The sequence below is a fragment of the Sciurus carolinensis genome, chromosome 1 (genome assembly GCF_902686445.1).
Source record: "Sciurus carolinensis chromosome 1, mSciCar1.2, whole genome shotgun sequence".
NCBI classification, from domain to species: domain Eukaryota; kingdom Metazoa; phylum Chordata; class Mammalia; order Rodentia; family Sciuridae; genus Sciurus; species Sciurus carolinensis.
Window position 1 is genome coordinate 107,449,657 of NC_062213.1, and position 144,179 is coordinate 107,593,835.

Sequence of the window (144,179 nt, forward strand, 5' to 3'; positions counted from 1 at the left end):
AACAAGTCAGGGAATGGGACCCTGGGACTTGAGCAACCAAGAGACCTGTGAAGTTGGAGAGAGTAGATTCTGGGGAGTCAAGTGAAGAAACTTCCAAGAAGCATCAATTATGTCTGTTGCATCCAAGGCTGGCGAGAAGCTGAGCAAAGTGAGGACTGAGGATTGATCGTCGGACTTAGTGCCATGGAAGTCAGTGGTGTGTTCAAGAAGAATAACTTCAACAGGCTGAGGTAGGGTGACAGTGGGACTACTGAGGTTTAGGAGAAATAGATGAAAGGTAATCAGTAAATAGAGATAACTCTTGAGTTTTGGGGCTAAAAGCAGGTGTAGAAAGAAGAAAGTGTAGCTGCAGGGGGCTGTCAGTCAATGGAGGGCTTGGCTTCTGAAGTGTGGCCAATATTACAGCACATTTATGTAAACACTAGTCAGTGCCAAGAAAGCTTGTTGTTCAGGGCAGGAAGAGAACAAGGACTTTAAAGAATATGATAATGTTAGGATCAGACTTCCTTAACAAGACTCCCAAAGCACAAGAAATCAAAGCAAGAATCAATAAATGGGATGGACTCAAACTAAAAAGCTTTTTCTCAGCAAAGGATACAATCAATAATGTGAAAAGAGAGCCTACAGAGTGGGAGAAAATCTTTTCCACATGCACTTCAGATACAGCACTAATCTCCAAAATTTATATAGAACTTACAAAGCTTTACACCAAAAATACAAAGAACCCAATCAATAAATGGGCCAAGGAACTGGACAGACAGTTTACAGAAGAAGATATACAGGTGATTAATAAATAAATGAAAAAGTGTTCAACATCTCTACTAATTAGAGAAATGCAAATTAAAACAACTCTAAGATTTCATCTTACTCCAATTAGAATGGCTATTATCAACTAGATATTGGTGTGGATGTGGGGAAAAAGGCACACTTTTACATTGCTGGTGGGGTTGCAAATTGGTGCTGCCACTCTGGAAAGCAGTGTGGAATGGACCCACCTTTTGATCCAGTCATCCTACTCCTCGGTTTATACCCAAAGGACTTAAAATCAGCAAACTACAGTAATACAGCCACATCAATGTTTATAGCAGCTCAATTCACAATAGTCAGATAGTGGAACCAACCTACACACCCTTCAACAGATGAATGGATAAAGAAACTGTGGTACATATACACAATGGAATATTATTCAGCCATAAAGAAGAATAATATTATTGAATTTGCAGATAAATTGATGGAATTGGAGAATATCATGCTAAGTGAAATAAGCCAATCCCAAAAAACCAAAGGTTGAAAGTTTTCCCTGATAAGTGGACGATGATATATAATGGGGGTTGGGGAGTGGGTGTGAGAGAAAAATGGAGGAATTTTATATTACATAGAGAGAAATGAGAGGGGGGAAGGGGCAGTGGTATGAAAAATGGTGGAATGAGACAGACATCCTTACCCTATGTACATAATTACATGAATGGTATGAGTCTACATTGTGCACTACCATAGAAATGAAAAGTTGTACCCCATTTGTGTACAATGAATCACAATGCAGTCTGTAAAAATAATTTTAAAAGAATGTGATAATGAAGGAAATGGGGAGGGAAAACTGGCCACTTTGCTTGTCTCAAATCTTTAGGTGAAGATCGAAGTAGAATGACCTCAGTTATAAAGTACAAGAATGTATCCACAAAATACCCGAAGAAATCTGCATGCGCAGTGGACATGTAACCTCTCCGTTATCTTCTCCCTGCTTGTAGGTGGGATGTGGCCCTTCTTTATATTCCAACCTGCCCTGCTGGGGCCTGTGTAGCCCTGGGATGAAACACATGCTGATGGGATGATCCAACAGAAAGGGAAAACTGCTGATGCAAGACAGGAAAGGATTCTGGAGAAATGTCACCGAGTTGGCAAAGGATATTGGAACCAGAGTACAAGCGTAGAGGCTGGCCTCAGGCGCACAGGGGAGTCGCCGTGACGAGAGGAGGGAAGATGAATGTTTGGGCACAGACACAGGGAGGTAGGAGGTAGTTGAAATGATGGGATGCTGCCAATGTCTTCTTATTGCTTCCATTTTCTCAGTGAAACAGGAAGCAAGACTAGGGGCTGAAAGTGAGGGGGAGGGGAGAAATGTAAGAGGCATGAGAAGAGACACCCCCGGTGTAAGGGTTAAATAAGGTGACACAGCACGGCCTGGCACGTAGGAGGAGACCCTTAGAAATGTTCATGCCTCCCCCGCTCATTGCAGGGAAATTCTCTACCACCTCTGTGACCATTGCCCATAACACTTTTTTTTTAATACTGGGGAATGAATGAACCAGGGACACTTGCTTTACCCCCTAAGCTATATCTGCAGTTCATTCGTTTTTACTTTTTAATTTGAGACAGGATCTCACTAAGCTGCTGAAGCCTCATTAAGTTGCTGAGGCTGGCCTCCAACTTGTGATCCTTCCCAGCCTCCTGAATCACTGGGATTACAGGCATGCACTGCCATTCCTGGCTCCATAATTAAATTATACACATTGTTACATTTATTATAATATTTCATGCTCATTATAGAAAATGATGGAAAATACGGAAAAGTATAAGGGAAAAATTCTCTCAGGATATTTCTCTAATGAAAACAGCTCTTAGCAGTTTGATATATAACCTTCCAACACACTTTCCTATAAATACATTATATATATTTATCTTTACACATTGTTTTTTCACTTCACATTGTATTTGACTATTTTCCCATGTCACTAGGTAGTGTCCCAAAATATGACTTAATGTCAACACAGCAGCCTATCATGTGACAGGCATACCATTTATTTCAAAACTTCCCCATTTTTAATATTAAGGTTCATGCCAACTTTTCACATTTATAACTAACACTGCAAGAAACACTCTTACAGAGAAATCTTTACACTCTGATGAGTTCTTTAGAGTAACATTTAGGAGTGGAATTATTAGATCAAAGGGCAGGGCCTTTTAATAAAGGCTTTTCTTAGGTACTGCCAAACTGCCTTCCTGAAAAGTCATGCTGATTTACACTCTTCTAGCAGTGTATGATAGTGTATGACATTCTTAGAATCTTTCTAAGGCAGTATTTTTTTTTTTTTTTTTTTTTTTTTTTGCGGTGCTGGGGATCCAACCCAGGGCCTTGTGCTTGCAAGGCAAGCACTCTACCGACTGAGCTATCTCCCCAGCCCTCTAAGGCAGTATTAAATCACTGTTTTAGATTCTTTTCTTAAGGACTTGCGGATGTCAACTTCTTTTAAGTGTACTCTGTGTTTTTAGGGACTGCCTCTGTGTTTGGGATTAGAAAAAACCAAAAACACTCCTCCTCTCCACAGAAACGTGTTGAAGCAGCTGGCGTTGTCTGGTTTGATCCCACTCTAGGACACTTCCCTGCATGAGGACCCCCAGCTCCCGAGAAGCTCTGTGAAAGACTGGCAAAATCCTGCAGCTGATTCCTCACTGCCAAGTTCTCCAGGAGGCTCCTCCAGTCCCTTCCTGCCCCTAGATGGCACCTCCATATCAGGGTGACTTTGCTTCTGCAGGATTCCTTCCAAATCCCGCTAGACAAAAAGTCCTTTTTAATATTCCACGAAGAAGAAAAAAAAATATTCTACAAAGAGAGATTTCATCATATCCTGGAACTGGCAAACAGGGGCCACCAGAGCAGAGACGCAGCTGGGAAGAGGGCGGCCAGCGTGCGGGTTCCATGCTCTGTCGCTGAGCCAGGAGGCTCTTCTTCACATTAAGTACTCCTGCCCACCAGCCCAAGGAAACTGAAGCCACTACACTATTACCACTATTTTTTTTAAATGCTTACTTCTCAAATATCCTTAACACTCCTTTTATTCGAGACCCAGCTTGTCCATTTTTATCCACAGACCCTCTGAATAGAAGCTTTAGCCAGAAAGGAAGATATTCTGGCAAATTTCTAGGAAGTAGAAAAACTTCCTTTTCAAACTGATTATTTTGTTAGAGATGTCTTTATTCTCACTCTGCATCATTACACACACACACACACACACACCTACCACCCATCCATCCCCCCATTCTTACCATATCACACACATACACACTACCCCCAGACACACGTTCGTACTGCCCATCAGACCCCGCTGCACACACACACACACCTCACACCCAAACACCCATCTGCATAATTTATATGCACGTTTACCCCACACCACATACACCCACCACACATCCACACATGTTCCCGCCATATCCATCCCCACATTCATACCATACAATGCCCATCACACTGCACACACACAATGCCATGCACACTCACACACAAGGCAAAATGACCTATGTGGCTTAATCACACTTTTTTTTTTGTATGGCAACACACGCGTGCATATCCCAACATCACCCCCATGACCACCTCCACATCCAAGGCCCGCATACACACGCCTCTGCCCCCTCCTCCCCTCCTCCCTCCCCTCCTCCATTCTTTACAAACATGTGGTTCTGTGACTTATATCAGGACGACAGGCATGTGTGCTGTCCTGGCTACACTTCCTGCCCCAACAGACACCTAAGTGCCTCAGGCATCTTGATTCCCGCTCCTGAGGAGGGAGGGAAAGGAGCTCTGGGATGGATCAGAGGATTAATTAGAAATTAGCGAGGCAGTAGCTTAGTCCAGAGCAAGTCTCGGTCCGAGACCTTCTCCCAGCTTGCTCATTAACATGGCTCATGGAATTCACAATCTGGACTAAATTAAGTCTAGGCCAGATGGTCAGGGGTAGACAATAAGAACCTCGAAGTGCCCACCCTTCTAATTTTCTTCCGTGTTCTTCATTTAAAGATAAAGAGATTTTAAAAATAAATCTCAGAGGTATGAAGGAGCCACAACCACACAGCTCTGCTAATTAGAAAGAGCAGATCTAATCAATGCCTACCGTCAGCCCTACAGATTATCCGTGGTAACATTTTCATGCTGCAGTGGTTCCTGGTTCCAGCCCCTCCTTCAGAGTCACTCCCTTTCCCCCCTTAGCTAAAGTACTCTCAGAGACCATGAGCTTTGTTTTTTGGTCCCGGGGATTGAATTCAGGACCACTCAACCACTCAACCACTCAACCACATCCCCAGCCCTTTTTTGTATTTTATTTAGAGACAGTCTCACTGAGTTGTTTAGCACCTCACTAAGTTGCTGAGGCTGACTTCGAACTCATAATCCTCCTGTCTCAGCCTCCCGAGCTGCTGGGATTACAGGTGTGTGCCGCAGCCCATCTCCATGAGCTATTTTTAATACCTACCTTGGAAAAACATCTTCAACAAGTAAATCTACTGCAAACTACCCCAGCCAGGCACACCAGAGCCAAGGCTAAACGAAGACCCCAGTACTCCTGTGTTGTTATCACCCATGCTGTTTTGGCCTTTCCTTTAGTTTAGATGATTAAAAAGCATCCCCTGTTGAATAGAGGTGTCAACTGTGAGTCACTCGTGCTGAGTAAATTGTTTCAACCATTGGAACATTTCCAAATGCCAGTACAGGTGGTAGATGGCAGTGGTTAAGATCTTGGTCCTGGAATCAAAGAGTCTTATGTTTGGATCTTGGCTGCACCCCTGAGCCACAGAGCCTGAGTCAAGGTCTCTGTAAAATGAATAACAGGAATCACTTCTAAGAGTAGGTAGAAAGGATTGAATAAGATGGTGCACTGTGCCTGGTGAAGCTGCAATAAATGGTAGCTGTTACTATTGTGAGTGTGTTCTAAGTGTCTGGCCCTGAAATATCTGATGGGTGGGCTCATCATTGTAGAACTTTCTTTGCCCTGATAGTACTTTGCAAGAGGAAATAAGGAAGGGAGACTTTAGCAGCATATTTTCAAAAACATGAACTGTTGCCTGTTAGTTGTGGTGAGAGATCAGCAGGTTGTCCCAGTGCTTCAATCAACCTGTCCTCAGCATCAGGGGCACTGGTCACCAGAACGGTGTCCTTTCCTTTCCCCTAGCTCCCCTAAGGAAACCACCTTTGTCTGTTTTAATTTATTCACCCATTTGGAAAGAGGTCTCCCTTCTCTGTTATGCTAAATTGGCAAGTCATTATTATAGTTAAGAATACTTGTTATTACCAGTCGATCTCTCTTTCAATAGTAAATTATTATTATGTACTTGGCTAAAAAGGCCTGTGCTGTTTTAATGTGTAAAGGCCAATTAAGCAGAACAACAAAATTTGAAGTAATAATGATGACATCTTGCCTTTCCATGGTGCATTTATTTTGCACGTCCGTAGTACGTCAGCAGGCTGCTCTCTGACCTCCCTTGGCCAAGAAATCCTGGCATCATGCCTTTATTCTGTTTGGAACCCAAAGTTTTTTAGGTCACATGTCCCTTTGGAAATCTCTGTGCAGTGCATCCTCAGGCTCTTTACGACAGCTGTGCCAGGCTGAGCCAACCCTGGTTGTGGTGAGATGAGACTGTTTTTCTACAAACATGTACCTCTGACCCCAAAGAGGCAGTTTCTTTATTATGGCCATTTATTATTTACAAAGCACTGCAGGTGTACACGGTATTTTATGAGTCACAAAGACAAGGTCCCTGCCCTGTGGACTGAGAGGTTTTATCCAGCATTTCATCTATCTGAGCCAAGCTGTGGGGATGCAAGGCAAGCAGGGCTGATGACCCAAGAGTGGCATCTGGGGTGTCAGAGTAGAAGGAAGGATTTCGGATGAGGAATTTAAATGGGGGAAATCTAAGCAGGTGCATGCAACTTGAGGTATCACTCAGGATCTAGCAAAGTTGACTGCTGCTCTGTGATCCAGCCTAGGGAAGACACATTCTGCCCATGTGCCTTGGAACAGGTGAGGAGGGAAAAGTTCAAAGAGTGGGAAGAGACAGCAAAGACTCTGTCAGACCCAAGAGCCTTTTATACCAGTGTGTACCTCTTCTCCCTGATGTTCGCCTGTCGTTTTGGTTTGGGGAGTGATGGAGACAAGAAGGAGCATTAGTTCTCTCTTTTTTAGTGTATTATTATTAGTTACTGTGTAGCTTTAAGCAGATTCATTTTCCTCCTCAAGAAGAGCAAATTTCATGTTGCTTGGACTTGAGTCTTCAGCCACTCCCTACTGCTGGGCAATTACTCTTCTGTCTTGGCCAGGCCAGCCTAATGGTATCTCCCAGGCATTGAAGGTTGCCACTACCTCCCTGCACTCTCCATCCATGAGCCTCACAAACTCTCATGGAGTAGCTCCAAGGGCACAGGCCCCGGCCTACAAAGATGAACGAGACCCCATTCTTGCCCCCAGGAAGCAATAGACAAATGAGATGTGAAAAGGCAGTGACGTTGGTACCAAAGCTGCCCTCTCCTGCAGGAGGAGACAGAGGATTTGGCAATGTGTGCACACATTCCTTTGAGGCTTCCAATCATTCATTTGGCACATTCCTGGGTTCCCACCCTCTGGAACAAGAGCTCCCACCCTTGGAAGGCTCAGAAACCCAGCCTTGCCCTGGGCTCAGGAAAATCTGATCATGTCTCTGGCATGGGATTCTTTCTGCTCAGAGCTCAGGGCTTAGTCCAATACCAGGCAGGTTTTGCAGTCAGCCAGAAACAGATATAAATTTAGCTGAGCAGCACTAGTGAAAGTAAAATAGATTCTGTGTACCAAATATGCACCAGATGATTCTGCTTCCTACCAGTCCTATAAAGCTGGTTAACAAGCCTACTGCCCTTCATCTCCATCACCACCACCACCACCATCACAATCACCATCACCACCAATACCACCACCATCACCATAATCACTACCACCAACAGAAATACCACCACCACCATCATCACCACCACCACCATCATCACCACCACCACCATCACCACCACCATTGCCATCATCACCATCACCACCACCACCACCACCACTATCACCTTCATCACTACCACCACCAGAAACACCACCACCACCACCACCACCACCATCACCATCATCACTACCACCACCAGAAACACCACCACCACCACCATCACCATCATCACTACCACCACCAGAAATACCACTACCACCACCACCACCACCATCATCACCACCAACACCACCACCATCACCACCACCACCACCACCACCATCATCACTACCACCATCACCACCACCACCACCATCACCACCACCAACAACACCACCACCACCACCATCATCACCACCAACACCACCACCATCACCACCACCACCACCACCACCATCATCACTACCACCATCACCACCACCACCACCATCACCACCAACAACAACACCACCACCACCACCATCATCACCACCAACACCACCACCATCACCACCACCACCACCACCACCATCATTACCACCACCACCACCACCATTACCACCACCACCACCACCATCACCACCATCATCACCACCAACAACAACACGACCATCACCATCAATACCATCACCATCACCACCACCACTACCATCACCACCACCACCACCATCACCATCACCAATACCACCACCATCACCATCATCACTACCACCACCAGATACACCACCACCACCATCACCATCATCACTACCACCACCAGAAACACCACCACCATCATCATCACCACCATCACCACCAACACCAACACCAACACCATCACCACCACCATCATCACCATCACCACCACCACCACCGCCATCACCATCATCACCATCACCACCATCACCACCATCACTATCACCACCAGACACACCACCACCACCATCACCACCACTACCACCACCACCAACAACAACAACACGACCATCACCATCAATACCATCACCGCCACCACCACCACTACCATCACCACCACCACCACCATCACCGCCACCAATACCACCACCATCACCATCATCTCTACCACCATCAGAAATACCACCACCATCATCACCACCACCACCACCGCCATCACCATCATCACCATCACCACCACTACCACCATCACCATCATCACTACCACCACCAGAAACACCACCACCACCATCACCACCACCGACACCAACACCATCACCACCACCACCACTGCCGCCATCGCCATCATCACCATCATCACCATCACCATCATCACTATCGCCACCAGACACACCACCACCACCACCACCATCACCACCACCACCACCACCACCACCATCATCACCACCAACACCACCACCATCACCATCATCACTACCACCACCACCAACACCACCATCACCATTAATACCATCACCACCACCACCACCATCACCACCACCACTACCATCACCATCATCACTACCACCATCACCAACACCACCACCACCACCACCACCACCATCACCATCATCACTACCACCATCACCACCACCACCACCATCATCACCACCACCACCACCATCACCACCACCATCATCACCATCATCACCACCACCATCATCACCACCACTACCACCACCACATCATCATCATCCTCATCTTATTAAAAGCCCTCTGGTACTTGGTGTTTGCAGAATACTCTGATTCTGATGTCTAGCTGAGAATATCTCCTGTTCCCTTCCTCCTCATTTGTCTCTCCCAACCTCTACATCCCAGTCATGTCTGTGCTCTGGGTTATTGCTCCCTCCATAGGAAATCCATGCTTCCTCTCCCCTTGTCTCAGTTCACTTCCCGCTCTGTTCCATCTTTATATTCCCTTTCTCTTTTCAAGCCAGTATCTCTCTCTGTTTGAGAAACAACAAACATTGTCTCTCAAAGTCGGGTCTTCCCTTCTCTTGCATCAGAATTATCTAGGGAATATGTTGATGGTGCATATTTCTGGGAACCTGTATGCCAACCCCCCATGCTAATTCAGGGAACTTAATTGTGGTCTGTGGACATTTGCATTTTAACAAGTTCCCTGCCACAGAGTTTGAGAAATACTGTCCAACACTCTTTTTTTCCAATAAGAGCCAAAGACTCAGCTTTAGTTTTTCAGTTTCCCAGTTTAGAGAGACTCCAACCATAAATGAGTCATAGAAGGGACACCAAGTGACATGTTAGAACTGGCTTGTCACTTGGAAAAGCAAAATCTTTAGGAAATTTTCAAGCTGGTCATTAACCCTTTGATAGTTTGAAAGTCAGCTATGAGAAGAGTATTTACATGACAGGAATCATCAAATACTATAAATCAAGGCTTTAGACAAAGAACTGGTTTAAGCACATCCCTGGACACCAAGTATCATCCAGGTCTGCTCTGCAATAAGCAGATGAGACTAAGAAGGCCCAAGTGCTAAAGGCCTATTCAAGGACTTGCAACAAGTGAGGATGATCCCTGTTCTGGATGCATGAAAGTCTTTTTCCTTCTTCATAAATGCTTTGCACCTGTTGGGAGGCTGGTTTGTAAGGATTTCTCCACAAAGTTTATATGAGTGTCTATCACTCTGTGAGTCTGTTGTGGTTCTTTGATCACAGACACAATTCTGGATCCCTTAAACAGAAAGGAAGCCCAACTGAAGGGTCTCACTGAGTTCACAGATTTGGAAGAAAGTCTGGAATCCAGGCTCAAAGAAGGATTGAGTTAGGGTGCTAATGGAGATGTGGAAGGGCGTAGGCAACCAGGGCAAGATGGAGAGTGAGGAGGTTTGGGGGCAGGGCCAGAAAAAAGGAGCATGGAGGATCTTCTGATGAGGTCAACTTCCTAGTTGATGAATGTGCTCATGGACGAGAGCAGGGGACCCAATCAGACAGACACTTCTGTACTCATGCTCCTAAGTGGGGAATCCAATAGAAAAAGTAAAACAGATGTGAATACAGGAGGCACAGTCAACAACAGTGAGGAGAATGTGAAGAGTGGAGAAGATTAGGAAAGGAAGAAATTCCAGAGACATCAAAAGAACAAGCCCAAACTCCCCCACTGTATTGGGAAGCTCTGGGGCCCCTTCTCTTCAGAGAAGTCTGTCACTGTTGCTTGCAATAAATCAGCTGTTTGCTTGCTATCCCTGTGTCCTATTCTTCAATTCTTTACTGAACAGAGACAATTAACTCAGTACCCCTAGATGGTAACAATGCCTCAGGATTCCACAGAGTAGGAACTACTGGGAGGTCCCTTCAGGAAGATCTTGCTGGATTGAACTAACTCCAAACTCCTCTTTCCAGCCTTGCTTCACTCCTCTCAAAATAACAAGTCCTTGAGGACAGTCTGATTGCCTGGGGCCCTTGCTCCTCTCTCTCTCTCTCTCTCTCTCTCTCTCTCTCTCTCTCTCTCTCTCTCTCTCTTTCTCTCTCTCTCTTTTTTTTTTTTTTTTTTTTTTTTGTAAACAGGGATTGAACCCCAGGGCACTTAACCACTGAGTCACAACTCCAGTCTGTTTTATTTTTTATTTTGAGACAGGGTCTTGCCAAGTTGCTTAGGTCCTCACTAAGTTGCTGAGGCTGGTTTTGAACTTGCATCCTCCAACCTCAGCCTCCAGAGTCACGTGGATTAAAGGCATGCACCACTGTGCCCAGCCTGGCTCATCTCTTAGGTGGGTTCCTTGATTGACCACCCTCAAAACTGCACCAAATGAGTGAAAGGTAGTTCCCCTCAAAGAAATCACTGCCAGATAGACAAAAACCCAATTCAATATGATGACATGTTCCAGGGGGCTTGATTCAGGATCTCCTTCCTCTTCCCACCGATGCCCCACGCAGGTGGTATGCCTTAGGTATGTCCTGCCTTTGACTTGGTGCTGGCATTGGGAAACCTGCACTGAGCTTTCATATGCTTACTCCGAGAGTTCCCAGTCTTCTGTTCAGGTCTGGTACCCTCTCATTGTATTGACTATCATCTAGAAGTTAATAAGCCTCAAGTATGGTTTTGTCCATTGCACCTCTCCACTGTGGAAGCATTTCTCAGATCCAACTCTCCTTTCATTCTTGCTGCCATTGCCTTCATTCAAATTTGTGTCACCTCCTCTCAGTCTTTTGTGCCAGACTCTGGACTCTTCCTCCATCTTCATTTTCTTCTTGCCCAACCCACACTCTGCCTGTACCAACTTACTTCTTAAGAGTGGATAAATCATCGCATTCCCATCCACAAATGGCATCCAATAACTACTTTTCTCCTCTTTTTCTCAAAATGAAATCTATGCCCCCACCTACCACACAAGGTTTCTTGGGAACTGATCTTGACCTGTCCCTTGCTCAACCCATCTGCCCCTTGCTGCAGACCCTGGCCTTTGCTTCTGGACCTCTCAGCAGACATACCAAGCCTTCCTCACTCCTGTCACTTGTCCCATGCTTTTCCTCTGCATGCAGTGTCTCTGTTTAGAATCTTTCCTCAGAAATGTCTTACTCATCTTTTATGACCCAGAGCCCAAGCTAGAAAATGTGGGCTGAATGGCAGTGTGTCAGGTGGATGGGAAAGTGGAGATTGCCTTGGTGAGACTCCACAGATCTGCTCAGCCAGGTTTTATTCTGTCTTCTATGTTCCCATGACTCTGTTCATAAACTACTCTTTCCATTTCTGTGTATGTATTTACATGTACCTTTCAACTTACCATGGGCATTTATCAAGTTTTTGACACCCAGGAATCTTTTCACATCCTTCCTATATTTGTGGAATTCTGTTTTATCAATCCCCACATCCTACCTCTGAGGGCAGGTATGTACTTTCCTGGGTCCCCTTTTGGCTAGGGTGCAGGATGTGTGGGCACCACACATACCTGTGCGGGACCCTGAACCAGAACCTATCATGGAAAGCCACGACGTGTAGGAAGAGCAAAGGCAGCACATATCCACCAGTCTCATCTGATGGGAGCATCCAGGGCCCCACATCGACCAGGTCACCAGTTCAAGTTGCATATTTGTGCTGACAACAGCACCAGGATTGTCTCTTCTCAACTAGTTCTGCAGTTTTAGGGGCATTATTTCTAGATATATAGCTCCCCAGAGATTTTGTGATCTAACTGATTTTATTTAACAAATTCATTTTTCTGCTTAAAGTAGTTAGAGTTGGTTTCTAGTTTTTGCAACCAAGAAACTAAGAACATTTTTAATCTGAAACACTTCCCAGAGCAGAGACCACAGCTGTTTACTTATTTATTCCCTGTACAATGTGCAATACTTAGTTGCTTAGGACAGTTCAAAGAGCCATATTAGTTTAGCAGTATAGCTCAATGGTAGAGCACTTGCCTAGCATGTAGGAGGTACTGGATTTGATCTTCAGCAGCAGAAAAAAAAAAAAAAAAGGAACATAGGAAAAAAATATAAGATTAATTTTTATGTGGAATTCCTTTACTGTTTGACTTTTCCATAAAGCTTGGAATTTCATTTTATGTCATTTTTTAAATGCCATTATGTTCTTTCCTTCTTTTTGTTTCTTCCCCACACAGGTTAATGGAAGGATTAAATGAATTTCACCACGTGAAATGTGAAAGCATTTTTCAGAGGTAGTGACAGCACAGACTGCTTGTGCTCCTTCTCCTTATAAGACCCTGGAAAGATTTCCTTTTGTGAGGGGTCTTGGCAAGCATTAGGGCAGAATTCTGGAGGCCTTTGATTTCATACGGTGTTTGGTGAAGTCTCACCTTATTTTCTCAAGGTCAAGATAGAAAATGTGAGCTGAATGATAAGGCATTAGGTAGATGGGGTAAGTGGAGATTGCTGGCTGCCCGTGAACATTGCATCCGCCCGTCCTCCCTGGAGCCTCCATACAGGCAGCTGCACCTTCGTGTCTAGTTCTCTCCACTGGAATGTGAGCAGCAGTGATGTGTGCCCCCTTGAGACGTGCCCACAAACCTCCCATACTCACTCCTCCATGCTCTTTATCCCCTTTCCTGCTGCTTGGAACGATGACAAACAGAGCAACTTAGGAAGCTACGGACTGAGGACAGGAGAGTTGTTGCTGCCTGGGTCCCTGACTGATGGTGAGAAGATGACATACCAAAGTGGGGATGGCCTAGACTTTAATACAAGAGTGTCAGTCTATTTTTATGTTGCTATAACAAAATATCACAGGCTGGGTAATTTATAATGGACAGAAAAGTGTTTTGGCTTATGGTTCCAAAGACCAGTAAGCATAAGAGCACAGCCCCAGTGTCTGGCAAGGGTATTTGTGCTTCATCATCTCACAGTGATGGAAGAGCAAGAAAGCAAGGGGAAGGAGGGGTGGCAAATTCACTCTTGCGACAATCTACTCTCAAAATAACCAACCCACTCCTGTGATGACGTTCATCCATTCATGAGGGAAGAGACGTAATTTCCTAATTGCCTCTTTTCAGGCCCCACCTCCCAACACCAATGCATTGGTGATTAAGTTTCCAACTCATGAACTTTGAGGGACACATCCAAACCATAGCAAAGGGAAATAAGCTTGTAAGTCTGCTCAGCCTCTGAGTGGTTGAGGGGGTCTCATGACTGAAGTGAAGTTCCTTCAATACCCAGGGTTAGCTGGCTTAAAGCATATCTGAAGAATGGTGACATTATTCGTCATTGACATGGATGGAGAACACCGGTGGCATGCCACTGGGTTCTGTCTTTGACGCCGATGCAGGCTACTTGGAGCAATAATTCACACTAAACTGGGGGAGCTGTTACCAGATTTAAAGATGACATGATGCTGAGAGGAATAGCTGGACAAATTCAAAAAGATCTCGGCAAGATAAAAGTAACAGGTGTTCAAGCACAGGGCCCTGGGTTCGATCCCCAGCACTGCAAAAAAAAAAAAAAAAAAAAAAAAAAAAGTAACAGGTGTTATTTTCTAAGCACTTAATGTGAGCCTGGCTCTGGGTTAAATGCTTTCCATACACGATCTTGTTTAATGCTTATGCTAATCCTATAATGTAAGAATATTGTCTCCCTTTCCAAAATGAGAAAGCAGTACTGTCCAGAAATTAAATAGAGAACTGATAAATGATCTCACTGAGATTGGAACCGGGACTCTATTCCTGACCACTTCACTTGGCATGGCTCTGTATCCAGGTTTGTTGGGACAGTCCTGATTATGCCTGTTGTCTCAATACAGTTATTAATAGCAAAGTGGCTCCCTCTTTCAGTCTTACAACTGTCACAATTTGGGTGACAAATTATACAGTCACCTTAGTGATTCTGCTGGGTCTAAAACTAGCAAGATAAAATTTAATAAGAAGTAATGTAAAGTTCCATACATCAATGCTCAAATATGGAAGATCCAGTGGAACTGTTTTGTTTTTTTCTAAGATTACATTGAGCCAATGGTATGCTGTGGCAAAGGGAATGGAGACTACCACATCATCTAATAGGTGTGGTGCTTCCAGAACAAAGCACAGGGCAGTTCTGTTGTGCTTGGTGCTGGGCAGGTCGTATCAGCACCGTGGAGATCCTTTCAAGGAACCCTGTCTTCAGAGGAGTGGACAACCACCCCCGAAGTATGTTCAGAGGATGATGGGCTAGTGCAATATTGGTAAATTAAGTCACATGAGAACTGGGTGAGGGCACAAGGGATACTTTGCCTGGAGTCAAGCAGACTTTAGGGACATGTGTGCTGTCCTCATATATCCCAAAGGCTGCCATGTGGGGGAGGGATCAGGCTGATGCCAGGGACTCCAGATGGCAGATCCAGGACTAGGTGGAATGACAAGGAAGCAGATTCCAGCTCAATTTCAGGAAGAACTTTCTAACAATCTGAGCTGTCTGACAGTATGCCTGCCTCGCGAAGGATGGAGCAGCCGGTCCCGGGTTGTGTTCAAGCCAAGGCAGGCTAAACCCCAGTCAGAGATGTAGTATTGGTGGCACCTACCCTGGAAGTGGGGTTGAGCTAGCTGACCTCTACAGTTCCTTCTCAAATTCTGTGATTTCAGCAAGAGAGGAACAAATTGCTGACGCAAACGAGAACATGGAATTTATTCAGTGTGTGAATGGAAGAACCCATCACAGCCTAGATTTTATAAAAGGCAAGTAGACCACTAGTGCCCCAGATTTGTTCCATGGGTGCTCCTGTGGTCCATAACCAGCTCTAGGTATCGCAGTCTGCTAAAGCAGGTTGAGGACTTGAATGAAACTAGAAAGGGATGATCTATACATGGAGTCAGGAGATAGGGATTGCGTTTCAGCATCCATTGAGAAGAGCTCCAGGGTCTTCAGCATCCAGGAAAGTGGAGGGAAGAATCTCTGACCAGTCCTTATGTAGGAACAGAGGAGAAAGAAGTAGAACCAGCATTATGGAACCCAATCAGAGATCAGAATGCTGCCTGTGCCTGCCCTGTGCCACCCCTGATGGAGTTGCTAGTCCTCAGACTTCTTATCCAGAGCAAAAAAAAACCTTTTTCATTCACCCACAAGGGCAGGGAGCTAGGCTGATGGCGGAGGACACAGTGATGAATGAAGCAGAATTTTAAGTTAGGACGTGTCTTGATTACAAGTAACAACAGCTAAAAAACCAAAACTTCAAACTTGCTAAAATGTAAAGGGATTCTATTGGTCTGTGTAGCTGACAAGACTAGATGTAGTTCTGTGCTGTGGGTTGAATGTGGTTTGTCCCTTCTAAAAATTAGGTTGAAATTTATTCCCATGGTGAGATATTAAAAGAGTGGAAACTTAATCTGATTATGTCATTTGTTGGGGGATGCTTTGGGAGGTGATTAAGATTAGACAAGGTCATTGGAGTGGAGTCCCCATGATTAAAATGGGTGCATTTATAAGAAGAAGGAGAGCGACCAGAGCACATACATAAACGTCCACTAGCTGTCTTTTGCCATGTGATGCCTGGGCCACCTTGGGACTTTGCCAACAAGAAAGCTAGCACCAGATGTGGTCCCTCAACCTTGGTCCAGAACTGTGAGCCAAAATAAACCTATTTTCTATATAATTTACCCGGTCTTTGTGTTGTGTCATTAGCAACAGAAAACAAACTAAAACACTAATTTCTGGCAATGCTTGAAATTAGTGGCTCCAGAGGCTGAAGTGGAGGGACCAGGACCCTGTTTCTTAGCTCTACTTGGCTCTACTGTTGGCCAGACTCTACCATCACAGCCCTCACCTCCATCATGCTGGGTGGTTTCCAGTAGCCCAGAGGGCTACATGCCCAGCAGGACAGAGAGAGTCCAGGGCTCACCATGTTCAGGCAGAGCCCTGAGGCTTAGTCTGACTGAAGTGGCACCGTCACCTGTCAACCCTGAGCCAATGGCTGCATCAGGGAGAAGAGAGGTGGGGAATGAAGGTTAGTTTAAGCTCCACAGCTAGGTCTGGGTGTTGGTGTCAGTACTACATGAATCACAGCTGAAGTGGGAAGGGAGGAAGGATTCCCAAAGGAAACTGTTTTCCTGTGGAAGGGAAGTAACACTAGGCTTACAAACAGATGCCCAGCAGGCATGGTTCCCGGTCACAGGGAGCCTCTATGGAAGTACTAAATGGTTATGACTCCAAGGTGGTATTGCCATTCCAGAGGAAGTCGAGGTGCCCTCAAAGCAGGGAATTACCTCACCCAGGCAGGGAGTGATATGGTTAGGAAAATATTTCTGCAGGAAGTGACATTTACACTGAGACCTGAGCATGAACAAGATTTAACCAGTTGCTGAGGAAAAGATTGTCCTAGGTAGATGACGGGGCAGGACAAGCTCAGGGGCTGAAAGAAATTCATTGTGGCAGGCGCAAGGAATGCCGGGAGGCAGGAAATGGCATATTCCACTTCCACTGCTCTGGAAGTGGACTGTTACTGCTAAGAGTGGGAGGGTAAGGTGAGGGGGGGGAGGCTCATTTCTTCCTAAGAGTAGCCAGTGGCAGCAGTGGAGGTTGAGAGCTCTTAGATCGGGGCAGTGCTGGCTTATCCTCCCACTGTCCCTTGGGATGACACAAGAACTCTGAGAGAGGAGGACACGGTATGAGCGAGTGTGGATGAGGAGGGCAGAAACCTGGGGCTTCCCATCTCAGTGGGGTCTAGGTAGCCCCAAGCTGCCACAGCTGACTTGAGATGAAAGGCTCTGTTCAATTATAGCCTGAAGTAGGCTCTGCATTAATAGTTTTTGCTATCCCTTAAAGCCTGAGGTATGATTCTTTAGAGAAAAGGTCCTTATCCCAGGCTGCACATCAGGATTTCCTAGAGAGCAGTTTTTGTGGTGACTGTGATTGCATGGTGGTGGCCTAAGCCCTGCGCGAGTTCCTGGACATGCTGGCCATGACAGTCATTGCCTCCCTTGCCGGCCTGCTGGGGAGAACATCATGCAGTAGAGGAGTGTGTGGGCGGGGGAGTCTGACAACCCTGGGTTGAAATCTCAGCTCATCCAGACTGTGTGACCTTGCATAGGCTTCAGGGCCTTCTCATGCCTCGTTTCCCTCCTCTCTAAGACAAGGATAATGATAGTTCCGACCTCCTAAGATCCTTTTTGGTCCTGGGGATTGAACCCAGGCATGCTCAAACACGAGCCACATTCCCAGCCCTTTTTGTTTTTTGAGACAGGGTCCCACTAGGTTGCTCACTAAATTATTGAGGCTGTGATCCTCCTGCCTCAGCCTCCTGAGTCGCTGGGATTGTAGACATGCACCACCTCACCCAGCTCCTGAGATCTTTGTAAAGATGAAATGAAATTATGTTAGTAATTCGCCTAGGATAAACAAACTCGCCAAATGGAAACTATTCTTACTACTGTGTTAGCGATGACTCCATCTTTACATCCGTCCGAATGCCATTCTTTCATTTGCTTATTTCAGCAACATTTCCTGAGACTCTAATCCCAGGTGCTGGGAATACAGCAGTGAACAAGGCATACAAAAGTTCTTGCCCTTACCTTGATCTTACCTTGTATTCAGGGAGACAGACAAAAACAAAAAACAAAAAAAAACAAAAAAACAAAAAAAACCAAATAACTTATATGATGTCAGACAAATGAAAATAAAAATAAATATTAATTTTTAAAAAGTTACATGATATCAGACAGTGATGAGAGACTTGAGGAAAATACAGAAGAATGAGGGGTCAGTAGGGGTGTAGGGGGTGTTTTAGATGCGGGTGCTCATAAAAAGCCACACTGAGAAGGTGACAGAGACCTGAGGGGTGGGAAGGAAGTGGGCACATGGGTGCAAAGAGCAGGGACGGGTTTGACATATTCAAGCAAGAGTAAGAAGACTCCTTGGCCGGAGCAGCATGAGACCAGGGACGCAAGGGAGGCAGAAGCCACTTCACGAATGCAGACCCTACCCTTGGATGATGGCAGGTTTGCAAAGGTAAGGGATATCCTACTCTTTAGGGAGAGGGGACATACTGGACTTGAGCCCAGGGACATTTTATCACTGAGTCTCACCCCAGCTCTTTCTATTTTTTATTTTGAGACAGGGTCTCCCTAAGTTGCTGAGCTGGCCTGGAACTTGTGATTCTCTTGCCTCAGCCTCCCGAGTTGCTGGGATTAAAGGCGCGAGCCACTGCACCTGGCTCACCTACATTCTATAAAGACCACTCTGGCTGCCGTAGGGAAAACTGACTGGGAAGTGTGATTCAGGCATCTATTAAAGGATCACATGCCTTTGTCCTACTCTTGGGCAGCCTCCAAGATGGCTCCAATCATCCTCACCTTCTGGTATTCATGCCCATCTGTAATCCCCTCCCTGTGAGTGTGAATTGCACCTAATAAGTTGCTTTCTTTGAATATAATATGGTAAAATAACATTTTTCCCCGATATTAGGTTATAAAAAGTCTATGACTTCTGTCTTGCCCACTCTGGCTAGCTTGCTGTGTCGTGAGCTACTCTATGAAGAGGTGCAGTTGGCAAGGACCTGATTCTCCAGCTAACATCCAGTGCAGACCTGAGGCCTGCTAACGGGCACCTGAGCAACCTTAGAGGTGTATCCTCTTTCAGTTGAGCCTTGGGATGACCACAATCCCAGCAAACACCTTCCTTTCAGGCTTGTGGAAGAGACTCTGGGTCAGAGGAACCCCACTAAGTCACACTTAGACGCTTGACTCAAAACATCTAAGATAATAAAATTTTGTGGCTTCAGGCCACTAAGTTGTGGGGTGATTTATTCTGTGGCAATTGAAAACTCATACACTTGTATGAGTAAAATATGAACCCAGGGCAGCCAATCAGACAGAAGCATGGGAATTACAGCAGGTCAGTGGGAGTTCCTCCCTCGGACATGTCGAGGCTCCTGCACCTCCTTCCTATCTGTAATCAAGTCATCTCAGTGAAGGCTTTCTTGGCCACCCTTTAAAAAAATGACAAGCCACCCCTACTCCGTGCTCTCCTGCTTTATTTTTCTCTTCAACACTTGTCACCGTCTGACATTCTATACATCTTACTCATTTGTTTATTATCTGTCTCTCACTCGTTTCCTCCCTCTAGAAGGCAGGTTCTCTGTGAGCAGAGATTTTTGATGGATCACCACTGTATTCCCAGCATCTAGACTCCTGTATTACGTAGTAGATGCTCAAAGACGTTAGTCCCCACATTTCCTGCTGAGCCTGAACAGGGAAGGTAGGAACAAAGGAGTGAACGAGAGCTGGTTGAAGACTATATTCTCCTTTCGGCAGTACTCCACTTACACAAGGAACAAAGAGCATCAATCAAAGCAAACCACAGTGTCTGGGAGGCAGCGAGAATTTCAGAACGCAGAACTTGAGCAGTGAGAGAAAATGTGCGAAAGATGAGAGAATGAAAGGGAGGCCTGGAGAAGCAGCATTTGGGGGAAGGCATCGCCACAGTCAGCAAAGCTGTCCTCGTGATGCATGTTGGCCTGATGCGATGGCCCCCGGCCACCGTCACTGTGGCTGGCTGCAATCAGTCCTGAGAGTTACCCCACCAGACCAGTGGGGGTGTAGGTGGGGTAATGGCATCTCTGAACTAGCTCCTGGGCTCTGTGGTATTTAGTGCATTATCTAAGCCCTCTCTTTCTCAAATGCTCATAGAAAAATCATCTCTTACATTTCAGAAATGAAGCAGGGAAAGAGGACAAAAGAGACTGGAAAGCAAAGCATATCCCAGTGGGGAGTCAACTAAGCCTCAGAGATTTAGACTCCTATTAATCTTCATTTTATTTTGTTTTATCTTTGTTTGTTTGTGGTACTGGGGACTGAAACCAGGGGCTCTATTCCTGAGTTACATTCTCAGTCTCTTACGTTTTTTTGTTGACAGGGCTTTGCTAAGTTGCTGCTGCTGGCCTAGAACTTGAGATCCTCCTGCCTCAGTCTCCTGAATAACAGGATTACAGGTGTGCACACCTGTGTCTGGCTAGGAGTTGGTTCTTTTTGCCTTGTCATTGTTGGCTTTCACTTTGGGCATGGCCATGCTGATTTCCTCCTCCGTGAACAATCCTGTGAACTTTACTTGAGGCTCTTCAGAAACTCAAGTTCCCCATCCCACAGCATCTGTTTCAGGGAAGGCTGCTGCCAGCCTACAGGATGTGTAAATTGGAAAAGGATACTCCTTCTAGGCGGACACGACTTCACCAGCACATGACTTGGTTGAGGCTGATGTCTGTGCCAAGACAAGGTCCCCCTTCCTGGGGACTGGAGCCCAGCCCTGCTGTCCTCCTTCACTGGGATAAACTCACACCCATACAATGTGGCCCAGCCTCTGAGTTCTTTTCTTGCCCTCATCTAGGAACATGAAATACTTAGAAAAGAGTAAAGTCTCTTGAAACCAGCAGAAGCCAAAGGGGGATGCTGAATGGGGTTGTTCAAACAATATTCTAGAATCTATAGTTCTTTCCAAAGAAGGAAGATCAGATTCAGTCTGGAAGTAATTCTTGCTACTAAAAAGATCCAGTTCCTAACCCAGCCCACAATAGAGGCAACTGAACAGAGGCAAGCAGATGCTGACGATGGAGCAGAAGAGCACATTTCAAGTAGAAAAAGGAGCCATTTTGGGGAGTTAAAAATAACTGGCAGTCGGCATTTTTGCAGAACACATTGGAAGGGGCAGCCTCCCTAGAGAGCAATTCATGTGGCCTTTGTTATTTAAAATCTGAACTTTGAGAAATTACAGATGGAGAGATTGAGAATTCTCTGCAATTAGTAACAAGAGCCTTGATAAAAGAAAATATCTCTCTGAACCCAGGTCAGTATGAGCCAAGAATTAGATGGGATGGAAGAAGCAGATCAGCTAGACTTGGATGACATAAAATCAACAGAATCATCAATTCCTTAGTTTGGAAGGCATAAAAGTCAACAAGAGAACCCAGCTGCAATTTTCCAAGTTACAGCACTATACAATAAATTTTAGGTAGTTCTCATTACATAATGTGATAGTTAGCCATTCTCAATTAACCTTTGCCTTATCTTTATTGAATTCTAAATTAAAGACCACTTCCCAGTACCTTCATAAAAGGAATCTGACTGGGAAAAGAGCTCTGCCTAACTATTGCTGACAGGAACTTGGTGTCCAGAATGGGCAGAGCCAATGACACAGCTTCCCTTAGGGAATGTCACATTAGCCAGCCTCTCCCAACCCAAAAGCCTGCATTAAAGTGACACTATGCATGGCCGCTGGCCAGGGTGGCTTTCTTGTAGCCATCTGTGTAACATTTTGCAACAAGTGGCCTCTGTGTACAGTACCTCATGGCATCATCAATAACACAGCACGTCCCTGTGTGAATCATGCAGCCAGCCTTGGGCTATTCCTAGGAGTCCATCACCACAGCAGGGTTGTCTTTGTCTTGTCGCTACCCTCTAGTACACGTCAGGTGGGAGGAAATCAGGGGCTAATCAAATGTAAGTAAAAACAATTTTGTTTCCCTGGGGTGTGGTGGCGCATGCCTATAATCCCAGTGACTCCAGAGGTTAAAGCAGGAGGATCTCAAGTTCAAGGCCAGCCTCAGTAACTTAGTGAGACCCTGTCTCAAAAGAAAAAAATTATAAGAAGGGATGGGCATGTACTTCAGTGATAGGGTGTTTGCCTACTATGTGCAAGCCACTGGGTTCTATCCCCTGCAGTGGGAAAAATCTGCATACAATATTTGCCATTTTAATCATTTTTAAGTGTGACAGTTTTGTAGCGTCAACTATATTCAAATTGTTGTGCAACAGATCACTTGCAAAACTGAAACTCTACCCTCATGAACAAAACTTCTTCCACTGCCTCTCCATCCATACCCCCTGACGACCACCATTCTACTTTCTGACTGCTTTAGATGCCTCATGTAAGTGGAATCAGACAATGTTTGACTTTTTGTGACTAGGTTAGTTCACTTAGCATAATGGATCCCAGGTTTATCCATGCTGTAGCACATGACAGAATTTTCTTCCTTTTTAAGACTGAATTATATTCCATTGTATAAACAGTATACACCACATCATCTTCCTTCTCTGGCTCATGGACAATTGGGTTGTTTTCGCCTCTTGGTTATTGTGAATAATGCTGCAATTAACATGGGTATGCACTCTGACTCTCTGTCATACTATATTACATTCAAAATATTCAGATGGGCAGGGTGTGGTGGTGCACACCTATAATCCCAGCAGCCCGGGAGGCTAAGGCAGGAGGATCGAGAGTTCAAAACCAGCCTCAGCAACTTAGGGAGGCACTAAGAAACTCAGTGAGACCCTATCTCTAAACAAAACACAGAAAAAGGCTGGGGATGTGACTCAGTGGTTAAGAGCCCCTGAGTTCAATCCCCAGTACCACCATCCCACCCCGCCAAAAAAAAAGAAAAATTCAGATGGCAAAAGGAATTAAGAGAATAAAGCTCCACTTTCCCACAATGGGGAAAAAAAAAAAAAAAAAAACCTGCTGCCTACTTTGTCACTCATTTTGGAAGCTGCTTGCTAGTATGAAAGTTATTTTGCATAAAATTATCTATTAACTCAAAGCTTTCAACTCTATTTAAAGCTTCACTTTAAAGTTTGACTTTTTTTAGTCCTTCAGAAGTTTTTATTATCTGAAAGGATTCAGAAATGTCTCCATTCATCTGAGATCTGTAGAATGCTTTATTCTTGAACAAAGGTATCCTATAATTCACACTAATATGTGAGTGACTGCTGAACATGCTCCCTAACCAGCTTTAGCTTTTAGAACAATATATCTTCACTTGGTGGGGTTGAAAGTAGGTATTTGTGGGCAGAAGCCTTCCCTTAAATCAATAATTCCCAACCCTTCTGGTCTTTTCACAAGCAAGACAAACTCTCCTGGCTATACCCAGGGTAGTGACAAATTAGTGCTTGTTTGCTTTATCTCCACCTCTCTCTTACCCACTCAAAAAGACATAAAAAATACAAGCAAACACAATGGGTGTTGTTATAGGGCTAACCTTGAGTATTCTGTTTTATTTCTTGAAAAAGATAAATCTCTGCAAATTCCCATATTTTAACTATTAATAAATTACTTGCAACAACCTCACAAATGATTCACAATGCAGTATGAGCACATCGTGGTTGATAATGTTTGTCTTAAATGGTGACATTCAGCTTATCTCATACACTGGTGGATATGGACTTGGGAGGGGTAATAAAAGTATGTTTAAGTCTCCCAGTTCCTTCCTTCCATCTGGGGAAAGACAGAGAGAAGGAATAGCGGAGCAGAAAGCTCCTTGAGGGTCCAAAGATCCCAAATATATCGTTAGCCTCCCTGAAGCTTGGGTTATTTTGGAAACACTGAATTACAAGCCCCAAGTATTCAGAGTTGGAATAATGGGGACCCTGGGGACAATGGAATGGTTGAGCTGTAAGAGTGTAGTGGTTAAAATATGACATTAGGGACCTCAGGTTCAAGCTCTATGGTTTCCTACTTTTGTGAATTTTGATGAGTTACTTAACTAAATTGATCCATCCTCCATTTTTTATCTGTAAAAACAGGCTTTAAAACATTGTTTGGGGAAATCTGATGTTTCATCTGTCTAGAAGCCCTCCTCTATCCCCTTCTTTCCTATAGGTACCCCATTCCATGGAATGAGCCCCATCTCATTCTTCCAGTGACCGGGGCAGGTGACCCAGGTGTGTCCAGTCAGAGCACCCTGGCCCCCCTCTTTCCTGTGGGTAACCTGTTTTATGGGATAAGCCCCAGTTCCCATTCTCCCAGTGACAAGGAGACATGTGACCCAGGTGTGGCCACATGTCCATCCTCCCTGACCAGGAAGGACACGTATGGTCCAACTGATCAATCGGATCTTTCTGGTAGGGTTATCGACAAGGGTTCTTTCTTCTGGAACTGCTGAAATGGGGGAATAGGAGAATGGGGACATGGTTAGCCATTTATCATGCTACATGGGAATAAGTTCTACAAAGAATGAAGTCAAGCAGAAGTAACCAGAGGTTTAAAAAAAAGCAAGAGTCCTAATCTTCTGATCTGCTAGTTCCAGCCATGTCTAAAAGCAGAACCAACACTGGATTTCCCTCTTCTGTTGAAATTGACATTCCTCACCTAAATCCTTGACTAGTATTACCTCAAGGGTTTTGTGGGAACAAAGCCTGTAGAGGGATGTAAGGTTGTGTCATTGGGTTGCATCTTTCTCCCCTAAGACAAGCTTGGCATGGGCCAAGCCTCAGGTGCAAGCTGTGAAGTCTATAGAGGCCAAAACTTTTCCCTATGGCAGGGACTTGAGGGGGAGGCTTAGAAGAGAGGTAAATGCAGAACCCACAGACTGCTTCCCCATCTCTCCTGGCTCCATCGCTGTACATGTGACCCTAGAAACACTGGTTCTAGAGGGCAAAGTACCACCAAGTATAGCTAGTCTTTGAATTAAATACTACCACTTATTTATACAGTAACAACTAAGGACAGACCAAATCTGTACTGGGTTAATTTGGTTAAGTTTTACTTGATTTACATTAAACTCCATTTATGGAACTACAGAATATCAGAACTGTAAGGTACCCTACAAGAGGAATTACCTAGGTTGAACCCTCAGTTCTATCTCCTTGTGAACACAAGGAGCATTGAGTCAATGACCAGCTGCAGGTTCCATGGCCAACTGGTTGAGGCAGTTCTCTATCTAATAGTCTCCTGGTTCCCCATTCACTTTGCCTCTGAGCTCGGTGGTCAGAGCTTAGTCAACTGTCTCATCCTAAGAAAAACCAGAAACACTGTGGCCCAAACTCTCAATTCCCTTCCTTCCAAAGTATCTTTCCCATTGTTTAGGCCCTGGATATGAGAACCCCACAATTATAGACCATTTCCTTGTCCCCACTCCTCATCCTTTTGGGAGCACTAACTTAGTAGGAAGGGTTTATTGGACATCTTTGAAAGTGCCTGGAAGGGAGGTAGGAGGAGAGCTTCTAAAGAAGGGCAAGAGAGAGGAATGCACAGAAGGGTTGGAGGATGCCGGGAAGGCAGGTGTTATGGTTTAGATGTGAGGAGTCCCCCAAAAACTCATGTGTGAGACAATTGCAAGAAAACTTAGAGGTGAAATGATTGGGTTATGGGAACCTTGACCCAATCAGTGCATTAATCCCCTGATAGGGATTAACTGGGTGGTAACTATAGGCAGGGAGGGTGCGGCTGGAGGAGGTGGGTCATTGTGTGCATGCTTTCTGACTCTGAAGAGTAGAGCTCACTTTCTCTGCTTCTTGATTATTGTGTTCTGAGCACTTTCCTCCACCACTCTTCTGCCATCATGTTCTGCCTCCCCTTGAGTCCTGACGAATGCAGCTGAGATCTCTGAGACCATGAGCCCCAAATCAACTTTTTCTCCTAAAATTCTTCTTGCCAGGTCTTTTGGTTACAGCAGCAAAAAAGCTGACTAAAACAGCAGGCACCGTCGGCTTTGCCTTTGGACCAACAGGGAGAAAGCAGGCCATGACTGTCTTGCTCTCCAGGATTCCAGCTCAGCTGAGCCTCTAGCTCCAGCTACAACATCTGGAGGAGTTTCCCATTCTGCAGTATAACTCCATTGGCCCCAGGGTACCCCTGAAAGGATTCTGCCCTCAAAATTGAGCTGAATCTCTTCTCAGCCACATGTCCAGCTCTTTCCTCTCACAGAGTCCACTCACTGTTGTAACTCTCTAGGTCTGCCTCACTCACAGGTATGGTGGATGCTGCCCTGATTCTGAGCAGCATGGCCAAGTCCCCATCTGCTCCCACAGTCTTCCCTTTCCTCTTCCCTGCCTCTAGCTCAGTCCTTTCCATCCTTCTTTTCTCCTTTGCTTGCTCTCTCCTTTCTTCCTCTCTCTCCCACTCTCCCATCCTGCTCACTACCCTCTTGTCCTTCCTTCCAGATCTGGATATCCCCACTATTTCTGGGAGGTTAAGTGAGACATGGAAATCAAGGCTTTAAAAGTCAGAATTTCCCAAAATATTATCTAAGACCATCAATTCCGACAGTTGCCAATTTAAGTTTTATGTGTTTAAAAAGATTTCTGTGGACAAAGCACGAGTTATCAAATTCTATGGGTAAGAATTCAAATTCAAACTTGGATGTGCTAAACTGTCATTTTATCTTATTTTGTTAAAGTTCTACTGACTCTGAACCTGAGCCTCCAACCCATTGGGCTAATAGAAGATCCATCCTCAGTCATCACTGAGAGGCCCTCCTGACCCTGCCTTCACCATTCCAGGGATATAACAATGTTCTGAGGTATGACAGACAGCAGGACCCGCAGGGCTCAGGGTAGAGTGACATTCGCAATGGGCTCTTAGCCCAGGCCTGCGTGACCACAGGAAGCAAATGGTTCATCTGAACTTGTCAGATTCTGGCCTGGAGAGTGTGGCTAGGGTCAGAGTCTCAGCACCAGGGGCTCTGCTTCCTCACACACCCTGGCAGCTCCCAAAACTCCTGCCTGATGCTAGTTCTCCTGGAATTCCCCAACCTCTATCCCTTTGCATCCTAGAGAATTTGTAGCTCCTTTCTCTGCTTCTGCCTCCCTATTCCACTCTCTCTACCAGACAATAATAGTAATAATAATAATAATTGTCTTTTTCCTTCCCTTTAGGAAGGATGTAGAATTCGCCCCAAGCAAAGGCAAAGGGTATGCAAAAAAATGGTACTGGGATCCTACAAAATAAATCTCAACTCAGTTAAGAGATCACTAAAGACTAGGTACTTTTTTAGAGAAAAACTGGAGAAGAAAAACTACAGCAAGAACAAAATACAAAATATTACCTCAATAAATTGCCCTATCAGTCAAGGAGAGACTCGCACTCCCCAGAGAGCTTCTTGGAACTGCTGTGCCCTCTAACCTCCACCAGGCAGATACACAATAAAGCCTCTTCTGTATGCATTTGACAGGGACCTTCTTTGCCCAGCATCTCACGATTCATCCTGTGGAACTCACCCTGGGAACTTCTGCATCAGAAGATGACTGTGAACCGTTCCCAACTCTTGCTTTTGCCTCCTGGCATGGACTGGTTTATGACATTATTTAGTAGATGCACAAAAGGACAAAGAGACATTGGAATATAGTGGCAAGGGTATGGGCTAAGGGTTCAAATCCTGCTCTGTCGCTTTTACACTATGATTCAGGCAATCTAGCTTCTTTGAAGCTCAGCTTTCCTATCTGTAAAGTGGCATTAGTAACAATACCTACCCAGTAGAAATGAGTGAAAATTACAGATGCGTCCAAAGCATCCATAGAGCTTCTGAAATGTAGAAGAGTCAATAGTTGTAGCAACAGCTGTCCTTGAAAGCATCGTTATCTGTTAGCCTGAATCTGAGTGTCTGCAGCCAGCAGCGTGACCCATCAAAGTGGGTTTCTGAGATGCTTACCTAACAGGGATGAGGTCCAATGAGGTGCAGAGCCTGGAAGCTTCGAGGAAGAATGAGGGAGCAGAAGCAGAGTCCTTTTTTGGTACAGCTCCTCAATGCGGAGGCTTTTCTACAGTTAAAAGTAGCATTTTACCTAGGTTAATCTTAAGACTATGATTTCTAAAAAAAGAGTCCTTGGAGTGAAAGCAAGATGCAGAGATAGTGAACCACCAACTGAACAGCCCAGGCACAAGCCCGTCTCCTTCACCCTGCAGTCTCACAGCTGCGAGGGGCTGTTGCCACATGGATGAGGGTTTATAAGGCTTTGAGTATTGTAGGTAAAAAGGGGAGAGCAGAGAGAGAGCGCCAGTGTGGTGTGTGGAATGAGCGCTCCAGGTCACTGCGCTGCCTACTGACTCACATTACTCCTCTCCAGTCTATGGGAATTCTGTTGGCCTTGGGCTCCTAGAGTTGGCCTTGCAGGTAGTTCCTGGTGGCAGAAATTGGACTAAGACATGAGTCAAGGCTGGTGATAGTTAGAGGTGGGGATTTTATTTCTTTCTGTGCCACTTGCACTTAGGACTGGCATTTTATCCTCCCTACAAGGACTTTGCCTAAATGGGCCTGCTTCATTGCCTCACTTGCTCCCAGGGGTGCAGGCTGATAGACAGGGATCACACAAGATGTGGACACTAACGCAACACAGCTGCCACCCCCTCCACAGCTGGCTAAAGCCCCTGAGAAGGGGCCAGGACACTGCAAAGAGAAGTGACAGGGCACCTTCCCTTCTCTCCCCACACTGCTCCGTGCCTTTGGTTTCTTTGCAGTTAGGATTCAGGGCAGTGTGAAGAGGATCTGCTTGGAACACAAAGTCATTTTCACAGGCGCAGCTGGTGCTGTGCTCACCCCCTCCTGATGTTGCTTCAGGAGCAAAGTGATTTCGGCTGCGATATTAGAAACAGGCTGTCAAGTAGTAACGGCACATTAATTTGGAGCATGTGCAGAGGTACGAGTGGCAATTCGGAGCAGAGACATTTTGTTTGTATAGAATTGAGGTTTGTGACAGCTTCCTCCCTCCATCCGTCTTCATTCACCTTTGATGCGTGCAGCAATGTGGGGCTTTCTTCAACAGCTTGGTGACGGTGACAGGCTCTATAAAACATGAGGCATTGCAGGGTGGGAATGATGTCTTAGAATCATCAAATCATAAGCCTAGAGGAGCTTCGGCTATGGATCTAATCTCAGAACCTTGTTTATGGCATGGTCCTGAAACCCAAAAGGGAGAGGAACTTGGGACAGGACTCACAGGGTCAGCACCAGAGCAAGGAGCGTCCAGAACTTCTTACTCCCACCTAAGTGTTTTTCTCTGCACTAAAATCCCTTCCTAGCATTTGTTTTGGTCAAGTCTTTTTCTCAGAAATCTGTCTGCAGAAGGGATAGTGCCCGGAGAGTCAGTTCTTCCTGGGGCTGGGCTGAAACAAGTCTCCAGGAATCCTGCTCTGGGAGCTTGCCTCCTCTGAAGATCCTGGGGGCATCCCTATTCACAAGGCCTTGCTTACTGGACAGTAGATCTACAGGTGTCCATTAAGCCTCCTCCCTCCTCACCTGTTCCTCCAGCTCCTTCCCCTTCTCTCTGCCTTTAAGAAAACCTGAAGGTTACTCCCCATGGCCAGGCCTGGGTTTGCCTCTAAAGCATCCACTCTTAGAGCTACACGGACCCCAGAGGTTAACCAGTCCAGTGCCCTGGGGGAAAACTAAGGCCTGGAGGGACTGGTTTAAGGCCATGCAACTGGGGAGTCACTAAGTGAGATTAAAACCTAGGATTCTTGATACCATTCCCACCTTCTTCCCCTGCTACCCCAGGACTTGATGAAGACACAGCATATTCTAGGCAGAGTTCCTCCAAGTGGCAGGAAAGGGGAGCTATGCAACAGGCTTCAGGGCCCCTGGGAAACTGCTGAGAAGTCAGATTTCTGAGGCCCAGACTGGGTGGATCACAATGGGTGGGAAACTGCTTCTGACCATGCCACACCTTTGGTAACCTCTGTGCATGGGTGTGGCAAATAATTTGTTACTAATAATACTTGAAGCACCCAATTCTTAGAATTGTTTACTTTTGAATAGAGCAGATAAATAGAATGGCTGTTTCATTTACATAGTATTCTACATTTACATAGTTTGATTCATGGAGAAATGGGAGCTACTGATAACCAGGGGAACAGGCTGTGCCCTATAGCCTGAGTTTTTTAATGCACCTACAACTGTATCTTAACAATGATCTGACTATTTATGTTAGGCCTTCTCTCAGTGATACACATATTCTTTCCTAGTACTAGGGTTTGAACTTCCAGGTGGTAAAACACCTGTTTTACCACTTTACATCCCAGCTCTTTTAATTTTTTGAGACAGGTTCTTGCTAAATTGCTGAGACTGACTTTGAACTTGGCATCCTCCTTCCTCAGCCTCCTGAGTTACTGGGATCACAGGCCGACGCCACCACAATTGGTTCCTTTGGTGAGTATTTGGGAGGGGTGGGATACTTGGGAAACAGGCCAATCTGAGTTTGGATCCACATTCTACCATTCACTAGTGGTTACTGAGAGCCCTCGACTTCTCTCAGTTCCAGTTTCCTCATGTGTAAATTGGGAATACTAGACCCAACTCCAGGGTTTTAAACATCCTGATGCGTGTGTTTTGGAACAATATGATGTGTGGGGCTCCATAGCTCCCCGCAGTCTGTGAAGGGGCATCTGAGCCTTGTGCCTGGCTCCCCTTTCCCGCTTCTGAGAAGAAAGGGCCCACGTGGCTGGTGGCTTGAAAGGAAGGTGTGCGCTCCCGGGGCGACACAGGCATCGCCCACCCAGTGGGGGCTCATAAACCGAAGCAGTGGCATTATTCCAGCGTGCGAGCCTTCAGATCCTTTACCAACTACCGCCTTGCTTCTGAGCCAGGGGTGACTAGTTGAAGCTGGGGTCCTCTTTCCCATATCCTCTGCCAGCACAAAAGTGTGGGAGATGCCCTGAATCCGCTATAGAGAGAAGAGCCCTGGCGGGGCGGGGTGGGGCCTCGGGTACCAGACGCGCTCGTGCAATGAACAGAAGCCACGCCCCCGGCCCTTGCGAGGCTCCCAGGCAAAGGAAAGGAGGAACGCTAACCCCTACCATGAATGCATCACTACTTCAGCGCGATTGCGCCTCCCTAGCCCGTGCACAGCCTGCCCCGCTCTGGCTTGGACCGCAAGGAGAGTGCAACTCCGGCGGCTTCTTAGGCGATTCCAGGGGCTGGCAAATTCGACTCTCGCACAAACGCCTTCCCCTCCCCCCATCTCCGTCTTCCTCTAGAGTGTGCTACCTCCCCATCTAAAGCACTTAATAGGCTGCTCTTCTGCAGTTTCAGTGTATCGATAGGCAAGCGTTCACACCGGAACGAAACTAATTTTCTTATTCACTGCACACACACTGGCCTCATTAAGGCCGGCAGTACTTGTGACATTTCAAGAGGTAACCACCCCCAGGGCAGGGGCCTTACTCAGTGTGTCAGCCTCTCCTAAATAATGGGTGGAGGCTCAGTGGGGACCACTGTCTTTGTTAATCCACTCCCCAGTATCACTCTCACAATAAAGAAACAAATTCCCAACAAGCCAAGAAATGATCACAACATCAATCTCAGAGGGAGAGAGACGACAATGGCCCTGCAATTGGACCAAGAGATTTAGTGGTGCTTTGACTCCATGTGAGTCCCCGACTTTGGTTTCTGATTGCGGACCCGGGAGTGAAGCCTTTAAGCATTTGCCCTTCTGATCCCCCCATTCGGCGGAAAGTCCGCCTGTGTCACCATGGCCCTCTCTCCACCTGTCAGCAAAGGAGCTCATTAGTGCCTTTGAGGCTCACATCAAAGGTGGTTTTAGTTGCCATTTGTAGGAATTGGATCCTCTTTAAAGATCCATGCCCTTGGGGGTGAAGCTCTTGGGACATGGGCAATTTTTAAAACTGCAGTTTCTCTAGAAATGACTGGGATGATTGTAGAAAGCCTCTGGAGGAATTTAAAGCAATTTGGGTGGTGGGAGTAGCGGTGGGATAGAATTAAAGTTTTGGGTTTTGAATCCATCTTAGCTTGTTAGTTTCTCCTTTTTGTTTAAACCCTTGGGTGTACATAGACTCATACATAGGGGCATCCCAGACGTGCACTTGGTAATGGCAGGGAGCCAGACTTGGATTCCAACCTTGTAACTAACTGACTTGTGGGTTTCACAGGAGAGAAGTCCATCCTACTTCCAGTCAATACAAAGGCTCAAGTTGTTGGGTTGTGATTTGTGTTGACCTTTCTTCTTCCAAGATTGTGTGGCTGAGATGGGCAAATCTGCCCCTTATGTGCCTGGAGGAAGAGTGGGGGACATAGTCTAGAGGACAGAAGCCACCATTCCCTAACTCTCATACATCTAATGACATGCCCCCTGGAGAACCCAACCTCCTCAGCAACTTTCATTAGCCTAAAACTATGCTGATTCCAGGAAGCTTCCTAATGATCCTCTAAGCCTTCTAAATCCAAGTTTGGTATCTCCTGTTTCCTACACACCCTCAGTTCACCTTTTAATGGTTTCATTTAGCAAACACATAGCATACTAAGCATTTTTAGAAATATGTACTCATTGAATCCTCCTAACAATCAATGAGGCAGTTACTGTTATTATACCTATTTTATAGATGTGAAAACAAAGGCACAGAGAGGATGGGCAACCTATTCAGGTCACACAGTTTGTAAGTAACTGGGCCAGAATTCAGAACCAGGAACCTGGTCACAGATTCTGAGTTCTTCACCACTAGGCAAACTGCATCTACCACGACATCAAATGCTTTGTAGACTCATCCATTCACAAGTCTTTCTCCCTCATCAGCCTGTGAGGGCTGAGATTCAATGCCAAGCACATAGTGGATGCTCCAAAGCTTCTGGAAATAACACACCCCACGTACAGTCCTATCTTAAGTCAGGGAGGAGCATATGGTAGCCAGTAATTTTCTCTTGGCACCAAGAAGGGAGCTATTATAGGTTGAATTGTGTGCCTCCAAAATTCATATGTTGGCATCCTAATGCCTGGTACCTTAGAATGTAACCGTATTTGAAAATAAGGTTTTTTATAGAGGTTTATTTAAGGGCATTAGGTTGGATTCTAAACGAATAAGACTCATCCTATTAAAAGGGAAATTTTGTGCTCAGAGACAGACATGCATAGGAGCACATGATGTGAAGAGACATCAGGAGAAGGTGACCATCCATAAGCCAGGGAGAGAGGCCTGGGGCAGATCCTTTCTCCACAGCCCCCAGAAGGAACCAATACTCCCAACACCTTGAATTTGGACACCCAACCTTCAGAGCTCTAAGACAATAAATCTCTCTTTGTAAGGCGCCAGCTTGATGGTACTTTGCTACTGCAGTCCTAGCAAACTAATACAGAGGTGGAACACAGGAAGGAGACAGCAGCCCTGGTTAAGATCAGTCCAGTTACCTGGTGATGAGGACGGTCCTCCGTATCTTGTGTTGACTTGTCTGGCTCCTCCCTGCTGCCCCTCTCAGCCTCCATTGGTGGGCTCAGCCCCAAGTCTGTCCTAGGAAGAAGGAGCACAGGAACTCCTAAGCTGGCCCATCAATGGTGCTGCTGCTGGTCTTGCCCGGTCAAGATGTCTCAGTTCCAGTCCTGAAAGTGCCAGCTTCTGCATCAGACCATCCTGGGTTCAAATCCCAGGGCTATTGCTTTCTATCTATGCAAACGGAGAGCAAGTTCTCTAACTAGCCTGAACCTCTATTGTCTAAAAAGTGGGCGTTACTACCCACCCATTCCTACCAGCACTTTGGTTTTCTCTGAAGGAATCACCTCATTTCTGCTGAGCAAATTTTGGCAGAGTTGTAAATGGAGGTGAACTGTTCTCTCTGAAGTGGTGGACCCCAAATTAGGCCACTAAGACTCTCTTTTTCTGATTTGGAATCTGGAATACAGTGGCACATAAATGGAAATGACCAAGGGACAGAAGGCACACAGGCCTATCTGCTCCCTTTTGCCTTGTATGAACCCAGCCTGAGTCTTCCTTTCTCCTCCTGTCCAGCAGTCATCTTTGGGTCTTGACCCCAGCTTAGTTGGCACTGGGCTTGTGTGGTCTGGTTAGGCTTCACCCTTGAACTCCAGTACACTTGCAACATAGGAGTGACCCTGGAAGTGACCCTACCCAATTACCTACTCTTGCTGTGAACTTCCTGTGCTCAGTGTCCTGTTTCCTAGGCACTCCCTGTTCTCACCTGCAGCAAGAATTTCCTGCATGTTCTCTGAATTTGAAGATTCCACACATGCAGGGGACAGGCTGAGCAGGGGGAAACTGCTGATGCCACTTTTATGTCTTCTGTATTCATATAAAATATTAAAAGAAGAAAAAGGAGGAGGAGAAGAGAAACAGGAGGAAGAAACTCCTTACTTAAAAAAAAAAAAAAAAAAAAAACAGTTTAAAAACAATCATCTTGGAACTTCTTGAAACCATAAAGTTTATTTCTGTGTCCCTCTAACATCTGAGCTTTTCTGGTGTTCCAGAAGTCAGTTATCCATTTTCTTAATATTTCCTTGGTGCCCATTCTGTGCCAGGCACTACTGGTGCTAGAATTATCAGATAAGGAAGCCCAAGTGCCCAGGAGCTAGTGTGGCGCTCCTCAGATTCCGTGCATTTCTAAATGACTGGGATCTTGGTAAAATGCAGACTTTGATTCTGTAGATCAACTTAGGATCCAAAATTCTGCATTTCTAACAAGGTATTGCAAAGTTTTACAGTGTGAGTTATCAAATGGAATTGAGAGCCCTGGGCTCCCTCTGTCTGTGCTTTTAAAAATTCCAATGCCTCGGCCATGATGAAATCAGAACCTCTTCTGCAGTGGGTACCCCTGCAGGTACCTAAGCATCTGTCATTTTTACACATTCTTAATGATTCCAATGTGCAGTAAGATTTACTGCACCGAACTACAGAGACAAACTATATTCATAACAAATTGCCACATAATTACAAAAAACACCGCAAATTTGTTATCTTACAGTTCTGGAGATCAGAAGTTGAGACGGGTCTTGCTAATTCAATCTCACTAAAATGTAGGCAGGGCTGCATTCCTTCTAGGAGATCCAAGGGAGAATCAATTCTTTGGCCTCTTCCAGCATTAGACGGTGCCAGGCTCTTGGCCTCTCCATCACTCTGATGGAGTCTTTCTCATACTGCATCAAAGAAGTTCTCCTGCCTTCCTTTTTGATTTGTCAGGACCCTGGAGATTACAATCAAACAACCCAGACAATCAAGGATAATCTTCTCATCTGAAGATCAACTGATTAGTAATGTAGCATAACATATTTAGACATTCTGTAGATTAGGACAAGGACATCTTTGGGTGGGAGGAGGGGGGTGGACACAATTCTGGCTACCTTAAGGACTGTGACTGAGATCAAGTTGCAAAGGTGGCTCTACCTGGAAGGAGGTACACATAGGTAAGGTGGTTATGACTCAACCTTGGGAAGAGAAGACAAGTGTCAGGAAGGACTTCCCAGAGGGCGTGGGCGAGGGGGATATGCTGGAGGTAGCTCCCACCTGCTCTTCAGAGCCCATCACCAAATTTCCAGAATTGCCGTCCAAAACATCCACTGGTGGCATGGGAGTTTTACGTATGCCATAAAAACTGGAAAAAGTGATAAATCAGTGTGTGCATGTGTGTGTGTTTCTTTCTTTCTTTCCCTGAAAACCAGTTGTTAAACTTGAACCAGCACACCACTGACAAGGAACCCACAGAGCTAAGTCGTGAAAGAGTAGACATTAGCTAGGTGACTAAAGACTTTGCCTTTGAAATATGTCTGTTCTCACCAAACACTATGTAAGCTCCCACTGGACAAATCCCAAATTTCGATATTTCCAGAGCAGGGCTTTTCAATCTTACACGTGCACCCAAATCACCTAGGGAGCTCCTTAAAATGTAGAGCCGATTCAGGAAGGCAGGGCCTGAGGGTCTGATCTTCTAACAAACCCTCAGTTGACACTCATGATGTGGCTCCAAAAACCACATTTGAGTAGTAAGACTAGCACCTATCTCAGCAAGCAGTCACAAAACAATCCATTTGGGTCAAAGGAAGAAGGTACTAAAATTTGCATCTATCACATTTTATTTACCAAAGATATCAGATATCACTGATTACCATTATTTTTTTGTGCATTAAGAAGAATGTTTTATTAAAAAAATTAAACAATGGCATGCTATTGGGTAAGACATCTTAATTTCTGAAATTTTAAAATGTGAAAAACGTACATCTCTCAATCAGTAAAATGTAGTATCTGAATTTCATGATTAAAAAACAAGAAAAGCTGGGTACAGTGGCACACGCCTGTAATCCCACTAACTCGGGAGGCTGAGGCAGGAGGATTGCAAGTTCAAAGTCAGCCTCAGCAACTTAGTGAAGGCCCTGAGCAACACAGTGAGAACCTGTCTCAAAATAAAATATAAAAAGGGCTGGATATATGGTTCAGTGGTTAAGCACACCTGTGTTCAATCCCTGGTACTTTAAAAAAAAAAAAAAGGAAGAAAAAATTACATTTATCACTGTTTACTGAAAGGACTGACACTGGAGACCCTACTTGGCCCATACGTTGGATGGTTCTGAACCACATATGACCAAGAGAGACACAGAGGCCAAAGTGGGGGTCACACACCAGGAGGGGCTAAAGTGGAATCCTCACTTGTCAGTGCACTTTTTTGTATTTTTATAATTTTTAGTTTTATTGAGTTAGAGATTATATAACCTAGGTTTAAACAAGTAGTTCTCATAAAATAGACAAATAGGTTGCAAGGATCCCTGTGGTTTGGAGTTAACACTAGTAATAAGCTGAGTGAGCAATCAGAAAGAGGTAGAAATGATGTTTCTCCTTCTGATATGAGTTCTGCATCTGACACATTAGACTAAAACTATGATGATCTAGTCTGTTCTGACAAGACATTGCCAAAAGAAAGAAAGAGAAATTATGAGAATTCTTTTTGAAATGAGTTATGTTTACTTTTATTAAGAATGAATGTCACCCTAAAAGAGCATGAGGTGTGGTGACTTATGGTAGTACGTGTATGTAATTTATTAGAGAATAAATAAATGTGCATACTTAGAGGGAGCAGGTCTCTCATCAGAGTTACTGAAGGGTTCATGCTGATGGAGCATCACCAGTTTGAGTACTGTGGAGGCCCTCATATTAGCAATTAAATGTTCCAGTCTAAAAATGTCACTTGTTTTTGTTTATCATTCATTGACCCAAACCAGCCAATGGGCCCAAATGTTGGAAACCAGGAAGTGCCTTCTTGGCACACAGGACTAATCACTACCATGACTCCTGAGACCCACCTGGTTCTCTTTCTTCACAAGTCACACTGTCTCCTGTCCATCTGGGGTCATGATCATTGTGAAATACAGATGGCCCTGGATGCTACTCTAGATTAGTCTCTTCGGTACCAAAAAAAAAAAAAAAACGTGCCTGGGCTTGGACATGCATTTGAATATGAATGTATCTTATGTTCAGAGAAATGGCAAAGCTTCTGAGCAGATAAGAAAGCCAAACTATGAAGAAGTAACCTACAAGCACTTGAGGAATTGACTACTCTCCCCAGTCAACCTTGTTTTGTGCCAGGAAACGATAATATTCCCCTCTTAGTCTAATGCCAAAACACGGGCTGAGATCTTTTCTCACCCTCCCTTCCTGGCTACAGTGGGCATCAAGAGTAAACAGAGCTGGTCATTACTGCATTGAAGAATGAATTTAATCTTGGGGAGGAGTATGCCAAGGAGATTTGAAAAGCAAATCTCATTTAGAAAAAAAAAAGAAAATCAGAGCAGATCATCTGTCTGAAGAGAATCCAGACATTTTTCACCTACGAAGGGTACATATACATCCTGATTTTTTTTTTTTTTTTTAAAAAGCACCATGTGGTATCCTAAGTATCATGGGAGACATACCTTCTTGGTGACTCCATAGAAATGTGTCAGAGCTGAATCTTGCATGAAGCAAACTTCATTCACATTTACTACTAAATAAATGAGTGGGAAACAAAAGGCAGTGTTTAATTAGGCTGTAATTATTCATCCGTGGTGGGCTCCCAGCACCATGTCCTGTTTTCATTAGAGGAACATCATCTCCTCATTAGCGACCGGAGCTGTGTCCCAATTTTGCCTGCCTGGGGGCCGGAGATGTTTGGAAGAAGCAGCAGCTGTGAGAAATCAGTGCCATGTGCCCAGGGAGGAGGTGGCCGTGGGGCAAGGAGAATGGCTTCTTGGAGCATCTACGGTGAGGCCAGGGGGGCAGCGAAGGAACCAGGGAGTCTTTGACGTGAAACATTGTGTTGTGCTGAGAATGGGGCCAGTTCGGCCTATTAAGTTAGTATTAAAGCTGAATTTATAAAAATAAATTCTTTAAAAAAAAATCTATTATAAAACCTTTTCAGGACTCAGCACCCTTTTCTGTAATGACCTCCCGGAAACCCTCAAAACTGGATGAGTTGCCTCACCTCCGTGCATGTCTTTATACCTGTTCTAATGCTGTCATTATAATAGTGTAATTATGTAACAGTAATTGCTTACCTGCTCTCTGCCCACTAGACCGTGAGCTTCCAGAGAATGACACAGTGTCTTGCTCAGAGCCATACGCCTGGTGTGTGAGACATATAATGTGTACAGGGTATATTTGAAAAGATGGGCAAATGGGTTGACTTGTTCCAAGCCCTCGAGTGAAAACCTTTTGAAATGCCATTGGAGGACTTGGCGCAGGGCTGGGTAGATTTGCTTAGAGCACAGATTCTTAACCCGGAGCCTCTGTCCCTAGTGGAGGTGATGTGCAGTTCACAAACGGGATTCAGAGGAGAGCACATAAATTTGATGAAACTGAACACATATTTTATGTGATGTTCATTTTTTTCTGGAGAGGACACCCCTAGCTTTTATTGGCTTTTCAAAATGATTCATGACCCCAAAAAGCGTAAGAAACTCATGTGCTTGTATAATGTTTGGCCTTGGCCCTCGTGGGCGAGAAGTGGGAGTAAGCTCTGGTTTTGCAGGGTGGCACCAGCCGCCTGCTGGGAATACTGAGTGGTAGACAGTTGCTTCCAGTCCCTCAGGCTCAGCTGATTATGTGCCACTCTGCTCAATGTTTCCTAAACACGATGAGATCAAAAGTGTCTGAAATTGAGTAGCAACACTGAAATCCTCCTGTTTTGGATTTTAAAATATCTGAAACAGCAATCTCAAGATGATGCAATCAGGTATGTTGAGACCCAAGGCAGACAGGAAAGTGGCCTTGTGATACAGGAAGAATTGTGTGTGTTGGAGCCTCTGGAAGGTGGAACTGGTATTGATAGGTGAATGTTACAGGGAATCAGTTTCTGATCTTACAGGGAAGTACTCCCCTGTTAAAGTGCTTTAAAATGAAATGATCTGTCTTAGAGGGTAGTGAGTTCCTTAATACTAGAGGAATTCAAGCCAAGACTGAATGAACAAATATCAGAGATATAGAGGCAATAATGATTCTAAGGTTCTAAGTTTTCTTTTCAGTCTCTGTTTCTCAGGTAATTCAGTTCATTTCAAAAGTCATCTCACTTTTCTTAATTTGATTGCTGTAAGAGATACCCTGTCACCAACCTCACCCCAGTTTCTAAGCTTTTATCTCCGTGTTGAAGTGGAGGGTTTGTGCAGGCAAACTGACTAAACAAGCTGATGAGATTTTGAGCAAAATCTCTCTGGATAATGCAGTGATAAATTCTCCTAAAATATGAAACAGATAAGCAAAATACCTTTTATTCTCTTTCTTGAACATCCTCGATGTTCAAGAGCGGTTACTTGCTCTTGAAGATTGAGCTGTCAGAGTCAAAGGCTCTGAAATTAATGGAATGCAATTTTCTGCCATTTGTGATAAATTCCTGGCCTTTTTATGCATATGAGAATCTTGGGCAAGAGCAAAAGCAAAACCACAAAACAGGAGGTTATTTCCACAAGCTTCCTCCAGCCATCCCTCTATTGTCTTTTCCTGATCACAGCTTTTTGTTTTGCACTGAATAACAATAAAATAAAAAATGAGAACAAGTGAGAGAGAAAACCAACGAAGCAATTTTAATGTTCAGCCAACAATGCAAACAGAATTAAAATGTTCTTCGATTTTAGACAAAGGAAAAAGGATTTGGTTAAGGGCAATAGAAAAAAAAATGTAGCACTTGATGAAAAGCAGGTATTGGGAATACTGTAAGTCTTCTGAATTGCAGAAAGGGATTCATCTAGAATGTTGTTTTCGGTGCTAATCTATCCTTAGGCACTGTCAACAAACAATCAAGGTTCAGATCTTTGTTTCTTGAAGGGTTTGCTCAGCACAGTTCCTCTTTCAGATTTGGAGTCCTAATCTTTCATATGAGTTCCCTAAATCTGGAAGAATTCTGGTCTTTCCTGTTCTTGCTTCAAGCAGCCCATGCTTTTGAAGTTACCATTGCACCTTATTTTCTCTCCCCCTTGGACCTCCCACCCCCAAAACCATCTCCTTTGGACCAACTGAAGTAGAACAGCCCTACACCGACTCCCAGGGCCAGACACCATCAATAACATTGCTTTCCACTTTCTTCCTAACATTTCTCATTATCTGATAGTATCTTGTGTATTTATTTATTTACTTTCTTGATTGAAGAATAATCTCCATAAAATCAGCGTCCTTGTCTGTCTGGTTCGTAGCTTATTCTCAGCACCAGGAATCAATATCTGTCGCTGGACTAGGGGCTGGGGTCAGCACCCTCACTCCTCTTTGCCACTTGCCCTATTTTTCCCTCCTTGAATTCTTCAATTGCTTTGAAGAACAGGCAATCGAATTACACCACCCAGTTTACTCCCTTTTTGCAATCATCTATTGTCCTCCCCAACACCCCACTCACGCTTTATCACCTGAGATACTGTTTGTCACAACCCTTGGTGACTTCTGTAGCCATATATATAAACAGTGCTGGCCTTTCCATTCCTTGGCCTGCTTCCTGCCCTAATCCTGTGCTCCTCCTCCTCTTGGCCTCTCCCCCTCTGGCTCTCATTTCTTTGCCTGTGATGTCATCACATACATATTAAGGACCTCCAAACCATCGCATTATTACCCTCCCTCTCCCTTCTCCTACACATTCCTCCCTCCCTCCTTACTCAGTTTAGACTCCCACAGCCGTCGATATAATCACTGCTTTGCCTCATTATAATCAACTCTCTTGCCCCTTCTCATTCTTGGTATTTGCCTGGCAAAATTCCAATCCTGATTAAATCCAACTCTCTGCCTATTCCTCACCTGCAATCATGACTGGGAAAAACACACACCCATATTGATTTGTCTCATTTTAAATTCATGACCACAAACCTCAAGTGAGCCCTCGGAGCTGCCGGGCAGTGTTCCTCCACTCACCTAGTTAATTCACTCCCTGACTCTCTAGGATGACTATTGCATACTTTCTCCCCTCTCCCCAACCACTCCTGTCTGTGATCCCCTCTTCACTCTCAGCTGATGACCTTGCAGGCTACTTCACTGAGAAAACAGAAATGTAAATGTCCACTGTGTCCTTCAACCTGCTTCCACCTGGATCTATACAGGGCATCTCCTTTCCATTACAAGGACTGCAGTGTCCAGTGCCTCCATCAAAGGCCAAATTGTCCGCCTGGGCCCTGATCCCTCCCCTTCCCTCCTCAGGGCCATTGCTCCTGCACTACCTCCTCTTTCTTCTGCATCATCACTTTCACCTTCCTTATCAGCACACAAACATGCTGTCATATCTCTCATCTTAAAAATAAAGTCATCCCTTGACCCCATAATCCTCTCCTCATTTCTCTGTGCCTTTTAAAAGCATATCTGCACAATCTCACCTACTATTCTCTCTCTTATGCTCTCCAATCGTGTTTTCCTCCTAACCTGCAGGTAGGGCCACTGTTAAGGTCCCCTAGTTGCCAAATCCAGCATATAGCTCTCAGGTCTCCTGTTACAGGACTCTTGAGCTGCTTTTGGCATAGTCTATCCTTTTAAAACAATGATTTCACTTGGCTTCCAACATATCCCACTCTCCTGGTCTCCCACCTCCCTGGCTGCACCTTCCCAGTTACTTTTCTGGGTTCTCCTCTTCTTCCCAGCATCTAAACAGTGCTGGGCTCAGCACTTGGACCTTATCTCCTCTCTCCCTCACTTTCTCACGTCAGTCCTTTTAAGCTGCTAAAAGGAAACACTATTAACTGGTAGCTTCTAAACAACAAATATTTGTTTCTCATAGTTCTGGAGGCTGGGAAGTCCATGATCATGGGTGCCAACAGGTTTAATGTGGTGAGAACCACCGTTCCTTGTAGATAATGCCTTCTAGATGTGTCCTGTGGAAGGGGCTAGCTAGTTCTCTGGGTCCTCTTATATAAGGGCTCTAATTCCACTTATGAGAGCAAATCCCTCATAATTAAATCACTCTCAAAGGTCCTCTCCTTAGACCATCACCTTGCAGGTTAGAATTTCAAGATATGAATTTGGGGGGGACACAAATTCAGGCCATGATAACTCATTCATTCTCACAGCTTTAAAAATTATCACCCAGATATTTATCACCAACACTACCTCTCCCCTCTATTCCAAACTTGAATATTCAACTGCTTCCTTCTATCTCTAAATGGCTAATAGATAACTCAAACTTGACCTGCAAACTAGATGCCTGATTTCCATATCAGCCTCACCACCATTAAAACTTCTATTCCTCAGGAATCTCTGGCCCAGTAAATGGTACCACAGTTCATTCAGTTTCTCAGATCAAAATCTGTGAGTCATTGATGACTTCTCTCTCACACACACATCCCACATCTAATCCATTGGCAGTGTTTTAGTTCTACCTTCAAAATGCAGATAGTCCCTATTATGGTTGAGATATGATGTGTTCCTCAAAAGCTTATGTGTGTGACAATAAAATGATTCTCAGAAGTGAAATGATTAGATTATGAGAGCTATGACCTAATCAGTGGATTAATCCATTGATATGGTTTAATTGGGTGGTAACTATAGTCAGGTCAATTATGGCTAGAAGAGGTAGATCCCTGGGGTATGCCTTTGGGGTTTATATTTTGTTGCTGGTGAGTGGAGCGCTCTCTCTCTCTCTCTCTCTCTCTCTCTCTCCTCCCTGATTGCCATGTCCTTACCTGCTTTCCTCTGCCATGCACTTCTACCAGGCTTTTCTGCCTTACCTCAGGCCCAGAGCAATGGAATCAGCTGTCTATGGACTGAGACCTCTGAAACCATGAACCCCAAAAAAACTTTTCGTCCTCTAAAATTTTTCTTGTTTGGTCTTTCAGTCACAGTGATGGAAAAGTTGATTAAAATAGTCCCTGACTGATGATGGTTCCCCTTACAATTTCTTGACTACAATGGTCCAAAATCCATACACATTAAGTAGAAATAATACTTTGAATTTTGAATTGATCTCTTCTCTGGTCAAGGATATGTGGTAAGATGCTATCTTGTGTTAGAAGTGAGCGCCCAGTCAACCACACAATCATGAGTGAAAACCAATTGATATTCCACTGTGTTGCTGAGCTCTGAGGTTTAGTAAATTAGATGTATTAATGCATTACTGACTTACGATATTTTCAATTTATGATAACTTACTGGGATATAACACCATTATAAGTAAAGGAATGTCTGCATATCCAAAACCCAAGTACATCTTCCACCTCCACTGCTACCATTCAGATTCAAGCTGCCATCTATCTTTCTCTAGGATTGTCAATCACATCATTCTCCTAACCAACATCACCATTTCCACACTTGCCACCCTGCACTGTATTCTCCACACAGCCAGAATGAGCTCTCAAAATGCAAACCAGATCAAAACGCTTTTTCCCAAAGCCCTTCCAGAACTTCCCATCACTCTTGGAATCAAATCCTTGATCCTCTCTAGAGTCTACAGAGTTCTATATCCACTTTGCCCAATAGCTTCCTGCAATGATGGAAATGTCCTATATCTGCTGCTATCCAATGTGGTAGCCACACGTGGCTATTGAACACTTGGAATGTGGCCACAGCAACTGAGAAACCGAATTTTAAATTTCAATCCACTCTAATTTAAATTTAAAGGGCCATATGTGGGTATTTACATTGGACAGCACAACCTACAATCTCCCTGACTTTGCCTCCTAATCCTTCCCCTCTCTCCCTTGACTCAAGCCATATTGGCTTCAACATTTTGAGCACATTCTCACCTTATGGCCACTGCACCTGTTCTCTTTGTCTGGAATTTTCTTCCAGATATTCAAATATTTTCCTCATTTTGTTTTGACCAAATGCCTTCTCTTCATAAAAATAATTTCTGAACACTCACCCATAAGACATCATCTATGCTCTTCATCTTCTTTCTCTTACTTAATTTTTCTTCTTGGCATTTATTACTACCTGACACTTGCTCATCACCCACCTCCACCTTTCGTTGCGTTGATAAGTTTCAGGAATGCTGGGAGTCTGATTTTGCTCAGTACTGTATCTCCTATGCTTAGTTGGTGATTTAGTCATTAGTTGAATACATTAGTTAATGAAATAGGTTTTTGCTAAAAATAAGCACCTATGTGAAAAATTGTGGGGATACAATAGAATACCAAGACAGACAGCAATCCAGAAGCAAACCGAACCACAGCTGCTCACAACTGGCCCAAACTAAGACAACTCCTCAACGTCACTCTCCAGAGTCCACACTAATGAAGCCATGATCCGTTCACAATAATATTTTACAAGCTGTGCAGTGTTTGTTTAATGTCTCACTCTCTTGTCCTCATCCTCTATGCACCCCATCGCATTTAATTTAAAATCTCTCATGATGAAGAACAGGGACTCCTTTGGGTCTTGAATCAAAGGTGTTTTCTTCTTTTCAGTTTCACCTGTAAATAAAACAGATACAGATCTCTGATTTCTGTCTATTTCTGCTCTGGAATCTGGAGACATGACTCATTTCCCCCTCCCCCCGCCAGAGACCTCCACACCTCTAGAATTGATTCAAAATGTCACCTGTTCTGAAACTTCCCAGACTCCTGCAGACTCAGGGGCTCTCTCCTCTGTCCTTCAGCGTTTTGCTCACATTTGAAAAAGGGCTTAAGAGATTGTCTGGATTAGCATGGTACCAGAGGGCAAGTTTCTGATGTGTCCGGTCTGTTCCTTATCTGTCTTTCCCAACTTTCATCTCAGGACAGGCACCCAATAAGGGTTTAGAAAATCCATGAATGAAACAGATAGCCACAACTTCTGAGACCAGGCAACATAAAGGCTCATGCCCAGTTTTGCAGTGATTGCAAAAGGTTCTTTCAAAGGATGGCAATTATAATAATCCAAATGGATACCTCTGCACCCCAGATTCCAATGCACAACCCCAAGAAGCCCAAGCTTAAAACACTATTCTTCTGCCCAGACCCTATCTTGGGAAACTATGGGTTTTTCCTCCTGTCTCCACTCCAACATCTCCACTAATGACTGGCCCTGTTCAGTTGCTGTCTTGGTCATTCCATTGGGTCACCAACTTTGGATGCAGGAAGTCAGAAGCTACTACTAAAACCCAACCATTATGGATCAAAATACACCAACTATAAAAGACATTTTAGACAACTGGGTAATTTGAGTATGTAGTGGATAATGTTAGAGAATTATTATTTTGTTAGTTTTGCTAGGGATGATATAGGCAAAGTCATATGTATTTGTCAGAATTCTTCTGTGTATGCAGAAGAATTGACGGATGAAATATTATAATGTCTGGAATTTGCCTTAAAGTACTTTAGGTAAATAAAGAATTGGGGCCAAGAGATAAAACAATATCAAAGAAACGTTGATAATTTTTGAAGTTAGGTGAAAGGTATGTGGAATTTAATTGCTCTATTTTGTATATGTTTGAAAATTTTTATCAGACAAAAGTCAACCTCTTGGTCTATACTCTCTTGAGGCTGTAAACTGACAGTACCCCTTTAGGCCCCAGAGGGACACCCCTTCACCAGGTGTCTTGTGCTCTTTCTATGTGAAAGATCGATAAGGACCCACAGATCTATTAGTATGACAGTTTTATTAATAACTCTCAGATTAAGCTTTTTAAAAAATGAGCCAGCAAGGATGTCAGTAAGCTTTAAATATGGACAAGGTAATTCTGCAAAGGTCAAAGAGATTAGGAGAGCCCAAAGGGGGCCTGCCCCAGACTAGGCCATGACCTTCATCACAGTGAGAGAACCTTCCTACTGCAGAAACAGCCACATGAACTGGAGTTGATGAAAGCGGAAGCTCTAGGCCCTGGGTTTTCCCGACTGTGAGCAGAATTTGCCTCCCAGGGTCTGTCACCAGGGCCCAGACCAGCAGTGGGAGTAATTAAGCTAGGAAAGGTCATTGATTCATAATTTATGTCTAAAGGGCCCAATTTAATCATCAGTCACCTCCTCCCCCACTAGTGTCCATCTCAGTGGAAGGAAAGGGGCCACCTGAAGGTTTCCAGGCTAGCAGACACCTGTTTTCCGCTTTAGAGCAGATCACTTTGTGGAGCTGAGGGCACTTTGTGGAGCTGAGGGCACTTTGTGGAGCTGAGGGCACTTTGTGGAGCTGAGAGCAGTTTCTGCTGTGTGGGCATTACTGTTAGCACAGATTAAGGTGCTCAGCTGGTGACCGAGCATCAAAGTCACAGTCCTGATTTTGAGATCAATCAGTAAGCCATAATCCAATCCAAATAATCACATAGCTATAATTTATTGGCCACTTACTCTTTGTTAGAAACTATTGAATTTAATTTTTCAGAAATGATCATATTTAATTCTCCTAATAATTCTAATAGGTGGTCATACAATCCCCCATTTTATAGATGAGGAAAAATGTTTTGGAGGGTTATGTATATTGAATAAATTATCTACCCCTGACCAACTCCAAGGCCCATCCTCTTAACCAATCTGTGTCTTGTCACCTGAAATTGTCTTGAACTGAACATGAGGTCATCTAACTCTGGATGACATGGGAGTCTGAGGCAGGAAGATCACAAGATCAGGGACAGCCTGGGCAATTTAGTGAGGTGCTGTCTGAAAATAAAAAGAAACAGGGCTGGAAATGTAGCTCAATGGTAAAGAGCTTGCCATATGTGAAGCCCTGGGTTCAATTCTTTCTCTCTCTCTCTCTCTTTCTCTCTTACACACACACACACACACACACACACAGAAGTTGGCCCAGCTCCTTTGAAACCTGGCAGAGGCTAGAAGGAAGGAAAGTTTTCTGCACTGCCCCAAATCCCTGACCCTGGTTGAAGCTACAATCACACAGCCTAATACCCTGTGAAGGCCGGCTCTGAACATTCACAGGAGTTCACAGAGATTGCCCTGGGACCTGATCTACTTTGTTTGACCCCCACTCCTACTTGCCCTTGACATTCTGGGTCTACAACTGGGATCCTGGCTCCTGCCTCTGATCTTGGGTGACCATTAGCTTTTTTCTCTCTTGTACAGCACAAATGACCACTTGGCTGCTGCTGTAGAGCTTGGGATAAATGTCAGAACCCTCATTCCCACTCTTCCTCTGGTGACCTCTGAGAATCCCCAGCCTTTTGGCTCAAACTTACTGTGCTGGATCCAGGCAAGGTACTTTGTGACCTGGCACCTGCTCTTTCTGGTGGAAGTGTGATAACTCTCAGAAATTATTGATCTGATCTGTAATTCCTTCCTTAATAGTTCTGGAGGTTCTTTTCCCTTGCCGGCCTACTGAGGCATGTTGAGGAAAAGTGAGGAAGAGAATTTTGTCCTCACTTAGGTGGGAGCACAGGTGATGGAGCAGTGTCCCAGTAGCAGAATGTGGAGGTAGCAGCAGAACTGACAACAGAGCCTAGTGAAAAGGAGGGACAGAAAACTGCACCACGGTTTCAAGGTTCTAGATCTTGGAGAGAAGGCAGGAGCTGCCACGAGGCAAGGTGCCCTGCAGGCCCCTAGTGCCAGTGCCACAGAGGTCAGAGGTGATGGGGCCTCCTGAGGCAGGCGTCTCCCAGCCCTGGTGGTTGAAACCTACAGGAAGAATGTGAACCTTCACCTGGGGGATCCTCACGGTATAGTTCTCACCATGAGGCCAGGTTTGAGGAATCTCAGAGGAGGACAGACTCCTCTCCCACTCTGTGCTTAGCACACCTTCCCTTTGCTTTTTAGACACTTAGTGATTTTCCCTTCTCTCCCAGGCAAGGAGAAATTGATCAAACTAAAAGTAACTCCATCCCTACCCAGCAAACTTTGAAACTCCCATCCCAGTAAATCCACCCAATTAAAATTTATTGAGCACATACTAGGTAACAGACACTATAGCAAAGGCTGGAAATGCTGAAAGTGGGGAAGAAAACAGAGACACAGCTTTGCCCTCACACTACCTATGGTCTTGTGCCTGTCTGGTCCTGGAGAGAGTTAAATTAGCAATTACTAAAGCCCTGAGGACAGTTAAAACTGCAGAAATACAGGGCTCTAGGGGATCCAACCCAGATAAGGAGGCTGAAGTCCTCCTCCCTCTAAAAAGAAGATATCCAAACAGAAAAGGCTGTGTTTATGCCTCTGGCCTGGCCTGCAGGAGAATGAGAGGCACCAGAATTGAGGGGGGCTCAGGGGAGGAACTTTCATTGCCAAGGAACTGTCGGAGCTGGTTTTGAGAGAGCCCAGGAAAGCACTGCCCAAGTTCTGCTCAGCATGCCCCCTTGAGACCGAATGAAGCCACATGAAGCCACCGTGAGCCTCCCACAACAGCATCTCTCTCACCAACTGGTTGACAATTAAACTGGCTTCCAAAGAAAGCAGCCTGCTTTCCTTTGTTCTGCTGTTTGGCTGTAACAGTTTAGGCCAATGAATAATGAAAGGCTCCTGCCATTCCCGCCCCGCCCCCAGGTGAGCACAGCTGTGAGGAAAACAATTGGTTTTTGGCAATTTTCACAGCACAGAATCATAAAGAATTGGATAGGAGAGAAGCCAGGCCAGCCAATCAGCCCCCTGCTGGGGCTGGAGCTTCCCTAGCTCTGGAGCTGTGGCCTGGGGCCATCCCCATGCCTGCTGCTATCCCAAAAGTATCTTGGGTTTCTAGGCCCCACCTGGGTAACCCCCTGTCCCTTAGGCCACCTGCTGGAGCTGGAAGCTTAAGCATTTTCCTCTTCCTTCCTTGTTCTCCTTTTTTCTTTCTCCTCTTCTATTCCTGGATGGGGCCCCATCAGTCACTGTGGATTCTGCTCATCACGTTAGGGGGCTACTCCATAGCCCAACATGAAGAAGCCCACACTCAGGAGCAGAGGCCTCCATGGGCTGTGCCCCTCTAGGATTTTCCCAGCAGTTTTTAAACTTGTCCCTCTCCACCTTACAGAGGCTGCTGAGGTTCCCTGAAAGCTCAATAACCACCCAGGGGAGAAGTGACAGGGAATCTGTCAGGTGCTTTCAGGAGCATGTCGAAGAACCTCTGGTAGCATGTGTCTGAATGTGGCTGATGCCTCTGTGTGTGTGTGTGCGTGCGTGTGTGTGTGTGTGTGTGTGTGTGTGTGTGTAGGGGAAATAATTAGAATGAAACAAAATGTGTTCCCATTGAGCTTTGCTGCTATTCCTACCAGAAGCCTGAAGAAACAGCCTCACCCTCCCATAGACCTTCTACCTGGCCTCTGGCTATCGCTTCAATTCTCCTATTACCAGGACAATAGCCAGGGTCTCTAGGGTAGCAGATCATGCTACATCATCCAAAAGAAGTTTGCCTCCATAGGCTAGTGGCTTCCTCCCTCCATCACTGATGTTCACGTCCAAGGGTAAACTGTCCCTCTTCTTCCCCTACATCCCTTTGTTTTCTGTGGCTCTCCTGGCTTTACAGGCACTTTGTTAATTTAGGAGGATTGAGAGTCAAAGTCCAGCTTCCACTAGCCCCACACTGAACCCTCCTTCCCCCACTGCCTGGAGGGAGGGGATTGAGAGAATGTGTGAAGGGAGAGGAAAGAACAGAGAGAGGTAAAAAGAGAGGGAGGGAAGGAGTGGGAAGGGAACTTTGCATTCCTCATTAGCAGTGCTAATTGCACAGTAATGACTTTGTGTTATTATCAGAAATTTATCCTGGCAAACAGTCAGCTGCCCCAGCAGACACCCGCTTGCTTGCTTCACAAGCAAGCACTTGAGAAAAAATGAGCAATTTCTTCTCAGAAAGAAACTTATCAGGACCCAAACTTGGGTGTGTTTGCAAAGGAGTTTTTGTTGTTATTGATTCGTTTATTTTTTGGTACCGCGGATTGAACCCAGGGGTATTTTACCACAGAGTTATATCCCCAGCCTTTTTTATGCTTAGGTCCTCACTAAGTTGCTGAGGATGACTTCGAACTTGCAATCCTCCTACTTCATCCTCATGAGCTGCTGGGATTGTCAAACTGCAGAGGAGTTTTGAGCTGGTGACTCCCAGCTTCCTGTAGGTTCAAGGACATCTCCTGGAGGGCTGGGATCATGTCTCCCTCTGCCTAGCCTTTGGACGGACTGAAGGATTTGGGCTCTATATAAAAATCCAGCTGACAGATTGGACCTCAGAGCAGTGGATGTGGGAAAGCTTAGCACCAAGGGTCCTCTCTCACTTTGTCCTTCATCTTTGCCCCAGGCTATGAAAGTCTGTCTTCTTCACGTGAAGTGCTTATTTTGGTCTGAAACTAATGTCCCAGTTTGTTTCTGCAGCCTAGAATGACTCTGTTCCCCCAACTCCTTCCAGTTTAATTCTTGTCTTGTCTTATGACGTGGTAGAGCACTTGCCTGGCACATGTGAGGCATTGGGTTTGATTCTCAGCACCACACAAAAATAAATAAATAAAATAAAGGTATTGTGTCCATCTATAACTAAAAATATTTTAACAAAAACAAACAAAAAACACCATATGCTCAAAACTCTACTCTTTCTGGAAGCCTCCCCTGATTCGGCCCATGTTTCTACTCTGGAACTCCTACACTCACTCCTCACTCTGCATGGTATTACCTCTACCCATTCCCTTCTCCTCAGAGCAACAGACATTGGCTAAATGTGGATCAGTTGTGAGGCACCGAGGTTAGGAATATGAGAAAGAGACAGACCCCAGCTCAAGGAGCTCACAGGTTACAGTCAACAGTTTGGTTTGCTGAACTCCTTGACAAAAGAAAGCATTGAATGCAGTGGTCTGACAAGGAAGGAGACATCCCAGGCAACTCTAGAAGTCAGGCAAAGGGCTGTTCTTAGTGCTTCATGGACATCAACTCATTTAAGCCTCTCAGTAAACTGATGAGAGAGCAAGAACTACTACCATCTCCATTTTATAAACAAGACAGTGGAGGTACATAGAGGTTTAGTAACTCACCCAAAGTTGCACAGCTGCTATGTCATTCATTCTTTTGATTGTAGACCTAAAATTTGAAACCAGGCACTCTGGCTCCAAAGCCTACCCTACTAACCTCTGCATTCCACCACATCCTCCAGGATCCAGCTGGGTAATGAGGAAGAAGAAAGATGCTCAGGACAGAGACAAGTAGTTGCAAAGTTCCAGGACCCAGAGAGGAGCAGAGATGGAAGAGAACAAACTGGGTGGAAGCATGGAAGGTGGGTGGGCAGTGAGGAGAAGAGATAGGATCATCACTCTGTGACCACAGCACAGGCTGCCTGTAGGGCACACCACAAGTGTCTGGGGAGGAGGCTGCGTAGGTGGATGGAGGCCAAGTCTAGAGAGTGCCAACTTTATCCTGGAGACCCCAGGAGGAAGTCTATGAAGGATAGTGAGAGAGGGTGACATAATCTTATTTTCCCATAGGTCACTGTCATGATCCTGAAGAGGGATTTTGAGTACCTGGATTGGGGCAGTGACAATGGATGCAAGAATGGGGGCAGGTGGTGGTAGGGGCTCAAAACATTTTAGGGAGTTAAAAAAAATTGAAGATTGAATGCTGGTGGACAATGGAGAGGGAAACGTCACGGAGGCCTCTGAGGTTTGTACTTCAAGAAACTAATTTGGTGGAGTTATGTCCTAATTTAAGGAGAAGACTGGGTTTGCAAAATATAGAAATTTCTGTCTGTGACATGTTGAATTTATGAGGTCCTGGGTCAAGTTGTTCATAACAGAAATTTCTGAACTGCACATGTAGAATCAAGGAGAAAGGAATGGAAAAGAAAGAAGGGGAGATCCTTAGGGTGCGGGCTCTGGACTGAGACTGGTTTCCAGTTCTGGCTCTGTCACTTTGTAAACTTTGGATAATACAGGGTCATTGTGTGGATTAAATGATAGAATGCATATTAACCAAGCATCATAGAGACTGGAACAGAGTAAAAAGGCTCAGTACAGATTTAGTACTGCTACTATTAATGATAATATTATTTAATATTTGAAGTCCCAGGAGTGGGTATGAGCACTCAGCGCCTCATCTCAGGGATGAGAACTGAAGGTTGGGAGGAGTTAGAGGAGAGTGGAGAACTCAGAAAAAGGAAAATCCAGAGAGAAGTGTGTCACAGAAGAGTTTTACAGTTGATGTGGACATGGGCAACTATGCAGCAAAGAAGTCGAAGACTCATTTTAAATCAATTTCACACGTGGCCTCTCTCCATGATTATGTGCACTTTCTCAGGACAGAAACCCCATGCTGTGTGGTTGAAGGCTACTGGGTACAGGAAACAATGCAGAACCATGTCCCAGGTGCCTGGCATGAACTGGGTCTTAATAGAACCTCAATAAATACTAAATGAATAAACAAGCAAATGAATGATGTGACAAGGCAGGCTGGAGTTCTAGTTCTGTCACTTGCTAGCAAAGAATCCCAAGCCAGTTGTTTTTAGCCTGTCTGGGTCCTCACCAGTGAGATGAGAGTAATAATATCCCTCTCTCAGGGTTGTTGTATGAAATGAGATAACATATGTGAGAGTGTTGTGTAAACTATACCGTGCTTTACAAACGGTCAGGGGGCTGACCCACTCAAACTAGTTGCTGTGCTTCTAGCAAACAGCAGAAATACAGATAGCACTCGGGAACTAGGAGAGAAAAGGATTTTTGTTTTACTAAATGCATGGAAGCTAGAATATGGTGAGCAGATTTGTTCCCTCCAGGTGCTCCAGCCCCTCCCTTCCACAGGGGGGCTTCAGGCCCTTATCCAAAGCATCTTCCCGCCTGACTTCTCTTAATCAAGGATTAAGACCTCCTGATTTTGGGAGGGCCTTTTTGGAGTTGTCACTTTAATTCGTTTTGGCATTTTATCTGGTTCCCTTTCATTAGTGGAACAGTCAGAGTCCTGAGATTGCAAGTTCTCTCCAGGCTCCTTGGGGAGAATTCCAGTCACTGGGGTTCTGGTTGTCTAAGAACTATGGTTTGGTCCTTTCCTGGAAGCTGGTCTCTGACCACAGGACACAGCAGAGACTCCCTTGTAGCAGACACCTATCCTCGCCGTCAAGAGCAAAGCAACCAAACTAGTCCTGACCTATGAAGCTGTCTGCCCCCAGCCCTGGGTTTTATCAATGACACTAACTTTTCTCTGGACCAGCAACTGAGTCCAAGAGGCAATTGGAATGGCTAAGTGCAAAGTGGCACAGGAATAAATCTTTCTTTCATTGTTCTATAGTTAATTTCCAAATATTTTATTTCTTAAAAAGTCAATTTTAAAATATCAAATTTTTTAAAGAAAAGAAGAATTTTTCACATCCTCCCACCATCCTCCCTCAGCATTGAAGAAGGAAGGAGACCTGACCTGTAGTCAGAAGGCCTGGGTTGCAGTTCTCTGCCACCTCCTAGTTTGTGTGGCCAGGACCAGTTGTTTAATTTTCTCATCTACCAGATGGATTATTAGTGTCCATTGATTCTACTTCTCAGAGTTGATATAAAGCTCAAATGAGATAAATTCCTTCTTGGCAATTTTCAGGGACTTGTTGCCTGAAGAGTACAGGTTAGCCTCTGGACAGTATGTCTGCTGGATATCCCTCTATGATCTGAGAAGAAATATACCTCAGTAAGCAGGGGATGAGGGAGAGAGAGAGAGGAGATCAGGGGGCTTTCAAGGTTGGGTTAGTGTCCCTTTTGGCTCCCATCCAGTTGACAAAGCTGTGACACTTGTGTCTATTTCCCTGTGTCTCTCCCTGCATGTCAGACAATTCAACTAAGAGCGTCAGACTGCTCCCTTTACATCTCTGCTGGGGACTTGGCAGGGAGGAGGGAATAGGACGAGGACTCCCTATTTAGAAATTGCATTGAGATGGAAAGACAATATGACACATCGGCTCATGTCAAAGGAGCTCACTCTTCCCGCCTACAGCATTAGCTATTTCCTACCAAGGTTCAATTTTTTTAAAAAATATTATTTGGTTTTCATTTATTTTATTTGCAGCATAACTCCACAAGACAGTGCTACTCAGAGCAGGGAGGGTGTCTGCCCAAGGGTGGAGAGTTGGGGGGTGGGCAGGGATGTGCACCTTTGTTAAGGAGAGAGGGCATAGGAGTGGGAAGCCTCCAATTTCTGCCTCAAACCTCCTCTGGATCCCACACCACTTTAGTCCCCCTATCTTTTTCTGAGCAATCTGGCCTGAGGGACCTAGACTCAGGATGTTCCAGCTATAGCTGTATGAGATGAGAGCAATGGGGGAGGGGAAGACAAAAGAGATTTGAACATGAGTAAAACCACTCCTTTCTAGAGTGTTGTTGCTGGAAGGAGGCTCAAATAGGTCCTAATCCAACTTTAGATAAGAACACTGGCCCATACAGAAAATGCAAAGTCCCCATGGCTGGTTTGGTGTGTGGATCCTACATCCCTGGACACTGGTTATCTAATGCCCTTATTTGGCACTATGCCATATTGTTCTTCTCTCCTGCCTCTCCTCCAAATCCAAATGCAGAATGGTCTTTCTCTAGAGATAAAGTTGAAGGGCAACAGTTTCACTTGTTTCTACTTTCTTCCCTCTCTGTATTTGAGTGGGATGTAGGGAGTCTGAATTTTGTCTCTTCACATGGAAAGAAGCATAGATGTGTTTTGGGTTTGGGCTTGTGGGGAAAAGGGTTCTGGAAAGGAAAAGTTCCCATCTCTACATGAGGATATTTTTCTGCTTTGTGGCTGGTTATATGACCACAATGGTATCAGCAACTGCTGTGGAGGGACTGATTGAAGAAGACAACTAGGTTGAGGCTTTGTAATGTCAGAAGAATGTTTTTAATATCACTTTCTGAATACATTTCTCTTTATAAGTGCAGTGGTTTCTGTTCTTTGTATCTTCTGCTCTATGTATCTCTCTCATTCTCTGCTTCTCCATCACTTTCTCTTGTCTCTGCCTGTTTTGTTCTCTCTGCAACTCTCATACACCCTCACTCCTACTCTCCAAATTCAATAGAAACCCAGGAACTCCAGCTCCTTCCTGTATCCCTGTCAGGTCAGAACCTCCTTCTCTCTGTGAGGTTGAGAAATGCCAGGTCCGGAGCTGCTGCGGGAGCACCAGAGAGGTTGCAGAACCGCCTGCCGGGTGTGGAGGCTGAATCCGGGAACAATGAGAAATTATCTGTTAATTCTCAGCTCCTGCCACCTGCTCTGCTCCAAACAGGCTCCTTTGCCTTCAGTTTAGATGCAAATTCCCCTACTCGATGTAAGCAAAATATTGATTTCCCTGCATCACAGGCCTGGGCCCTTGGACCGGTCCTGTGTTTTTTCATTCTCTGCAAAGGCAAAACAAGGCGCTTTGTTCTGTGAATTTCCCCAGGAACTCGAGAGGGGGAGGGAGAAATCACCGCGGAGTGACAGAGTTGCCATAAACACGGGCAGAGAGCAGTTTATCTCCATTTGTGTTTTACATAAACACAAACCCGCCGCTTCAGAAACTGCTAATGAGCGTGTAGCCAGGGATCTGCGAGCTCCAGTCTCTCCCGGGTGCTGAGGTCTGTATTGAGTGGAGGAGACGGTTATAGGTCCTCTGGGCTCCTCAGGTGGGATTTCAGCAGCACCGGAAGGTGAATGGAGACGCCAGAATCTTGCCTGTTCTTGAAACAGCAACCCAGCACCACCCGCAGGAAGATGGCCTGGATCGCATAGTATCGCCTGGATCGTGTTTGCTCAGTACCTCCCGCCTCAGCTCCTAAGTCTTTCAAATTGCAAGCGCCAGGGGTCAGGGTGGAAGCTACCACAGCCCCCCAAGTGCCCTTCTCCGTCCCCACACAACATTTCTTCAGCACCGTGGACAGAGCCAGGGCTTCCTGGGCGGAAAGACCGCGGGGTTAGACTAGGGTGCCCTTGGTACTTGGAGCACTACGTGCCCCAGGCTCTCAAGTACAGGGCCCGACCGACTCTTCTAGCGCAGATGGTTCACGGTAGAGACCGCCGGGAGCTGGGGTTCGGAATCTCCTCCCTCCGGAACGTGAGTCACCGCCCGAGCCTCTTCCAATTAGAGTGTTAATTAGGAGGAAAGACCCTCCTCCCCCACCACCCACCCGAGCACACACCAGCCCCGCGGTTTCCGGAGGCTCCAGCTAAAGTTTCCGTCCCAGCTCTGGGAAGGAGCTGCGGGTGAGTCCTACATAGAAAGGGGCCGCGCCGCTGACAGGTGGAGGAGACTCCAGTGATTGGGCTCTGCAGAGCCCTAATCCTCTGACCGCCATGATCCACAAATTTGTAGGGCTGAGGGAGGCATCTCAAAGCCCCTCAGTCAACCTGCTTCTGGGCCTCACTCCACAGTTCCTGAGGAGAGCTCTGCTTTTTAAGTCTAGCCTCAATCCTGCGGTTTAGTTGAGTCCTTCAGGTCCCTGTTATACTTAATTGAAAAAGATACATTGTTTCTGGTGGGGCTGCCCTGATCAGGGAGGTGAGTCTGGCGAGAATAGGGCACCCTCTTGAAATGCCCCCCATTCCTATTCGCCAGAAACTTTCCCCTCCCGTTGCCATGGAGAGAGACGGCCGCTGCCTCCCGTCGCCATAGCAACGTGCGGGTACTGTGGACCGCAGGATTGCGGGGCTCAGAAAGTCTTCTTTGCAGTTTGCATCGCTCCGCAGTCTTGGGGTCTTCTACCTCCGAAGCTGGGACTTGAGGCAAGTCTGAATAACTTCTGTCAGGAACCTCGGTCCAGGTCCTCCTACTCACAGTCAGGTCATCTGTTATGGGGTTATCTATTTAGCTGCCACTTGTGTGGCATGTGGCTGTTTACCCAGTGTTTCCACAAGCACTATCTTTATATCCCAGGGAACCCATGAAACAATCTTTATGCCTCTTTTGCAGGAGAAAAAAATTGAGGCTCAGAGAGGACCAAGGTCACACTAGGCACGGAACGCGGAGAGGGACCAGGGCTCTTTCCCTGGTCTTGCAACCCCCTCAAGGTGCGGGATAACCGGGCTGGAACCATCCCGGACTGAGGCCAGCCCCTGAGTGTAGAGGGGGCGGCCAGGAGGCGCCAGACTTGCCAGCTGCCGCGGGATGCCACGTGAGGGGCGGGGACCCTGCGGGGAAGTGATTAAAAGCAGAACGAAGCCGCAGGGGGCCGCTGCGGGGAGGGTCTTCTTGGGTTCGCCTTGCCCCGCCCCAGTCCCGCCGCTGTGCGGGTTCGAGAGGCTGCTCCGCAGGCCTGGGTGTCCAGGGCATGAGCGGGGTGTGGGGTGCCGGAGGGCCTCGGTGCCAGGCGGCGCTCGCGGTCCTGGCCTCACTGTGCCGGGCCCGGCCGCCTCCTCTTGGGCTGGACGTGGAGACTTGTCGGAGCTTCGAACTGCAGCCCCCAGAGAGGAGTCCGAGCGCTGCCGACGCAGGTAACGGGAGACCCAGGACCCCCTATCTTCTTGGATTCGCATCCTGGCGGTCCCCACGCCCCGAACACCCGCCCCAATAGCCGGGAAGATACAGCGAGAACTCCAGCTTGGGATTCTGGATTCGCAACCAGCCTCACACCGTCCCCTGGCCCATCTCCCGCAGGGCAAGGAGAGATCTCGGAGAGACAAACCCCCCCCCTGCCCCTCTCGTGTGACTGTTGTGGGAACCCCGGCGGAAAGCCGGGCTCCAGGGATACGACACCCTCGGGGCCTCAGTTTCCCTCGCGTCTCTCGGCTCTCCCTAGAGGCGATCTGCCAGGGGAGGGGTTAGTGGATCCAACAGGAGCCGAGGGACATCCCGGCTGCAGAAAAAGCTTGTCTCCTTTGGAGTGTCCAGGCTCTAGAGTTCATCAGTTGATCTGACCGTCCGTTTGTCTGTTCTTTCAGTGAACGCCGAGCCCCCTGGGTTAGGGAGAAACTTGGGTCTGCGGTTGGCACGAGGTCTTTGTGTCCGGGTGTCTCTCCGGCTGCTAGTGGCTTTCTGCGTCTCCGCTGGGGGGCGGGGGACGGAGTGGGGGAGGCTGTCGCGGCGCCCTCCCCCCCACACCCCCCGCGCCCCTATAACTCGCTCCCTCGGTCTCTCTCTGACTCACTCGGACGCCCGGCGGGTGCGCGACTGAGCGGGTGCCTCTCGCCGACTTTGCCAAGAGGGCGCCTCCTGAGCCCAAGCCTCCCGGACTCTGCGCCCGACGCAGCCCCCGGCGGCCGCCGAGTGCAGGCGGGAGCCCGAGTCCAGTCGAGCTCGCTGGAGCCGGTGAGTCCCGAGCCCTAGCCCCGCGGGGCCGGGGCCCGGAGTGCAGCTGCGACGTCTCGCAGGAGTCGCGACAGCGGGAATTGCTTGTCGCGCCCTGGCGGCGGGAGCCGCAGGAGAGTCGGCGGTGTGACCAGACGTTGGCCCTGGGTATTTACCTGCTGCACCAGTGCCCTGCGGTCACGCTTCCCGGCTGCAGTGGGGTTTCTTTGTCCTGTTGTCTGGAGAGTGCCGGGTGGGAGGATGTACGGGGTCGCGTCCCCTCCGGAGGATGAGGCTGGGAAGAATGCGGAGTGGGGGGTGGGGAGATCCTGCAGGGAACAAGGCGCTGGGGTTCCTTGGGGCCTCAGACTCCACCCCTCCTTCTCCTTCGACCCCCAACCCAGTGGCGCTGGGCCAGGGAGTATGCGGGAGTCGCCCAGTGGCTCCACACCGCTAGCAAGGGAGAGGCGGTTTAGGGGGGTCACTAGAAGTGGGAATTTAGTCTCCCACCAGCTTCTCCAGGGACAAGAGGCCAGGGACTGGAGTGGAGGTTCCCGGAGCATGTACAGGTGGGGTAAGTTCCCGAGGGGCACAGGTTCCAGAGCCCTGGTGTCATTTGAGGTTAAGGGTAGGAAAAAGAGGTGTATTCTGGGTTAGAAATATAGCTAAGGGGAGGCTTGTGTGTGTGATTGGGCTATATCCAGCCTTTCCGTGATTTGAAGCTCACCTCTGACCTGTATGAGTTGTAGGGGTCCCTGCTCTAGTGCCTCTCTCTTCTCTCTTTGGCCCTGGCAATATTTAATCAATGGGTTGATTACTGCAGCAGAAGGAATGGAGATTAGACATGAAGAACTTTTGGAGGATGGTACAATGATGAAGACTGGGCAGTTGGTTCTCCTTGGAGATTCTCAGAACAGATTAGGCTCCCCAAGTAATATTAGACTCTGGTTCTCTGGTGTCATCTGCTTCTACACCACCCAACTCCCCATAGCCACTACACAGAGAATTTTCCTCAAGCCAGAGTCACTTCCTGTCTCCCCATATTCCCTAGCTCCCTTCCATCTTTTCCTCCAATGACCTATCTCCAGTGAGGCCTTACTGGTGGTTCTGGCCCCTCAGAGTCTAGAGGGTGAGAATACACCTGTCGAATTCTACCTGGGACTCCCCCTGTCTGTTCAGGGCAGAAATCCTGGTGGTGGGGATGGGGGTTGTTGGGGTATATGTGTGTAGCACATCCAGACAGCAGGGAGGCACTGGGGTTCTGTCCAGAGAAATGCTCTTTAGTCTGGAATAATAGCTGCCTGGACAGCCAGGTTGAGGGTGAGAGAAGCCTGTGGGGTAATAACCAGTCAGTTCAGATGAATCAATATGCCTTGCCTGCAGGCTGATTCAGAAGGCAAGTTTCAGTTGTCAGCCCTGTGGAACTTGAACTTTGGTTGCTGAGTCACAAGCCCCAGGAAGCCCAAGGGCCAAGCTGGAAGGCTACAAGGCATAGTAGGAGTAGAGAGGAGACCCTGGGTCATAGCACAAGAAAGAAAGTGGTTGAGAGTAGCTTTGGGACCTAAGGAATTTAGGTGAGCACAGTCTCTGGGGAGATGCTGTAGAATTCAGGACCAGGGCCCAGGTATCTCACTTCCCAGCCTATTCCGTTACATCTTGTACACCCAGCCACTTGCCTGGGTCCAAAATCTCCAGTTAGAGAAATGCTGGATCTCTTCATTTACAGATTTATGAAAAATGCAAGTGGGTAGAGTCTGCCCAGCTCCCTTTACCATTTTACATTTTCCTCTGCCTCCCTCCTGTTCTGTCTCTAACTTGCGGGATTTCTAGTAACACCCTGAGATTCAGACTCCACTATCATTTACTGAGACCCTCTCAATATGCCAGAATCTATGATAGGACTTACACAGAAAATCTCAGTTAATCAGACACTGACTTGGAAACACCCATGCCCAAACTGTTCCAACTAAAAGCAAATACCCTTCTCTTTAAAAATTCTAAAGGCAAAGGGCCTACTTTCCTCCATAATACACCCACTCAAGTTAGATACTGACAGACAGTTCTTCACCTTTCCTGTATCATGTACCTTGAGGTGAATGATCTCTTTCCATAGGCCAAATAGTAGAGGGGTAGGTGCCGGGAGTGTGAGTTCTGGGCTCAAGGTAGTAAACAGAGATGTTCCAGAAAATGCAGGCACCTGTTAGGAGACTCAAGCTGCCTCTCCCCTCCCACCAGGAGTGGTTATTCCCAGCTTACCTGTGGCCTTGAGCTACATGTGATGTTTGTTCACTTTGCTAATGACTCTCGAGATGGTCTGTGATTCAACCTCCTGGCTTTGAAGTTGGCTTTTTGCAATACAGAGAATGTTTTCCCTGTGTGTGATGGCAATTTAAGTGTACAACATTTCATTAAAACAGAGTCCTGTTTCTACAATTGAATAATTAGCCACTCCTTCACTCTTCTTGCTGAAAGGAAAGAATTCTGCAAATTTTGCCTTTTTGGAAGAAAGGAGCAATGCCAATCCTGAAGAACCCATGGGATGATGTTTTAACTAGTGTATTGTTTAGGCTTTAGTCTTCTTGAAGTGAGGTCCAGTATCTAGCAGTTGTAGAGCCCTTATATTTATAGTCCTAAATGTTCTCTTCTCCCTCTCACTGTGGCAACTTCAAGTCAGGAAGAGAGTTCCAGTGTGCATCATCCCTTCAAGCTCTGTACAAAAGATGTATGTTCTTCTAATCATTCCAACTTTGCTTTGTCTTCCCCATTCACAGAAGTCAGGGATAAAACATGGCTGCAAATAATTAGGACTTGCACTGAGGCATTCAGATCAGGCTTGTCTGATCTGGTCTGTATAGGGTTGTCTGGATTTGGGGAGAGCATGGTAAGAGAAAGCCTTGACAGAGATAGGTAGCATCTCTGCCAGTCTTGCTGTGGAAAAGATCCTGTAAGGACTGAGTCACCAGGAACTGTAGTCAGAGGAACCTTTGACAGCAGAAGTGAGCAGGGCATCCAGATCTGGGTGCTCCAAGATAGGATGACACCTTATCCCTCTCTTTTCTTTTGGAAGTGCTGAACTCTTTTTCTTGCTCCCCAAGGACCCACACAGATCTTTCCTTTCACTAGTTGCAGGTACAGAGAGGATAGACAGAAAAGAAACTCTCCAGCTTTCTGTCTGCCCATCCCCCACATTGCTCCAGCCTGGATCCTGGAATCAGAAAGGTTACCTGTTCTGATGGGTCAGGTAGAAAGGCACAATAACCATCTGCAAGAATACTAATACTAATAATTGCTAAGTGAGTGCCAATGCTCTGTTAGCTGTAACACTCCACATTAGTCTCCAATTTATCTCTTAGTCCCTTAATGATGGTGGAAGTAGGCACCCAGTCATAAAGCTTGGTGTGGCCGTAATTAGCTTGGCATTGTTTCCTCTCTTCACAGCTTTTCCAGGAGCATTAATTCCTTCTCTGTTTGGACTCTGCTAATTATCCCCATAGGTAGCCCGTCCTGGATCTCTAAAGAAGAAAAGGACACAGTGGTCCTCTGCTCTCCCTTCCCCTAACCCTGAATTTTAATTAAATTCAGTTCTCCTAATGAATTTACAAGCCACAACAGAGCTTATCATTAATGCACCTTGTCTGAGTCTCAGCACAGAATAGCCCCTCTTCTCCCAACAGACATACACACACACACACACACACACACTCAGGTATTCCTCAGGCATATTTCTGTATGGTACTTTTCAGGGGCCACTGGTTAGTTGTCTGGTGGCTGGTGGGTCACCTGCAGGATATTCACTTTCCAGGGAAGAAGAAAGCTGGGGGTGGTAGTTCAGTAATAATCCAAGTCTGCAGGGCTGTGCCCAAGTTCAAGGGTCAGGCCAAAGAATAGAGGATGCCACCACTTTCTCCTGATTACAACTAAGACATGCTTCCCCTCTTAGTTTCTGTCCAAACTTTGACCCTACAGTTCCTCAGTTGCACCTTCAGTGCCCTGAGATGCCTGGTTTAAGAGCCTGGATTTTGGCATCAGGAAGTCCTAGATTCAAATCCCAGCTCTCCTTTTCAATGAACTGTACCCTTGAACAAGTTATTTAGTTAATATGTCTATACTTAGTTAATTTATCTTTAAGAGGTGAACACCAATTTCTCTGGGAAGCTGTAAAGATTAAATGAGATAATGTAAAGGGCACAGTGTTTACTGTGTAGACATAAATAGCATGTAAAATCATTAATATTAATGGTTCTATTCAGAGTCTCTTCAATTCCCAGACTAACTGTTCTTTTAGGCTCTTGGGCCTCTCTGTCAGTTGATTTTTGGTCCCTGGGCTGTGTGTTGTCCATGGGTCTATGTGTGTCTGAAGGACAGCTAGGCTAAGGCAGTTTCTGCTCTGTACAGCCTGAGCATTTAAATTCCCTAGAGTCCACCAGCAGCCCCAGGCACAGGGATGAGCAGGAAAATGGTTCTTTCTTCTCAATTCCTCCCCCCAGTTTATCTTTTCAATTATGATCTGTTAGTGAGAATGCTTGTTACTGTTACAAAAAGGATTTTCCTGACATGGGAGCCCATTAGAAAAATTGGAACAATAGCAAGTGATAAGAACTGGCTGACGAATCCCAACACTATGGATAGAGAAAAGGGGAGGGGGCGTAGGGCTCTGTCTTTAGAGAACAGATTGTCAGAGGGGGAGATAAGCAAGCTCTGGGCTGCTAATTAATAGCATAGCATTTTCTAGAAGAGGAGAGAGGCCATGGGCCATCACCCTGACAGTCTCATTGAAGGTGATAAGCAGGTCCCAACATGATGGCCTTCAGGGGGATCTTAACTTCCCAGGAAAGAAGAGGGTCCTGGATCCCTCAGATGCCTTGTCCTCTCATCTGGTGTCTCCCTTCTCTGCCTCAGAGATCTCCCTTTGGGTCTTTATCGTGTACACACACACACACACACACACACACACACAAAAGCGCATATCACAAAGAATAACAGCAGCTTGCATTGTGGGGGTGCTCACCATAAACCAGCATCTGTGCTCAAAGTCTTAGCTTATGTGATCCTGTGAGGTAGGACTAGAGTCCTTACTAAGTGAAAGAGGAAACCAAAGTTTGGAGTGGTTAAATGAGTAGATCAGGGTCACACAATTAGAAAGCAATGTGAATAAAATGTGCTCTGTGGTCATTCTGGCATGAGAGTCCACCTGAGATGTCTACCCTGCATCTAAGCACCTGTGAAGTCCAGTCCCTCAGCCAGGGTTCAAAGCCATGTGCTCCTGTAAAATGCCACATCCTTGGGGTGTGTCTTCAAAGCCTAGATCCATAGTTCTTTTCTCTCCCAGAGACTCTGGCTAATTGGCAACTCTGTTTTCCCAAACCTGAAGCCCACTGGTTATTGGAACAGGAATGGACTTCTTTTCCTTAATTTCCAGGAAAACTACCTGGTGTGGTGGCACACACCTATCATCCCAGTGGCTTAGGAGGATGAGGCAAGAGGATCGTGAATTCAAAGCTAGCCTTAGCAATTTAGCAAGGCCCTAAGCAGCTCTGCAAGACCTTGTCTCTAAATAAAGCATAAAAAGGACTGGTGATGTGGTCCAGTGGTTAAGTGCCCCTGGGTTCAATCCCCAGCATAAAAAAAATTCTTTTCCAGGAAAACTTGGCAAGAACATAGAATGTTCTCAGTTGTACATTTTCATTCCATGATTTTCTTCTTTGGACCTCACTCCTGTTCGTCACATGGGTGGTAATGGTAACAACAAAACAAGGGGGAAAGTAGCAAGCAAATAGGTATTAACAGAAACTTGGAGATGTGTGATCTTTAACATGGTGCGTAGTGCATCTCAAAATACAGAGGGACCTTGTATATAGGAAATAATTATATTGTTTCTGCTGGCAAGATTGTTTTTGGTTTGTAATGACAAGGTTAAAGCTGTCTCTATTAGTGTTCATGGCTTGTGGATGTTCTGCCCACTAAACAAATTTTTTAAAACTAAGGGATGTTCAAAACTAGGCCTGGCATAGGTAATTCTAATAAAAATAGCTAATATTTATTCTACTGATTACTACCTACTAGGCACTGTCCTCTGCATTTTTGATATACTCTGACCTCACTTAAATTTCATGAAAACACTATGAGGTAAATAATATTAGTATTTCCATTTAATGGATGAGGAAACTGAGGTTGAGTGAGGTTGCATAGTTTGTCAAAGTCACACAGTTTAAAACAAATGGAGATGGATTTTGAGCCCTGACTTCAGAGAAATGCTTCTTTCTCTTTAATCTGAGGGAGAAATAAAAAAAGAAGGAAAAAATACTTAGGAAGTACTTTCTTTTCTGTTGTGCTATGTTGATCACTTTCTGCATGACTGGAGGCTTACCCATTGTCCTGGGGTCACTCCAGGTATACACAAGAAGAGCACAGGGTCAGAACTCAGATAGCAGAGTTACCCATCGGAATTCTATCTGTCTCCCAGCGTTGATGTTCAAACAAGATGTGAGTAGGAAAGGGGTTTTGAAGGCTATTTGTGCACCTATAATTTCCTAGAGAAGCAACATGTACTGATGGATTGGCCCCAGAAAGTCCAAGGTAGGAAGGTACACATCTTAGGTCCTGTCCTAAGGACAGTCCTTAGGTCGTCATAGGCGCTTACGTCCCTTCCCAACCCTAGTGCATCTTTAGCCAGGTGCTATCACTTGGATCTGGGATGTCCCCCAGAGGCATATGTTGAAAGGTTGTTACCCAGAGTGGCACTATTGGAAGGTGGTGGATGCTTTAAAAGTTGTAAGTCTTCAGATTATTGTGGGTGTGCCTTTGAAGGAGATAGCAAGACCCCCGCACCTCCCTCTTCCTTTCTCTGTTTTACTTCCTGACCATGAGGAAAGCGGTTTTGTTCTGCCAATATTCCCACCATGATGTGTCACAACAGGATCAACAGATCATGGATTAAAACCTCTAAAACTGTAAGCTAAAATAAACCTTTTCTCTTTTTAAGTTGATTATCTCAGGTGTGTGTTGTAGTGATGCAAAGCTGACTAACACACCAGCAGATGAAGGCTGGTTGAGTTTAGGGCCACAGGTGGTGATTTCAAAGGGGCTAAATCCTCCACAATCAGATCCTACCCCTGTCCTGATTCTACTCTTATTTGTTCACTATCTTGCATACCCTGTATAGATAAATCCTCTCCATTTGGAAGCCAATTTTCCTTGCCTTGCTGCCTGTGAGATGTCAAAAGCCCAGGCTGTCCTGGAAGAAGATTCTCCAGGCATAAGATGGGCCTCCTGGCCTTATATAACCAGTATCGAGTGCTGGGTGCTGATTCCCAATAATCCATATCCTCTGCTTTCCCTAATCAGAGCTCTAAGGGAACAACAGCTGGGGGTCACGTGAAGAAGCAATCAAAATAGCAACCACACTGAGAAAAAACTGATTCCCCTGGCCCACCCCCTCCCCCACCTCTCTTTTCATTTATGAATTCAGTTTTTTTGTCAGCCTGAACATTTAAATGCACTCTATGCTCTCTGGATTCCCCCTCATTCCCCTCTTCTCATTAAAATTCTAATTATTACCAGAGCAAGCAAAATGTATGATCAAAGGAAAGCAAGGCCCTAGAAATACCTTTTGTTTTAAGGTGACTCATATTGCAGAGAATGCATCCAGAACAGCTGTTAACAGAACAGATTTAAAGGGTCTAGAGATAGCCAGACACTTAGAATAAGGGCACATATATCTGTAGTAGCTTTCCTGATGAACCTGGTAAGATAAAGGTTTAGAAAAATAATCCCAAGCCATTTAGATCATGAATACATAACAAAAAAATTGAGTTTGTTCCTCTAATACATGCTTACTTGTCCCCAAGTTATATACATGTTCCATAGCGGCGATACTGCAAAGCCAGATAGGCTGGGTTATAGTCCATTTCTACCCTTTACCATCTGCATGACCTGGGCAACCTATTTAAGTCTCTGTGTCTGTTTCTATGTCTACAAAATCAGGATCATATTGTACCTGTTTCACTGGAAAGCATTGAGTGAACAAGTACATAAAAAGCATTTTGAAACTTGGACATAGTAATGTTGAATAAATTGACCAAATCCAATAATAAAATGCTGTTATTATTATCAATCTGTATATAAAGTTTTGGATTTCTTATATAAGCTAATAAATAAACATTAAAATGATCTCTTTTTCTGTGCCCCCAAGACATGTGCACACCACATTAGAGACTTTTAGCCTAGACGCTAACTTAGACTCAATCAGTTTTTCTGGTCCCTGGCAGTCTCTAGGGAAAGGACCAGCCCCATCTCTCGGACAGGGGAAGGCTCTGATGTCTCTGTGCAGGGTCTGGGCCAGGGCCAGGGATGGTGGTAGGTGGCTCAGGACTTTAAAATTCTCTACCCTATTAATGGAGGTACCTGGTAGTGGATCTGAGAAAGCTACCTGCAGTGGGGAGTTGAAAGGCAATGCTGGAGTTCTCACCTCCTTCTTGGATCCCTCTGAATGTGAGACAGCTTTCCTTGAGCCTGTATTTAGTGAAAGTACCCTGCATCTCTCCAGGAAGAACTGGGCATCTTTGTACCCTAAACCTATATCAGAACCTGGCACATGCCAAGTGCTCAGTAAATGTTGGTTAAACTTAATTTAAATGAGAGATAATTACACCCTTTAAAGAGAGAGAGAGAGAGAGAGAGAGAGAGAGAGAGAGAGAGAGAGAGAATTACACCCTTTCATATGCCATTCATTCACTCACTCCCATGTGCCAGTTCCTATGCTAGTTCATGAGTTAAGTCAATGTGAAAACAAGATCACAATAGCCTACAGGAGCCTGTAGTTTCACCAGGGACAAACAGACCTGGACAGTGCAGTGAGTGCCAGGCTGGGCAGTGGATGCCTGGACCCTGGTCTGAATTCTGCATCTGACCAATCTAAGTCCAGGCAAATCCCTCCTTGGGGTCACTGCTCCCATCTGTAAAAGTATAGCCTGACCTCGGTACCTGTGGAGCCATTTCTCACCTTAAGTCCTAAGATTTTTAAGGCATCTAGGCAAACTAATCCAGAGACTACAACCCCACAAACCTGCCACAGAGTACAGGGAGTGGAAGGTTGAACTGGCAAGGGAGCTCAAAGGGAGTTACCAGTTCCCACCTTGTGGAACCTAAGTCCAGCTACCAAGACATCAGCTTCCTCAGAAAAGCCAGAAATCTAGGGCGGTGATGATTATGTAATTTTGTGACTTTTCAATCATGCAAGCCAAACAAAACTCTTCTGCTGACTTGTCCGCAAGTGATCATTTTGCCCACTGACCATTTTGCCCACAAGCCTGCCCTTGGTTCAGAACCTTCTGACTTCTCTACTCAGAGCAAGAAGAGGCCTGAGGCTCAGAGCTTCATTCCCAGGTTTGGGGAAGGAAGTGGGGTGGGAGATTCGCTGAGTGATTTCTCACAAAGGCAGTCACCCCTCACAGTTCTCCTAGAATAATGGTCATCTCTTGGGTCAGGAGTGGGCTGGGCATGGGGGGGTGAGTGTCCACCTCCAAATCAACCACAGTGCTTAAAAATATCAGCTTTCAAGCAAAACTCTCAAATAGCCATAGAAATGGAGAAGGAGGGCTATCAGAATCATTTGTATTTTGTAGTTAGCATTGACATACTTTGTAGATCAGATACTAAGTTAGCATAAGTATTTACAGGGCCTACTGCATGCAGGACTGTGGGAAGAAGAAGCCAACCTCTGCCTTCAAGGAGATGAGGCTTAACCCCATTCTCTTATAGTCAACTCAATGTCTATGAGCTCCAGTCTTGGGCCCAATGGGGTGGGACAAGGAAGAAGGGAGGGTGAGTTAGCTAGCCTCCACCCATACCCTGCAGGGCTTCACAGCCAGTTGGGGAAGAGAGCTGTATACAAAAATCACTATTATAAGTCTGCTCATAGTAACAGCTCTAATAGAAATTCAAACAGCATCTAAACATGCACGCTTCACGAATTTGCACATTTGCTTAGACTGCCGTTTAAATCACTTTGCCTTCCCGGTACACATGTCAGTAGGCAGTAGGGGAGACAGCCAGGTGCTCCCCAAGCTGGTGGAGGTTGGGGGTGGGGATAATGCTGGAGAAATCAGACTGAGGTGAACATAAAGGCTGCAGATATTTCACAAAATGGATAATCGAGAGTCAACCCTGAGACCATCTCTCCCTCAGACTTGGCAGCTTTTCTCATGATCATTCTTTTCTCTTCTTCCGTCTTCGTCCCTTCTGTGTGCCCCCTCTTCCAATGCTGTCACCTGATCTCTTGTCTGTCTCTGTCCCTCCCTGCCTGGCTCATGCTGAGGGCAGGTACCTCTGTCAGCCTCCTTGCCTTGGTAGTTATTGTGTGTGGTGTGGCCCTGGTGGCAGTTTTTCTCTTTCTCTTTTGGAAGCTGTGCTGGATGCCCTGGAGGAACAAGGAGGCCTCCAGTCCTTCTTCTGCTAACCCTCCTTTGGAGGCCCTCCAGAGTCCCAGCTCCAGAGGCAATATGGCGGACAAGCTGAAGGACCCCAGCACCCTGGGCTTCCTGGAGGCTGCCGTGAAGATTAGCCACACATCTCCAGATATCCCAGCTGAGGTACAGATGTCCGTCAAGGAGCATATCATGCGTCACACCCGCTTGCAGCGACAGACCACAGAGCCAGCATCATCCACCAGGTAAAGGGGCCAACTCTCCTTTTCTAATCTTCACATGGCCAACTTTCTTATTGGATGCATTTTGAGATTCCAGCCTATGAGGATCAGAGACCAGAAATAATAGCCTGTGTCCTTGGATGAAGGAATAAATCAGACGGCCTGGTCCATGCAAGGAAGATGTGGTTGGCCGGAAAGATGTCACTAAAGGGGAAATGTCAACGTGGAGTGCTGTGCATGTGGTATGCACTTAGGATAGGTGGCGATGTGGGGAGAATAGAAGAGTGGAGTAATGGGGTGTTGGGAGTTTGAAGATAAGAAAAAACTTCAGGCCAAGGAAAGAGAATATGCAAAGGCCCAGAGGCATAAACATTCGTGGTGTATGAGGACATGTCAGTGAAGCCTCATGGCTATAATCAACAGTACATGGGAGTAAAAAGAGCCAACATTTTGAGAATGAGGATTCCTTTAAAACCCCCCAGAGCTCCTTGCATGACAGCAACTGTACACAAGACATCCTTTTTTTTTTTTTTTTGGGTGCTGGGGATCAAACCCAGGGCCTTGTGCTTACAAGGCAAGCACTCTACCGACTGAGCTATCTCCCCAGCCCCCAAGACATTCTTTAATTCAAGACAATGATAAAAAACCACTTTAAATTCAGAAAACACTTTAAAAAGAAGTGGCACATACATGTACTTGAGATTCGATTTACACAGAGTTAGTGCTCTGGTGGATTCCTGAGCCCCTGCAATGTCTCTCCAGGCTCCCAGGGACCAACCAAAGAAAAGGAAGTCAGGTCATCAGACTGGAGAGCAGGAATGAAAGTGCTAGAGATCACATTGACAGAGTTTGTCATATTTCCTCAGGCAAGTTGGTTGCCTTCCCTAATCCTCACTTTCTCCCACTGAAAAATAGGGTTAATGACTCTTACAAGCTTGTGGTGAGGTGCCAATTAAAGAATCCATGTGATAATAATGAGCTCTAATACATATATATTGACTGCTACACACCTGGCCCTGTTCTGAGCACTTTTTATGTGTTAATCTATTTCACCTTTATAGCAATCCTATGTAATTGCTACTTTTATTATTCTTATTTTTATAGCACAGAGAGGTTGAATAACTTGCCTGAAGTCACATAGCTAGAAAGTAGCAGAGCTAAAATTAAACTTTGCAATCTGACTCCAAAGCCTATGCTTTGAACCCCTCCACTGCCTGCTGTATGGTAAATAATAGGTGGTGATGCTGGTGATGAGGATCATGATGAGGAGGAGGAGGGGAGGTCCTACGGCGGGGTCATGGCTTAATGGAGGAACCAGAGTTGTGCCTAGTTAGGAAAGAAACCTAGAAAGCAGATGACAGAAAAGCAGGGAAAATGTTTATGATAACAATGGCTAATGTTTATTGAGCTTGCTATACACCAGGCACCATTCCAACTACTTTACATATATTAAGACATGAAATGCTCACAACCAGCCTTGTGCCCTAAGTGTGTGCAGAGGGGAAGTGGGATCAACAGGAGGGAGGAAGGGTGAGCCCCAAGGGGTAGGCTGGGTCAGGGCCAACACAGCTGGGTCTGTCAGAATCCCCTCCTCCTGAGCCCTGACACACTCTTTGCCCCCACCTGCCCTCCACCAGGCACACATCCTTCAAGCGCCACCTGCCACGACAGATGCATGTCTCCAGTGTAGACTATGGCAATGAGCTGCCACCGGCAGCTGAGCAACCCACCAGCATCGGCCGCATCAAGCCTGAGCTATACAAGCAGAAGTCGGTGGATGGCGAGGAAGCCAAGTCTGAGGCCACGAAGAGCTGTGGGAAGATCAACTTTAGCCTACGCTACGACTACGAGAGTGAGACCTTGATTGTGCGCATCCTGAAGGCCTTTGATCTCCCTGCCAAGGACTTTTGTGGAAGCTCTGACCCTTATGTCAAGATCTACCTCCTGCCTGACCGCAAATGCAAGCTGCAGACCCGGGTGCACCGCAAGACCCTGAACCCCACCTTCGATGAAAACTTCCACTTCCCCGTGCCCTATGAGGAGCTGGCAGACCGTAAGCTGCATCTCAGTGTCTTTGACTTCGATCGCTTTTCCCGCCATGACATGATCGGGGAGGTCATCCTGGACAACCTCTTTGAGGCCTCTGACCTGTCCCGGGAAACCTCCATCTGGAAGGACATCCAGTATGCCACCAGTGTGAGTACAGCACTGTTCCTTGGCTGTTTGCGGATTCACAGCTCTGGGTTGGGTGGGACATGTCTTCAACCCCTGACCCTCTAGACATGGGGTCCTCTGCACTTTAGGATGAGAAAGGAAACCAGAAATTGCTCAAAGGCCTAGTTCAGACTGGGAAAGTCCTTGAACTCTTCCTAGCTTGGTGTGGGGGATTGAAGAGCTACTGTGAGGTGGGAAGGGAAGGGAATTTTTATCTTTTGATTCCAATTGTTCTGAGATGGTTCTGTCTACCTGCTAAGCCTCTGTTTGCCATCTATAAAATTATGTCTCCTTGATCAAAGGTAAGAATTGGGCTAGGCCTGTGGACTGAATCACACAGCAACATCTACTGAGGCTACTGATGAATATTAGAAACTGGAAACAGGCAATCAAGGACAAGCTGAATCAGTCAGGATAAGCCAGTTTAGATAGCAGCAACAAACAGTCCCAGGATTTTGTGACTTAAGACAACCACTCAGGGCTGGGGAGATAGCTCAGTCGGTAGAGTGCTTGCCTTGTAAGCACAAGGCCCTGAGTTCGATTCCCCAGCACCCAAAAAAAAAAAAAAGACAACCATTCATGTTACATGTACTTTGCAGTTTGGGTAGGGGCTCTTTGCAGTTTGGCTAGGGGCTCTAACCAGGTTACTCAGGAACCCAAGCCAACAGAGGCTCCATCTCAGCATGTGTCCCCACAGTTAAACATAAGGAGGAAGAGGATATGGCAAATCATGCATTATTTCTTAAGGCTTCCATGCAGATGTGGCACATGTCACTTCCACTCACATTTCATTAGCCAAAGCAAGACTTAGGAACATTTTCCCCCCTGTGCTGAGGATGGAACCCAGGGGTTTTTTACCCTAAGTTACATTTCCAATCCTTTTTTTTTTTTTAGTTTTGAGACATGATCTCACTAAGTTGCTGAGAGTCTCTATAAGTTGCCTGGGCTGGCCTTGAGCTTACAATCCTCCTGCCTCAACCTCCCTAGTCATTGAGACATGTACCAAAGCACCAACCTCACATGACCACTCTTACCATGAAAAAGGTAGGAGTGAAGCAATCCTACCATGTATCTAAAGGGAGAGCTGAAAAGGCCAATGAACAACACTAAAGACTGCATACAGCAGTCCTTTGTCTGAGGCCATGAAGAGCTGTGGGAAGATCAACTTTAGCCCACGCTAGGACTACAAGAGTGTAGACCCTGATTGTGTATATCCTGAGGGCCTTTGACCTCCCTGCCAAGGTCTGGGAGATGGGGCAGTTGGTCTGTTAGAACAACTGGTTAATCCACATGTCAGGGTGGATATTGGGCTGTCCACAATCATCTGGAATTAACCAGGGAAGGTCTCAAAGAGTTGAGGTTCAAGTTGGATTTTTAAAAGCTGAGAGGACAGATTTGGCACAGAGAACTAGAGAGGGCATACACAGAGCCCCTAGTTGGTGTGGATGGTGTATGCTCCAGTCCCCTGAACTGATAAGGCTGCATACCACGTCCTGCAAGTGTAGCTAGTACACGCCTCTCCGAGCCAACCTGGGTGCCTGAGAGCCCTTCAGGTTCATGTCTGCCAAGATCTGATGGCCTCATATGTAATACCTTGAGTTCCGACTGGTTGAGGGTCTCCCTGAGTGTTTCTTGAGCCTTGTCTGAATCAGAGGGCTGACCTCACTCTGTCTGCAGACCCTTCCTTTGGACACTGCTTATTCAATATCTTTGTTAAATTTGTAAGGAGGAAGGCTGGGAAAATCAGTCCTGCAGTGGTTGATAAAGGGCATGAATCTTGATTGGTTCTGAGAGAAAATGTGGCGGACTCTACTTCTGCCCCAGGAAGGGTCTCTGGGACACTCCATTCTCATAGCCAGGACTGACTTTGACCAGTCCAGCCAGATATCCCAGTGCATCCCCCATGTAAACTTCACTAAAATGACATCCTCAAGAATGGCACAAGGAGCCAGCCAGATGAGTCGGGAGATGTCGCTGGCTGAACAACAGCTGTGCGCCTGCCCAGGCTCAGGAGCAACATAAATCACTTTGAAGTTTACATCTGGTGCAGCTCTTCCCTTGTGGTCTCCTAAGGTGGCAGCTTCATTATGGTGACTGGACAGGTGGAGAAAAGTAACTCTGTTTTCCTCACACTGAGGCCATGTCCAGGCGGTGAGGTCCAGGGCTGCAGAACTGTCTCCACTCAACCCTCCCAGGAGCCTCCTCTACCCCCAGCAGAGTCTCACCTTCCTATCCTCAGCTCCAGGCAGGAGTACCAACTTCATCCTGGAGGAGGCAGTTTGTGCCCAAGCAGGGACATAACTTCCCACATCCTGAAACTCTGTGACTGTCCCAACCTTATCCCAAACCCATTTCCCCAGCCCAGCTTCAGAAAAAGGAAGATCCCCTAAAGGGCAGATCCCCAACAGGGCACTGGACAAATCTTCACCGTTCTCATCCTCCCTAGCCAGTGTCATTGGAGACCTCCTCCTAAGACCATTAGAGATACTGGGGAGGTGAAGGTGGGGCTGTGATAGAAGACAGCCTTCTTGACCCATGGGAATTTAGTTACAGACAGGTAATGTCCATTTGGTAGCTGGTAAAGCAAACCAGTGAATACTGTGTATTGCGTATGGTTCCAAGAGCCCTGAGTACTGACAGCCTGGGAAGATCTCCCAGGTGAGGGAATTATAATCAGTAGAGGATGAGTATAAATAACCTGATAGGCCAAGAGGAAAGGAATGCATTCCAGTCAGGAGCTGAGTCCAGGCCAAGCCATTTCCAGAGCTGCAAGCTGGGGACCATGCTCACATGCCTATCTTGCTTGCAGTCTGTCTGAGCTGGAGACTCCTCCTCAGGTGAGACCCCTGGGGCCCTCCAGCCTGCAGCCCCACCAGCATAGTCCTTAGGAACAGGCTCAAACCCTGGCAGGCAAGGAGTCCAGCAGAGTTGGGGGAAGGGATGCTAACACACTGGTACTTTCACCTGCTTTGTGGTGCAGAGTGTGAAAATTTAATTATTTTGGAACCAGGGAGACCCAAGTCACAGTCACTGGGAATGAGCACTAAGTATGTATGAAATCCTGTAGCCAGTGCTGTGGGGGACAGATGAGTACAATAGAAAGCCAGCTCCTATATCTCCTGTGGACCTGATTTTGCTACAGTTTGAACCTGAACTCTGAATGGCAGCTTTTCTGCCCCAGCCAGTCTTGTTCTCAACATGCCCATTATTCCTGCCTCTTGCCTCATGCTCACAGGGCTCTGTTAGGCCAACCTATCCCCAACCTTTGTCCAGCCCAAACCATTCCACCTTTTAAAGTCTCCCTATAGTCCTCCTCAGGTCACCTTCCCACACTCAGGTATTCTCTGTGTCTCACAGATATATCCTCATCATACTCTGTCTTGGAGACCTGCATCCCTATGGAGGATTCAGGCGTGGTTGGCTCTCTCTTATATGTTCTCTGAGCCTAAGAACTCAGCACGCTCTTGTTGAATGACTGATGAATCACTTAGTTCAATTAAAATGGTGTGCAAGAATAGAATTGTTAAGAAGCAGCTGGACTTGGGTGGGGTTAACCTAGAGGAGCATCTCAGTAGTATTTTGAAAATGGGTAGAGCCAGGCTTGGTGGGGAGGGACCCCACCTATACGTCCCTTCAGAGGCATGGTTCAAGTAAGTAGATTGTCCTGGGTGGCAAAGAGACTAGCCGGTCAGATTGGTCAGGTAGTCTGGACCAGCACAGAAGACCCACAAGCTGAGGAGGACAGGCACTGTAAGAATTGGGCCCTGGGAGACTGCTCTGTGGTCCATGCGTGTCCCAAGAGCCAGCTTCAGCCTGGCACATGGAACCAGGCAGGTCACCCGCCCAGTACTTGAGTTGGTATGTGGTAGCAAAGCCTGACACATTTGTCTTGTTTTCTGTCAGCCACTGAACATTGAGCTTCGAAGCTCAAGAAGAGGAAGTAAACATGTGGGGAGTCTTGCTCTTTGTTCATTGCAGATCTGAAACCGCAGGGGAGGGACCCGGGCCTCCCCACCTTCAGGCTGTTCTGGAGGGAAGCCTGGGCAGCCTAGCACTTAATTAATATACAGCTCCCGCCAAGCAGGTGAAAAGCAGGCGGGCAGGGTCTGCTGGCACAATTGGAGGCCTGTGGTCTTCCACTGAATCAAGACACTGGTCTTAGGAAGGAAATGCGTGATCCATGGCGTTCATTCCAGCCCTGGGCAGGGTTACCCTGAAGCTGCCATGCTACCTCATGCCTGGCTTGACTAAGACCCCTGGTGGTGTTCTGGGCATTCCCAGGTGGATGCTGCTGTCTCTTCAACCAGAACCTGGAATGGCTAAAATCACCCTGCTCTTCCCCTCCCCCATCTCATTATTTCTGTATAAAGCTGTAGATTTATCATTATAATAGAGCTGCCGTCACTGGGATTTGCTAACATCTCTGTAATCTTGTAGTTATTGCTACAGAGGCCTCAGACCCCAGTGCACACAACCATTCCTGTCGCTGTTCTCGCGCCTCCACTGCGGCAGGAGGTGAAGGCTGTAATTGGTGCCATAAATATGTGTTGTGCCTGGTGGTGCTAATGGACCCGACCAGCTTCCTGCCTTGCCATGTCCCTGCCAGGTTAGAGGGTGCATGAGTGTGTATGTGTGTGTGTGCATGGTGTTTGTGCAGGGTGGGCGTTGGTGGGAGTGACAGAGTGCTCCGTATACTTCCCGGGAGCCTGGACTCAGAGTCTGCAGGGAGAAAGAGAGGCCTGGGGGAGGGGTGTGAAATAGCCTCTGGTCTGGGAATGAGCAGAACAGTGCAGGAAGAGTTCAGTCTTTGGTACCAAACAAACTGCCTGCATTCTAGCTTTCTAGGTTTGAGACCTCAGGACACTATCTGAACTGTGCCTCAGTTTCAATGTCAATGAAATGGAGATGATAATGGCATGTTATTACATGGAATAAACAAAATGTAATACATGATCTACCTGAGCATCACTGGGGCCTGTTGAGCCCCATTCTCCTTGTGCTGTCCTGCGGACTCAGCCTGTAAGTCACTTCTCTACCACTCCCAGGCCTGACTTTCTGCATTATTTCAGACCACCTGGTTGTTAGATGGTATTTCAGTGGTCACCCCTTATGCAAGTGGATACATTTGGAGATCCCCAATGGATGCCTGAAACCTTGGACAGTACACAACCCTATACACACCTTTTTTTTTTTTTCCTGTATATACATACCTGTGATAAAGTTAAATTTATATATTAGGCACAGGAAGAAATTAACAACAACAAGAGTAAAGTAGAACAATCATGACAATATACTGAAATAAAATTGACAGCACCACTACTCTTGTGCTTATGGCCATTATTAAGCAAAATAGAGTTTACTTAACCATAAGCACACAGTACCACACCAGTCTATCTGACTACCAACATGGGCTAAGTGGGCGGACAGTGTATAAAGTGTGGATACACTGGAGCTGGATGGTGCAAGATATCATCAAGCTACTCAAATGGCATGCCACTTGAAACTTATGAATTGTTCATTTCTGGAATTTTCCATTTAATATTTTTGGACTGTGGTTGACTGTGAGTAGCTGAAACCACAAAAAGGGAAACCACAGACAAAGGGGGACTATTGTGTTCTTGTTTTATTTCTTGTCTTAGCTAGGACCTGCATTCTCTATGTGACCTTGGAAAAGTGATTTCCCCTCTCTGGGCTGCAGTTCCTTCCATATTCCAACTCTGAGGAACTTCTATCTCTGAAGTTCTGAGAGTCTCAGCTTCTCAACTTGTCCCACAGAACAGTTCTTGGTTCTCTTGTTTCCACAGAACAGAGGTGCTGAGAGTGTGGTCTCCATATTAGAGCCCCAAACCTCAAGATGATAGCCAATGGGTAGAATTTCTAGGCATCCTGTCTTCTCCCTTCATTGTTGATGAGAATCAGTCCTCTCTTGAAGCCCTTGGGGAATGTCCTCCAGGAGGTTCTTCCCCTAGGGGAGTCCCCACCAACAAGCTTTCTTTCTTCATGAGGCAGTCTTACACTGGCGCTCTGTTCCCTCCCACCTGCCTCCTTTCAGATCCCCCACTTGCTAGGAATATGTGGGTTATTACTTAATAAGCTCCTACTAGGTGCCAGGAGCATTTTTTTTTTTTTAAATCAGGTTTCGTCCTTACCCAACCTTTACAATTGTCCTCTGTAAGTAAATATGAAATGAAGGTTCAAGGTTAAGTGACATAGCCAGTACCACCAGAGAGAGCTGTAGTGACAAAATTTGAACCCAAGTCTTCAACAGACCCTTGCATGGCCAGAGGACAGTGTGGTTACTTTGCTCTTGGGACAGAAAATAGATACTGAAATTGTGCAACTCATCAAGGAGTTCGGTTTGGGTTTTCTTGTAGCTGGTGAGCTTCCCTCATTTGCCTCAAAATCTGCTCATTTTAGGGGCCAGCATTCCTCCCCTGCATCTTGGGTTCGACATTCCATCCTCTCTCATTTAACAAACACTTATTAAGTGCCAACTATGTACTGATCAGTTGCATCCTTGAGCACTTGTTGGATACAGAACTGTGGGCCAGGCTATGGAAAGAGCAGAAAAGAAAGAGCCCCATCTCAGAAGGCCCAAGCTAATAGGAACTGTAGAGTATGCTCGGTGGCCCCTAGGCCCTCAGACATGGGGAACACACTTTCAGGCAGACAATGCAAAGTGCTTTTGACCCAGTTACACAAGCAACTATACTCCACACCCTGTGCAGAAGTGTTTACAAAAAATAGAAAAAAGAAACAGATGAGATTGGTCTGGAAAAATTTCTAGAGAAGGAAAGTGTTTGACCAGGATTCGATGAAAGTGAAGGCCAGAGAGAGAGATAAACAAAAACAGAGATAGAGGAATATGTTTCTTTATTTTCTTTGGATTGGGAGAAGGATCTAGAGAGAACCTTTTTCACATAAGAATGGATTTCTTTTCATTGTGTAGTAAGTACTTGCCACGTAATTGCTGTGTACCAGCCACCAGGCTGGGAACACAGTGCCTTCAACTCCAGTCTGTCATCCCAGCCTCACAGTCTGACAGCCTAGGTGGGAAAGCAGCTCTGTTGTCCTAGGGACAGGCAAGTCCTCACTGGCCCAGCATGCTGAAGGGAGACAGACATCCTGGAAAGAAATTGCCCTTCCTACCAGAAAGTGTTTCATTTGTTCCTCGTCTCACAACCACATACTTAAGTCAAGTGAGATCCAAGAGTGGCCATGGAAGAGTTTTCAAGTCGAGACTAAAAACTGGCTAATTGATACACTGTGACTCTCTGAACCATCCTGGGATGAGGACTCCCAGAAGCTCTCTTTGATCAGTAGTTGATGCTGTGCCTTTAAAGAGCCTAGTTTGGATCTCAGGTTCCAGATCTTTCCTGACTAGGAGGAGCAAGAGGGAAGCATGATGGATCTGCATCCACTCCACCTGTCTTCCCCGCACCCTTGAAGAACACACTCAGGTCCTAGAGCAATTGGTATTGAAGGGACATGTAGTCCTTGTCTCAAGAAGCTTGCACTTGAATAGAAGTTTCAGAGCAAGCAAAAATGTAATTAAAGAAACACAGTGATTTAAATCACATTAAAAGGAATAAGGGGAGATAGAGGTGACTACGAAAGCGGGAGAGGGAGTGAGTGGGCTGGGGGATACAGATGGCAGAAGGAGAATTCAGGAACAAGAGCTGAGCTTGGAGGAACACCCACAGTCAGGAAGAGGGAGGTAGGGGTGGCCAGCAAAGAGTACCAAGCAGGAGGAACTCCAAGAGGAAAGGGAACTGAGGGAGTGAAAGGAGCCACGGCCCAGAACTGCTCATTCCACAGCGAGTCTCTGAGCCTCTCTAGCTACTGACACAGCCCGGTAAGCAAGGCCCTTGCTCAGATGGAGTTTCTGCTCTAGTGCGGGAGGCGAGTAAATCAGATCATTAGCCCAACATCTGCAGTGATAGATGACATGGAGAAAAGAAAGCGGGGAAGCCTGATGGCGAGTGTGGGGGTTGGGAAGGCAGGTAAAACCGGGAAGCCAAAAAGACCTCCTGAGAGGGAGCCATGTGAGCAGACCTAAAAGATGGGGAGTAGGGAGCCATCAGAGACCTGGAGGAAGACAGGTCCAGGCAGAGAGAAAGACAAATGCAAAGACCCAGAGGAGCCAAGGATGTTCAAGAATCTCAGTAAGGGGACCAGTGTGGCTGAAGCAGAAATGGAGTGAGAATAGATGAAGTGAGAGAGGAAAGTGGGCAGGAGAGTCCATAAGTTTCTAGGGAACCAAAACTTTAAAAGGCTCACTCCAGCTGGCAGGTTAGGAATGAACTCACAACCAGAGCACAGGCAGGAACTCGCTGGAAGGGAGCTACTGTTTGGAACAAAGATGCAGGTAGAAGTCTAAGATGTGGCTGATTCCTGGGTATATTTTGAAAGTAGAACCAGTAGGACTTGCTAATAGATTAGAGACAGGATCTAGGCCCCTCAGACATGGAAAAGAGAAAAAAGAAACCAAGATTTTTAGCCTGAGCAGCTCAAGATGGAATGGACATTCATTGGGTTAGAAAATCCTAGAGAATCCATTTGGGGAGGAAGGTCAGGAGTCCAGATCTGGGTATGCTATATTTAAGATACCTTTTGGATATCCAGGTGAAGATGTTAAGCAGGAAGTTGGATATAGAGTCTAGAGTCCAGGAATGAGGCCTTGGTTAAAGAAATAAATTTAGGAGGTATCAGCAAATGAATGGTGCTTAAAGTCTTGAGACTCATTGAGATCACAAGGGAAATAAGTTTAGATAGAGAAGAGGAGAACTAAGCCCTGGGGCACTCTCTCATTTGATGCGGGGGGCCACAAGGAAAAATCAGCAAACAGAACCAGGACTGGAAGCTAGCAGCCAGTGAAACAGGAGGAAGACCAGGAGAGCATTGTGTCCTGGGAGCAAAGAAAGTGTTTCCAGAAAGAGAGAGGGAAGGGTCAATGGCATCAGTGACTGTGGGTTGAGAGGCGAGAGGCAGACTGAGAACTGACCATTACGTCCAACATCTAGGAGGTTATTGTGAACCTTGACTAGAGCCATTTTGGTGGAGCCTAATTGGGGAAGGTCACTTGTGGAAGGCTGGGACAGGGCTGCACTATTTCAGGAAGACTTTATGGAGGGGGAAAACTTTTGAAATGAGACAGAAAGGCCTAGGAAAGTTGACTTTGCAGTGTGCCTACACATTTCCAAGAATGAGCTCTACCTGGGGGAGAAGGTTGGGACGGGGCAGTGTGCACCCCCAGGACATTCACAGTCACTCAGGCCAAGACATCCCATTCCTTAGGGATTTTGCTGCAAGACCTCAGTATCTCTAGAATTCTGTCTTAAATTCCCAAGTGTCTGGACTCCCATGAAGGACCATGCCAGGATTGAAGCAGAGGGAGTTTTCCAGAAGAGGCCTGCAGGAGAAATCAGGGTCAATGGAAGCCCCAGGAGGTGCCCAGGGAGCAAAGCTGCCTGGGCGGCCAACACTGAGCTGTGAGGACTGCTCTCCAGGGTCCAGCCCTGTACGCAGAACATCCTGAATAATGCATGCCGATGGCCAGCCCTGCCCAGCTCTGCTCTTTGAGCAGCCCAGCGAGGCCTGCCAGGGCTCTCCAGAACCTACCAGCCCCCAGCTCCCCACCACCATCAAAATCAGAAGCCTCCCTGTCGCGGATGGGACTCCAACTCCCCCTTGTTTACTCCTGCTCAGCAGGAGCTGCTGGCTGCCTGATTGCCTTTGCTGGATGTTCATCTACCCCCCTACTCCCTCAGGCCTGGTCTCATTATCCTCATTATTCTCTGAATTGCTTGCTTTCCTTCAGTACCCCTCTCTCTCCCCCCAGTGTATTCCTTCTGCCCCTGGCAACTCAGAGCTCAGGTCCTTGGAAAGTGGCTCATTGCATCCAGCCCCAGTTCCTAAAGTCAAAAGGACCTTGACTTTTCCAGGACTGCCCAAGGGACCAAGATGTCTCTAGAAAAGGGTTGCTGAAAATTCAGAAAGGGAAAGAGAAGAGCTGTGGGGGCCAAGCTCCATCACACAAGTAGGGCCCCCCATGGTGGGTCCAGGAGATGGGCCACACTCCAAGAGCAGAGCCATCCACCACAGGCCAGGGTTCCACGTCCCTGAGCTCTTCCTCCTGCAGAACCATGGATGTGCACCCATGCTCCCACACCTTCTCACTTGGGCCATTTGGGACAGTAACCATCCTTGGGTACATAGGGTTAAATGTTTCCCATGGGGTGTTGGAAAACAAGGCTAATTGGTCCAGACAGGGCTCTGACCTGGCCTTAAGCAGCGTTGCTCGATAACCACTCTACTGGCCGTAGGTGTTCTTATTTAAGTCATTTCTAAACTTGGCCTTTCTCAATAGGTCCTTCCCTGAAGCTTCAGAGGAAGTAGCCTCGTGACAGCCAGAGGCTCACAACAGTGGAGACAGTTCCACTCTCCCCTTGATGAGTCCCTTAGCGTTCAGACAGCCCCACTGCCTACGGGAGCTCACTTACTGCTGAGCCTGGCTCCCACTGACAACTGGCCCCGGCCCTGGCTCACTTCCCCCTACCCTCGCAGCTTGCCACAGTGAGCTGGCAGGACAAGCCCACTCTGCCCTGCCCCCAGCCCAAGGTGCCCCTCATTCTCATGCTGTGCCTCTCTATGGCATAAATATCTAATCTTTCCCTTACAAGGGAATGAATGGGAAATCATCAGGCAACAAGATCATACATCAACGAGAATCTATGCTCCAGCCTAGGTGCGCTTTCTGTGCTTCCCCCACCTCACTGCCAAGAGCACATGCAGTTTGTAGCTCCCATCACCTGATAACACACAGTGACATTCTCCTGAAGAGAAATTATTTGGTCCCAAGGGATGCAACAGCCCAACATGCCCTCTGGACACTGTCACGGACATTTCAATTCCAGGATTCATTCGGGGGGAAGGGAATGCCCTGAATTCCCTAGATCAGCAGCAATTCAGAGAGACTAGGGTCATGGGGTGTAACTATGACCGGAATACTAACCGACTTGGGAGCACTGGGGTCATTCCTGAGGGGCTTCTCATTTTCTTGTGTACTCAATGCTAACATGTTTTCATGGACCTGAGGAAGGTCAGAGGTAGAACAGGTCTCAAAGATGTACCTGCCACACATGAGTGAGTTAAGACCAGAGAAGTCACACAGCTTGCCCAGTTGGCTCAATGAGTTGATGCAAATTGGGACCTTGGACCTAGGTCACATGAGTCCCAATCTGAGCCCTTAGTAGACCCTGCTTTGGCTCTAGGTTTTTAGAGGCTATTCTTCTGCCCTTTATTTGACATGACAGTAGAATGCATTTACATTTTGATTGATCATACATAAATGGAATGTAGTTTCTCTTTTTTTAAATTTTTAAATTTTTTTTTTACTTACTCCCTGGGACCCTGCCACTCACTGCCACTGCCTTTATTCTGGTCAGTGAACCTGTATCGCTCTATCCTATTTAGGAGAGGCCAACAGAGCCCCTGGGCTGAAGTGCCAAAGAACCTTCACAGAACCAACTCCACATCTCTCTGCTCCACATAAGCGAGGTCTGCTAGAACAGGAAATAGGCAAAGAACAAGCAATGTCAGCAGGATAAGCAAGATGGAGAGAGAGGCCATTCATCAAGGGCCTCGACACTGAGCCAACCAACCCCCCACTCAAAACCTCCCCATTGTACATAAATATTTATACCTTGGTGGAGAAAGGAGACAAGGCAAACTGTAGAGTCTAGGTCAACCTTGTCCAGTTGATAGTATATTTTTATGGTTTTTAGTATCAGCAATGATATAGAAAAATGTGTTTTCTCTGACAGCCAGTCCCCCTCTCCACCAGCTCCCTGGCCAACCCCAGGCCCATCTGGCCCTCATTCATCCTCATCAACCATCCCCTGTAGACACATTTTCCTCTACTGTCTGAATTGACACCAATTCATTCTCCATGAATATTTAATGTCTTCCTTTCTGGACAAAGTCCCTGAGACCTTAAGGGTCCCTCTAGGATTACATCAGAATCTGGGATGGAGAGATATCCATGGAGTCCACTTGGCCTTGAGATGAGGGATTGTAATAGGTGGCAGCCCCTGGGACAAGAGGGCCGGGCAAGATGTTCAAGCCTCCACCCTTCTCTGATCAGCACAGACTGGTATTGCTCTTAGTCTTGATGACCTGAGAAACAGCAATGATCACCTCAGAAGACTTCTCTGTCTGTTACCTTAGAGTTCCTCCCTGCCGATGGCCTGTACTTAACACAACTTGGAGTTCACCAACATCCTGGACTTTGGGATTAGTTTCTGTAGGAGTCGTTCTATGTCGTCAACACAGAACATGCACCTGAGTGCGTTCGGGGTGTTGGGAAAGGAGGTGAGACCAGTAGGGGGTGAGAGATCAAACTCAGATGGCAGTCTATGAATGACAATTGCTGGTTGAGCAAGATATCAGCAGGCGTTGCTCAGCTGCCTGTGCCAGGCTGTAAGTGCCATAACTTACATGCAGTCTTCGCCATTGCCCTGCAGGGCAGGTTTTGGTATGGTGTCCAATTTCCAGATGAGGCAATTCAGGCAACCCTTGCAAGGTCACAGGGTCAGTGGTTGGCATGAATCAGATGGGGTCAAGGTCTGTGTTCTACCTCTTGAGAGCTGGCTAAGAGGGACTTTCCCAAGATTCCTGCCTCTGCCTGGTGTGGGGAACACATATGGCTCCCATTTTCCGCTTCTTGTGAAATGTCATCATCTTCATGGCATCTAAAGATTCCTCCTTCACTGACCCAGTCAGGGGACACATGCCCAGCTCCATATACCCCAAGCCACACAAAGTGAGTCACATCACCTAATGAAGGTCTGTTCTGAGGGAAAATGGGGGTTTACCTCATCTGCATGCACGTTGGGCCATGTGCTAAGAGCAGCACCCACTGCCAGCGGACTGTGACTCTGGTCCCATAGAGTGCCTCCTCCCATCACCCTGCCAGCTCCCCCCCCATCTTCCCAAGGCCCAGACCTCAAGACAAAATGAATAAACATACAAGGCCACTCTTTAAATTTCTCAGAGTCATTCAGGTCTCTCTAGACCCAGCCAAGCTTAGTTCTAGCTCCATCATCCCATATTCAAACCCAACAAGGTGTTCAGTGAATAACTGGCCCTCTTCCCCAGGGGCAGCAGAGTGAGGATTATATTGTCTCTCCATGGTCTACCCTCAGTAGAAGGCAATTTTGGTTTTTAATGACATTTGTCTTCTCGTCTAAAAATTGCTATGGCCATTGTCATTCTGTGGTGCTTATGGGGCCATTTCCCTGCACATTCAGGGAGGGGCCCCTCTTTAGGGAAAGTGTGGGGCCGCACCTGAGAGGGAAAGGAGGAAGCTGCTTTCCATCTACCCTCCCAGTGCTGCCAGACAGCTGAGAATGAACCAGTCCTTTCCACCAGAGTAAGGCCAAGGGGGCCCCAGCCAGGCGGGAGGATCAGATGGGGGTCTCTGTCAGGAAGGAGACAGGCTTTCAAATGTGGGGAAAGGAAGGGTGCTCTTCCCCAGAAATGGGCAGAGAGTCTTCCCGGAAGAACCCAGGGAGGGGCCTGTGAAGGTGTCCCCACTACATGGCTGGCGTCCAGTACAATTCCTCTTGTACACCAGTAGTATTTAGAGAAGATACTTACATTGCCAGGCTATTTCTGGGATGCTAGGGGAACCAAGAGGAAGAGTTGGGTCTACACTGGATTGAAGTTTGAAAGAGAATGCAGGGCAGACTGTGAGGGGGTGGCAAGAACCAATGAGAAAAACCTACAGGGGAAATGGGAAAATCCATGAGGAGATACAGAGGGCTCCCCACCAGGTGAGCCTTCTCTGGAACCTCTCTGCTGCCCCCAGGAAGGCCTGCAACAGCACTGGTTTGGGGCTCCTTCCCTGTGGGGCTGGCAAAGCCCACTCCATCCCAGAGCTTGGGTTGACTCATCCAAGTGACACATTAGGCCACATGCTAGGAGCAGTCTAACTTCCAGAGAGGAACGCAGCTCTATGGTGTGTCATGACGCTGTGAGATGCATTTCCCTTGAGAAGCTGGGGACAGAGCTGGCTTTGTGACTTGAGGCACCTGCTTGAAAATGCCTCCTCCACGTTGTCAGAAAGTGTCTCCAGCTGAGTCACTCTTGAAAGTCCTCTAAGAGGGGTCCTGTAAGGAGCCCCTCTGGCACCTCCCCAGGATCAACACCTCAGATTAACAGAAGAGCAGGAAGAAAGGGGCACAGAATGAGCGAGTGTTGAGTGCCCAGAGGACCCTGGAGAAAGGCAAGCCCAGGTGAGGAGCATGCAGAGCCTCAAGCCTCCTGGGAGGGCAAGCCCTGCATTCTGAAGGGTCAGGGCTCTGCAGTGGCTTTAATAGGAAATCACCAGGACTTAACTTTCTTGTTTCTGTTTCTGGGCTTTTTTGATAGGTTGGAGGAGAAAAAGAGGCCAGGGGAAAAGGAGGGGGAAATGCCTTTGTAATTCTAAGTCCTGCTGACAGGGCTTTTTTTCTTTTTTTTTTTTAGAGTAAATCCCATCCAAGCCTGGGCAGACACCCAGCTCTCTTTAGGGAGTGAGTGTTCCCTAAGGAAAAATATTCCCCCTGACCCTATTTGGGAAATCTTTACCAGAGAAACTCTGGCTGAACTCTTTCCTCTTGCATGAGATAGGAAAGGAGAATCACAGCACAGTCCCCTGCTGCCCACCTGGAGTCCAGCCAGCTGGAGCCAGACCCCTGGCCGTCCCAGGCGTGTGGGTACACGAGTGCACTCACGCACACAGCACACAGATCCAGCACACTGGGGGAGCTGAGAGGACCTTGCTCCAATTCTACCCTGTTTGACTGTCTTTCTGTCACTCCTCCCTCCCCCGCCAGAGGACTCCAGCCACTCCAGAGAGGGACACTTTTTGGTTCTCATAAGAAACTGCATTTGGAAGAGAAGATCTTGCATTAAAGATTATGCAGCTTATTAATACCCAGAAGGATGGTTATAAGTCTGAAACTGTGTCATCTCAGATTGTGTTTGAAAAAGAAGGATGACAACGATCTCTATTTTACTCATGGGGAAGCTGAGATACTGATAAGGGATAGAACTGTTCAGGCCACACAGTCAGTATCAGGCTATCAGTCAGTATCCAGGAGGCCAGCAAAGGATTTGGGACAGACTCAGTGCCAGTCCCTCAGTGCAGGGAGGCAGGACTTGGAGTCAGGAGACCAGGGCTTGAAGCCTGCCCCTGTTATGTGACCCCAAGCAAACCACATAAAAAAACACCTCTCTGTTCCCTCAGTAGTCAAATATGAAAAATAACCTGCATCGCAGGGATGTGATTAGGACACAATAAATCTCAACGAGACAAAGGAACTTCCTGGGTCCTGGCCACAGTCTATTGTTCCAATACTTAATGTGTTTATAGAGAATTTTCCAAGTATATTATCTCATTTAACATTCTCAATACAGTGAGAAATCAGAATTTCCATTTTATAGATGAGGAAAGCTAGGGAAATTCCCTGGAGTCCCTGGTTTTAAAGTAATAGAGCAGAGAACCCAAACAAAGCAGTTTTTCAAAATGCTGTATCACTCTAATATATATTTTAGCCTACTTTGCCTCAAGGCAAACTATTTCACTTTTGTTTCAGATATTTTGGAAAATACAGAAAATTTTTTAAAAAGAAAAAGAAATACAATTCTTTAAGTCCACTCTTCCAGGAACACCATGATTAACATTTTGATAAAACCCGAAGACCTTCTGTTGCTTAGAAAGTCATGAATGCCACGGGGGCAGGAGTCCACTCTGGACTGTGAGAGGGGGTTGGGACATTGACTGGGCTGGGCCTGGAATTTTCCAGGGTTAAGTGACTCTGGAAGAAGGCTAGAAAGAGGGGAAGGACGCTGTGTGGAGAATAGAAGGAAGGAGGCTGGGAGGTGTGGCCGGCTAGGGGCAGGTCGTGAGGACAGGCTCACAGGTCTCATGGGCCCCAGGTCAGCCTCTCACCAGAGGCCACAGCCACTGCCCATTCACCATCAGTGAAGCGGAGAGGTTGGGAGTGGGAAGAGCCTTTGGTCCCTCCAGATGATATGATCGAAACATCCTGAAGACTCTCCGGAGAGCCCTACGGTCTCACAGGGGACTGAAGACATTGCCAGGTGAACCCTAGAGTCATCACCTGTCCCTCTTCCACACGTCAGCTCCCTAGTTCAACTAAACCCTGCAGTCCAGGATGAGAAGTGCAAGGTCTGGTCAGCCCATCCTCCACCCCCACCCCCATCAGTGCAGCATCAGTAGTTCCTTTGCACCACAAAACCAAGTGTTTTTCCTGTGACATAGGACTGGGTCCCAGCTAGCCAGGTCCTCCTCACCAAGCCCTGGGTCCAGACCACTCAAGGCACAGGTGCCCCAGGGATAGGAACACCATTTTCCCCCCTCTGGTACTGGGAATTAAACTTTACCACTGAGTTACATTCCCATCCCTTTTTTTAAATTATTTTTTTTTATTTTGAGACAGGGTCTAACTAAGTTGTTGAGGCTGGCCTTGAACTTGTAGTCCTCCTACCTCAGTTTCCTGAGTAGCTGAGATTACAGGCTTGTGCCACTGCATCCAGTTTTTGAATAACATTTTAAGGATCTGTTTTAGTCAGCTTGTTTGCTGCTGTGACTAAAAGACCTGATCAGAAAAATAGTAGAGGAGAAAAAGTTTATTTGGGGGCTCATAGTTTCAGAGGTCTTAGTCCATAGTCAGCCCGCTCCATTTTAGGGCTTGAGGTGAGGCAGAACATCATGGCGGAAGAGTGTGGTGGAGGGAAGCGGCTCACATGATGATCAGAAAGCAAAGACTCCACTCAGCAGATACAAATATATACCCCAAAGGCACACCCCCAATGGCCTACCTCCTCTAGCCACACCTTATTCACCTTCAGTTACCACTCAGTTAATCCTATCCAGGGAATTAATTCACTGATTGGGTTAAGACTCATAACGCAGTCATTTCTCCTCTAAACCTTCTTGCATTGCCTCACACATGAGCTTTTGTGGGACACCTAATGTCTATATGAGAAAAGGGTCCTCCTTCACATCATCCTCACTGTGTCCCTGGATTCCACTGGAGTCCAAGACCTTTGGCTTTCCATTGCCACCCATCAGGCTTGTTTCTGTGGATATTCCCCATAGAACTGAACCCTGGCCCTGTATTTAGTAAATGCTTGGTGTATATATACATGTGAATTGTAAAGTAAGAGAAAGGGATTCCATCATAATCCAGAAGTCAGAATGGATTCCGTTGAGCATCATCAGGGCCACACAGCCCTTTAAGCCCTCAGTTTTGGGATCTGTAAGCCTAGAAAAGACCTTTGTAATCTCAGAGCACCTCTGAGCTCTGCCTACCACAGCAAAGTCTTCACTCTGAAATATTAACTGCAGCAGGAGCTCCTCTGGGAATTCTTTAGAAGCATTAGTTAGGCAGGTCCAATTCCCACCATTTCTTCCAGGAACGGAATGGGCTGGAACAGAGCTGTCGGGCTCCTGGCAGGACCCAAGTGTGTGGATGGCAGTGGTCACAAGTTTCCAGGAGCCGCATCTGGTCGAGGAATCTGGTTGCCCATTGCGGGGCCTGCTAGGAAGGGGCCATTTCCACTCTGCCTCCTTGAGGAAGAGTCGCGTCAGCTGGCATAGACAGGAGAAGGCTGTGTCTGGTGTGAGAGGAGAGGCAGATGGGGGTGGGGGAGGCAAGAAGAGGTGAGAGAGGAAATGCTTGTGCTGTGTGGGAGGCAGGAAGAGCTGGGCACGACTTGGAGAAGAAGCCTGAGCCACCGGGAGAGCCAGGGAGCAGCACAGCAGGAACCGGGACAGTCAGCCTGAGGGCCAGGGGTGTGGCCTACAGTATGGCCCGCCTCCTGGACCAGCTGCTTTTCCCGGATCCTTCGGTGCAAAGAGGCAGTTCCTGTAAGAGAGGGAAGGAAAGAAGGATCTGAAAACTGCTGTTGGTCCTGGTGCCAGGGCAGGAGGAGCCTCAAAATTTTGCATAGGTCCCTCTCTTCCACCCCCAGGGCTGCCTCCCAGCCTGAGCCTCACTCACTCACCACTCCACATTCGGTGCCTGGGAGGGAGGAAATAACCATTAGTGTCACCTGCTCACCAGTGGGAGACATTAGCTGGCTCTGGCAGAACACTCGGTCTATAATTTTTGGAGGAGTTACAATAATGGAGCTAATTTGGCATTTCATCATCTTCCTCCCTGGCGAGCAGAGGGAGGAGGGAGGCCTGAGGCCTGCTGCAGAACAGCCTCCCAGCAAAGAGCTCTATTCTTCCTTGAGCATCTTTGGGATCCTGGAGCCATGTTCCCTCCTCCCTCCTCTTCTTCTCCCACACAACTTACTTCTTCCGGAGATGCAGTGATTCGTGGTCAGAATGCATCTCAGAGATGGCTGAAGCCAGCCCCAGCCAGCCGCCAGACACAGTCAGCAGGACATAGCAGGAAGGGGCACCACAGCTCAAGGAGGCACAGTGACTTGCCTACCTCATCCTGCTGGTTAGCAGCACAACCACAATTCTAACCCAGTTCTCCTGGCTCTCAGTTTAACATTTCCCTTAAGTTCATCTGTTGCTGAGCATCTGATAGAACTTGGATTCTGAGAAGACCTTGAAAAAGCCTTTCCTAATCCCACCTGGTAAAAGTCTGATGAGGGAAGCCCAGGGTTGGGAGGGAAGAAAGAGGCAGCCTACATCTCTGAGTAGCTTCTCTGGGGTCCTGCTGTGGCTTCTGAAGCCAGTCCAGAGAATTCCTCATTCCCACACTCCACCCAGGGACACCCCCAAGGCAGCTGCCCCTTTCTCCTCTCAAATATCCACAGGGCCCACCTCGTCCCTCAGCCCATCTGGCAATCAGATGGGACAGCATGCCCAGCACATGTAGGGCCACTGCCTGCACCAATATGGCAGGAGAATGAGAGGTTTCTAGACTGTAAGCTTACTGTATGTGAATTTTGGTTTGTTCACTAGCAACTGGCCATGCCCTCCCTATGGTTGCCTCCAAATGAGAGACTTAGAGCACCTGCCCAACATGGAGCCACCTCAAGAATGACAATACTGCCAAGGTCAGAGAGGGTCAGAGATTTCAGTGACTTTCACAGTCAAACAGCTGGAAATCAGTAGGACAGGGATTTGAATCCTAAACTCCACTCATGGCCCACTGGGACTGTTTGTACTAACTCCTTTGTAGCAGACTCCTAATCTCTCCCCTCTGGTTGGATAAAGGACCAATACCCCGGCTTCCCTCTAGACCTCAAGTCAGGAGTTGATTGTTGATGGTTTGTCATAAATCCAGATGATGGCCATCAAAACATCTGAAAATTTTAGAAGGCCAAGGGAACTGAGTTTCTTTTGGAGAAGAGAAAATTGAGTAAAAACTGAAACAGGCTTTGGCGGGCATGCTGGCACACGCCTGTAGTCCCAGCTGCCTGGAAGGCTGAAGCAGGAGGATTGCAAGTTTGAGGCCAGACTCAGCAGCTTAGTGAGACCCTGTCTCAAAATAAAAATTAAAAAAAGAACTGAGGATGTAGCATAGTGGTAGAACATCCTGGGTTAAATTCCCGATACTGAAAAACAAAACCCCTGGATTTGACAGCATAATGCCTAAGCTAGCTAGGAGGGAAGGGCACAAGTGCCCCAGGAGTCATTGGCTTGGACATCAAGGTGGCAATGTCTGAGTTCCAGGGTAGAAGAACACTGGGAAAAAAATGGGAGTGATTTTTTTCAAAGAGATGTTGTTTGTTTAGAGTGGTCCTGCTTGGAAGTTGGGACTGGATGAGTTGACCCATCACTTGTGTCCTCTTGCTGCCTAGTGACATAATTGGAATGGCCTTAAAGATCCCACACTGAGAAAAGGAATCTCAAGATTGACACTTTTGACTTCCCCAAGAAGCCTCTTCGGGGCCTCAGAAAGCAAGAAAGTAAAAGTGCAGCCTTTCAGGAAATGGGGGAAACCTTTCACTTGCTCAGAACTTCTTTATATACAGGGATTTCCTCTTCGCAGTGCTGGTGGCTGTTGTGCTCCAGTCAGCTCAGGTGGAAAGATCTATGCAGACAGCATCAGTGTTGGGGACAAGAGCTCGGCCCAGGGGTTCTTCCCACTGCTGGCCCAGCTTCCTGCTCTTTCCTCATTTCCTGTGAAGCAGTGACCACCAGAGCAATGTAGCTCTTAGTGAGATGATGACATATCAGGTGCTTTTTATGATAAATGACAGACTGAGGCCAAGGTACCTCACTAGATGGTTCTAGTGACCAGGAAATTGATCCCCTTACAATCTGTAATGCAAGGGGACACCATGCATTTGTCTCCTTTCAAGAGCAGGCAGGCAGAAGGGGGTTGCCTAATCTAAGTCATGGAGATTTCTCTTAAGGACTTTTCTGCTTGCCTTGCAAGCACAGGGCCCTGGGTTTGGTCCCCAGCACCGCAAATAAAAAAAAAAGGACTTTTCTCTTCCAGAGTACTAAGAAATTTTACCTTCAACACCTACACAGGTCCTCAGCACCCCTGATCCTCAATAACCAGAGGCAGAAAGTGGGGCGAAGGGGTTGAAGCACAGGTGGATGGAGTTTCCATCATGCCTTATGGTGCACAGGAGAAAGGCCAAGGATGATAGAGAGCAAACACTTCAGGACCAGGACCAGCCCAGGCTTCCATCCATTAGGACCCCCATTTATGCCTAACAAAGGAGCAGAGGCTTTGAACCCAAGGGCACCTAACCACCATGCAACATCCCCAGTCCTTTTTTTATTATTTTTAAACTTTGAGTCGGGTTCTTGCTAAGTTGCCTAGGGCATCACTAAATTGCTGGGGTTGACTTTGAACTTGCGATCCTCCTGCCTCAGCCTCCGAGAGCAGAAGAGGTCCTTTTATAGTTGAAACTGACCTGGAAGTTCTGGTATCAAATGACCTCAGTTGCGTTACAATGTGTTCCTTGCAATGGTGGTTCTGGTAGGGTCTGACCCAGGGAAGCCTCAGAATCTCCTCTTTCAAAAAAAATCCTTCTTTTTATCCTTTTGTTACAAACCTAGGAGATGAAGACACCTGAGGAGTTTCTCAGTAATTCAAACATCCAGGCCCCACGCTGTGACACTCCTGGGGATACCAGAGGCTGAGGTTAAACAAGCACCTACTGCTGTCACCAGTTCTTTTCACCACCTTCTTAACCAGGCAAACCCACAAAACTGAGTTGTTTATAATCCAACAGATATTTGCCAGCATGTATTATATACCAGCCCCTGTGCTCAGTACTGGGAGTGGAGAGTATAAAATGCAGACCAGGCTAAGGCAAGCAAAGCACCTGGGGACAACACTTAAGGGGCGTTCCCTCTTGAGGCACTGCATGAACCTGTGAGTGAGCACCTCATTACTTTTGTATCTGGCACCTGTTTGCCCCACCCTCGTCCTGGTGACACAGACCCCGGCACCACATAATCAGGAGTGGGGCTGGGAGAGGGAGCAGCCTCAAGACAAGTGGGCATCTGCTATGTGAAGAACTGAAGAAAGAATGATCATCAGAGGGAACAGAATGTTCTGGGGACAGGAAGAACATAGGCCATGTAGAGAACTGAAAAAGTCTGTGAGGCTGAGCACAGTAAGGAGAGCCCCTGGGTGAGCGAGGCTGAAGAGGTTAGCCCCTGTGGTGCGGGGCCTTGCAGGTCTTGGGTTTTATTCCTAATACAAAGGAAAGCTGTTGGAGGGGTTTCTTTGGAATGGGGATTGGACCCAAGGGTACTTTGTTGCTAGGACACATCCCCAGCCTTTTCTATTTTTTATTTTGAGACAGGGTCTCACTAAGTTGCCTAGGTTGGCCTCAAAATTGCAATCCTCCTGCCTCAGCCTCCGGAATAGATGGGATTAGAAGCATGTGGCACTGTGTCTGGCCATTGGAGGGTTTTAAACAGAAGTGTGATGCCATCCTTTTTACATTTTGGGAAGAGCTCTCTGGTCACTGTGTGGTAAAAGGGGGAGGTGAAGAAAGAGAGCAGGGAGGTTGGTTAGGACACAGTGCTTGCAGGCAAGTAGATGTGATTTTCAGCTCCTTGAGAGATGGAGAAAGGTGGGGGATTTGAGATGGAATCTGGAGATAGAATTGACAGAGCTTGGTGATCTTGGAACTCATTGCAAAGGACAGAGGAAGGCCCACGATACTATCTCATTTCTGGTCGAGTAATGGGGCAGATGTGAGGGCCGTTCACTGACTTGGGGAGAAGGAAAGGAGAATGTAAATGGAAGAGGAAAAGGTCACCTTGAGCCTCTGAGGCGTTTTTGGCTTCTGTGAGATGGCTGCATGGCTATGTCATGCTGGATATATGAGTCTGAGCCTAGAAGAGAGGTCTGTGAAGGAGCCATAAATTTGGGAGTCATGAGCGTGGACATGGGCATTATCATTATGGATGAGCAAGGAGAGAAGAGGGCCCAGGCCTGAGTCCTGATGAGCTCCTCACTGCATGGAGGCCCACAGAGGGGGCTGGAGAGGTGGCAAGAGGGCCCAGTCAAAATTCAGCAGAACCGAGAGGTTCTGGAGCGTGGGGAATAGGAGTTGGATAAAGACCTCAATCTTCAGGGTGTTCGTCTCCAAAGAGACCAGGAAGCAGCGTCACTGCCAAGCCTGTGCCTCTGGCCGAGAGGGGAACCCTGCTTGCTTGGCACCCCTCCCCCACCCATGCCTATGTGCAGAAACAGTTGCCCCAGGGGACCACCCCACTAAGATCAGAGCATCTCCCCTCCTACAGAGAGGGGCAAAGAGCAGATGGCGTCCTGCTGAGACACCCAGCTCCTCCCTGGGGGAACTGACAGCTGTCTGACGGCCCCCCTCCAGGTCCCCCCAGGACAACCTGAAGCAAGAAATGAAAATTCTTATCATTAAAGTCATTACTGTGCCATTTCCTCCTGGTCCTTACCACCCCCACCCATCATTAATGAAGAACAAGTGGCAGAGCAGATCTGAGGTGAGTTCCAAGGCATTGGCCTCTCATGGACAAATGCCTCAGGGTGCAGACACTCTGGCTTGACCAGCCATTGCCTCCATCTCTTCTAGAACTTTTCCAAACTCTGCTGTCCTCAAGCTCCTTTCCACACTCTGGTGTCCTCTCTCCCTCTCCACCCACTTTCTTAGAAGTCATTAGCCGCCCCCCAGTGTGGTTCTGACTCATGGATATTTGCCCAAAAGTAATGGTGCATGTGAAACACTAAACCTCTTTTCAAGGGCAGGTTCACAAAGGAGAGGCTGAGGAAGTCTCCCAAATAAAACCATCTGTGTCCCTGAAGATGCTCAGATACAGAAAATTGTGCCTCCCACTGATGTGCTTTAGTGTCTATGGGTCCCCCAGGATCCAGCCCAGCCTAGAGGATCTCACCCTTCTTCCCCGCACCTCTGCTCCCCACGAGGTGGGGACCCTTCTCCTCCATAGCATGTCCTGAGCTATCTGTGTCCACAACTGCAGGCCAAAGCTGGGTGTATCAAGTTTGTTTAAGACACTTCAATTCTTGGTTGATCATTTATTCATGATGCACCAAGTCCTTTGGAGCAGAAAAACACTTGAGAGAAAAAGCAGGCATGGACCTCAGAAGAAACAGCACCCTGCAGGAGCCCCAAGCCAGAGCATCCCAACAGACACATCCTGGCCACCCCCAGCATTCTGCTGGAGCCCTGGAAGCCCATGCCTGTGGAGGCCCTGTGCTCACAGCAGGGAGCCCCCTGGTGACACCCTGGGGAGAAGCACCCATCTCTGTGGCTCCCCTCTCCCAGCAGGGAGCAGAGCCAGCCATCGTGGTGCTGGGCGGGCTGGGCGGGCTGAGTGGGCTGAGTGTCAGTCTCTGCTTCCCTCTATAGCAGCCCCCTCAGCCAGCAAGTCGCCTGATCCTGCTAGTTTTCTCAGATATGTCCTGCCTTTGCATTTGAGTGTTTGTAACACTTGTCCCCAAAACTCTACAATCCAAGAGCATTGGGAGGAGCACAGCTCCAAATGAGACCAGTGAGTCAGGGGAGGTGACCCAGGATGAGGCAACAGGACAGCCAGCATCCAGCATAGTCAGAGGCAGGGAGAGGTGATTTCAGGCAGTGGGAAGAACAGGGAGAAGCGTGGAAAGATCTCAGAGAGTTTGGGGAGAGGGTGTCAGAGGCAGGATGGGGTAGAAGCTAAAAGTAGGGGCTCCCAGGCCTGGCTTCTCATCTCAGCTCTGCCCTTTAGGAGCTGTGCATCCTTGGGCCAGTGGTATCACCTCTTTGTCTCAAAAGTGTCTCTGTGTAAAAAGTGGAGATGCTAATAGTACCCCTCTCAGGAGGTTTTTGTGAAGATTGTATATACATGCCTTAATATGTATAAGCACTTAGAACAGAAGGCACATAGTAAGCACTCAATCAATGTGAATGGTTTCTGTGGAACCTGGGGTAGAATGGTGGAAGGCCAGGCCCGACTCATGAAGAAGCCTTTTGATTCAGTGGGTAAGTGATTTTTCAGGCCAAGTGCTAGAAGGTCCAAGGAAGTAGGCTGAGGGGTTGAAGTAGGAGCTCTGGGTGCCCTTTCCCTGAGCCCCTTTTCATCATTATATATATTTGGACTTTTGGGTAACAGTTCATTTGAAGACGAGGTTGTCCAACTCCAAAACAAGAGTGAAATGGGGAGCCACTGAAGAATTTTGAGCAGGAGAGCAGCCTCCTGATTCCAGCAAGGAGGCAGGATGGGAGTGGTCGGGAGAGAGATGGTGGAGGTCAGAGCTAAGCTAGGTCAGTGGGGAGGGAAAGGGGAGGGCCTTGGCCTCAGGGCCCAGGGACTGCTAGAAGGGAGAGTCTGCAGAGCCAGGTAGGTGACTGGATGTGGGGGTGGCAGGAGGCCAAGGACTCCAGGGCTCTTCCACTCTTCCCTTGGCCGTCCACTCTTTCCAGGCCTGCGGAGGTCTCTGAACTGCCAGGGCTCTGCTTTGCACAGGGAATGGAATCCAAAGACTTTTCAGACTTCCCTTGACCTCCTTCTGTTCCTCACTCATTCTTCACTGCAGCCAGGACCAAGCCACACCCCCTTCCGCACAGGTGCAGGGCCGTGGCACTCTTTGCTGGCCTCTCTACCAACCACGCCCCTTCTTTCCACTCTTGGTTGCTGTCTCCTCCTCATTTTTTGAAACCACTCTGTCTGAAGCGGCCTCTCGCCTGGTTTGTGACCCTCCATCATGTCACTTGTTCCCTTGGTTACTATCTTGTTTTCCTTATTTTTTTCTCTCTCTCCTAGAATACAAGGTCCTGAAGGGCAGGGACTTGGTCCACCTTATCGTGACCATCTCTCCAGACTCACAGTTAGTCAATGCATAGTGAATGAGTGACGCGCACTCTCATGGTCTCTGGCGTGGGGTCTGGATGGAAGGTGCCATGTGGGCTGAGTAGGAAACGAAGAGCAGGGAGTCTCCCATTACCTGCAAATGCCAAGTAAGGGCTCCAGGCAGGCAGGGTTGGGCCCTGACCCTGTTCCCAGCCTCATCTGAGCTATTTTCTGTCCCATTCCATCCCCCACAATGCTCTTCTATCCACATGGAGTCTGTCACGTTCCTTGAACCCTCCATGCCCCCTCCATGTCTTAATACACTGCTGACCCCTCTACTGGAAATGCCCTTGTTGTTCTTCTGTGCTAAAAAACTCCTTTCACTCACCTTTCTAGATACTATCAACTCTCAGTGCTCTGAGCGGCCACCCTGATTCCCTGGCAGAGTTTATTTTTCCTTCCTCTCCTCTTCCACATCTGGTCCACGCCTCTATTATCATCCCATCAAGCCAAACAGAACTTATTTATATGCTTTTCTCTCCCCTGCCTTACCCCATGACCACAAGTTCTTTACAACAGTAATAACAGCAGCTAATACATTCTCAGTACTTACTTGTGCCAAGCACTTTGCACAAATTACTTCATTTAATCTTTGCAGCAACCCTAAGAGGTAGGTCCTAGAATATTCCCATTTTGCAGGTTAGGAAACCAAGACAATGAAAGGTTCAGTAAGTCACCCTGCTCATAGGAGTCACAGCTGGAAATTGAACCAAGGCCTGATCCCAAATCCATATTTACCCATCACTTCCCGTGCATTGGGTGCTGAGTTAGACATGAGAAGTAAAATGACAAACAGAACAGGACCCCATCCCCACTCTCAAAAGGCTCTGATGAGGAACACAAGCACCCATCTTATAAGTCTCAAATTCATGTTCAAGGTATGGTTGCATCTTATGCAGAGGTGGCCATTGGGAGCTTCCTGGCCCTGAGTGTCTGGCCTCGGTGCTGAATCATCTCTGTACCCCCAGCACTGAGACCAGAGCCTACACAGAGGGGTTGCACATTGGATGTTTCTGTACCCATCAGAGCCAAATTGGCTTCCACCCATTTCTCTTCCGGGCTCCCCTGCCCCAGAGTAACTTAACAGCACTTCCTGCCCAGTGCTTCCAAGATCATTTTTAGGTCTCCCGTGACTTTCCTGAAAGTGGAGTGGATGCTCCTCTGCTGGAGTCGCTTAATGATTAAGAGACTAGAAGTGTTCTCTAAGAGATGGGGAAGCATTGTCCTTGCTTTGCTCAACCTGGATTCCCAAGGCCGACTTGGAGGCATTGATGCCACTCAGCGCCTATTTAGGAAGAAGCATGGCTAGCCCTGGAGAACAGCATCTGAGGACTGAAGGAACGAGAGCATTTGGATGTCAAAATGAAATTACTAGATTCCTTTTGGTGGGCCATGGATACCAGTTAAGCACCCTTGGGCCGTCTCGGTTGTTGATGGTTAATGATGGATTTTCCAGTTTGCATCCTTAGTCCTCATGGTTACCAGAAAAATCACCTAGTACAACCCCTTCATTTTATAGATTAAAGCTCAAAGATGTGAAATGACTTGATCAAGTTCTCATGGCTAATTAGTGGTGGAGAAACTAAAAGTCAGGGTCTCTTGACTTGTGGCTCACTGCTTTTCCTGGACAGCCTTTCCCCCTATGCCTAGGGCTATATGAGTGCATCAAGGAGAAAAATCTGTAACAGCTGTGCAGGTGGGCTGCCGTGGTGCCATCAAGAACAGTGCTGCAGCAAGGGGACCCTGCAGAATCTCCCTGCTCAGGCACCCTTGGCACTGCTAGGCAGCAGGCCACTATTATGGGCAGTGATGTCAGGCAGACAGGTTACCTTGAGGACAGATTTCTCCTGGCTTTTCCTCCCCTGGCAGCAGACCCACACACTCCAAGCACTAGCCAAGACTTCTAACCAGTTGCTACTGAGCTCAGATCCCCCCTCTCAGCCTGTAGGTGAGGAGTTAGGAAAGCCCAGCTGGTTTCTGCAGCTTTCTGGACTACAGTGACCTCTCCTGCACCCGGGAGCTCATTACCAGTCAGGGGTCCTAAGGCGGCCTCTCTGACAGCAGAATGAGATGAAAGCAATAAGGTGCTGGCTGTTCTGCAGCCCCTGGTCACCCCTAGTTTCATTAAAGCCCAAAGTCGCAAACATTTCTAATGAGAATTAAAGTCTGAAAAGGTATGTGGAATCTAGGGCTGAAACCCCCTGAGACAGGAGGGGCAGAAAGAGGGCCAGGTAAGGGCAGCCGTGGGGCTGAGCTGGGCTCAGCTTCCCAGAGAAGGAGTGTGGCCACCAGGAGATGCTGACTGTCTCTGTTTACTTAGCTCCCATCTCTCTATTTACTCAAAATTAACCTATTTATTTTCCTTTATCAAATAACCCAGTCCTCTGCTGCCTGCTTGTTCAAGGGAACAATACCCCTTCAATCTACTGAGCTGAGAGCAACCAACTTGCCCTCAGGCCTGATGAGGTTGGATCACCCACAACAGAAGCCCCCAGACCTGGGCTTCAGGTGCCCTGGTCCCATTCCCTCTCTGCCACCATGTCATAGTAGGATCCTGGGTCTGTCCCTTTGCTTGTGGGAGCCATAGATGGAGGGTGGAAGTCACTGTTGGGTGCAGAGTCTGGGTTGGGGGCTCCAGAGTGCACTGCAGACTCAGTACCCACATGTCCCCCAGGTGCCATGGTCCTATGAGGAAAGGCAGCCCTGAAAAAAGAGAGTGTCCTGTAGTCTAGAGCTCCTGGGGGGAGCCACCCTTGAGAGCAGTTCCTAGGGCCCGGGGAAACTCCATTTACCCTGAGGGAGCCCTTATATCTTCCCAAGTTCACAAACAAACCAACTCAGAGTCCCCAACAGAGATAGGCTGTGAAAGTACAACTTTGCCTCTGTAGGATGGCAGTGGTGGGGACATGGTGACAGCAGCCTATGTTTACTCCCTCTCAGAGGGGCTGTAGCAGCTTCCAGAATTCTTCCCAGGGCCCTAACTTGATCATAACACTGATATGGAGAACTATTCTTGCCAGGATTCTTTTGGCTAAAATGGAGTCATCCCTTCCTGCAGGCATTTATGTAGCTCCTCTTGTGTGCTGTTGGGTACCTCTGAAGCAAAAGTTGGAGTAAGGCAAGAACCTTGTCCCAAAAGGGCCTCTCAACACCATATGCTGGGGAAGGGCACAGATGCAGGGCAAAGGGGGACTTTGTGGCTCCTGTGAGCTCTTAAGGGGCAGAAAATACTGCAGGATGTGGAGAGAGATGCTCACAGCAGGACCCTGAGGCAGGGTCCCTGGGGGTACACAATCCTGGGTTCCATAGCAGGTATAGGATTGCCCAAGCAAAGAGGAGAGAGAGAGGCATTCTGGCAAAAGTGACCAAAGAGCCAGGTGCAGTGGTGTGCACCTGTAATCCCAGCAGCTCAGGAGGCTGAGTAAGGAGGATGGTGAGTTCAAACCTAGCCTCAGTAATGGCAAGGCGTTAAGCAACTCAGTGAGCCCCTGTCTCTAAATAAAATACAAAATAGGGCTGGGAATGTGGCTCAGTGGTCAAGTGCCCCTGAGTTCAATCCCCAATACCACACCCCCCAAAAAAGTGACCCAAGATACACCAGCCATGTGGAGCAGAGAGCTGGCATAGAGGAAGAAAGAAGGAATCAGGTGAGGAGGTAAAACAGAACCCAATTGTTGAGAGTCCCAATTGTAAGCTAAGAAGATGAGCCTTGATTCAGAAGCCAAATAAGGGGAGCCACTGAGGGCGTATGAACAGTGGCATTGACACATGGAAGTCTGGCACTGGAGTACTCACTAGTCATGCAACCTTGGGTGAGTTCCTTAACTTCACGAAACATTCATTTTCTCCCATGTGCAATGGGGATAATAAGGGCACCTGCCTCCTAGGGCTAAGACTCACAGAGGGAATTTAGCAAAGGACTTGGTAGACTGCCTGGTATGTGCTCAGTGGGCAGTCCATTGCTGGCTTAGAGAGTCTGAAGGGTTTCTGTAACTTTGGTCAGGTTCAAACCCTGGAGAGTTTAAAAGGGAAATAAAGGAAGTTGGGCTTCTCCTTGTACCTTGGTTCCTCTGTCAGAGAGGGACCATTCAGTCAGATGTACCACTGAACATCCCTGCCACAGGAGATCTAACCATGCTCCCACAACACCAGGGCATTCTTCTCTGTTTCCCTCTATTAACAAAGGGACTAGGAGATGCACCTGGATCCTAGTACCTTTCTTGAACTGGCTACACCTGACTAGACTATGCAAGTTAAGGGCAGCAGACTTTATACTCTCCACAAAGCACCATGCCTCTGGCACTCAGCAAATAGGAATGAACCATCCAACAAACAAAAGAGTGCAGCATGGTCAGGGGACAGGGGAGTCGGGGTTACCTTAAGATGTGCCCTAGTGAGCTGTCAGGGCCTCTGCTCATGGTGGAGTGTGAGGAGCGCTCTCCCAAGAGAAGGTGCTCAGCTAGCCAGGCAAGGCTTTTCAACCTGAGTAAATGCAGGGGGTAATGGCAACAATCCCTGCCTCACAGAACTGCTGTGAACCTCAGGGTGGAAAAGCATTCATGGACAAGCTCCATAGGTGTTGGTCTTGGATCACTGACTCTGTGGAGGCCAGGGGGTCATGTGTGCTGGAGCAGGTGGTTGGCCCTATGGGGTATCCTGCTCTGGCTCCAGTCTGACCCTCCTCCTGGGGAACTTGGGGTAGTCACCTTCTGTCACTATGCCTGGAATTTGATTGGGGGTGAGGATAGGTGGACAAAAAGACAAGTGTGGGGTTAGGGAAGGGTGGGTGCTAGCGCCACCTAGAGGAGATCTTTGGGATCACATGCACTGGAAAGGGTTGGGTAGGGGAGTCTTGGCTAATTGTCCAGGCTGGTGGGAACTCCCAACTGTCTCCAGCAGAGGCTGGTTCTTTGTGAGGGGAATGGACAAAACCCCTCAATTTCTCTCCTTCTCAGAAGTCACCTCCTCAAGGAGACTTTCCCTGGCTAAAAATTCAGGAACTGTAGCCTCACCTGTAGTCATTTCATATTCCCCCTCTGCCTTACATTTTTCTCCTTGATACTTTAGATTATCTAACTTATTTATTTACTTTTTAAAATTGTCCTTGGTCCTAATAAAATTAGATCCTAATAAAATCAAGCTACATGAAGGGAGAGATTTTTGTCTTTTTTGTTCTCTCCTATATTCCCAGCATCCAGATGAACACCCAGCATATAGCAGGTGCTTAATAAATATTGTTGAATGAATGTTACAATGAACACAGAGGGCCCCATCTGAAATCAGAGCTTCCCAAACCCTGAGCTCCTTCTTTCAAACCTAGCTCTGGGAGCCCTATGGAAGCAAACATCTCTGTATATTGTCAACTTCACCCCAATTCAATAAGTGGGGAACAGGAAAAGAAAGCAGACTGTCAGAGTGCTATGTAATACAACAGATGGACATGCTTGCCATCTTTCTAGGAAGATGTTAAAACTTCTAGGGAGGGAAGTTCTGTTTTCTCAGAAACTCCAGGGATCCCCAGCCATGATGATTCTGGAGGCAGAAGAAACAGCAGTATTGCTTGCTGGGTTTATTTTTGAAGGATGATCACATTTAAGGAAAAAGGACAAAGCAGATCTAAGACCTGGTGTCAAGCCGGGGATGCAAGTGTATATCTTCTAGGTTGGCAGCAAGTCCCAAACAGGGTATCAGTTCCTTAATGTCCACACCAAGATTTGAAGTTAGAGTACTGGGTGGGTTTCAGGAGAGCTGGGGAAGATGCCAAAAGAAAAGGGATTGACAAAAAAATGACTGAACTGAGGAACAGAGGCAGAAAAGAATTGCAGATCTGCTAGGAGAGGGGCCACCTGATGGCTAGAGCTTGTATCCCATCCAGGACACTGCCACAACCACTAACCTGGATCCTGGATGGGCATGAAGTCAAGGGGATCTGAGATGGGGAAGGGCGAACTGGAGAACTGGAATGGACCATCCCTGCTGTCAAGGGGTGTCCACAAGGCAAGTCAAACCAAAACAGAATGGCAAGGACTAGGACCAGAATCTGATCAAGAGCCAGAGAGAAGCTGGGCCTAATGGTACATGCCTCTCACCCCAGCTAATCAGGAGACTGAGGCAGGAGAAAAGCAAGTTTGAGGCCAGCCTTAGCAACCTAGGAAGACCCTGTCTCAAAATTTCAAAAGAAGTGAGAAAGAATATTGAAGGGGGCAATTTCTACTGAAAGAGCAATATTGTTATTACTTTTTGTACCCAGTTACTCCTAGCATGGAGACCAATCCCTTGGGTCTTAAGCACATGGCACTATGACTCCAAGAGTTTTCTCCGCCCCAGAGTGCCCCATAACACCTGCACAGGGAGGAAGCCCATGGCCTGTGTGCCCCTCACCTGCTTCTTGTTTGCTTCTTTGCAGGAAAGTGTGGACTTGGGAGAGATCATGTTCTCCCTCTGCTACCTGCCCACAGCAGGCAGGCTAACCCTCACGGTGATCAAATGTCGCAACCTCAAGGCAATGGACATCACAGGCTATTCAGGTACCTCTCTTAACCATGTGGCCTAGCATGCAACCTCCCCAAATCCAGGCATTAGGATTTGGTTGAGTGCTCAGGAAGGAAGGGCCAGAACTGCTGGTATTCTTAGAATAGGAGCACCAACTCAGGAGGCAAAATACCTGCATTCAAAGTCCATTTCTGTCACTTCTTTTCTATGTAAACGCTATGATTTCTTTGTTAGTCAGTCTTCCCCCACTGTAACAAAATACCTGAGATAATCAACCTAAAGGAGGGAAGGGAGATCTAGGGGTATAGTCTAGTGGTAGAGCATTTGCCTAACATGTGCAAGGTCTTAGGTTCAATCCTCGGCATTGAAAAAAAAAAAAAAATAGAAGAAAGATTTATTTTGGTTCACAGTTTCAGAGGTTTCAGTCTATGTCCTCTGGGCCCTGTTGCTTTGGTCTGTGGCAGCATACTACATCATAGTGATAGCACATGGCAGAGGCCTATTCACCTCATGGTGACCAGGAAGCAAAGAGAGAGGAAGAAGAGGGGCCAGGATCTAATATCTTCTTCAAGGGCACATCCCCAATGACCTAACTTCCCTCCACCAAGTCCCACCTCCTAAAGGTCTCCACTACATCCTATTAGTGTTGTGGGCCGAGGACCAAGGCTTCAACAAATTGGCCTTTGTGGGGCATTCAAGATCCAAATTATAGCAGTTTCCTAATCTGAAAAGTGGTTGTATTTGGCATAAAGGAGTTAATCCATGTCAGTGTTTAGACTTGTGTCTGACACATCCTAAGCACTTCATAGAGTTGAGCTATTACTGTCATTTTTTTCTCTTAGAGGAAGGAGAATCAGAAGGAAATATATAGGAGACAAAAAACTAAAGACAATCTTTGCAGTTTATATGAGGCCCCAGGACTTGAAGCAGGGTTACATCGAGTTTGTGTAAATGTTTGCAGGTCCATGCAGGCCTAGGGCAGCAGCCCTGTATACTGAGTCAAAGGAGCAAATCTGCTGAAAAGTCAAGTGCATTTCAATTTGAGCTTTTCCTGCAGGGCTCCCAGCCTCAGCCTCGGCACCAAGAGAGCTAAGCTACAGCAGAATAGAAATACGGTGCAATTCCAGCAGCGCAGGAGAAACTTGTTTGGAACAGCTGCAGAGACCTGCAGGCTGGACATGGTTTGATCCTCCATGATTCGACAAGTGTAGAATTGGTCCTACAAGTGGTTGTAGAAGGTATTTGAGTTTGGAGATAACAAAGGAGCAGCTTGAGGCCTAGGAGCCTCCTTCCCCATCAGTTCAAATTACCCCCAGGAGTAAGGGAGATAAGGCCTCCCAAAAACAGTTCAATGGCTTGTAGAACATTCTGGACCTTTAGGACAACAAATGGGGGAAAGGCTCAATTTGTTTCCCTAGACCCTCCCGCAAGGGGCCCTTCTGATGATTCCCATTACCAGTATAAAACCACTAAGGAGACAACTCTGAACTTGGCTGGGAATATACTGAAAAGTTTTCCTTTGTATTCATTAATCACTTATTCCCTGAAAGACTCCTTAGTATAATCACGGTTGCCATACAGAGGAGAAGATCCCGCTGAAAATTCCTGGGGCAAAGTGCAACCTCGTGAATGTGGAAGAAGATAAGGTATTAGGCCTTAGAAACTGAGGTTTCAGGAAAGAGAGGTCAGGAAGTATGAATTCAGTATAAGCTGCATTTATTTACTGCACCTCCCCTTCCATCTCTCACACTGGCAATTGAACCCAGTGACTTTCTACCACTGAGCTGCATCCCCAGCCCTTTTTATTTTTTATTTTGAGACAGGGTCTCTCTAAGTTGCTGAGGCTGGTAGTTGGGGAGGCTGGCCTTGCCTCAACCTCCCTGTATCTGGGATTAGGGGCATGTGCCGCTGTACCCAGTTTATTTACTGCACCTTGGAATCTCTGGGAGCCTCTGCTCCAGTCTTCGACTATTTCACCTTGCCAAAAGCCCCCCAAGGAAGCCCCATCCTCCAACTTCCTCCATCCACTGAAGCTGCCCACACACATCAGGACATAGTGAAGAGCTTAAGGAACCTCTGCTGACATGCAAAAAGCTCTCAGGCAGCAGTAAGTCAGCTTGCCTCAAAATATAGCCAAAGTAGATTTCATTTTAATACCAAAATAAGTGTGTGCTGGGGACAGAAATTCACTAAGGATTCTCCGGGCTACTGAGGGAAATAGGATTTTGCTGTCCTGGTCCCCACACTATCTTCTCTGGTATAATTAAAGTGATGTGGGTTGAGGGGGTGGCTCATGGTGAAGCCCTAGGTAATCACAAAGACTGTTCCAGATCAGAGAGTTTGGGACGGGAGGTATTTTTATGCCAAGTTCTAACCCTCCTGTTAAAATTACCCCTCTTCTCTACTGGGTTTTGGAATCTGGTATTAAATCTCAGCTGAATTCTGAATGTGTAGGGGTCCTCTTTGCATCGGAGATGTCTGTATATTTTGCTCACTGATGTTAGCAAGTTTGTAGAGCAATGTGTGGAACATAATAAGCATTCATTAAATTTGGATTAGTGAATGAACAAACAAATGCGTTTGTGTATAGCATGAGGACCCTGACCCAAGGGTGACACAGTGCATGTGTGGCTGCCAGGGGCCTCTCAGACTAGATATCCTGTTTTCAAGGATGACTTTGAGGTTGCCTTCAGCCCAGACTGGTTTGATGGTGGACTGATCTGGGGAGTGAATGGAGTTTATTAATTGCCTGTTACAGATATACATGGCATTGACCTCTCAAACCAACGATCTTCCTGTTTTTCTTGATTTAAAAATCCCTGAATCAATTCTCTAAACCCTTCTGCTAGAATGATGGCAATTAAAATTGTACAAAATAATAAGGACCAGTATGCTACAAAGCAGTGGGGAAGACAGTAAACCCTCTCATCTGTGCCACATCTGGTCTGTGCTGCTTAGAATCTAGGGATCAAAAATGTGAGCTTTGAAATCAGACCTGGCTTTAATTTTGAGGCAAGTTCCTTAATCTCTCTAAGCCTCACTTTTCCTATTGATGAAATGGAGATTTGATAACAAATATTTCATAGGGTCAATGTGAAGTTTAAATGACCTTATATGTATACATCTCTTAGCACAGTGCCCGGTACATTCCAGATGCTGAATTCTGATGGCTCCTGTGACAATGAGATTGAAATACACTGCTGGTCTTTGTGCCCCCTCAATCAGCAGCACAGAGGATTAGAGAGCAACAGGCCTCCCATGTCATCAGGGGCTAGCATTCCACTAGACACCATAAACTTTTGCCCCCAAGAACCCTGGGGAAGACTCATCTCTGTTTAGCTTTTGTGAATGCTGGTGAGAGTGTTGGTTCCTGCAAGAGAAATATGTCCACTGAATTTTATAAACTGGATATGCCTTGTAGGGATGAGCAGAGTTGGGAGGGGTGCTGAGGCATTGGCCCAGAGGCTCATGGGACAAGTGGTTCTGCCTAGAGCTTTCTAAGTCTCATGACTTGAACATTTGCTCTGAAGTGGAGTGCATGAATACAGGTATAGTAGAGGAAAGGGCAGCGCGTGGGCAAACTCATGCCTGAAGACACTTTCTAAAGCCATGCGCTTCCTTAAGAAGTTGAGTGTAAAAGACAGGTCTTGGGGCCAGCTCTTCTCACCTGTCTGCGTGGACCAGGGGCACATCCATAGAGAATGGAGCTGGTGAACCAGAATGCTGTCTCATACGGGTTCATTCCTCTCCTTCCTGTTTATTGAAAATCCCTCTGAGAGGGGCCCTTGCAAATGTGTGCTCAGAGACAGCAGGTTGATTAAATTCCTCATGGTCTCCCCAGTTTCTCCATAAACTTAAGTGTCCCCATGGTTAAGGCACAGCTGCCACTGTCACATTGGTTAGTCAGCAGCTTATTTACATGTCTACAGAAAAACCGTTAAGGCTCGGAGTTTCTGGCAGGGTGCTGCAGTTTCTGTAGTTTCCACCACAGGTATGCACCTCAACTGTCCCAGAATGAAGCCAGGGAGCATGAGGGTCAAGTGGGGCTTGGCTGCCCAGGAGAGAGAGCCGTACATCTCTGCATCACAGAGCCAGGGAGCAGCTGCCTTGACCAGCATCTCTTGACAGATTCACATGAGCCCTGGCTTCTGGGCAAGAAGGTGTCTTGGCACATCAGCATCTCAAAAGCTATTATTACCTGTGAGTCACCCTCCTGTTTCTTGAGCCATGCAGCATAAATACTAATTATGATGGTGACCAAGACACCTGTGCTATGAGATACAATTGGTGTCACTTCATTTGGATGAGTAGAAAATTTCAGGGTAGAATGATGACCATGAAATACCTATTCAGAAAACTAAGGAAGAGACAAGATCAGGAGGCACATCGAAGTTGAATAAAAAGACATCTCTTTGTAGGATGGAGAGCATCCAAGATCCCACTGAGAAATGAAATGTCAACCAGCTGCCCTGAGTCTCAGGACACCACCTCACTCCCTCCCCTGGCCACAGCTCCCTCCCCCTCCACTTTTCAGAAGTTGGCAGGAAATGGCTTCCAGGGAAGCAGAGAGTGTCAGGGACCAAGAAGTTCTTATTCTGAGAACATTCTGATCTTTACAATAAGCAGCAGCGCCCCTCCCTTCCCGCCGGCGCAAACTTCACCTTCCCGGCGGCGCGAACCTCACCTCCCGGCCGGCGCGAATTTGCACCCTATCAGGAACCCAGCAGAAGAACACAGCCAACCAGCCTGCACCTTGTCACACCCCTCCTTCCCTCAGTATAAATACCCCTGTGTGAACAATAAAAATTTGCAGCTTGATCAGAATTCCTGTCTTGCTGCCTCTCCCTGCGTCTCTTGTCCCTTCATTCCTTCTCTCTCAGGTTTGCGGTCCCGTGTTGATGTCCCGCGGGTCGGGACAAGAGAGAAGGGCCACTTTCTCCTTCTTGATGCCAAATGGCAATGAGATTACTGGGACACTGGGACTCAAAATCATGTTGTCAGGTGGGGAGGACGTGAACAGCATTGTGATTGTTGCTGTTCATTTCACTCTGACATGTGACTCTTTCTTGGACATCTTTGAGTTCTATTTTTACCCTCTTTATCCTTTGGTTAACAATGTTGGGGAGGAAAAACAGAAAAGGACTCCATAAAGGTGAAAGAAACAGTGCCTTTGTTAGCTTCAATGCCCTTTTGAGCCAGCCAGCCATTGTGGGACTGAGATTAAAGGCTGGGAACTGCACATCCCTGGGCAAGTGTCCTGTCTGAATTGGGATTAGCTTCCCTATTAGTGAAAGTCCATTAGGCAGTCTTCCAAGAATACCAGGATAGCTAAAGATTCTGTTTATTAAGTACAGAGTCTCCTCGGAGACAGGTGTGCTACATAAATACAAGGTGGTTTAATTATTTTAACAACCCACTGATACCATCTGATGAGCAGCAGTAGGTCTAGGGCTTCAGTCCCTCTGCTGCAAATGATGTTTGAGGACATCTGTTGAATGCGTTCCCTTCCCTTTGCACTGTTCCCATTGGCACAGATCCCTACGTCAAAGTGTCCCTGCTTTGTGATGGGCGGAGGCTGAAGAAGAAGAAAACAACCATAAAGAAGAACACTCTCAATCCTGTCTACAATGAGGCCATCATCTTTGACATTCCCCCAGAAAACATGGATCAAGTCAGTCTGCTCATCTCAGTGATGGATTACGATCGGTAGGTCTGAGTCCCAGAGGGACATGATTCCCTGCCCCTTCCCTCCACTCCAATGCAACATAGGGCTCCTTGACCTCGGACCTGTGGTTCAGGTCTCAGATGCCCATTGGCTTCAACTCTGGCTCCACCTAAGAAGAGCACAGGAGTTTGAGGAAGAGCATGGACTCCCCCTGGGCCAAAGCTCCACTTCCTTTCCCAGCTGGCCTATTTCCATGGTGGAGCAACTTTATCAGTCAGCTTCCCCTGAATTCACTATCCTTATTGGTCCATCTGGCACTGAGCCCTTTCTACCATGTGTCCTTTAAAATACCTTTCTATCCTCTCCATTTCTGTGACTGCTACCACCCTCACTCTAGGATGGCTGTTCGACCTCTTCACTCCCTTCCCCAATCCTGAAAACAGACAAAAAACATGGCTTCCTGGATACTTTCTTCCCGGTTCCGCCTTTCTCAAGACCCATCACTGGCTCCTATTGTCCAGACTCTTCCCCTGGACTCTGAAGATTGTCCATAATCTTGACCCAGCATATCCATTCCTTGGATATATTTCTTCTCTCTTATTTCTCCTGCTTTTCCCATCAAGACTGGCTCAAAAACATTTTCCAACTACTCCAGTCCCCATGACCCCTTCTGTCCAGATGTCACTTTGGCTGGAGACAGAAACCATGCAATAAACCCTCCATCCTGGATTTTTAGCTCAAGTTCTCAGGCATAGTAGGTGCTTGATGAACATACTTGAGTGATGATTCATGTTCTTCCTGAGTGAATAAATCACACCCTAGCCACTGGGGACGTGGTGAAATGATCCTCTAAGCAGGTTGATTTATTTCCAAGACATCTCCAGAGAGATTATAGTGTGCTGGTTAAGTCAAAATAAGGGAAGAGACAAACTCTCCCTGTTCCCAGAGTCAGGCCACCTACGACTATGTCCTGAGATTCCAAACAAGTTTATAACCTTTTGTTCATCTCTCTGTGTCCAACCCTCACCTAAGGAGGCCAGGCAAAGCCTCACAGATGCTGACACCCTGAGGCCCTGCCAAGCATCCATTTTCAGGGCTCATGTTTCAAGATTAGACTCATTGGGCAGAGTCCCACCCCTCCAGGACCTCCCTTTCCGAGACCATGTCTTATAGCCGATGTTGGGACCTATGCTTCTCCCTCAGAGTGGGTCACAATGAGATCATAGGAGTCTGTCGTGTGGGGATCAATGCTGAAGGCCTGGGCAGGGACCACTGGAACGAGATGCTGGCATACCCACGGAAGCCCATCGCACACTGGCACTCCTTGGTGGAAGTAAAGAAATCCTTCAAAGAGGTGGGTGAGGTCACCCGGCCCCCAGCATGTTTGTTGCATGGCAGTGTGGGCTGGAGAATGACAGTTGGCTGCTGTGCATCCCTCAGCCTTTGGTGGGACGGGGGTCTGGGGGGCCACATGCTTCTCACCCAATGTGTAACAGACAGACAGGGAAAGAAGATCGAGGATGCCTGGCAAACAGCCCCAATGTCGGGCATTTGAAAGCAACGGTGAGTTCTTAATGGAAAATAAAAACTTTGAAGAAGACTTCCCAGCAGGCCACTGTGCCAGGCTTAAAAAGCCTTCACAAAGCTGGTGGGCCAAGTTAGTCCTTTAGGAGAGAGCCCCGAGGGGGTGAGATCAGAACTTGGCAAGAAATCCTGCCTCTGTGGGAACAGCGAGTTCCCTGAGGCTCAAGCCAGGCAGTCACTTGGCAGTTTTCACAGCCTGGTTGAAGATGTGACCGTAGAGCAGATTTCCTCCTTTTGTGAAGGTTGGTTCTCACCATCACTGGGGGTGGGAGTCTGGCCTCAAGGTGTCACACTTTCTGGCTAAAACTGAATTCTAACCGAACCCTGGATTGGGAGTCCTGGGACGGGGGCTTCCATCTTGACCCCTCCTGACTTGCTGTACAATCTGTAGCCTGCCATTCTGTCTCAGCTACAAAGAAAATGCCCATTTGAGTAATATTTACAAACCCCACCAATTTAAGATCCTGTGATCTATCACGTTGGTGACCTGTTTTTTCTCAAATGGCTTGGGAGGTGGGGGTGACCAGGCAAGTCTTAAAACTCATTTTCAATATCTCATACTCCAGTGCATCCAAGAAAGCTGGGCGTTTATTCCCTCATCTTAACAGGCTTCAACCCTAGTGAGTCCAGAAAGCTGTACAAAATTGGAAAATCTAATACAAAAATAAAGCTTTATCCCTTCCATCATATGATCCCTCAATTTAAAAGTGAAGTCACCTTAAAAACAGGGATATCCCCTCCCACTACTCTGATATAGAAGAGGTAGGGATGGCAAACCTGGGGGACCTGCCGACTCCCTTTCCTTCTCAGGGTGGACAAGTCGTTTCCACCTGCTTTTTAGCAGTATGAAGTGTGCCAGGAGAGACTGAGACTGAGGGGACTGGGCACATGGAAACCATGGGAGATGGTGGCTTCCTCGGAGCCAGGCCCATCAGCTTACCTTTCCAGGTAGGCCTGTGCTTTGTGAAGCTCCTGACCTATGGCCTTCGAGGCAGCATCAAGGACTCAGGCACAGACCAAAGTTCCTGTCAGTTGAGGCCTTGTGTTTCTGTCTCAGGGTTGCCTTGATTTTCCACAGCTGGAGATTTAATGAAGCCAGTCTCTTTGCTCTGCAGCTAACCCAGGGTAGCCCTCTCCTCTCTTCCAGGAGGGCTTCCCTGCAGTGTGGGCGAGGTACCCACTACCAGCACAGGTGGCACTACTGGGCAGAACCCTAGGCAACCTGAAGACAACCTAGGCCCTCACTAAAGGCAGTGTGGATTCAACCCAGGAAGTGGCCGTGACAACCCCCACCCCCTATTGTGAAAATATTTAAGATTAGAATAAGTGTACTAAGCTGTTCAGAGTGGCTTAGGGGCAGGGCATGGAATGCAGCTAAGAAGCTTCTGGTGGGCTGTGGAGACTCAGGCAACCCACTTCCCCACTTCAGTCTTTTGTTTCCCAGTTGATAAATGAGGGGGTAGGCCCTCCATCTTTACTTTTCAGGGAAACTTTGACTGTAAGCAACAACTGGGCCCAGGAGCCCACCTGTTGCACTGTGACTGACTTTCTAGCCTCTACCCTGTGATAACCATAACCCATGGCGATTATCAGACCAGGTCTACCCTTGACAAACTGGTCAGAGCAGCAGCTGGAGCAGGGATACAGGGTACCACAGAGGTGCCACGACTTGGCTCCAGAATGACAACTAATACAACCTAATTAAGTCAAATAATTGATTCCAAGTCCTGTTTCTTTGAGAACTCTGACTCACTAGTCCAGACTACAAAAGAAAGAAAGATAAAGTAGAATCAAGCCCTTGAAAATGAATATTTGATGAGACAGTAAAAGGAAAGTAACAGTATATGGAAAACAAAAAGAATAAATTGATCCAGATCCTTCGGGTTTACTTTTTTCTTGACCTCACATGCTGCACGCCTGAGGCTGCCCCTCCCCCAGTGCTATCCTACCATTTTCTGCTCAGCTGATCATTTCTCTGTATGAAGAAGCTAAAAATGACACTCATCTCGACAACTTAGGTTATCAACAGTATATATTTGTATAGAATTTTCACTGACACTTTTAGCACCCACAGTTTTAAGTATCTTTATAAAAACGCATCTAAACCCCCCCAGGCTGACATTAAGTAAACACTCGATACTCACGTGATACTTTGAGCTTCAACATGCATCTTCTCAGTCACCCGAGAGCTCCCAGCTGCCTTCTTTTTGGTTCTGTTCTGGCCATTGAGCAAGAGCCTTGTTCCTGAAACTTAGATCTCCTATTTGTATCATCCATAAAGAAATCTTCTCCAGCTCCCAGGAAGATAAATGGCATCATATCTGTAAGCACTCTGTATTTATCTTGTACCTTTCTTAGCAAAGTCTCAAGTGTTGTGATCATTTCTGTTTTCATTAATGAGAACAGAGAGCACCACACTTTCTCACTGGTTTGGTGTTTAAAATAAGGTTGAGGGAAACAAATGTACTAAAAAAGTATTTTTCCCAGCTGGGATCTCTCGTGAATAAAAATTCAGTAAGCCATAGTGAGTACCCTTCCCCAGCTGCAGCGCCAGCCCCTCCCCTCCTGGCACCCCTGCCAGTGGTTTTTGTGCTGTCACCATCCACGGGGGCTGGTTGACCAGTGACTTTCTCCAAAGTGTTTTATTAGGAAGACCAACTTCAGATCATCTGCCAGAGATTTTAGATCTCTGTTGGAACTTGATCCTTTTCAGAACAAAAGACCCTCTGCTGGAACAATGAGTTTCCTGCCTGCAGGGGACAGGTTCTCTGCTATTTCAGAGCCATCTTGATAAGCCTGGTGGAATCATTCACCTTTCCATTGTCCATGAACCCCATCTCCTCCCTTTGTTTATCTTCACAGGAAAAATCAGGAACAGGCAGGGGAGCCAGTGCTCCTTCTTCATTCGTTCTGTATAAACAATTATGCTCTGTGTGACTATTTGGGCTGTTATATAAGGTAAAAAGGTACGCTGTGTAGCCACTTCATGTTTTCTCCTCCGACCTGGCCTATACATCAGATTGTTTAAGTAGCATGCTCATTCAGGGGAGAAGCCAGTAATTACAATGTACCTTTCACTGACATTAAAGGTTGTAACAGAAAAAAAAAAAAAAAAAAAAAAAAAAAAATCCAACTCCTAAAACGAAGATCTGCTAATTGAAAGCATTAATAGTAATCGTCTTATGTCACTTTCTGGTAAAGAAACACTTGAGTCAGAAGTCACAGTGGGCTCAACAACCAGGCATTTATTTATCTAAAATATTTCACCAGGGAAACCCTCGATTGTGATTTCATTCACGTGGATGCTGCAAAGCAGAGAGACTACCACCTGGAGTTAGGAGTAAGTACCTGGTGTGGACCCAAGGAGGTTAGGTTTCTTATTACATTTTGTGTCTCCTCCTTCCCCTAGTATGGCCACGTGCTAAGACAGAGACAGGATGAAGTGGAAAGAGCACTGAATTGGGAGTGAGGAGACCTGGCTTCAGGTCCTGGCTCTGCCCTAACTACCTCTTGACTTCTCTGTGTCTTTGTTCTCTTATTTGCAAGAACAAAATGGTTAGACTGGAAGGTCTCGCAAGCCTGTCTCCTGACGTACTGAGATTGCTCAGGTCTAGGTCATGTGATGTTGGCCATCGATGCCTGATTGTCCAGTGCTTGATTAGTTGTAAGGTACTTCAGGTTGGCCTGCAAAGGGAGCAGAGAGGAACCCACGATGAACAGAGCCCAGAGAAGAACAATGGAGGCTGTCCTTAGGACTGGGCTCTTGGAGGTAGTTCCTCAGGTCTGGTCTCCCCTCAGCTTTATGGGTTTCCCACTTAGTCTTCCTTACATGGTTCAGCTCTGTCTAGAAATAGCCATGTTGAGTAGGGAACTATATCCTCCTCATAGAGGAGACCCCTTAAAGCTTATGATAAGCAGAGGGACTGCCCTTGTGGTTCAGAAGACCATCTCGACCACTTACTTAACATCCCTCACTAGAGCCTGGTCTCACAGGCACTAGGAGAGTATTCAATCTCCTCAGCCCCCAGAAAGGTGAGTGAGCAGTGGACACTGATTCACTCTGAGGTTACACTGCCCCCAGACCGGTCAAGAATATTCACAGGGTCCCAACCATACCCAGGAGACATTGCTGTGGCTATGACTGGCTTTTCCATCTAAAGAAGGGTTGAATGGCTCAAGGCCCAGGTCCACCCTCCATCAGTGGAGCCCCCCGTCACTCCATTACACCTCATTGCATCACCCACTTCCACAGAGGGTTAGAGCCAGGCTGAGAGGAGTCCATCTGGGAGACAGGGAGATGGGAGGAGCAAAGTTTGGAGGACCTACAGGGGAAAGGCCCCCTCTTCTCACACCTCCTACAGCCATGTGTGAATGCCTACAGGACACATTAAGGTGCCCAAGACCGAGGCAATATCAGGTTTTTTTCTTTTTCTTTTTCTTTTGCTGTACTAACAGCTCCCAGACAAATTGCTAATAATTCATGATCGTGGGTTCTTGGCAGTAAGGCCATACTCTGCAGACTGCCTCTTTTGCTGCTAACATAATCTGATTTTCAGTGTGAAAAATGGCTAAAGCACTCAGAAATGGTCCATTCATAGAACCTTAGTAAAACACACACACACATTCTACATTGTAAAGAGAGCTGAAGTTACTTCTGCATAGCCTTTTCTCTTTTTTTTAATCAAGTATTCCAAACTAGAAGCTCTGAGCTGTTTTCCTCATGTTTTTGCATGGCTGACAGCAAAATTCAAGAAAGCTTACTGAGACGCTGGGGAAGGTTAATTCAGTGCATGGGCCAGTTAAGTTTTGGAAGTTAAAACATGAATTCCCTGGGCAATCGATAACTGGCTCTTTTCCCCTCTCCACAGTGGCAGGGCCGCGCTGCCAGCTTCGACAGCGAGAGCTCGTGCCCGTCTCCAAAACCACCTCCGACACCATGAGCTGCGAGGCCGCGCCACACAAACGGGACTCAGCAATGTTGTTTTCGCACGTGTTCAGCCGTCTAAATGCAGTGTTGTGCAGTCGCGGTGCGGCAGTGGCCGTCTGCCACTCCAGAGTCTTAACTGCTCCTGTGTAGGTCAAGGCCGAGACACTTGTCCTGTGGTCAGATCTGTCTTAGTCTTTTCTGTCTCCCAGGTGATGTTCTTGTGGTTTTTCACTTTGTATGGGTCTGCTGTCAAGAAAAGAAGAAAACAAAAAAACAAGCAGTAAGGAAAAAATAAAACAAACAAACAAAATGGTTGGAGAGCCCAGAAGCCGGTTCTGTAAAATGCAATGTAAAATAGAATTGGTCTTTGCAGGAGAGGTGGATTGAATTTTTAAGATTTTGTGTCTCCACCAACCTCTGCCACCCTGCAGGAGGCAGTGGCGTGGAGCTATGGCTACGTTTTCAGTGCCCTGCAGGAACAGTGCAAATCAATTCAAGAGTAAGTATTACTCTTTGAAGTTCTTCGCTGGTGTGACATAAACCAAGATGCGAACTCCTGACCCCATGTTGAAATCACAGAACCTCCGCGGTGTTTGTGAACTTCTGCTGGTGTGCAGGGGCTTCTCGCTTGCCTTTCTCATTGGCTTTCCTTCTGAACTGAAAATGTCTTGATTCCTCATGGGAACTTAGTCACTTTCTTTAGGAATGATTCTGCTCAAACTAACCAGGCCATATGTTTTCTGATGCATCACGGTTAATGATCACATTTGTTTGAAAACAGGATCTTTGTTCTCAAAAATAGCCTTGGTTGTAAAGAAAGACAGGCACATATGTTCTAGAATGATTTCTGCATTATACATAGCTTTGTAGTTTCATGAAGTGTCAAGCAACTGTTTTAGATGCCTAAAGAGATCAAAAGAAAACCTAGATAGAATATTCTTTTCTGGATGGGAAGTTTCGAAATCCAAGTCACAGCTCGAATCCCTCTTTCTGGGAAGAGTAGCTTCTTGGTTGAAATTCAGTCAACCTAATCCTACTTCAGCCCCAAGGACTCTGGGACAGTACTCATCTTGAATTTAGTTCCATAAATCACTAGGAATTCAGTGTTTGTTTTGTGATAGTGAGGGGTTTTGTTTTTGTTTTTCCCTTTAGATCTCTACCTTAGGCTGAATTCAGTATAGTGGAAAAAAAGTTTGAACTATTTTGTAATTGTAATAACACATTCCTATTGTGTTGATAGTGGCCTTTACACCAACCCCTATAACTAGGCTGATTTGCTCAATCTCTGTTTGGTCCTGGGAAGCACATGGAGGAGGGTTTCCACTTCATGTTTTGACTACCTACACAATGCCAACTTCCAGAGCTGCAAGTATAACCCACAAGAAGCAAGTCAGTGAACAAACCCCATCTTTCAACAATGGAAGGTTAAGAACTCACACACCTTGTATCTTATTCTTACATATGTCACATGCCACAAGAGGAACACCTTAAAAGTAACCATCATTTTAAGCCACGTTATGTTTCTCTGCCAATATAACTTTAGGTAGTATCTGCTAGCCCTAAAAGTGACCAGATTGGCTAACAGGATATCATGGTGAAAGAAGTTTACAACCTAGAAAAGTAAATGTAGATGAATCTAAACTCCACTCTGTATTGAGCCTCAGGCCAAGGACTAATGTGCAAAGATAACTTTTCTCCCCCAAATTCTTGTGATTGATTGGTCTTCCTAGTCAGGTAGTCCTGCAGTTGGAGTGAGAAAAAACTCAAGATCGTGACAAGACTCCAAGCAGGTGACAAACTTCTTATGTTTCTTGCCTCTAGTCTGACCCCATCTCAATCATTGAGCAGATGCAGGAAGTCTTGCTCTATGAAGGAGACAATTGAGTTTCCTGGGTCATAAGGAGCCCAGAAATTAGTGTGAGAGGGTCCTCTCAGAAGTGAGCTCAAAATGCATGTCCAGCTGTCATCTATAAAACCTTAGGCAGGGGATGATGGCCCATTCAAACCTTCTGCTCAACGGGAATTGTGGGATCATATTGTTCATCTGAGAGATTTATATCAAGCAGCTTTCTCATACAAGTGAACATTCCAATAGTTTCAGATCATTTCCTGGAAAGATTATGACCAGCCCCACAACACCCCAACCAACTGCTACCACTATGGCTCCAGCAGTCTAGGTAAATTCCTACAGGCATCAGAACCCACCCTAGGAAGGCTTTAGCTTCTGGACACCCCACCCACCCCCGCCCACACACACACCCCAGTGCCATTAGGAGAAGCCAGTCTTCGACCTGAAGCACGAATGAGACCTAAACAGCAGCCAGCTCATCATCTAGCCCACCATCCCTCCCTTGCAGATGACAGTAAATTGAAATCCAAGTTTCAGAATTCGCTGACATTCAAAGTTGATTCATTTGTCCTCTGCTTTCTCTGGCATGGGAATCCTCTTGGGTGGTAGTTGTGGGCTTTGTTGAAGTTGTGATAACCAGGGCCATTTGCACACAGATGTTTATTTAAAAAACACAGAGTACCCTTCTCCTTTATTCTGCAGTGTTTCTGGGCTGTCCCTTCCCCCTCTGCGCTTACCCGGGATGTTAATTAATTGTATCATCATTTAAAAAATTATGTTGTTAATTACTGCTTTGTGTCTTCCCACCCCTGTCACAGCCTGGAGTTTTTATTCAATTAAATCTCTGTCTCTTGCCCATTTCTCTTGTCATTTTGTGTTCCTGAGGTTCGGCAGGAAGCACACACACAGGATACCAACAAGCTTTTATTTTTAATGTTCATTTCACATAGATAGCCACTTACTTCCCTTCAATCAAGGGACACAGAAGGGCTTGTTGATTTTTCACTGTGCCTGAGGAGTAGCTTCGCACCGCACCAGACTGGAACCCACCTGTGTTTTGTCAGGCTTGCGGCTCACAGAGCATTTGGGACACTGGGCTCTGCTGTTCCCTCAGCTGTTCAGCTCTGCAAGCACCCCTCCAGATGCCGAAGCCTCCCTCTCCAGGGAAGTGGGTCACATTGGTATCTGGAAAGTACAATGCTTTCCCCCACCAAGAGAGGAAGCCTGCTAACTCATAAAACACAACTTGGAAAAGCTGTGGGAAAATACTATTACAGACTTGAAAATGTAAAAAGAATATTCCAACTTGATAGGATAGCCTCTCTGCTCACCCCCAGCTTTTAATTAATTTAGAAGGCAGCCTGTAGAGAGGAGAGTGGAAGGTACATCCATTTCTGCACATCTGCATCTAAATTACTGGTGCTCCACAGGGAACTGAACTGCTGAGAGAAGCACTCGGCAGCCTAAGAAGGCCACTCCCCCCATGCTAGTACCTTCCATCAGGTCTGCCAGCAGGATTCAGTGATGCACTGGTCATATCTACAGTTGAATACCCAGCAGGGTGAAAGTGTCTGTCAGTATGGGCTGGGTTGTGCTGCAATAACAACCTTCAAATCTCAGTGACTGAAAACAGCAAAGGTTTATTTCTCTTGCTATGTTCCCACTGTGGATCAGCATGGCCAGACCCTGCTTGTGGTATTTATTCAGGGGACTCAGAATGACCAAGAAGCCAACATCTCAAACATTGCTAGTTGCCATGCTGGAGGGGAAAGAACAGTAATGGTCTCATATGGCCTAAGTGCTCTAGGAAAAAAAAAGTAACATGTTGCTTTTCTTCACATTCCATTGAACTCCCTTCACATCTGACCTCCCAAAATATGTTTTGGGTTGGAGTGCTCAGGAGAAGACCGGAAATAGTGAGCAGTCCTTGGAAAGACCATAGTGAACTTAACAGGCCTGGGAAGGATGATAGCTACTAAAAGCTGATTCTGTAAAACCAAGAAAAGGAAACTCCTTCATTGTTGAGTGAAACTTGCCCAAAAAAGCTTTCAGTCCAGTAAAATAGCAATACATAAGTATAGTTTAAGGTAGAAAGTAGAAGTACAATAGGGGAGGGGGAAAAAAAGTTAAAGATGTCCAAGAAAGCATATCACAGCTTGCAGAATGAGCAAAGGCTTCCAGAAAGAAGTGGCATCTGATCTAAGCCTTTAAGAAAGTAGGGCCAGACATGTTGGTGCATACCTATAATCTCAGTGACTTGGGAGAAGCAGGAGGACCACAAGTTCATAGCCAGCATCAGCAACTTAGCAAGGCCCTAAGCAACTTAGTGAGACTGTCTCTAAACAACATATAAAAAGGGCTGGGAATGTGGTTCAGCGGTTAAGTACTACTGGGTTCAATCCCTGGTACCAAAAAAAAGAAAGAAAGAAAGAAAGAAAATAAATAAATAAAAAAAGAAGGAGTGGGATTTGGAGACATGAAAGTTGGGGAGGGGAGAGGCACAGTCCAGGTAGGGGGTCCAAACAAGTGAAGACCCAGAACAGAGGAGTTCCTATGACTGCCAAGCACCCTGGATCTAGGGGAGACAGTGAATCCCATCCCCCAGCTTAAGTGCTGCCTTACTTGCACTGGCCAGCCAGGTAGAAAGCAGGACTTGTACCTGTGGACCCTCCTGTCCCCTGCCCTGAGCCCCACACCACCACTCTAGCCCTGGACCAGTTCAGTACCCTAACCATCTCTCCCGGAACATGTCCCATTTCCTCCTTCCCTTTGCTGTCTTGGTGCCTGCTACCAGAAGGGCCCAAAACAGGGAACAGGATTTGCCCCATCTTGAGAATAAACCACTGCCCACTTAACCCCCTTCCCTCCCTGGGCTACTGCTCAAACAGAAGCTACTCAGTACCTTCTGATTTATGCTCTGCCCTGCTCCCCTTCAGGCTGAGTCTAACTAGAGTCTGATTCCTCAGGAAAGGGAACAGGACAGGCCTCTCTTTGGCTTCCCTCTGGATAGTTCACAGCAGCAAGTCCACAAGAGAAAACGAGGCTCAGAGAGCAGTAGGGGGCTACAGAAGCCCACTCAGGCGGGGACGAAGCCTCAGCCAGACACGGGCAGTACACAGGGAAACAAGGGCATCATGACAAGACGTGGTGGTCACAGAGGGGAAATGCAACAGGGCCGACAGTCGAACTGAGTTGGAAGACAGAGAGAAGGAAAGAGGATGCATAGTGTTGTTTTTACTCTTGGAAGCCAAGCGCTCTGCATCTTCCCTAGAAACCAGAAATAGTAGAACAAGGAAAATCGATGAGTTCAGTTTGGTCCAAACTGAGTTTGAGATGCTGGAGGGATGTCTAGCAGACAGCTGCAGTTCATGATGCAGCTTGGCAGAGAAGTCAGAAAGTAATTTGCAGAAAGCTTATGCACCAAAATGAGACGTAAAGACAGGAGGTGGACACTGCTACGTGAGTCCCAGCATGCAAGAGGAGCCTCAAAAAGAGATTCTTCAAGAACCTTCATCATTTAGAGGTCAAGGAAAAAGAAAGTGATATGAATAATAAGGGAGAGGTGCCCAAGCAAAGTTGATCAATGAAAATTTTGATGAACGAAAGCAGATCAATCAAGGGTGTTCTAAAACTATTCTTCATCATAAGCTCATCCAAGTTGCTTAAATATAACCTTATTCACAAAAATCCATTTTCACTCACGTTTGTTACACTTTTTCCCCCTCCTCTCAGGTCTGCCTTTGCCTTTTTAAAACTGGTAAAATACACATAACGAGATTCACCATCTTAATCAGTTTTAAGCATAGCGTTCAGTCACAGTAAGTACATCCACGTGGTTGCACAACTGCCACCATCATTTATCACAGAACTTCTTTTCATCTTGCAAGACTGAAATTCTATACCCATTAAACAAGACCTCTCTATTCTTCCCTTCCCCAGCCCCTGGCAGCCAATTTGACAATACTAGGTACACTTCAAGGTATGAAATCATGGAATGTCTGTCATTTGCAGCTGGTTTATTCTACTTAGCATGTGCTACTGAAACTGGCAAGGTTTTTATTTTGATGAAATCCAGTTTGTCTATTTTTTCTTTTTCTGCTTGTGCCTTCAATATCATATTAAAAAAAAATCATTGCCAAATCCAGCATCCTAAAGCTTTTCCCCAGTGTTTTCTTCCACAAGTTCTATTGTTCTAGCTCTTTATGGGTAGGTCTTTGATCTATTTTGTGTTACTTTTTTAATATGCTAAGTGTCCAAATTCATTCCCTTCATATGAATATCCAGTTTTCCCCTCATCATTCATTGAAAAGATGGTCTTTTCCCATTGAATGGTGTTGGTATCCTTGCTGAAAATCATTTGACTATTTATACAATGGTTTATTTCAGAACTGTCTATTCTAGTTCATTAGACCATATGTCGGTCTTTATACAGCTACCATCTATTTTTATTATCACAGCTTTGTATTAAGTTTCAAGATCAGGAAGTGTGAGCCCTCCATCTTTATTCTTTATTCTTTTCCAAAATCATTTTGAGGGCTGGGGCATAGTTCAGTGGGACAGTGTTTGCCTGAGGCCCTGGGTTCAATTCCCAGCACTACCAAAAAACAAATGTTTTGGCTCTTCAGGGTTCCCTGAGATTACATGGGAATCTTGGGATGAATTTTTCTTTAAAAAACATCATTGAGGTTTTGGTAGCGATTGCAATGAATCTGTGGATCACTTTGGGTAATACTATCAATCACCCCACAAGGTACCATGTGCTCATATTCTATCTACAAATTTGACCCTTTTGAGGATGCCGCATGTTCTAATCATTAGTGCAGGATTACACTGCCATCTTTAACCAGTGTAAGGATTGGAAACCCAGCTAATCATATCTTTGATACTAAACTTAACTTTTGCCAATATCATGTAGAAATCATCTCCCACAACTGCAAATGTGCTGGTCCAGTTCTCAATCTACCAATAAAACTCAACTCTGCAGCCCAAATTCTCCCACCCCACCTCAGCCCCAGAATGCCCAAGAACTTCAGTTGAACTTACTCTCATTATAGCAGACTTGCCTCTTTCTCTGCATGCACATAAATATTTACTCATTTATTCATTCAACAAACTTGTTGAGCACCTGATATATGTCAAGGGTAACATGATAGACCTAAGGATATGTATATTAATAATAGCAACTAATACATGCTAAGTATTTACTATATTCAAGACATCATTCTAAGGGCTTCACATGCATAAACTCATTTAATTCTCCCTGCAGTCCTAAGAGTTTAAGGTATTGCCCAAGGTCACACAACTGAACCAGAGCTCACATTCTCAACCATGAGGCTAAGCTGGCTTCTAATGAAATAGCTCTTCAAGGAGCTCACAATTCAGAATAGAAGACAGCAACATGAATAGAAAATTGCTCTGCAATATTGTAAAGGCAATGCTAGAGATATACCAGAGATGTAAGTCCTCCTGGAGAAGGGTTACCTGACCCCAACATCTGTGCATATACCCTTCATAATGTCCCCCCCTAAATGCACATCTGAAACTGCAGCCTCATCCCTTCCCAGACAGGGGTCTGCAATGGCCTGTTTGATTGAGAATCGTCAATGCATACTAATTTGATCTCTGACATCAGTTACTCATCTAGGAACTACTGAAGAGTTGTGGAATCTGCCCATTGCACCAAATCCCAGTCAGTTACCACACAAAAAATTCCATATTGGTTAGCTTTTAATTTCTGTGACAAAAAAACTGATAAAATCAACATAGAGAAGGAAAGATTTATTTTGACTCACAGTTTCAGTCCAAGATCACCTGACTCCATTGTTTTTGGTAGTACATCATAGTGGAGGTATGATGTAGAAGAAAACTGACCTCATGGCAGCCAGGAAGTAGAGAGGAAGAAAGGGGTGGGGGAGAGACAGAAAGAGAGAGAGAGAAAGAGAGAAAGGAGAGAGAGAGAGAGAGAGAGAGAGAGAGAGAGAGAGAGAGAGATTGGAAGGGGCCAGGGTATACTCTCAGTATACTACCCCAAGGGCACATCCCCAGTGACATACCTCCTCCAACTAGGCCCCACTTCCTAAAGTCCGCACCACCTCCCAATTGCACTTCCAGTTGGGGACCATGCCTCAGACACACGAGCCTTTGGCAGACGTTCCAATCCAAACCATAGCATTTTCTAGGATGAACAGTGCAAGGCAGGGCCAAGTTTTGGTGTAACCTAGAGCTCTGGAAAGCAGCATTGAGCTTAGTGAAGGCAGGAGGGAGCATTACTCTGCAACTTGCAACTCCAAACAAAACCTGAGCCATTAGACTTGAAGAAAAAGGCAAGTGGATGGTGAGCTGTCATGGAGGAGGCAGGCAGAATTCCAGGAGTTCAGAGAAAACTTGAAAACTTCAGCATTCCCACAGGCTAGCTGGCTTCCATCTTCTGGCATCTCTTTCCCTGTAGTACCAGAGCTGTGACTCTCTTGCAGGGATCTCAGCAGAGGATAACTAACTCAGTAAATTAGTACTGGAGGGAGGAATGGAGGAGGCTAGTAACTCTTTTTCCTAAGGTGACTCTTTTTCCGCACAGATTGGGGAAGTGTGGTGACACATCAGGGATTATCCAGAGAGACACAGAGCTCTGACGTAGGCAGGCGCCTCAGGCTTTCCCAAGACATGTAACATTTCTCTCTGTGGCTTCATTGTGCAGTCTGCGCCTGAACCAGGTTTGTGAGGACCCTTCAGGCTGCAGCAACGAGGAATAAATACCTGTGACTAGTAATTCTAAGAATTTTTGGAAATATGAGTCCCCAAGATGACAGAGGACTTGCTAATCATAGTTGAAAGGACTATGGCCTTTCGTACCTTTATCTTTCATCTCCCTGGAGAAATTACTGACAATGACACACAGCAGTTAAAATAGATTGTGAAATCAAAGAACCAGGAAAGCTTCAGATACCATCTTCTTTAAATTACCAATAACTTTCTTTTCAAAATATGCCTGACTTACTATGCAGAGAGATGCCTCTCATATGTCCTGGACTCTGACCTGTAGCTGCCCTCCTGCTTCTGGCTCACTCTCTCCCTGACAGTGAAGGTGGGGGTGGAATTGTATTGTCCAGCTCAGGTGCTTGTCCTGTAATATTTCCTGATAGATTTTCCAGGTGAGGACAAATTTGGCTCTTTGACACTGTGTTCAGTAAACTCAAGAATTTAGAGATAGAAGACTGGGTTAAATCTCCAGCTTCCCCAGTTGCTATAGCTTAAATGTCCCCTCTAAAACTCATATTGAAATTTAACTGCTATTGTAATAGTATTAAAAGGTAGGATCTATAAGAGGTGATAGATAGGTCATGAGGGCAGAATCATTATTATGGGTTAGGGTTAGTCATCACAGTAATGTATTCCTGATTAAAAAAAAAAAAAAAAAAAAAAAAAGGTGGGCCCACCAGATTTTCTCTGTCTGGCACATCTGCACTCACTTGCCCTCCCACCATGTTATGACACAGCACAAAGGCACTTGCAAGATGCCGTCACAGTATTCTTGGACTTCCTGCCCTCCAGAACCATGAGCCAAATAGCATTTTTCTTCATAAGTTACCAAGTCTTGTTATCTGTGATATTCCATTATAGCAGCAGAAAATGGACTGTGACAGCAGTCTAGTCTGGATGGATCTCTTAATCTCTCTGAGCTTTATTCCCTCATCTATGAAACAGGGGTCTGACTGCAGTGACAGCAATAATTGACTCAACTTCTGACCTGTACCCTGAAGCTGTGTGGCAGCAGAGATGCCTGGCCAGTCTCCTGGGCCTCTGCTCACCTTTCACAACTGGGTAACTTAAGGAAAAAGAATCCACTGAGCTGCTCTGAAACAGAAAGGGTGGGAGGAGCAGGAAGAAGGATGTAAAGGATAAATCAAGTGGCTGTGGAATTAATTTAGAATAACTTAAGCACTCAGCATTAAAGAGAAACAAAAGTGGTGACATTTAATGAATGCGTCAGTCGATATCTCACTCATTTCAGCTGTCTTTTTAAATGTCAAATGTCTCACAATTCCTTTTCCTTGTGGTTGGAAGGGGTGTGCTAACAACAACAGTTCGGGCTCCTGCCCAGTGGGTTAGCATGAGCATGTGACTTCAGAAATAGGAGGTCCTACCTGCTTCGGGAGCAAGAGACAATGCCCAGTGCCCCCAGAGAGCTGGACCCTGCAGCTGCTCCTTGGTCCCCCACTGATCCATTCTAGTTCTCAATTACCTTCTTACCATCAACTATTAAAAAAAAAAAAAAAAAAAATACACAAGATGTCTACCCCAAGAGAAAAACAGTATGTTCTCCTGTCGATTCCCCCATTTTGCCTCTTCAAACTTCTCAGAGGTTTGCAAGTTTTCAAGAGAAAACCTTAGCTGAACTCCAGGGAGAGAGAAAGCCAAGAGATGGTTGCTCCAGAGAACTCCAGGCTCAGGAATCTCCATTCTGAACTGATTGGCCCTTGGTTTGGTCCTCTATAAATACCAAATACTGCTTTAGAGACAAACTAGGGGGTAAAAAACCAGCTGGATTTTCACTTTGGGGGAAAATGTGAAGCCACACAGCACCAAACAGTTTTCATCCCAAACTCCAATCCCCACCCCCAAGAGTAAGATTCCCACTTCCAGCCACAGCTGAGAGGCCAATCTCTCCAACTTACAGTCTGCTGGGGTGCAAAGAGGGGGAGCAGCTAAAACCTGAACAGAAAACTGACTGGTGTTCAGCCAACGTAGAAGTCTAAGTGGCCTCAGGGGACTTCAAAGTTCCAGCAACCCCAACTCATTCACCAGAATGCAGCTTCTGGCTTGCAGAACAGAGAAAGGCCATGGTGTTCCAAAGCCACTTAACAACTCAGCCTTGGCCAAGCACAGGGAATTCACAGTGACATGCTGAGGCGAGGCCACCCTTCCACTTAGCTTATAGCCAGCCTCTCAGGCAAAGTCAAAGTGCACCTGCATTTAGGGATGGGAGCCAGGCCACATGGACACTCATGCCCACAGCCTTCCCACCAACACATAAAGCCTATGGCTTATTAAAACAAGCATTCCAGGCCATTTTCTTTGAGGTTCTCTTCTTATCTGACTCTGGTCTCCTTCATGGGATCCAGTTTTGCTGCCATGACAACTATTAGACACAAAGTCCAAGAAGAAAGAAGCCCCATGGCCCAGTCCTCAGCCTCTCCCTAAGCTTCTGCCTTCCCCACCAACACCTGCCACCTGTACAGATCCATATCCCCAGCTGCCATGACTCTTCTGACACCAAACTACTAAGTGCCCTTAGACAAGGCCTCTTGATGTCCTGCTGCAACCTAAACCCAACATACCCTAAGGGGACCTTTCCTAAGAGCCAGTCCCTCTCCTCTGGGCTTCAGCAGCATTGTCCTGGTGGTTTAACTAACTCCCCTCTTGCCCTCAGTCAATCACTCTCATGTTTGTTTATTCTTCTGTGTTGTCTTTTTCCATCATCTCACCACCCACTGTCTAGGCCTCCAATACATCACTCTCACAATTCTGCTGTAGTCTCTCCAACTTGGAATTTAAACTTCTCACCCTCCTCTGTGCCAATCCAGGGGTTAAACACTCCAGTACCTTCAAGAGATAACCAGGTAGCACAGCAGTGTGAAGTCATAAAGCAGAGGCTCTATCTGAAGTTATCCAAATTAAAATTTGAAAAAACAAAACCAAGCCCTCTGGGCAAACTAATCCTATTCAGAGGACTATTTCTGCATCCTAATGAACTGTTCTCCACTTTCCTAGTAGCTCCATCACCCTAATACCTGTGCTATACATCCTTCCATTAATGAAAAATTTTACTGACTCACCTTCTGTCCACAGGAGGGAAAAGGGATGATTAATTTCAGAAAACTTTAAACTTTACCAAGGACTTTGTCTTACAGGAATTTGACAAAGCATTCATCTGCGTCTCCATCAACCACTTCTACACTGACTCCACCCATGGGGTGCCCTCCCCCATGCCCAGGAAAACATTCCCATGCAGTGTTGGGAGCCTGGCTCCAGCCTTCCCAGAGCCCTGCAGGAAGACCACTCTTTTTTTTTTTTTTTTTTTTTTTTTTTTTGCGGTGCTGGGGATTGAACCCAGGGCCTTGTGCTTGCAAGGCAAGCACTCTACCAGCTGAGCTATCTCCCCAGCCCCCAGGAAGCCCACTCTTGTTCTTCCTGCATGCTGGTATGTCCTTCGCTTTTTCCTGCCTACACACCTCTCCTCCAGTGACCGATCAGAGCTCGTTTTTCTTCTGGATTCCTCCCGCTGCTCTGCACATCCAGGGGCCTCATCTGCCAGAAGGGGAACAAATAAGTCAAGACCAGGGTCAACTATCTAGATCAGAATACCAAACTTGGGGCTCAGAGAATACTTTCTAACAAACCAAGCTTCAGAGTAACTGAGGAGCTGGATGTAGTGGTGCATGCCTGTAATTCCAGTTACTCTGCAGGCAAAGGCAGGAGGATTTCAAGTTCAAGTCCAACCTGGGCAATTTAGTGAGACCCTGTCTCAAAAATAAAATTAAAGAGGGGTGGAGATGTAGCTAAGTGGTAGAGTGCCCCTGGGTTCAGTCCCCAGTACCACAAAAAATAAATAAATAAATAAATAAAACAAAATAATTGAGAACTGTCTCCCTCAGTGACTCTCAAACTTTACACTGCACTGTGCATTTGAACCACCTGGAAAGATGGAAAAAACGTAAATTCCTATCCACAGAGATTCTGATGCACTAGATTTGCATTGGGGCCTAGGAATCTGTATTTTCACAAACTGGCCAGTGATTCAGATGCACAGTAAAATTCAGGCCCACATTCCAGGAACATTGGGTCTCAAAAGTAGAGACTGGGCTTGGAGTGGGACACTTGTTCCTGAAAAGACCCTAACCCAGGGTGACTGCTCTGAATTCCACAGCAGGGCATCACAAGGGGCTTGTGTCTACTCCAGCCCATTCATGAACACTCTGGGGGTGCGGTCCCCACCCCTGACCTCTGTCTAGCAGCCCCCCTGCGTCGCACAATGCCAGCTTGAACAGGAGAAGGTCTTAATAGCAAAGCACCCACTCTGGAAGCTCGGCCCAGCGCCCTAAAGTTCATCCACCATCAATGTTTTGGCAACTCAGCCCCCATCACAGTAGGGTGAGTCATCTGCTTCTCATGACCGCATCCCTGCTTCTGTCTCCAGAGTAAAAGCAGAAGCAGACAGTTGACCATGACTGAGAACACTGATTACAACCAGGCCAACCTCAGGCTGGAGATAAGCAGGGGCAGGAGGCAGCGGGGGAGTGCTGCCCTGGCCCTCTCCCTGCCCCTTTCCCAAACCCAACCTTTCCTTTCCTGTAGTCGTCAGCATTGCCCAGGCTCCCAGTGACAGGCATAGAGGAATCTTAGGAGGCAGACTCTAGATGAAGGGGGATTGACCAAGACAGAGGGGAAAAGAGGCAGTGAGAACCTGGGAGGACACTAGTCCTAGCCATTGAGTCTGAGAATGAGAGGCAAACTGAGCCTCAGTTTCTCCACCCAGGAGAAAAGATTTTGAGTTGCCTCAAAGCAGTGGCCTCTGTCCCAAGCTCCAGGCTCCCACCCTCCTGCTCCACGCGGGGCTATCGGAAGCTAACTCAGGACATCCACCTCCACGACGCTCCTCTTGCCTGGCCCCAGTCAATTTTTAGGGCACCCTTAATATTCTCACCCCCACCCAGGCCCAGAGCCCCCAGTCATCTTTTTTTATCCTCCCTCTCCTCAGTCCCAACTGCTCGCCAAATTCTGTCTGTTCTACCTGTAGAACGAGTCCTACCTCCTCCACATGCAGAGACAATGTGTGCTTTAGCTCAGGCCCTTATCACTTCTACCCCAAGTGATGCAGGAGTGTACTAGGGGGTCTTCAGATCCCTGCTCGTCTCATCCACCTCCCTACTTCTCTGGTTCCCAGTGCGGCACTCTCAGATACCTAGGGTGTCTTCAATATTAAAAAAAAAATTGTACATTTGCTTCAATAAAGTCTGATGCACTAGTAATAAATGCGAAGTGTTCAATATTTGAAATTAAACTGTCATATCTACAGGGGTAAATTAATGAAAGAGGCTTCTTGCTGGTGAAAGGCTGGGGCCCACTGCCAATCTATATTCACACAGTCCTCTCTGATCATCTCTCACAAAGTCTAGTGTCACTTCTCTACCTTCAGGCTCCTCCCTACAGCGTTCATGTCCTGCACCAATAGACCCTACATATTCCTCTCCTGTCTCCAACCAGGCTGCATTTCCCAAACATCTATGCATTTCCACTTCTCTGTGTCTTTGCTAATGCTATCTCTTCATGCTAGAATGTTCTTCCATCCCTCCTTGTCCCTTGAAATCTGTCTTATTCTTTGTGATTTCTGGGTTTGAACATGGTCTGTCCCCTGTAAAACCAATGCTGAAATTTGAACTCATTGTGGCAATCAAATTTCAAGAGACATGGTCATGAAAAGGGACTACTGCCTTTCTCACAGGAATGGTTTATTCTCATAGGAGTGGGTTCATCATTACAGCAAGAGCAGGTTTTCATAAAGCAGTCATCCTTTGTGTTTTGTTTTTTCTGCAAGTGTCCGCTTTCCATTCTGCTTGTCCACCATGTTATGACACAGCAAGAAGCCCTCACCAGATACAGCTGCCCAATGTTGGATTTCTAGCCTTCAGAACCATGAACTAAATAAACTTTTTTTCTTTATAAATTACCCATCCTCAGGTACTCCATTATAAGCAACAGGAAATGGAGTAAGAAATGTTCCTACTCAAATATCCCTCCTCTATCTTTCCTGAGTTCTACACCTCCTAAGCCTTTCTCCACCCTGCTAAGTCCAGCACTTGTATCTTTTTCTAGTACACAATTCATTCTGATATATGTTTTAGTTAGGGTCTCCCCCATTAGAGACTGTGTGAAAACTGATGTCCCCAATGTTCAGCACATAGTGCCTGGCACATAGTGGGTGCTTGATGAATGTTGGGTAAATGGAAATGCAAATGAACATGTACAGGTTACAATCAACTCATCATAATGGCCCGGAATTATCCCATCCCCTCCACACAGAATAGGGTCACTTCTGATTCTCTAAGTGTGTCCACTGCTCCTGTGGTCTGGAATGGTCACTTAGGACCAGAATGGTCATTATCTTCCAAAGACATGAATATCAATCATAGTGGTTGCTGTCTGATAAGTGGTTATAATGTACCAAGTTCTTTGCATAATTATCTGATTGAGTTCTGCATCAACCCCAAAAGTAGGTCCTGTTAGTATCATTTCATTATATGGATGAGGAAGGAAATAAGGACCTGTTCAAGGCCAAAGGGAAATCTGAAATTCGAACATAAAAGAGACTAATTCTCACTGCTCTGTCCTGCCTGGAAGGCATGGGCACCTCCTCAACATACATCCCATTGGTTCTCACTGGGCCAACAGCACAGGTGACAGGTTTATCTCTTGCCAGAAACTCTGTTTGCCCCACAAGGCAGATTGGACCCAGGCACAAAGGACAGACCACTGACTGGGCTTGCCCTGCCCTGGCCAAAGTACAGCTCTCCCACAGGTTCCCAAACCCTGCCAGGAAATGCCTTCCTTTCTGCCTGAGAAACTTGGGCCCAGGCCACTGAGTGTGACCAGATCGAAAAGTGTTGCTTTTGCCCCACACCAGCCTTCCTCCTGGCTCAGGGCAGTACCTGGGGTCCCGTGCCTCCGATGATCCACGCTCTCGGTATTTTGACCAGTCCCACTAAGAAGGTTTGAATAAAAACTGGGCCAGCATGAAAGGGTAATTAGATAGCATTTTCCTGATGAGGTAGGAGAATCAGCAGGGGTAAGCTCAGGGGTCTGGGTCCTGGTGTGCTTTTAATTAAGTATCACTGTTCTGTTCACACATTGAATGCCAAGGCTTGGGAAAAATCCCAGTCAACCTCTTTCCTCCTAACTCCTGGGGCTGGGGTGTAGAGGAAGGAGGCCCAGGGTGGGCCCCCCACAAAACAATCAACAGAACAAGACAAAACAGAGCAACCAGAGGCCCAAGGCTTCTGCAGTCTCAGCCCTTGATCATGAAAGAACAACAAAAAGGAAACAGAGAACCCTGAGGAGACAGGGCCCTCGACAACCCAGGCATACAAAAGGATTGAAGGAAGAGAAGGAAGGTTTAAAAATCAGTTAGGCAGCAGCTTCCAGTCATCCCATTTAAATTCCAACAAGGCCCGTGTTCTGAGATAACAAAGGCCACTGTGTTTAATTAAGGGAATAAATGGTAGAAATATGAGACAGGAGCTTTTACGAGCTGTTAATGAGGTGAATGGGAAACCTCTAAAAATAAACCAGGGCAAGTTGAAAGGGTAATTAGGAGTGCAAAAATAAACAGAGGGTGTCAAGTTGAAAGAAGTTCCTTGCAAAGGCTCCTCCAACACGTCGTTAGCAGGTAGGGAGGTGGAAGAGAGTCCCCCAAGGAGTCAGGACACACATATTCTCAACTTGCTTTAAACTTTTTAAGAGATAATGAGCTGCCCCCACGCACCACCACTGCCACCACCTAGAGGCACTTGGAGGCATTGAACAGAGTCCCCAAAGAGACTTGAGCAAATTATTAGGTGATGAGAAACCTTAAGAGCTAAGTGACAAAAATCCATCTGGTTCCTGCCTTTGCGTTGATAGCCAGGAATTGTGTTTAAAAGCGTGGGTGCATGGCTACACAAACACAGTTGCCTGCACTACACGCTCAGCACACACAAACAAGCCCCCACTTATCTGTTGAAATTCCCAGCCAAGGCCAGTTGCTCATGAATAGAGAGTAGGTGGTTGCTAACCCTTGAGGTGCCTTTGAGATGTTCTTGTATGCCTCCTGCTTCCCACCTCCACAATATCTTTCTCCCCTTTGCCACTCACTACTGCTTGAAGTACTACCATGATAGGGAGTTGTTCTGTGGTCAAGTACATATGGAAAATTTTTCTCATAATACACCCCTCTATGAGAAGCACATTAATGCATTTAACTTTCTGAGAGGAACTGTGGTCAAGAAACCTCTTTTTGTTTGTTTAACTCAGCATTTCCCAAACTGTTTCACCATGTAACCCTTTTCCCACAAAATACCATTTACCATCCCTACCCACTACCCACCCCAAACTAGTAAAATTTGGGGTCCTGATGGACTGGGAATTGAATTGGGGAGGAATAATTCAGGAGCACAGGCCTGACCTTATTCTGTGGATGGGACAGGTCAGTAGCCTCCCCAAAAGGATTTAGAGAGCAGTAGGGTAAGTCACCAGGTGTGGGGGAACCACAAAGGAAACAAGGGGCTCTGGGGACAAACATCCTCTCCTTTGCTTACTTTCTTGCCAACCTCTCCATAAATATCAGGCAATGCAAGACTCTTTGATTACAAAGTGGTGCCAAACCCAAGAGAATAATGGCTCCCCTAGACTCTGGTCCAGAGCATATAGCTCTGCCCTGTAAATTCTGAGTCCTTTCTGTTCCTAAGAACTGAAAAATGGGCTCATTCAGAAGCCCTAGTCCCTCATGAACCAGGCAAAGTATTCCTTTCCCATCACCCCCTACTGGTTTGCAAAAGTAGAAAGTAATAGTAGCTACTTCACAGAGTTGCTTGGAGGGATCAATAAAATAATATATATATTTCCTATCTTGTGATGCACTGTCCTACAAGACATTTATAATAAATAAATAAATAAATAAATAAATAATGTTCAGAATAAGAACATGTTCTCTATCCTTCTACACCTTCCTTGGTGATTTCACCCACTTCCTGGCTTTTGATTCCAAGGGACTATTGATGCATTGAGAAAACATGCCTCCATCCAGAACTCTCTCCTGAGCTGTAGGTCTGCTGTAGCTTGTAAAATATGAGCTGGGCATGGTGGACCACACCTGTAATTCCAGGAGGCTGAGGCAGGAGGATTGCAAGTTTGAGACCAGCCTGGGCAACTTAGTGAGACCCTGTACCAAAATAAAAAATAAAGGCCTATGGATATAGCTCAGGGATAGAGCACCCCTAGGTTTAATCCTCATTCATTTAAAGAGAGAGAGAGAGAGAGAGAAAGAAAAGAAAGTAAAGAAAAAATAGCTGACATCTAATGAACTCCATGGACAGAAAAAGAAAAAGTTACCAGATTTAGAAACCAGGGAAACCCATTAAGAAACAGAAGCAGCAGCTCTGTCTCTCCCTCTCAGGGGTCACCAGCACCCTAAGAGTCTGCTTTGTTCTCCTCCCACCCCACCACTTTCGTTTTCATACTCATCACCCCCACAGTGTTTAGGACCCAACTCCAGAGCCCACTCCAAACAATAGTAAATTCTATGTCTTTTTGTTCCAATTTTGGGAGATGAGCACATCCATTCAACCCAGACAACAGAAGACATAGGATTGGCTGCCCTGGGTTAGATGTCCATCCTGGATTCTGTAGTTATGACACTATAGAGGGAAGTGACCAAGTGATATATGCAGCTGCCCCTTCCAACATCACTGGAGAGGACAAATAATGTATGCCTGTTGGTTTTATTTTATAACCCAAGTCTATAAGGACCTTTCCAAGGACAATGTGTATCACCAACAGGAAATAAGTGTCTTAGTTGGTTGAAACTCTCTAGAGACAGAATCTGATGGGCGTAATTCCTTTGTTTGCCTTCCTGGCACATATAACCATTTCTCTACTCAGATATTTCCAATGCTTTCATCTAACCTGATCACATTTACAACTCCAAATCATACACCCCACAGGAAACAACATAAAGTCATATCTGCTCCTCATTCAGAGGCAGCAAGTATCATGAAATCATCTCAAATTTTATTTACCTGGCCCGGAATTCACGACATTCAGATTATGCCCATTTATTTTTAGTTCTGTAAGATGACTTTCCAAAGATGACTTCTCATCATCATACAACCTATTAACTGTATGGCAAATTCAACTTTGGCCATGCCCACAGCATCCAACAGTGTGGCAAAAACAGGGAGAAAAAAAAATGATTTACTTAGAAAAATAAAGGAAAGAAAGAGATCTTTAGGGCAAAAGCCATGACATAGCTTCCTTGTCCAAGTATACATCAAATTCTGAAGCTACAAATGACCCTGGCTAGCAAGGTAAGGCCAATGTCCTTGGGAAGCTGCCTATTCTCAACAATTGAAATGAATCATGAGGACAAGGCCTGTCATTTTTCTGTTGTTTAGAGCCCAGGCTCAGTGTCTTCAACCTGTTCTTTTCTTCTGGCTGATGCCATATTTTAAACAAAGGAATGAAGCCAAAAAGCATTGTGTATGTCTTTCCTAATCTATCTTTCCTTATCCATATTGAAATCCTGGTAGTGAGGCTTGCCTCTTGGTGGGAAGGGGTCTTCTTGTTCAATGGGAAAGGAAGAAATTCTTTAGAGGAACTTTTGGGAGTATCATGTTCCTCAGCAACTCCTCTCAGTCATTTCCCATGGCCCACATATCCATCTTTGTCAATCAGAGCTTTAGCTTTGGCACCAGAAATTCAATGAGACAGAAAATTAGGACTAGACCACAATTTGGCAAGGACCATTAGTTTCTGAACTTGACTCTAAGTAATCAAAGAGCTCCAGCTACAGGCAAAATGGGCTTCCTGCAGCAGAATTACATAATCATCCTGATTTTTTTATTTGCTGATAGACAGTCCTTCTGATAGAAACCTGTCTCTTTGCTGCTGGTTTTATCTAAGGGAAATAAATAATAAACAATAAATAGTCTTCATTCTTCTTACATTCAGACATCAAACTTCCCAAAGCTTTTGATATGTATGTGGTCCAGGTCTCAAGGCACTGCAAATGAAAGTTAGTTGTTTTTCCACCAAAAATTGCAGACTGCAAACTTCCTATCCTGTTATAGCTCATTCCAATGATACCATAGTTAGTCACATTTTAAAGTGCCAGCCACCTAAAACCCCACTCCTGGTACTAGCTTCTATTTTAAATTATGGTCTTTCTGGTTTTATACTTAAAAGAACTAAAGTTTAAAAAACTTTAAAAAAATAAATATTTAATATCTAAATGTGTGTGTGTGTGTGTGTGTGTGTGTGTGTGTGTGCGCAGAGAGGGAAAGAGAATGCACAAGGAAGCCAGGTTCAAGAAACCTAGAATTGAAAGTGGGAATATAAACTAGGCACCTTCTCTTTCTCTTTCTCTGGGTGTATTTCCCTCTTAGAGAAACAGAGATGGCAAGACCATGGTTAGTTCATCATCAATCTGGGTCTGTTTTACCCTCTTTTCTTTTCAGACTTTTTAGGAAGACAATGGGAACCAATTTGCTGTCCTCTCAACAATTTACACCTGGGTTGCTTGACTGCCACAGCCCAAGTCTATAAGACCTTTCCAGGAAACAAGCAGTTTGGTTGGTTGAAACTCTCCAGAGACAGAATCTGATTGGCATAACTCCTTTGTTTGAGCCTCACCACACATGAAAAATTACTGGTTAGCCAGTGCATTGGCTGCCCTTGTTTCTGACATCTATCCAATGTCTAGTTAGCATTGGTAGTCATATGGGAAACATGCAGTCTGTAATTCTGTCCCTTACTGGAGTTATGAGTAGCCAAACATCATAAAACATAAATAGCAGAATGTCCAAGTAATATACATAAAGTATATATAATTACTACATGGGATCCACAGTCCCTAAAACGAGTCACAGCCCAAACTGAAATTCTCATCTTTCCAATACCTCAACCTCTCTTCCTTCTATGATTCTGATCTCAGTAAATGGTATCCAGAGTTCTCCAACTAGAAATGAGGGTGTTATCCTGCACTACTTCGTCTACTCCCCAAATCTAAATAGACATGAGACCTTATTGACTTTATTATCCCAAATACCTCTTGCACTTCTCTGCAACCCTCCAGCCTTATTTTAGATCAGGCTATTCTAACCTCTAACCAGCAGACTTCTAACTGATCTCACTTATCCAATCTTTCTTTTTTCCAAAACATTTCCCATAATGGTATTCAGACAAATCTGGTCATGTCACTCTACTTGAAACCTTACAGTAGTACCTCAGTGTTCAAAGTCCTGCAAGTTTCTGCCTACCTCTCCAGACTTCATCTTGACTTCACTCCTAGAACTTCCCTGAACAGCTTATAGTTCCAAGTAGCCACATGTTCCAGTTTCTCTTTGGGCTCAGTTTGCCCAATATCCCTTCAGAAAACCTTCCCTGACCTCTCTTAGTCTAGATTAGATATGCTTTCTGTGTATTCTCATAAGGGACCTAGCATGATCATAGTTCTTATCACTCTGGATTAAAAGTGCCCATTTCCTTGTCTATATATACCACAGAAACTTCAAGTTCCTTAAAAGCACGGACTGTGTCTTTTTTATCATTGTACTTGATGCATACTTAACATTTTGTCAAATAAAAAAGGCACATTTTCCCATTGAGATACACACACACACAGACAGAGGCATACATATCTCCCACCTAATGTAGGCACTTCTTTGTCATCACAATGATTACCTGCTTTGTGTAGAGCCTTCTTTTTGTAAAGGGTATTCACAAGTCATATCTCATTGGATCATCCCAGCAAACACCACCCAAAATATTCCCAACTCTGGCACAATGTCAAGAAAGAAAGAAAGAAGGGATGTTATTCTTATATACCTAAGAAGGTAATGTGCTTCATATAAACTAAGTGACTTGCCCAGCTAATTGCTAGTTCCTGTTGGAGAATTCCACAGCTAGAGAGCAGGCACCAATCTTGGATAGCAAGGAAAATACAAGAATGAGCAGGTTTGAAAGGAAAATGTGATATGAGTAGTGAGATTGGAGACCCTATCTCAGGAGATCCTAAAACTGTTAGGAAGACGATGAGGGACCTATTCCAGGAGATTGTAACTGCCACTTGAACACAAGGGAGGAGGGGTGACTTTGCGTTCCAACTATTAGAGTGGATATTACAGTCCTTAAGTGATGATTTATGATGTTCCCTAATGGCAATGCACATGGTTAGACTGAGCAAGGATTAAATACAATACAACGAGCTCAGTAAGCAGCTAAAAATCATTGGCCAGGGAAAAGTTTGGTACAGGGTGACCTGATTTTCTAGAGAACAGCATGACAAGGTAGATGGAACAGGAAGGAAATCAAGGGTCAGGAAGGATGATAGAATAAATACAGAAGGGGTCAAGCTCACAAGGCACTGTCCCAGCTGTCTTTCAAGCACCACTCAGAGCCTCCTCTCCTGATGATCCATAAGAGCATTATTGCTGCTGTTGTTATTTTTATTATTATTTTAGTCCCAGGACATCAGAATGTGTTAACAAAAAAAAAAAAAAAAAAAAAAGATGCTTCACACATAGGGGGAATGCTTAAGCAAAAGAAAAGAAAAAGGACCTGACTCCATTAAATAAACTCCATTAAATAAGATTATATCTAGGAAACCCACAAGCCATTGACAGATCCACAGTGACAGATGCACATCTCCATTTGTATTACCAGTTGTACAGAAAGGAAAAGAATGAAAACAAATAGCTACCAACAAACAGCTTTGCCTGTGGGCAGATCTCAGGCAGCAGGAGTTCCTTTGTTGGGTCCAGTCCTTGTGGCTGAATTAAAGCTCCCTAAATGCTGACAGGGTGGTTCTACAGCTAAACATGTGTTTGCATAATTGATCTAACTGAGAGTAAACTTAAGATCTGTTTTGCTGGGCTCCACTGCTGAAATACTTTGTCATATGGCCCAATATGGAAAAAGCAATCAGTTCCAGGAACTAATAAACCAAGGGTTTTGCCTAAATATTGAAAACTACAATTTTTAATGGGAAGTGATTTCTTCCAGTTGTTTACTGCTATGGTTTAGATCTTTCATGTCCCCAAAAAGTCCATGTGTTGAAGGCTTTGTCCCCAGATCATAGCACTACTGGGAGGTAATAGAACCTTCAGGAGATGGGGCCTCATGGAAGGAAGATAGGTCACTGGGGGCATGCCCTTGAAGGAGATTTTGGAGCTCTGATCCCTTCCTGTCTCTCTTTGCTTCCTGGCCACCATGAGGTAAACAAGTCTCCTTCAATACGTGCTCTTGCCATCATGTGCTATGCCACCACAGGCAAAGTGAACATGCACCAAAAATCCTCTGAAACTGAGCCAAAATAAATATTTCCTCTTTTTAAGTTGATTATTGTAGGTATTTTATTAGAGCAATGGAAAGCTGACTAATACAACTACCTTGTAAAATTGCAGAATTTTGCCAGGCAAAATGGCACACACTTATAATCCCAGAAACTGGGTAGACTGAGACAGGGAGATAGCAAGTTCAAGACCAACCTGGGCCCTGTCTCAAAATAAAATTAAAAAGGGCTAGACATGTAGCTCAGGAGTAGAGTGTGCCTGGATTCAATCCCCAATACAGAAAAAATATATATGTATATACAGAATTTCTAGCTATTCTGAACTTCTTAACCAGTCCTCTCATTCCCATAGTTGTACTGCTAATGTGAGCTCAGCATATCCCTAATACCCAGAATATAAATTTGACCTCAGGCATAAATAATTTGAAGAGGCTTAGTTCCCCACTTTCCTATCCCCAATATGGAGGGGGGGATTAATTTGAGAATGCAAACAAACACTGGTATGGAAAAATGGGCCCCCATATTGTCCCCAAAGTCACTTTAATAATAACCCTTGCCTGGGCTGCTCTCACATCCAGTCTGCACTCTCTTTTGGCTCTGTCTCTAGAAGCTCTATTTCCAGGTCCCCCTCTGCCACTTGTAGTCATCATTGCATCTTTCCTCTTTATGGATTACCACAAAGGTGCCTTTTTTAATTATTATTTTTTAATTATTTTTTACAGGCTGCGTCTTGATTCATTGTACACAAATAGGGTACATCATTTCGTTTCTATGGTTGTGCACGATGTAGATTCATACCATTCATGTAATCATACATGTACATAGGGTAATGAGGTCTGTCTCATTCCACCATTTTTCATACCCCACCTCCCACCAAGGCCTCTTAACTGGTCTCTTGAACTCCAATCTTATTCCCTGTGATATTGTAACATACACATTTTGGCTTCCACCTCCAGTTCCTGGTTCCTAATTCCCATAGCCCTTATTATTTCTTAAATAACTAGAACAATAAGTATATATTTTGTTAAAGTATCTCACCTTTGGTCCTTTGTTCCTGAAGTTACCTCAGAACAGCTTCAGAGTGATAAAGTTGAAAGACTTTTTAAAAATATAATGTAGGGGTGCTTTAGGCCCAGAAAGCAAAGTCTCTATCTCTGACCTCCACTTACTCCTTTTTATCCCCCAAGGCAGGCCACAAAATTAGAATTTCTCTTCCTCGAAGTAAGTTATAGGAACTCTAATCTTCCCCTGCCCTTCTGTCTCAGAGTCGGCCATAAAGAAATTCTCTAATAGCTGGGCACGGTGGTACACACCTGTAATCCCAGCAACTCAAGAGGCTGAGGCAGGAGGATTACAAGTTCAAAGCCAGTCTCAGCAATTTAGTGAGGTCAGAAGCAACTTAGCGAGACCTGGTCTCTAAATAAAAAAAATTTTTCAAAGGGCTGGGAATGTGGCTCAGTGGTTAAGTACCACTGAGTTCATTCCCTCATACCAGGAAAAAAAAAAAAAAAAAAAAAAAAAAAACCTGTAATAGTAGATCATAACACCCACACCCACCAATTCAGAAGGGGTCCTGCCCCCATGCACAGAAGGAAGGGATGCTGCACAGAGAGGCCAAGAAGAATCTGCACAGACAAGCCTTGCTGAGTTTCCCACTTAGCCAATTACATCAGATCAAATTCTTTTGTCCAATCACCTTTCTACACAGATGTTCCTGTATCAGGCATGCCTGTATCACCAAGTCTCCATAAAAACACAAAGGACAGGATTCAGAGATCTTTTGGACAGCTCAACACATGGAAGGTTACACAAAGGTGAACAAGATCTCATCATACGCTGAGAAGGTGGCACACTAAAATTCCATGAGACCAAACTTTGGCACTCCAGACCCTTCCAGACCTTCCCCCATGTATCTCTTCATCTGGCTGTTTATTTGTATCCTTTAAAATATTTTCTATAATAAACCAGTAAATGTAAGCAAGTGATTTCCCTGAGTTCTGCAAGCCACTTTAGCAGATTTATCAACCCAAAGAAATGGTCATGGAAACCCAATTGTAGTTGATTGTTTCCAGAGGCCTGAACTTGCAACTGGCATGTGAAGTGGGGATGGTCTCAGGGACTGAGCACTGAAGCTATGAGATCTGCTGCTATCACCAGGTTGATAGTGTTGGAATTGAAGTGGATTAAAGGAGATCTAGCTAGTGTCTGCTGCAAAATTGCTTGCTTGCTTGCTTGCTTGCTAGTGGGGAGAAATGCATGCACAGAAGTTATCTGTGTGGTGAACATGTAGCAGAGAAACTGAATTTAAAGTTTGTTCTTTCTCCACAAAGTGAGATCCCTCCAATTTCTTATTCACACACAACAGCTAGATTTTTTCTTTGTAACTTCTACCATATTTTTTTTTCCAGTGCTGAGGATGGAACCCAGGACCTCACACATACTAGCCAAGCACTCTACCATTGAGCTACATCCCCAGCTCTTAACATGCATTTTAAATTTTTTTTAAAAAAAGACAGGGCAGGCATAGTGATGCACACCTGTAATCCCAGCAACCTGAGGTTCTGAGTCAGGAGGATCACAAATTCAAGGCCAATCTGGGCAACTTAACAAGACCCTGTCTAAAAATAAAAAAAGGCTGGGAACATAGCTTAGTGGTAGAGGGCTTGCCTAATATGTGTGAGGCCCTGGGGTTTGATCCCCAGTACAACAAAAGATAAACATTAAAAAAAGAATAGACATAAAAGTGGAGAGAATCTGAAATCTCAACTATTTTTTTCTGAAACATCTCTGGGCACATCCTAGACATCCTAGACATCATAACACTTCTGCGTTAGGCATCTCAAACTACCACATACTTTCCTTTAACCTTAGAACCATGGTATTCTCACACTTAACAAAATAAGCATGGTGGTTGGGTTTCCACATCATTGTGTGAGAGATGCTTCCCTCAAACCTTCTTAGGATATGAGAATATGGCCTATCTGACATAAAAAAAAAAAAAAAGAACAAAAAGAAATGAAATAAATTGAATCAGGTTATTCCCTTCCTAAAATCCCCAACAACTTCCCCTTGCAGTTAGAATAAAATCCAAACTCCAACCACACCCCAGGCCTGCACGGACCCTGCCCTGCCCACTGTTCTCACCACTAGCTCAACACAATCGAGCCCAGGGTCCTCCTTAACACACCAAATGAGCTCCCACCCAGGATTCTGCACTTGCTGTTCCCACTGCCCCTAACACTTTATCCTCATCACCACACACACACACCCAGATCTTGGCAAAACTGGCATCTTGTCCAGGTCTTAGCCAAATTGCCACCTCAGAGATAGATGCCTTCCCTGACCACACATTCTAGATTCACTCTTCTTCCCCAGGTTGCTCTTTTTGTACCAGGGATTGAACACAGGTGTGCTTAACCACTGAGCCACATCCCCAGCCCTTTAATTGTTTTATTTTGAGACAGGGTCTCACTAAGTTACTTAGGATCTCGCTAAGTTACTGTGGTTGGCCTCAATCTTTTGACTTTCCTGCTTCAACCTCCTGAGTTGCTGGGATTACAGGTATGTATCACCATACCTGGTTCTTTTCATTTCTTCATCAAGTTTATGACTATCTGAAATTCTCTTCTCTAATTTATTTGTTTACCTATTTGCCAGGATGTTAAAACAGATGTTTCCCACCTAAGTGCCAAGATAATAAATGTGAAATTTCAAAGCTAGATAACCACAAGAAAAATCTACAAAAGACATTATCAAGAATCTTTCCATGATTCTTGGACTCTTCAGTCAGATTTTTTAAAAAAGAGTTAAGGGACTGGGGATATAGCTCAGTTGGTAGAGTGCTTGCCTCATAAGCACAAGGTCCTGGGTTCAATCCCCAGCACCACCAAAAAAAAAAAAAAAAAAAAAAAAAAAAAAAAGAGTTAAGAGGGGTTGGGGATGTAGCTCAGTAGTAGAACACTTGCCTAGCATGTGGGAGGTCTTGGGTTCCATCCCCAGCACCACAAAAAGTAAACAAAAAAGAGGTCAGAGAATGAAGAAGAAGGGATTTATAGAGAATTTCTCTGGAATGAGTTGTTGCTGTCTTGAAAGAGAGGTAGGGAGAAAGCAGAAACTGGCTACATCCTGTCCCTAGAGTCAGGAAGTCATCAACTACAGGCTATAACTCAAAGATGCAAATTCAACCTTTGGATAAAATTGAAACCTCTAATCATCTTCCACCAGACATTCCTATTTTTAGATGGAGGCTGTTTCCAACTTAAAGTGACCAAAGGATTGCCTATCGCCCGGGAGTGAACAGAGCAACCAGGGGATCCACCCTGTTCCCACCTCAGAAACAGCTCATTCCCACTGAATATATTTTGAATGGGCAGCAGAAAACCAAAAGGAATTTACACTTCAATGCTACAAAGCATGTACTTAGCACACCACCAGCCTGTTGTCTCTGTCCACTGCCTCAAAAGATTGGACTCTGCCATCCTAACACTGTACTCCAGAACCAAGAAGATCTGGCATGTAATAGGCACTCCAAAAACACTTTAGGATAAATATCATCTAAGATATTTGGGCTCATCTTTAGGCTCCCTAAGTTACAGGTCCTCAAATAACTGAGCTTTTGCTTTGGGGCTCATTGGAAGCTTCTAAGATAGCTCTGTTAGAGAAGCCATCGTGACAACAACCCATAATACAATTGGGTTAACACAAAACAAGTATATTTCTTGCTCATGAAAAGTTCCAAGAGAATACAGCTCCCCTCCGAAGAGTGGCTCCAGGACCCTAGTTTCTTCTATCTTGTAATGTCACCATCTTTAACATGCAGCCTTTAAGACTGCTATACAGGAAAAAATAACAGGTAATTAATATCTTCAGCTCAGAAATGACACTCAGCATTTCTACTTCCATTCTTTTGGCCAGAGTTAGTCCTTTGGGCCCAACTTTGAGGATTCTGTGCCTCACTAAACAAATGCATTCTGACAATACCTCTCACTGTGGAAGGAGAGTGTGCATCTTTGGTGGTCAGTCACCATTGCTGTCACGAGGGCCACTTTGGAGGAACTGACTACAGACCTGCCTTGTTTGTGTAAATAAGTCCTTCTCCAAGTAGAATACAGTGCAGACCATGAACTCCAGCTAGATAGCTGGGCCCAGCTAATCCAAGATGCATCTTCCTAGTGCCAGCTGTTATTTAGTGCAGCTTCCCCAAAGTGCTCTATTATCTGTAAAACAAACAAACAAACAAACAAAAACCCAGCTGTGTCATCAGGACTTTTAGAACTGAATATACACCTGCTCCATCAGTAAAGACACCCATGCCTTGTTCTATGAGACTGTGAAGGCCACAGCCACCCCCATCTTTTGGGTCAGCTGCCAATTACTAGTTG

The 144,179-nt window shown here is 46.1% G+C and overlaps 2 protein-coding genes and 2 non-coding genes across 8 annotated transcripts in view; all 4 read left to right on the plus strand.

The window, feature by feature from the left end:
- The window catches only part of LOC124990418 (basic proline-rich protein-like), a gene marked incomplete at its 3' end in the record, with an annotated part of 10,167 nt that extends 837 nt beyond the window's left edge, over window positions 1-9,330 (plus strand). The window contains 2 exon segments of the mRNA XM_047560503.1: window positions 7,649-8,325; window positions 8,731-9,330. Coding sequence (XP_047416459.1) covers window positions 7,649-8,325; window positions 8,731-9,330 — 1,277 coding nt within the window.
- Window positions 9,331-57,902: 48,572 nt separating this feature from the next.
- On the plus strand, window positions 57,903-118,551 carry Syt6 (synaptotagmin 6). 5 transcript variants are annotated; one of them, XR_007104590.1, is made up of 8 exons: window positions 57,903-58,193; window positions 69,307-69,655; window positions 71,269-71,827; window positions 103,591-103,711; window positions 109,211-109,382; window positions 110,545-110,695; window positions 114,196-114,265; window positions 115,794-118,551. XR_007104590.1 is itself a non-coding variant. In XM_047521954.1 (7 exons), exons 1-7 carry the CDS (start codon window positions 58,031-58,033, stop codon window positions 115,863-115,865), a joined length of 1,587 nt encoding a protein of 528 aa, XP_047377910.1. In that variant the 5' UTR covers window positions 57,903-58,030; the 3' UTR covers window positions 115,866-118,551. The 5 variants fall into 5 exon arrangements, 4 of the variants coding, with proteins under 4 accessions (XP_047377910.1, XP_047377922.1, XP_047377931.1 ...); XM_047521954.1 differs by lacking the exon at window positions 114,196-114,265; XM_047521966.1 differs by lacking the exon at window positions 115,794-118,551 and having other exon boundaries at window positions 114,196-115,783.
- Window positions 118,552-141,678: 23,127 nt separating this feature from the next.
- Window positions 141,679-141,785, plus strand: LOC124968847 (small nucleolar RNA U13). Its single transcript, XR_007105869.1, has one exon. It is a non-coding gene; the product is annotated as a small nucleolar RNA U13 (small nucleolar RNA).
- An 829-nt stretch (window positions 141,786-142,614) lies between these two features.
- On the plus strand, window positions 142,615-142,687 carry Trnam-cau (transfer RNA methionine (anticodon CAU)). Its single transcript has one exon. It is a non-coding gene; the product is annotated as a tRNA-Met (tRNA).
- The last annotated feature ends 1,492 nt before the right edge of the window (window positions 142,688-144,179 follow it).

Bases quoted from the DNA above. Each gene is read 5' to 3' on its own strand.
- Syt6 (XM_047521954.1), top strand. From the start codon at position 58,031: ATGAGCGGGGTGTGGGGTGCCGGAGGGCCTCGGTGCCAGGCGGCGCTC. The intron at 69,656-71,268 runs GTAAAGGGGCCA...GCCCTCCACCAG, and splicing joins GAGCCAGCATCATCCACCAG to GCACACATCCTTCAAGCGCC. The intron at 109,383-110,544 runs GTAGGTCTGAGT...CTTCTCCCTCAG, and splicing joins TCAGTGATGGATTACGATCG to AGTGGGTCACAATGAGATCA.